At 31.8% G+C, this 144,179-nt stretch overlaps 9 protein-coding genes, 2 long non-coding RNA genes and 1 other non-coding gene across 23 annotated transcripts in view; 7 read left to right on the forward strand and 5 right to left on the reverse strand.

The window, feature by feature from the left end:
- Window positions 1–5,020: 5,020 nt before the first annotated feature.
- On the forward strand, window positions 5,021–14,037 carry LOC143174262 (uncharacterized). Its single transcript, XM_076364931.1, has 3 exons — window positions 5,021–5,116; window positions 10,972–11,622; window positions 13,266–14,037. Exons 1-3 carry the CDS (start codon window positions 5,035–5,037, stop codon window positions 13,607–13,609), a joined length of 1,077 nt encoding a protein of 358 aa, XP_076221046.1. The 5' UTR covers window positions 5,021–5,034; the 3' UTR covers window positions 13,610–14,037.
- Window positions 14,038–16,210: 2,173 nt separating this feature from the next.
- ChT (choline transporter) lies at window positions 16,211–48,611 on the reverse strand. Of its 2 annotated transcripts, none has more exons than XM_031989876.2 (7): window positions 48,104–48,611; window positions 40,929–41,259; window positions 35,513–35,868; window positions 31,860–32,164; window positions 30,859–31,138; window positions 28,008–28,225; window positions 16,211–26,596 (listed from the first exon to the last, which is right to left on the reverse strand). In XM_031989876.2, the coding sequence occupies exons 3-7, from the start codon at window positions 35,784–35,786 to the stop codon at window positions 25,886–25,888; spliced, it is 1,788 nt and encodes a 595-aa protein (XP_031845736.1). In that variant the 5' UTR covers window positions 35,787–35,868; window positions 40,929–41,259; window positions 48,104–48,611; the 3' UTR covers window positions 16,211–25,885. The 2 variants fall into 2 exon arrangements, with proteins under 2 accessions (XP_031845736.1, XP_031845646.1); XM_031989786.2 differs by having other exon boundaries at window positions 48,057–48,608.
- Window positions 48,612–54,264: 5,653 nt separating this feature from the next.
- On the reverse strand, window positions 54,265–63,834 carry LOC116433655 (uncharacterized). The gene is made up of 3 exons (XM_031992026.2): window positions 63,753–63,834; window positions 57,257–57,533; window positions 54,265–54,371 (listed from the first exon to the last, which is right to left on the reverse strand). Exons 2-3 carry the CDS (start codon window positions 57,515–57,517, stop codon window positions 54,303–54,305), a joined length of 330 nt encoding a protein of 109 aa, XP_031847886.2. The 5' UTR covers window positions 57,518–57,533; window positions 63,753–63,834; the 3' UTR covers window positions 54,265–54,302.
- Window positions 63,835–64,310: 476 nt separating this feature from the next.
- On the reverse strand, window positions 64,311–74,164 carry LOC116432948 (uncharacterized; the record flags this gene model as incomplete). Its single annotated transcript, XM_031990521.2, has 12 exons — window positions 64,311–64,656; window positions 64,983–65,199; window positions 65,746–65,891; window positions 66,150–66,456; window positions 67,994–68,204; window positions 68,371–68,563; window positions 69,340–69,561; window positions 71,026–71,232; window positions 71,689–71,867; window positions 73,055–73,201; window positions 73,926–74,049; window positions 74,141–74,164. Coding segments are annotated over 12 exons (2,193 nt in total), but the record flags the coding sequence as incomplete, so codon positions are not given.
- LOC143174553 (uncharacterized) lies at window positions 74,045–75,782 on the reverse strand. Its single transcript, XR_012998692.1, has 3 exons — window positions 75,648–75,782; window positions 74,978–75,079; window positions 74,045–74,700 (listed from the first exon to the last, which is right to left on the reverse strand). It is a non-coding gene; the product is annotated as an uncharacterized LOC143174553 (long non-coding RNA).
- Window positions 75,783–76,144: 362 nt separating this feature from the next.
- sqd (RNA-binding protein squid) lies at window positions 76,145–90,365 on the forward strand. Of its 10 annotated transcripts, none has more exons than XM_031993929.2 (10): window positions 76,147–76,436; window positions 80,740–80,775; window positions 81,000–81,040; window positions 81,380–81,507; window positions 82,056–82,202; window positions 82,305–82,436; window positions 82,527–82,794; window positions 86,289–86,360; window positions 88,076–88,191; window positions 89,081–89,293. In XM_031993929.2, exons 1-9 carry the CDS (start codon window positions 76,312–76,314, stop codon window positions 88,141–88,143), a joined length of 1,017 nt encoding a protein of 338 aa, XP_031849789.1. In that variant the 5' UTR covers window positions 76,147–76,311; the 3' UTR covers window positions 88,144–88,191; window positions 89,081–89,293. The 10 variants fall into 10 exon arrangements, with proteins under 10 accessions (XP_031849771.1, XP_031849805.1, XP_031849789.1 ...); XM_031993955.2 differs by having other exon boundaries at window positions 82,527–82,752; XM_031993945.2 differs by lacking the exon at window positions 80,740–80,775 and having other exon boundaries at window positions 76,146–76,436.
- On the forward strand, window positions 81,918–81,987 carry LOC116435016 (small nucleolar RNA snR61/Z1/Z11). Its single transcript, XR_004236678.1, has one exon. It is a non-coding gene; the product is annotated as a small nucleolar RNA snR61/Z1/Z11 (small nucleolar RNA).
- A 1,757-nt stretch (window positions 90,366–92,122) lies between the features above and the next one.
- rin (ras GTPase-activating protein-binding protein 2) lies at window positions 92,123–102,984 on the forward strand. Its single transcript, XM_031993891.2, has 9 exons — window positions 92,123–92,371; window positions 94,363–94,545; window positions 94,636–94,816; window positions 95,517–95,891; window positions 95,958–96,392; window positions 96,485–96,665; window positions 96,796–97,055; window positions 97,145–97,307; window positions 97,822–102,984. Exons 2-9 carry the CDS (start codon window positions 94,448–94,450, stop codon window positions 97,965–97,967), a joined length of 1,839 nt encoding a protein of 612 aa, XP_031849751.1. The 5' UTR covers window positions 92,123–92,371; window positions 94,363–94,447; the 3' UTR covers window positions 97,968–102,984.
- Window positions 102,985–104,950: 1,966 nt separating this feature from the next.
- SPARC (secreted protein, acidic, cysteine-rich) lies at window positions 104,951–119,587 on the forward strand. The gene is made up of 6 exons (XM_031976104.2): window positions 104,951–105,135; window positions 114,640–114,722; window positions 115,420–115,641; window positions 116,557–116,775; window positions 118,345–118,695; window positions 119,047–119,587. The coding sequence occupies exons 2-6, from the start codon at window positions 114,648–114,650 to the stop codon at window positions 119,098–119,100; spliced, it is 921 nt and encodes a 306-aa protein (XP_031831964.1). The 5' UTR covers window positions 104,951–105,135; window positions 114,640–114,647; the 3' UTR covers window positions 119,101–119,587.
- On the reverse strand, window positions 113,882–116,598 carry LOC116426804 (uncharacterized). 2 transcript variants are annotated; one of them, XR_004234978.2, is made up of 4 exons: window positions 116,449–116,468; window positions 114,603–114,775; window positions 114,322–114,473; window positions 113,882–114,212 (listed from the first exon to the last, which is right to left on the reverse strand). It is a non-coding gene; the product is annotated as an uncharacterized LOC116426804 (long non-coding RNA). The 2 variants fall into 2 exon arrangements; XR_012999981.1 differs by lacking the exons at window positions 113,882–114,212; window positions 114,322–114,473; window positions 114,603–114,775 and adding an exon at window positions 115,060–115,697 and having other exon boundaries at window positions 116,449–116,598.
- A 3,232-nt stretch (window positions 119,588–122,819) lies between the features above and the next one.
- Window positions 122,820–128,062, forward strand: His2Av (Histone H2A variant). Its single transcript, XM_031976244.2, has 5 exons — window positions 122,820–122,936; window positions 123,082–123,159; window positions 124,396–124,509; window positions 125,722–125,851; window positions 127,289–128,062. The coding sequence occupies exons 1-5, from the start codon at window positions 122,934–122,936 to the stop codon at window positions 127,348–127,350; spliced, it is 387 nt and encodes a 128-aa protein (XP_031832104.1). The 5' UTR covers window positions 122,820–122,933; the 3' UTR covers window positions 127,351–128,062.
- A 2,374-nt stretch (window positions 128,063–130,436) lies between these two features.
- Window positions 130,437–144,179, forward strand: part of Cad87A (cadherin 87A) — a 345,230-nt gene continuing 331,487 nt past the window's right edge. The window contains exon 1 of the mRNA XM_076371967.1: window positions 130,437–131,046. Within this exon, the coding sequence (XP_076228082.1) occupies window positions 131,012–131,046 (35 nt within the window). The 5' untranslated portion in view covers window positions 130,437–131,011. The remainder of the gene's footprint in view (window positions 131,047–144,179) is intronic.

Raw genomic sequence — 144,179 nt, forward strand, 5'->3', positions numbered from 1 at the left:
AAGATTGACATGATAAATTGTTTCAAAGAATACTGTTGCTTCGTGATTAAACATGAGATTTTTATACAAATATAAATTGTTATAAGTTAATTTTCACAAACTAGAATTCAGTTAAACTGATATGCTTTACTAAAAGGTTTTATACTTTTATCTTTTTGTTACAATTAAAGTAAACTAATAATCTCATAAAATGTCAACAATTTTTTAAAAAAGATTTAGTAAAATGCATGAAATCTAGTCTATTCGTGATTGTTTCGTTCGCTTTCCTTTCAGAAGCTGATATTAAAATTCACAGCTTAATATTGAAATGTACTAATTATTTATAATTATATTTAGTAACAATAAATATATCCACTTATAAGATAAGAGGAAAGAGAAATTCCTATCGTCAGTAGTTAATTATATTAAATTTTTATTGACATGCAGATTTTACTTGTGTCTGACGCGAACGTGGGAATACCGCGGCGTGTTCGGTTCCATTCAACGATTTGATTCCGATGTTAGATAAAACGCCAGATTTTGTACGATCCTGCAGATCGCTCGACAGATTTTTTTCCTTCGTTTCGTATCAATATACAACACGAAATCCGTCCAACACATAGCGCGCTCTCTCACTGATTGCTGAAACAACATTGCTAAATCGACGATTTATTATTGCCCCATGTAGCAATAGTGTGTCCAATACTAACCCGCCACTGTCGAGATGCACCCGGTATGACAACGTTACGGTAATATGAATAGCTGGCCCCAATTCGGACGCGTTGATGAACAATTGAAAATCTTCTACTTTCCTTCTGCGCGCATTTGAAACCTTTTTGGACGAACGCAATTAGATAGACGTGAAATAGACTCGTAATATCAAAAGTCTCGTCTATTATATCGAGGAAATAATTTTCTCAGTCTAAATATCAGGTCAGCCTATAAGTGATGTCGTTTCTTAAAAATTTTTTAATCGAAAGCCACTTTTGTCAATGGTATTTAAAAGTTAATCAGAAAATGGGAAAAGATCATACACAACTATGGTCAATAGGTCGATGAATAAAACTAGACGTAAGTATTATTTGTTTATACTAGAAGTTGCCATAAAAAAGTAACATTACTTATCTATTTATTTATTTTTTTTATTAAAAGTATACAAACTCTCTCCGACTTTTCGTATTATATTCTCATCGCGAAATGACACTTTGTATGCGTAATATCATCGATATGTAATGAAATTTTTGTTGGCAAAAAATTAATATCATGTTATATCAAATAAATAAAAGAAAATTACATACGAATTACGCAAATGAAAGTAATTTGATGAACGATAAATGGATAATACAAAATAGAGTTAAATTGATAATTAATTAAGACAGAAATAAAATGCATCCATACGAATCGCTTATTTTATAAGAATTGTAATTTCTAAACAAATGTATCTCTAAGCGTAACTATTTAAAAAATATATAAATCCAGTCTTCTTATTTTTAATAAATAAATCGCTATTTTTAAAAAATATTGATTGAATTGCATACAATAAATTAGTAACATTATAGTATTTGACATTTCATGTGTAGAATCAGATATCCAAAAATATAAAGATCAACAAAGGAATATTCATATTATTAGATAACGTAAATATTGTTGTAAGAAATGGCCTAATTAAGCAGAGAATTTAAAAATGTAAAATGAGCAATATAAACGAAAAATATTATAAAGTAAGAAAAATTTCATGTGCGCGCTTGAAAAATAAAATAAAAATATTTCATTTCATTTCCCAAAATTTTAATTCTTATTCGAAATATTACTTTATTTAAATTATATACGTTAGAATATTTTAAATAGAGTTAGAAGTCATTTCTCTCGTGCCTTTACCCAGTACTGTTGAGACAATATGAGACAATAGCGCGGAAGGTAATCTTATTTTACGACCAAAACCATAACTTTGCATTTTTGCGTTTCATAAAAGCTTACTATAATGTGCGCGGCGGTAGCCGAGTTGGTCAAGTACCACAGTTTCCGATTTATCCCTTTTTATTATTACATTCGATTCGATAATGTTGTCTTATTCATATATCAGGCGTTTGCATCCATTGTATCTTTAAATTATTCTTAGTTAATCTTATCTTCTTTACTATTCTTTACCATTAGCAAATGTGTTTCTTGGAACAATAGAAAGTCATTGTACAAAATGTTACACTCAATTATTAAACTTTTTATCCCTTTTATTTTATTATTTATTATTTAATTTTTTATTCTATGGTCACGAACTGTTAGGTTTGTTCATAGTATAGGATATATGTATATTGTAAATAATTATAAACTTACTGCAAATAATAATAAAATTATTCTTATGTATTACATGATCACATCTGTACTAAAATTTAAATAAATCGTACTCAATGTTCAGTTGAAATCAATAGTAGCTTGTATTATTGTTATAGCATGTTTTAATAATTTCATGAGTATCTATAATATTTTAAAGGTAGTATTTTCAATATAATATTTTCAAAATGCAATTAAAATATGCATTGACGTTTTTAATGCATTCTACGTAACCAGGGCAAAAGCTGACGCAATATCCCATTATGTTTTTAATTTAAGATGGAGAACTGTCTATTACGAATGCAAGCGTTGTCCTGTTTGATGGATCAACGCGGACGAACTTTTAATCCCGTTACATTTAGAGCACCAGTGCAATAGCGGCTCGAATTTGACTGAGAATTAGATTTACGTTTTGAACTGAAAGTTTTAGACATCAGTGCTTGTTGAATCCTTAATGACATTAAAAGATTCAATTTCAAATAGAAATATACGAATATTATTCTCAAATAAAATTAAAATCTTTATAACAGCATTTTTCAAAAAAGGATATTCAATAAATTTCAATAAAAATGATATATGACTTGCTAAACTAATTGTCTTTCTCGTATGGGTAAAAATTAAAGAAATAAATTCTCCTCTCCATTTTTCATAATAAAAGAAATAAAAATTCTCTTGTGTAAAATATGAGCACATAATTTGCTCATTCTAACATCTGAATTTTTCCAATAAACAATCTAAATCAAGAAATTGTATCTTCTAATAACAAACACAACATTCGTGAGAAAATACTTGAATTTTTATGCACTGTATTAAAATCTAATAATTAACATAGTCTTCCACTGCAAATAATTTGTATAAGCATAATCGTTTTCAAACCTGTCAACCTACATAAGTTTTTAATAATGAATTTAAAGGTTACTTTAATCAGGTTAAATTGAAACAAACCCATTGTTTCTTGCATAAATTAGAATCTAAATTCAGGTAAGCTGAATTATGATTGGTATTGTTTCGTCTCTGAACTAACAACATACCAATGACCTGCTATTGCCAAGAAAAAAGAAATACGGGTGGTTGTCAAAGTAAAGGACAAACTTTGAAAAGTTCATTGTTGAGATATTACGAAAGGGCGCGAATAAATAATCTACATATATATTTTCTAAAATGATGAAACGCCGAATAACTCGTACGCTGTGAATATGCAAGCCCCCCCGGGTGATTGTTACTATCGTCATCATCCTCGATCGCTCTTCCATCAGCTATGACATCAAGGCCGCATCTGCCGCAATTTATCATAACAAGAACGTTAAGTTCGTGACTCCGGAGGAAAGGAAAATGCGAAAAAGGGACAGAAGGATGACAATGGAAGGAGACAAAGGAGACGAGAAAGGTTTAAGGAGATGAAAAAATAGTCGATAGCCTGATTACGATCGGATAATCTGTACCCTTCGTAGAATTATTATTTAATTGATTAATGAATCAATCATATTCGATTATGATCAAGTATAACTCTAATGAAGGATAATTAGATTTAATGTTATACAAATCCAATAATTCATTAAACATTCGATATAAATTTATAATTCAATTTTCATGTAAGGTTAAATTCACTGTAATTTTAAATTTTCGAATTAAGGATATATATATATACATATATGATGGTTGTAATTATGGAATATTGTATGACGTTAATAGGTTAGTTAGTATTTTATAAAAAATGCTATTCATAATCATAGTAATTGTATATCTGTTAATATACTATTATCCGTAATAATATATATAGTTTACACAAAATACATCAATTACACTAACTACATTGAAAAATTTCAATACAACTTCAATTTTAATCAATACACATCTGTAATATTAATAGCTGAATTAGGAAACACTTCTACTGAAAAAAGTACTTCTGTACAGTATCATTTCAATAAATCAGTCACTAAGGTGATTTTGATTATCACTTCAGTTCATTCGTAATTATAATCATTACATCTTTAGCACATTATATTCTTTATACAATTGACACTTAGTCAAACCTTAAAAAATCGATAAAAGATCAAAATAATAATAACTTTCTTTAATATCATTTAATCAAATTAGATTTTACCTAAAAATAATTCCCATCCAATCCATAAACACAAATAAACGATATTAAACCGAATTACCTTTCATATCGATGCTTAACCAAACTTCTAAGAGTCAGTAAAAAAATCCAGCTAACGTTAATCATCTATTAATTAAATGAAATTACATCTAAAAATAATTTCCATTGGCAATGCAGATATAAATAAGTAAATAAGATAATACCAATTATTACCAATTCCTTATTAAATTAAATTTTACTCAACACTGATCTCCCGATCATCGCTCCCCTCTCCGATTCCTCCCCTCCCGTCATTCACCCCACGTTCACCAAGATGTCCTACCTGGTAGCATCCTCTTGTACTCCCGCGAAGACTTTCTCCGAAAGACGGCCAACTATATAAGCCAGATCTCCGATGTTTGAACCATGTTAGACGAAATCTTACGGATGCGTCGAATAGGCTACGTTAGCCTCCGCGACTCGATCTATAATCTGTAGTTCTATTTTTTTGTTCCCTCAACTTGAATCTTCTGTCAGACACGCGTGTACCGTACCGGAGGAAAAACGTCCTTTCGTGACCAAAGGACAGTTCGTGCATGTGAATTGTCGTCCAACTTTGCCTTTGATACTTCGAACGATCGTCAGCCATGAGGCCCGCCAGAAATTGGGCCTCTTTGGCAGCGACCGTACTCGCTACGGCCCTGCTCTTGCAGCCCATCCACGCTGAGGGTAAGAAATACTACGAAAAATTCTAATTTCCCTCGCTTCAACAGTAAAACTTTGATACGATTTAGTAGATAACAATATTTATTTTTAGTACGATTTAGTAGATGATAATATTTATTTTTAATACGATTTAGTAGATGATAATGTTTATTTTTAATACAATTTAGTAGATAGTAAGATTTAGTAACACGCAATGTCAACCATAAGTCAATTAAAATTACAATAGTTGCATTCTTACCATTCCCATAGCAAAATTTGACAAAATCAATTTGACTGCTCGGTACTTCTAGTGTTAAAGGGAAATTCGTTTAAATTAGAAAAACTGACGAAATAAAAACTTGTATGTTTCATTTTCTATGAAAATCTTTGCTGCAGAAAGTATTGCTCTACTTTCACTGTTGCTTACTTTTAATTAAGCTTGATCTTAATTATGGTAGAGTTAAATTCACTACTTTCTTCTAGTTTTCCTATGAAACACGTGGTTGTATACGTGAATAATAAGAAACTTTCCAAGTTAATTTTTAGGAAATACGAACTGAGAATTATACTTTATTGTGTAAGTGAATACTGGAACAGAATTTATTACTGTTTAATGTTTTTTAGAAGGTACTGAAGTGAACGTGTTGTAGTAAACATTTAGGAATTCTATTATTACCTATGCATATTGTAAGAGTCAAAATTTTGAATTATACGTACATCTCAATCTAACCTTACAAAATAAATTTAAATAGACATAATACTAATTTAATTATATTTTCTAATCAAATTTCTCATTTTATAGTTGTTTTATGCTTTTTACATTATTATAAAGTAATCAAGTAAAGAAATGTTATATCTTTTGAATTATATTAATATACATCATTGACAATTCAACAGTTGAATAATTTTAACTAATACTTAATAATTGTAGTATATATATAGAATCTCAATATATTACAAAATATAAGATAAAATATAAGATAAACTATACAACAATTTTGTCTACATATAATTATATAATGATAAACACACAAAATAGAAACAAGTACAACATTTAAAATAGAAATATGTCTGTTAATAAATTTTATTTATAATGTGTCGTTACGATAAACTTTTCAATAATATTCTACTATGTTTCTAAACAGATTAATACTGCTGATAAGTGTAAATTTTTAAACAGCTCTGTCAAAATACATACAGAAGGTCGAAATTCCTACAAAAACTTAGAAAGTTGAGATAAGCAATTCAGGGTAATACGTGATCCTGATATTTCGCGATAATGCGATGGTTAGCGAGACGTGATGGAACTATTGCGCGGCACTCTCACGGATTAAACCATGCAAAGGATAAACATTTCGCGCGATCACCACGCGATAAATTTCTCTTTGGCGACGGACATCCGGGCGCTGAATGAAAATTAGACACGAATTCGATAAATCAGGACGCGACTGAAATATTAAATCAAATCGTTTGTAATAGTTCCGACGAAACTGAAACGGTATTAGTTGCTTACAGTACTTTTTCCATTATCGAGAATACTCTTATCCTGGTTTAACTCGTTTCTTCTGTTATGAATTCTTTCTCGTTTGCTTTCTTAAATGTACGTGTTTTGAGAAAGTTTTCATAGTCCTTGGAGAAGAAATGTTATTCGCAAAAAATTCTGCAGGAAATTTTAAGTGCATTTATAGTAATTTATTTTCTATGAAGTTTGCACTCATTTTAGGAGGAAATTCTTTGTGGAGACAGTAAATATTAAATATGTGAGATAATATTTGAGGTCGATATCTTTTGAAGAGCAACTACCATTTTCTTCTGTGATATAGTACGAAAACTGAGTTTGGGGACATCTTGGAAAGATGCCTTGGAGTTTTTATATTTTATAAAACAATTTCTAAAATATAACTTTCGTTCAGTTTTTATCCTAATCTTGAAAATTAAACACTAATGTAAGAAATGTGTTATTTATCGTTTCAAGTTAATGATTTTATATGAATGTAAATCAAGTAATTAATGAAAAACAATTTTAATGATTATAAAATCATATGACAACGTCCAAACATGAATTTATATTAGAGTTTCAAATTTGAGAGTTCTTTTTAGTTGTTAACGATTTGACATGGCATGACGAAATTATATAAAACGATTATTGTAATCGTGAAATGAATATGTCTTTGAGATAAAATTTTTAAATCCTCGAGTATTCATCGAATTTTGGGGTGCTAACGCAGTCAATTAAAATAGTTTTTTATCTTAATCCAATCACTTCACATTTAAAACTTTGGTATGGTGCAGATGGTATGAACAAGTGTTTTCAGATTATTAGTGCATGTATCTTTAGTACAGTGAAACACAAATATAGGTCAAATAATTTAGAAAAGCAAGATGTTTACTATGGTAGCATATTAAAGTCATAATGGCTAAATAATTGTCCACTAACGTATAGAACACAGATTATTTCCTCTGATAGAAACGACAAAAGGAAAACGTGATCTCAATCAACACTAGGCTTAAATAATAGAGCCAGATGAGCATGAATAATGTAGGAAATGTTACCTGTGTAAAACCTGTAATTTTTACAAAGAATGGGTTTCAACGCCAAAGTTTCAACATCTCCGGATTAGGAAAGAAAAGATGTACGTAATTTTAAAGTAGTACAATCTGGTGGTAACCATAATGTTACTGTTGACAAGCATTCCAAATAATTCTCTTCACTAAAAATTTGTATTAAAAAATTTATAAAGAGTTTAATGATTTCTAAGAAAATTACTTTTTTATTTAAACATATTTAATCATGTAAAAATAGGCTAACGTTAATTTTCTGGAGTTCTTTAAGAAACATTGAGAAAAATGTATAAAACTAGCAAAAAATTAATAGTTATTTGAAAAATAAATTTTCTTGGTAAGTAGTTATTAAAATAAGATACTTCAAAGCTGCTTTCAATATCTTACAATTTTTTAGGAAAAATTAATTTTAATAAAAGAATAAATTACTGTAATAGATTACTTAGATACTATCAATCTAACACGTCTCTGCTGTATGTTACAACTTCATACCTGTCGAAGGAAAATTGTAAGCTAAGGAAGTAGAAAAGATTTAAAATACGTTCATTTTCCAAGTAATTACAAAACTCACGTGCTATAACCGAATTAGGAGGTTCTTAGCTATAAACGATGATATAAAGATGGAAAAGAAAGTGAATGCATAGCATGATCATAGACCCATAAGAACAATACTATGAAACATCATTGGAGAAGTATTCTAATTACACGATATTTTAGACATAACGGCTACTATGACGAAACGCTCAGTGCAATTACTATTTTGATGACTTGTACATTCTCTTAGCACTTAAATACATAATTACATTGTAAGTGCACCTCTCATTGAACAACGGTTACGATCTAGTTACGATTTCACGGTAACATAGTCTATTTTATCGACGAGTTGAATTATGTTCAATGAAATTTCTAGTTTAACCAATTAATTATTGAAATTTCACGTTACGTAAAGATCAGTTGTACATTATTCGTTGCGCAACAACAGTCTAATTAAAATACGACTTTACATCAGAAAGGATTCTTTTCAAGCAAGCTTGCAGATGCCTGATGAGCTGTTATATAAACTTGAAAAATATAAATTTATTATAATCTAAAATTTAAATTCAGATTATAATTTGATATAGGTTATCTGAATATTTAGAGAATATATATTCGGAATGACTGAGAAGTTTCATTGAAAAGGAATTTTTTTAATATCAATGTAAAAGTATTTGAACAAAAAGAGTTCAAGTTAATTGTCTTTTGTAACATTACATTAAAGAATTTGGAACAAGGACAATACAGTTAATTTATCAGCATTCCTATCAAAACTATTATAGTAACATAACGTCTATTTTCAGTTTTATCAAAGTGGTGTATTATGTTCCTCCTGATATATTTACGAGTACTGCAAATGCAAATATTTCTTTTGATCGCGTGCATAGAACACAGAGCGTAATCAAAGGAAGACACAGTTACATACTTGATTAAAGACAATAGACTCTGACCTCTATGATTTCAAAGGTGTCTCAAGAAGGAGGTAGCAATATCAAAAGAACACAGCGTACAGTTTCGAACTACTTTCACATGATTGATAGTGAAACTTAAATCACCTAAGAACTTCTGACATTTTCATACAGTGATTGTAAATATAATGAGGCAGAAGCAAAATCTTTTGATGTATTTAACGTCATAAACGTTTCTATGAACTTAGACTTTCAGGATCTACATACGAATTGTATTTAAAATATCATTTAGAAGAAATAAACCAATGTAATTTTATACATATAAGAAAATGGTAACTGTAGTTTTTAAAGAGTAATCTCGACAATAAGGATATGCTTTGAATGAAAATTCAAATATGAAAAAAAAATATTTTAGTTCAACCATTACAGTAAATTGATTTAAAAAATAATGATTTATTGCTATTTTATTTATAATCGATACTTGTATCGAATTTTAACACGTGCATGAAGTTAGTTATGATTATCCTAACACAAATTAGAAATAAAATGAATTTATATATTCTGAAAATAAGGAGTTTCACCATTATAATTAAATTTGTAATGAGTAAGAGGTTTATTTCAAATGATATTGCACTAAGTACTCAATACTGGTTGTCACAGTATCAAACGGGCCATTGATCCTAATACAAACAAGTCTTCGTGATCCACTATACTTATCCATAGTAAGAAAACTTTTATAAAATCGAAGTACTTCATTAAATAACTAGCCTTTAATCTGCTCGTGTCTTCTAAATCCCAATTCCAATACAGCAACACTCGTTTCATTCAAATCATCACCGCAAAAATGAAATATTTTACACTTCTAAGCTCAACATTCGATTTCGTTCCAGTAACTATGCACATTACCAACTTTTGTTGTATAACTACAACTTTTTGTTTCCCGAGTACTCTTGAATAAATTGGTTAAATACCATATGAAACTATATTTGAAGTCAATGCAACTTCCAGTTTGAAAAATAAAGTGTTAAGTTCGAACAAAGAATTGCATCACCAGCGTACAACAAACACAATCGCAAACATATTAACCCTTTCAGTGCTATAGACGTGCATACACATTTATTAATATATCCAGTACTGAAGTTTCATTTTTAATAGAAGAGCCTTTCTCCACTTTTGCGACAGAACTACAGCCTCGACTTATAGGGTAGAGACTATCATATTTGTAGAATACTTATGAAAATCTTTTTACCGCACTGAGGTATGCCACATGCAGTAACACATAGCCACCCAATTTCTTCGCTTTTTTGGACCACATTGAGAGAAGCAAAAAATATCTTGAGCAACATATAACAAGTTTATGCAAAAATTTCCAATGTCTTCGCTTTCGTCAATCGAATCTTTAAGACTTACATGTAGGCCAGCAGCCGAATGGTTTACATATAATAATATTAAAACTACATAATCCCACGCGTTAGTTAAATGTACCGCTAACTAACCAACTAACCTTATAGAAACATAAATATCGAATATTTAATATAAAATATCTAATATAAACATTCATACTTTTATTTCTAACATAAATATACTATCCTTAAACCCTTAACTATTTAATTATTGCTACATTTACCTTATGTCCAACACATGGTTTGTAACAAATAGATTACCGCCCACCCATTACTATTTTTTATTAGCAATTATTATTTCAGTAGATTATTACGAACCCATAATATTACCCAGCAATAATACCATCCCATATAACCCATTCAGCCACTGTTAAGTACCACAGACTAACTCTCTAAAACCAAACCGTACAAACCATTTTCACCTGTAGCAAACTGTTCAGCAAAATAATCAAAACCCCGAAAATCCTTTCAGCGCCAATCTCGGGCAGCTACTTACCCCCATCGACCAGCTATGGCACACCAAACTTAGGCGGAAGTAGCTTCGGCGGTGGTCCATCTTCTACGTACGGTGCCCCATCCGGTGGCGGTGGCCGACCATCATCCACCTACGGCGCGCCTAGCGGTGGCGGCGGCGGTGGTTTCAATGGCGGCGGTGGTAGCTACAATGGCGGTGGTGGCGGTGGTGGACCGTCTTCCACCTACGGAGCACCAGGTTTTGGCGGAGGCAATGGCGGCGGTGGCGGCGGTTACAATGGCGGCGGAGGCGGTGGTGGACTGTCATCCACGTACGGAGCTCCTTCCGGCGGCAGACCGTCGTCAACCTACGGTGCTCCCTCAGGAGGCGGTGGAAGACCATCCAGCACCTACGGCGCACCTGGTGGTGGAAACGGCGGCGGAAGACCATCCAGCACCTACGGAGCTCCAGGTGGCGGAAACGGCGGCGGTTACTCGGTCCCGTCGGGATCATACGGCGCGCCTTCCCGCGGGAACGGTGGCGGAAGACCGTCCTCGTCGTACGGAGCACCCAGTGGAGGTGGTGTGTCAACTAGTTATGGGGCTCCTACTGGAGGCGGTGGAGGATTCTCGAGACCCTCGTCGACTTACGGTACACCTAGCACCGGTGGTGGCAGTTTCGGAGGGTAAAAGTCACGATATTTATTTATTTCTTTTGGCTGATCTGCGATCATGCTGGAGCTCCGTGTGTTTAGAGGAGGTTTGAGAAATTTGTGAACTTGTTTTTGTTATTTGTTTTTATTCGGGAGAACGTGGAGAATTTCTGTAGGAGAGTCTTTGGTTGTTTGGGGACAATTGGGGAGATTTTCTTATTAACATTAAAATTACCAAACAGGTCAGAATTCTTAATTTCTTAATTTTGTAGTTATTGAAAAGACAACAGATGTTTCTCTGGGAAATTATTGAAGAAAATGATTTAGCGGACTGAATTATAAATCAATTAAAGTCTCGGTAGATGCACTCTTGAAGTTTCTATAGAGGAATTTCAAAAAGTCAATTTAACTGCTCGGCAGTTTTAATGTTAATTGGATTTTATATTAGAGAATTTCGTTGGTAGAGATGAAATGTGGACATCTGAGAAGATTATAGTAGATTAAGCTGAATTATGTTTAAAGTAAATACATTGCATTGCTGCTTGAATACTAGAGAGTATTAGCAAATTTTCAACAGTTAAATATTTTGAATTGTTTTAAAATTTGCTGATTCTTGTGGTCCATTTTGTTATGTGGATTTAGTGTATTTAATTTGTTCTGGGATCTACGATATTCGAATTTTCAGAAGTATTTTATTTAAGATTTAAGACACACGGAGTTCTACTGCATTTGATTTTGGATTTTGATTTACGCACACAATTAATTTAAACGACTGTAAAATATGAATCAAGAAACTGATCCACCTTTAGTTACTTGCCGCTCTTAGTACAGCATTTCACAATGCGAGCGGTAAGAATCTTTCAGGCACTTAACACAACTTTCAATGCTACAAATCAAAAGACACACAGAGTAATTACGTGTACACAAGGTGTTCCACGATACAAGAACTTCATAGACAAATTAATCCCTGAAAGATAATGAATCTTGTCAACTTTCATTCTGAATTATTTGATTTATTTACCAAAAAATAAAATTAGCACAGTATTCTTTATTATTACCAATTTATTGTTAATATATTCTATTATGTACAAAAATTAATAGTATTTACTTTTTATTAACAATATTCTTGTCTTACATTATACTTTTTACTCGCAAAGTTCGTTCTAGTCAAATCACAATGAAAATTACAGAAACACAAAGTAAATACAATATAACACTTTACCTCGCACATCACATCGTTAAAATTCTCATAATCTTCTACCACCAGTTTACACTATAATGTATAGTGTACTCTGTCATTCATTAGCACCAGATATACTTTTCATTGTCCACAACCTCACAAGCCACACACATCCTCACCCCATCCCCTTCAAAATACTCAATCACTACCTTCACTATATACAAAGCCAATCAAAACCCAATACGTTCTGCAAAACGCGAGTCAACGAACCATGTGTACATGCAACTCACGAAACTCTTGCCGCCTCAGCTATCCAGGTTGAAGCGGCAAGAATCTACCAAGCACTTAACACAATCCTACAAACCAAAAACACTCGAAAACCTAGAACAAGTTAGTGCAATTAATTAAAAGTTCCCTAAACCTGTAATACCAAAAATCACATTGTACTTCGAAACTACAGTTCCGGTGGATATTCCGGAGGCGGCGGTGGCTACTCCGGCGGCGGCAATGGCGGCTACTCAGGCGGCGGCGGAGGTTACTCGGGCGGCGGCAATGGCGGCTACTCCGGTGGTGGCGGCGGAGGTGGTTACTCAGGTGGTGGCGGTGGAGGCTACTCCGGTGGAGGTAATGGAGGCTACTCTGGAGGCGGCGGAGGTGGCTACTCTGGAGGTGGCAATGGAGGCGGCTACTCTGGAGGCGGCGGGGGTGGCTACTCTGGAGGTGGTGGCGGAGGCTACTCTGGAGGCGGCGGAGGTGGTTACTCCGGTGGTGGAGGTAGTGGAGGTGGTCAGAGCTACGCCAGTAATGGAGGTTACCAATATTAAACGCAAGACGCCTCGCGCGATCACCTTCGACTTATCTCCGACTATCATCGGAGGTAACTTCAGCGACACGAGATCTAACCGCACAAGCCAACAACAGCAGACCAACAGCGACAGGTCGAAGGGATCACGCGGGCTAAGGATGAACGAGGGATCGAAAGTCGTTCTCGCGGAATTGGGATCATTCAAGCATCGATTCGAATTCGAAGTCTAACATCGCCGGACGAGCTGACACCAGGCGCTTTCCCGCGAACACGCGACGGAAAAGGCAGGAATACCAGAGGGAAGCTTTCCTTTTTCTTGCGCCTGGTCGAGGGAACGCGTCTGTTGAGTTCTATTCATCGTGGGGGTTAAATTTCACGCAAGAGGGCTGCTGAAAGAAGAAAAACGAAAGAGGATGGAAGAAAATCGGAGAGGCAGATTTACAAGGGATGTTGTTCACTCCTCATTCAGACCCTGTAACTTATTTATTTTGTAAAAATGCTTTTGTACTAATAAAACTGCTACGCTGGAAAAAATGAAACTTACACTCTGCAGTTTTTATTGTTACCTGATCTTAGTTGAATGTCGATACACGTGACTCTGTTCTTTGTTAATATGATTGTCATCGATTTGGTTGGAATAGGTATTAGAGCGACCACGTGCGTGGGTTGAACAGTTGCGTGGTCAAGTGTACAGTTATTTGAGGTAATGTGTAATTATTTTTATGAAAGATATAGACGGTTAACAGCCTTGAACAAACTTAGCATGGTTTTAATGTTTCTGCGGATGTTTGAATTGGTCTACAAAGCGTTTTTGATAATATCAGTAGCTCTGAGTTGTGAATTCAAGATATTTAGATAACATGTGTTGAAAAATTAATAGTATACTGTAAAATTCTATTTAGGAGGGTTGTTCCTTAGAAATCGAAATTGACGAGTAATATTCAAGTGGACACGATTCATCCAAATTCCAAAACTACTTTCTTTGATACCATATCGTGTGAATCAAATTTTGTTACAATCAATAAGATGCAAGAAAGTAGGAGAAACAATTACTATAATCAATTATAATTCCAAACTATTTAAATTTATTTAAATAAATTGCTTCAGTTTTGTAAACATTTGATAAATATTGATTCAACGATCAATGAGATAATATGTAGAAATCAATGTTATAATTGTATAACCGTGAGAAACCTAAAAATATTCTTTCACTGTGTTTACTTACTTACCTTTTGTTAATTGAAACGTGAGCAGTTGATATAATCTATATATGGAAGTAGGTAATCACCGAAATCTCGGAAGCATTTTAATGACCATCGAAAAGAAACAATTGGTTAATTTTTAATCCCCTTTCGAATTTGTGAATTTGTGTCTCAAATGAGTAACATGTTGTATTAGTTGACACTGGAACTATCAATTCAAGATAACACATTCCTGAGTGTTCAGTTAATTTTGGTCTGCAGAAAACACCTGTAAGACTTCAATACTAATTTGGAATCATCATATATAAGTGAGACGATGGCGGCTGGGAGTAAGGTTAGTTGGACATCGTGGTCAGCCGGTCGATTTATTGATTCTCCCAACTCGTACACCGGGAAGGTATGAATAAGTAAGAGCTTTTTCTATTTCTGCTATAAGCCAGCTAAAAAACGCTTATCGTCGACAGGGACCTTACGTCGATAGACCCCAGGCAGAAAATCGTGTATTCTGACCTATTTGTCGATTTCCTCTCAATATATATCGTCGTCAGATGCACTTTCCAGAAATAATTAATCATTCAACATCTTTTTTCAGACAAAAGAGATACTATACTATTATTGTACCAAGAAAATAATTTGTTCTTTTATGTTAGATTTAATGTGTATAAAATAATGAAATACAATAATGAATAATAACTTGTATAATTGTCATGTCAAGTGATACACTTTGCTCAACTGATTATTTTAATTCTTCAATTCTTAATTATACCATCGTAATGCACATATTTGAAATTGATTTCATATTATGTATATTTTTCATTTAAATTAATAAAGACCAGATTACAAAGTCCAAATTAAGTTCTCTGTATCGGTGAAAAACATCATAAAACATAAAACTATTTAATATCTCCTAAAATGGAAGCTCCAAATATAGAGAAAATAATTGTATAGAATAAGTACATTACAATTGCAATCAACGAAGAACGCAACAGTCACGGTAACTGCTTCAAAAGAATACTTCATTCGCATTAACAAAACCGCAATGACTATAACCAGCCACAATTTAAATAAACCTATACATACTACTCAACTCAAAGAACAAGCTAAATAAACAATTACACCGAAAGAATTACTTTAGAGAATCTCAATCTATTCACTGCCGAGAAATTAATACCTTCTCCTGACTGTGAAAAAATAGATTTCAAAGAAAACAAAATCATTTTCTCGTTATAAAAAATAATAAATTATTATTTAGTATTATCTTTCCTAAAATTATCGTTCATAGAAAATGACGGTTAATCCAGACTTATAACGCAAACTACGAGATACCTTAGCTGGCAGCGAATGGGTTAATCGCGGCAATTGCTCCAATCACGATCAATCGAGAAGGGTGTCCCGTGGCAAGTAATCGAACACTCTGCTTAGTTTTTACACGCCGTTTATTTTTAACATTTACAATCAACATCGCGTTCAGTTTGTCTCAATTATACACGTACAGTTTGTTTTACGTCGTATGATACAATACAGCGGTAAACGCTTTCGTAATACATATACATGGATATACTCTTACTTGGGAGGTCTGGGGGAGGAGGGACTGAAGTCGGTTCCATTCTGTCTTTACACATAATAATACTCTACGAATAGGTAGGCATCCCAGGCTTGCGAGATAGGACGAAGGTTACAACAACATTAGATTCGAGTTTCTTTGAAGCAGGTGAGTAAAGTCGCGGGGAACGGCGCGTGGCGTTCCCTTAACACTGGAATATTTTCATCACTGGAAAAAGTTCTGAAACCAGCTCTCGATTGAACCTCTGCTTTTATTCTCTTTGTTTTAGCGTTCGGCGTTCGGGCAGCCCGTCGTTCGTACACTAAATTTCGCGCCTTTTTCTTACGACTTTATAATTAATTAATTAATTATTTATTTATTTGTTTATTTATTCTTTTCTTTTTTATTCGTTTAGTTCGTTCTTTTTCTGTTAACACACGCGAGAGCGAGAGAAATTAGGAGGACACCAAACACGGTTTTTCTTTTCTTTTCTTTTTCTCGATTGGAATCGTGTCCCTCTAATTCTGTTGACTTCCCATCGATCCCTTGGTTTTTTGTTTCTTATAAGAGAGTAAACGTTATGTATTTATACGTATGTATATGTATATGTATATGTATATATATAGCACGTATATACATGTCTTTTTTGCCTTTCTCGCCATTTGTTGTTTATGCATGGTTTCCATTACTTTCTTATCTTACAGGCTAATATACCTAGAGTATGTTTAGAGCACGTTTCATGATATGTATACGTTTCTCGTTACATCGTTGATTACAATGCAAGTTGATATGTATGTCACCCTGGCTGTTTTATGATTAACATTTATGTTACTTGTTGTGTTTCTGTTTGCGCTTTTTTTCTTCTCCTTTTTTGCCTTTGCTGTCCGCACGCATTTACGTAACAGCTTTTGTTTATTAGCTTCCTTCCTACATTTTTTATGTGTGAGGTGTGTGAATTAACACATTCAGGTCAGCTAAATATTTGTCATTTTTACGAATTTTTAGACATTGACGTTTGATAGTATTTTTATTAAGCAACTTTTTATTGTTTCGTCTTTTACTTTTTTCGTCACTAATTACACAAATGTAGAACGTTTTTCAATCCTTTCAACCCGTTGTCCCATAACTTGGTTTCTTTCTAGGTTTACTAAAGTTACTTAATGTTTACTAACCGTTTGACACAAAAATAAATTATACATTTATCGTGGAAGTACATTTAGTGTAGTTTGAAAAATTATTTAGATTAAATAATACCTATATTTATTAAATTTAATTAATTTAATAGTTATTAATTATGAAACAAGGGGTTTATAAAACCGAATAAAACTTATGTGATTATCGGTAAATAATTCTGTTTACGAGAATTATTATCATAATTGTAAGAAGGTGATCATGGATGGTTTATGTCGCTTATATTAACACCTTCATCGATTATTGCAAAGTATTCACCAATGGATCACCTTAATTATTCTAACATTACGTCGGTTACAACAAAATGGTCATCGGTAAGCCGTGCTGTTTACGAAGATGTTCCTTAATTATAATTCGATAACCACCATTTAAAGTATCATATTGCCTAATTGTTCGGTGTTATAGTAATTACAACAGAATTTTCTTTAGTGGGTTATATCTGTAATTCTCGTGTTTCGAAACGTAATTTGTTTTAATAGAAAACCCACCGATAAATCATATTGCTTCTATAAAATTGTATTAGTCGTTAGATGTTGATTCACTAGTAAATCAAGGTATGTATGTATGTATTTGGTGTAATTACAAAATGACTTATCAGTGAATCATGCTGTCCTGAATGTGTTAAGGAAACTGTCGATCAAACAGATGCAAACAACCCACATTTTACTTCTGTCAGCCTGTCAATGAAAAGGACTTCCTTTTCGCAATTCTTGTGTAACATATATATTTATAAAAATTCGAAAAATAATTTGGAATGTATTACGTTGATAATAATAACTTTTAATATTGATGTTCCTTCTCTGGAAATTTGTTTAAGGTCCGAGCTTTGTGAAATGTTTTTGGATCTTTTATCAATCTTTTCCCAATACCTCTTGTCAACCTCTCGATAGTTCTAAAATTAAATTTTCCCAAGTCCAAGAATTCATGTAATAATAATTTTCTCATTACTGTCCACTTCATAAATTCTTATGTTAATATTAAATGTAATTATCACAAGAAGTAATTCAATAATAAATATAATATTTATCCGAAAAAATCACAGTTGATAGATACAACTGATAACTCGTAGAAATAACAAATTATATTACAAATTAACAATGATATTTCCAATTAGTAAGTTTCAACATTCGATTTTTTAAAATTCCTCTGTAGAAATTCCAAGAATGCATTTATCCAGACTTTAATTGATTTACAATTCACTTTGCGTACTGCTAAATCAATTTTTTTAATCAGTTTAACCCATCTGGTAATTTTAGAGTTAAAGAACAATCGAATAATTATAAAAGAAATTTTCCTTTCAATAATTGTTCGTTCATCAATGAATCAATAGCCATTGATTCTGATCTTTTATATCGGGTCTCCCAAGATCTCTGGTCAAGCAGCAAGTTCGAAACCGATTAGATCCAACGAACCCGGAATCCTTAATCCACTATCTCTTGACTAATTGTTCCTTCAATCCGCAATCTTCCAACAGTGTAATTTCGGTCGCTGACAAAGAAACATTTTACGGTCGTCTAATTCAGTTTCTCGTCGTAAAAGGGAGACAGTCAGCTATAAAGTGGCCTTGCCGGGAATTGTAATAACAATAATTGTTGTTTCTGTTCTGTTGTCTTCGGTCTTTCAGGCTCGATACCTGAGTGAAAGTCCTAGTATCCGCCAATAGTACGAAAATACGTGGAAGATGCATCTGTGTGCACCTGCTGCACCATCTCCAGTCACTGTCAGCCCATCCAGACGTAATTTCACCTTCGTCGTCGCGCGAATTTCTCGCTTGACAAGCGACACGTACACTGTTACATTGTTACTCATCAAAATACTGTTTCCGGTACTATTGGCCTTCGTTTCTTCGCCATAGACTGCCTTTCGATGTTTTTAATAAATTCGTTTTGTAAACGATTTGTTTGAATCTCATGAATTTTGTTAATTTAAAGTTATGAATTTATCGAATCTTGTAGTATCATTGTTTGAAGAACGAATTAGAAATTGAATATTTGAATGTCATGGCTATTGAATTTGTTAATACTATCGTTCAAAGAACAAATTAAAAATCAAATATTTTAATATTATGGTTATTGAGTTTCCGAGCACCATTATATTAACAATAAATCTTAGTGGTTTGAAATAGCTTTGTATTAATAATAAATCTTAGTAAAATATTATTTAAATATAAAATACATGTTAGGAATTGAATATTATTGTGAATCAAAGATTAATTTATTTGTCGTTATTTTTTTTCAATTTATTATAGATTGTATTGCATATTTTTACACAAGTTTGTTAAAAAATCTTGTGAAGTTGACAGAGGTATATTACTTAAAAAATTTCTTTTAACATTTCTTTTAACTCTATATTATTATGTGGATTGAAAAAGTTCGAAATTATAATTCGTTTTTAAATGATTGTAAAAAATAATTCATTGTTTCACAAGAAAGAGGATCACCTTCGATAGACAGGCTGACCGATCGACATTTTTTTCAACGATCATTCACGCAATATGGCAGCGGTTCCGTTTACTCAGAGTCAAGCAAATATCTTTCCCAACATTAAACGGAAAAAAGAGAAATTTAAATATAAGGTTCCATCTAAAAATCTAATAAAGCGTAATTCATAATATACAATTATATGTTATCATGTATTTATAATATATAATTTATAAAATTGTCTTTATGTAAGTTTACTCCTTGAATCTCCGTTTAATTCCAATTTTTACATTCGAGATACCTTGTTCAGTTTACAAGGCAATAAAAACGAAGAAAAGTTCATTCGGAGAACGCTCGACTCTGCATTCACTCAATGATAAATACCTTATTATCGATTAGTGCTTGGCGAGGTAATTGATAACAATAAGTAAGAATTTAGTGTTCGTAATCTTTTAACGAAGTAAAAAGGAAACGGAACTCTAAATTCTATAATCTCCTCGTTAACGGAAAGATAAAGAATGTACAGGTAACCCCCGCACGACACGGTACTTTTATAACACGGTTTCACTCTGACATGATCTGAGAATTAGAGAAATCCCCGTACAACGCGTAAAGTTTTTAAGAGCAAAATTCGAAATTAGAGAAATCCACGTACAACGCGGAACGATATAAGAGCCTTTAAGTACGCCAGATATCTCATTGGAAATGTTTCGTTCGAGCGTGTATGTCGTATCAGATTTGCCTGCAGAGTTTTGAAATTTATTAGGATTTGAAATCTTATTTTGTCCGTGGAGTATCAAGTACGTTTTCAAACTTTGTGTTTTATTTTTACTACGTTATATATAAGTTAAAAATTTTCGGTTGCATATTATTAAACCTCTTTTAGAAATGGTAATTATGTTTTCCTAATTTTTCGAAGCTAACTCCCACTTTTGCGCTAGTTCTTTGTTTCGTATAACACAGACTCGCATAGCACAGCATCTTTTAGGAACGTAACAACCGTGTTATACGGAGGTTACCTGAATTTAGGACGTTGCTAAGTATTCCATGAATAAACATCAACGAAACCGGTAGAAAAACGATTCGCCTCGATATATCGTTCGGCTATGAAAAATATCTGTTCGTTGAGAAAACACCGTGAAATTCGGACACGCAGAGTAGGAACTACTCGTTTAACAAGTAAGTACTAGATTTCACCTTGTTCTCAGCTAGAAACAATAGGATAAGAAGCTGCGATGAGCGATAACTCTACTATATAGGCATTAACGTGTGAACAACGGTGGCTATGCTCAAACAATGTAATAAAATCAAACAACGAAATCGACAATGACGGAAATTCGTATTCTGTTTAACGGTCTACAGCACTTTTCTTTCCTTTTTTCTTTTTAGCTTTCTCGTGTATGTTTGTATAATGTGTACATTATGTATACATATTCGGGTTATTCTGATGCTAAAACTCGTTCGTCTCGTTTCAATGTCGGTTATTCCCATTATATTACACACTGTATATATATATATATATGTATATACTATATAATAAACACAACGAATCTGTGCGACGATCGATCCGTTTAACAATTAGCATCGATAGCTTTTGGTGATGTTTGGTTGGGAACCAGAACATTTCTGGTCATTCGAGGAATTTCTTATAAAAAATACGATTATGGATATGAATGGAGACTATAGATTCGTATAACGGAATTTAGCACAACTGATTCTTTCATGAATGAAATCTTCAACAAATTAGGTTCGTTAATTGTTGCATTTAGCAGGTATGCATTAAATGTATTGCAGTAGATTGTGATTGATTATCCGAATACAGGTTGTTCGAAGAACCGATTATCAGAACATACAATGAGTCACGTATCAAGACTATATATTAATGTTTATATTTTGGAACACGTACTAATTATTATATTATATATTTGCACATTAGGTTCTTCTTGTCCGAGAAATCGCTTACGGTATTTGTCTCTCTCTGAATTCGGATAATCGATGATTCTATTTTATATTTTACCAAAAATCATATTTAATTATATTTATCTCACATAAACTGGAAATATAAATTTTAACCAATTTTTAATTTTAATTTCATAAAAAAATAGAAATCTATTGGAAAGTAGATGATTTGATTTTAAATTTGAAGAGAAGTTAATTAACGTTAACAATACAATTATTGCACTGATCGTTGGAGAAATATATAAACCAGAGCCTGTATTTTATTGGGTGTTACATTTTAAAATCGAGCCTTTGAATTTCTTCAAATTCTTTAACAGTAACAAAAAATGTTTTAGTTTTAGGTAAAGATCGAATAGTTTTGAGAGGTATATAATATGATGTCAGTTTTGTATAGATGAACGTGTAAAAGTCACATCAGATTGTTAAGCTACTTATGTGGAATATCAATTATCTAAAAAAATATTTTGGTATTTCAGTAGAAGTTTGAAGTTATTGAAATTAAAGTATTTCTCCAAGATGATTCCATTTGAAAATAGAAAATGAATTTTTCATCACCTTCTTCGCGTGTATCTACAAAAGATATTACAAACACCAAATTATATTTCTCTTGAAACAATTCAATGTTTTCGTGAAATACTTTTTTTTATATAGGCGATAACTTTTTATATACAGAAGAAGAATTAAAATGAAAATCTGTATACATTATAAAATAATACTGTATACACTGCTGATAAATTTGAATAAATTCAAAAGGATCATTTTTTTACACTACTACACCTTGTATCTATGAATTTTTAGGAAATTTTATAGCTCTGTATAACAAAAATTACAAGAAACTATTTTAGCAGCAAATGCTATTTTAATTCTACCACTTTAGATGAAATGTAAGAACGTGAACTAATTATTCACAACACCGGAGGCATTTTTTACATCCGCAACATGAATATTAATCGTCAAGTAAAAAATAAGACATTGATAAAGGTTCCACTTTAATATCAAATATCATCAAAAGCGACGTGCTACAGTTGACTGGCGTTCCTTTGAAGTTCTCGCAAGTAATTTCTTAATGACTCACGAAACGCACACGAGACTCGATGAACTGAACATAAGATCAACGTTCACTTAGCCGTTCAATATAGAAATGAAACAAAAACTTCCCAATATTCACTTCTAATTATTCAAAGTCCAAAATTGTCAATTCTTTGTTTTCTCATTGCCATTAACACGTTGAATGCCGTACGATTTCATACAGCAAAATACACGAAATGGAAAAGATAAAACATTAAATAATTTGATTGAATTGCATTATTATTATTGCACGTTCATCTAGCTAAATGTCATCGCATTGGATAACATTATTTATAATATAAAAATGTTTTCAAATAATCATCGTTTTATTGAGCGAACTACAGTAATTCGATTTGGAGTCACCGATGACCCCCGTGGTACTCAACGTGTTAATTAAAATAATAAGTAAAATCAAATATGATAAGTGACTTCAGACAGAATTTCAAACGTGACTTGTCAAAAGAAAATAAAGAAAGGCATGATAAAAATGATTTAAAAAAGAACAAATTAACTGGAGAAACACTTTCTTCGGTGTCTGACACAGTTTCTTCCAATTTCCTTAATTCTAAGTCTCTAGTTAAAAGATTCGGACTTTCGTGCGCGAGTCGAAAGAGTCCTGAGCGTAATCCCTACACGAGCGACTGCGAAACGGGCTAGTCAGTAACATCTACCGGTCTCCTCGGTTCCATAGTAAAAACATATCTACTTACGTATCATCTACATATCCAGTCGGTCTAAGCAAGGGAAGAACAATCGAGTACAAAAGCTTCTTGACTTACTCTGTAATCTTACTTTTTTTTCGTATTATTTCATATTTTTTTTTCTCCTTTTTATATTTTATTTCCCCTAGCAACAATTATCTCGTGAGTGGCGAGGAACGTGGAAGAAGACTAACAAACGATAACGTGATCCTAAATTCTTCTCGTTCTAGTAACTTCGCACACAAAACCTCTGATCGATTCGCGCCGTTACCGGGATTAATTCCCTCGATAATCCGTAGCGCGATATTTCGAGATCAGATTCCATAAATATGTATAGATATTGTAATTAATGCACGCCGTCTAGCGGAATTCGAGCCGGTAACGGAACGAATTTTCGAGAATTCTTTGTACATTTTCCTAAAGACTCCATCTTGGCAGCCGCTCGTCTTGAATGGATTTCTAATTTCTAATCAGATCGATCCGGTTTACCCTTCGTCAATTCGTACTAGAAATTAGAGATCGAGTGGAACGATCGATGGCCGATCGGAATTCCCTAGATTTCTGAACGGATTGGTCGTGCAAGACGTTACTCCTCTCAAGCAGTTTGATAAACTCTAAATATATGTAATATAGTCATATATAATTATATATATATGTATATATGAACAGATATATAATTATATATAAATATAATTTGTTTTTTTTTTATATATATATATTTCTCAAAAAGGAAATGACTAGGCCTAATTGGCGGTACAGGCAAGGATCACCTCGCCGGACTGTCCGGGAAGCTTCGATCAAGTGTTTTCGTCACTTGCCACTCGGTTCCGCGAAAGTTCATTCGTTTACGTTTCGTACCATTCTCGATCTATTTCTTTCTCTATTAACGCGTTGGTGAACACGAATGAACTGAATTCAGACAGGTACAGGTTAATGTTACGGTCACTATTGTGAACCGCGAGAAGGAGAAATGTTAAGAATTGGAAAGAGAATGGGAGGGAAAACAATATATTGTAGATGGAGAAAAAGAGGGAAAGAGAAAAGAAATAGATAGGGGTAGAGAGGAAAAGAAAGGAAGAGAATAGTAGACAGGAAAAGAAAAAAAGAGAATGTTAGAGGGATCTAAGGAGAAAATAAAGAGAAAGAGGGGAAAAATGAGTAAGAGAAAAAGAGAGAGATTCGTATTAATAGAACTCGAGATTGAATCATATCGGAGCTTCACAGACACAGGCGAGGGAAAATAAAAAATGGGGAGAATAATCGGGGTAAATAAAATAACAAGTGTTAGATAATAATATTTTTAAAAACCAGTCGACGAAACAAAAATTATTGGTGTGCGTCTGACTTATCAAAAAGCTTTTTTGATATATCAGGATCAGGTCAGATTTGAATTAGTTTCGTTCAGGTTTGGATAGAATCTATGTGAGGTTAGCGTTGAGTTACTTCTGCGTTGAATCCAAATGATTTTTATCATAATCAACTGGATTCGTATACTAGATCTCATATCACAGGTGTCCCAATTAACGAATCAACGAGAACGTGTAATACACGATATATCACACATAGTAAAGTTTGTGTACATACAAACTATATCAATAAATATTAACCCCTTGAAGATTTCTAGCTCATCTTAACGAAAATCAGTATTATTACTTTAAGAACAAATTGAAACAGACTATTTAGCTATTATCAACTTTCTACTTACAAAGTAGAAATATACTCACAATAAACACAAAACCTCCTCTCATTCCCTAAAACCATGAACAACAAACTAAGTCCTACAATCGTAGCCATGAAAGAAATCACACACCAAGGGGTTAATAATTACCAAAATCACTGTATCGATACGTCTGGTCCGATTTCTGCACGAGACTATCCCTAGACATCTATATATTCCAACCAGATCCAAAGTTGGTCCTATTCAAACACACGACAACTCTACTAAAAATTTCATGAGCTCATGAAAAAGCTAGTTGATAATCAGACGCATGGACAAACCTTTAAACGTAGGCATCCTCTATGTCTCTACAAAGTGTACTCTCTCCGCGGCCCGCTCGAAGAGGCTCACGCGGCCGCGTGAAAGTGAACGAAAGAGGAAAGGAACAGAACAGAACCACTCACCGAACGAAAAATCTCGGGACGTCCAACAAAACGCAAACCCGCACCGCCGCGCTTATTGTTGGTCACAGCATCCGATCATGGAACCAGGGATTAGAACGCGGTACTAGATTGCGGTTGCCTGGGCGCGTTGGCACTGTGAGGGGCGAAATGTCCGCTGCCGCTGCCCCCGCCAACGACGCTGTCCGTCGTCATCCCAGCGACCTTGCATCCCGGGTCCATGTCGTAGTCCGGCTCGAGCGCAGGATTCACTCGTCCGTTCGATTCATCCTTGCTGCCGTAAAGCCTGCCAGCCCCGGCAGCCAGGACAGCCATTTGCTCGCCTTCGGCCGGGTCCGGGCCGACTCTCTCGACATCTTCCGGTATGTTGACGACACACCTGAAGACGTCGTAGCCGGGTGCCAGCCTGCCGGTCAGGAAGGCCACCTGCGTCCCGTAGGACACGCCGACCAGTGTCACCAAGGACATCAGCATCGCCATCGTTCTGAACGGGAACCCCTGTGTGTCTGTTTCCTCGTCGTACCCCGGGTAATGGATCAACGCGGGCAATCCCATCATCGGCTCACCGCCGCTGACCCTCACCAAGAACGCTATTATGTAGGCAGCCAGGCTGCCGTACGTGTTACAGTAGTCTTTGAAATGGACCACCATCAACAGTTGGGGGAAGAGGATCACGTAGACCAGGTCCGAGCACATTGACCAGAGGCCGTAGATCGAAGGGATCGTTAACGCCATCACCGTGCTCAAGACACCGACTACGCCTATGCCCGCGCGCATCACCCAGATGATCTCCATTTCCGACGCCTGCGCGGGAAAATGGTTGTACAGACGGAAGGAGAATTTTGTCACGGAATTCTATGGGTCGTGACAGCGGGAAGGTGTTTGAACTCTTGGACGAATTGATGACACGTGTGCTGTCGTATTTGGAACTTTGTGCGCTTGAAGGTACTTTTGTGGGGAAGCCATTTTGAGTACTACGATAGTTTTGGATGATGCTTTGAATGTCGTTGTATTAGATAAATAGAAGATACTTTTGGGTATGAAGAAAATGGGTTAACCCCTTGCCCTATGATTTCTTTCACTAGTTTACCCTTACGAATTTATTAGAACAAAGAGAATTTGGTACTTATTCCATTCGCTACATTTACTTTAGACGTTAACCATTGACAATAGGAAAGAAATATTTAATTTATATTTTTGAACGACAGGTAACATTTAGATTTGACAAATTTAATTGAAAACTTTCATCACGAGTTTGACACAATATCATTGGGCACGAGGTTAAGTACTGTGGTATCATATTTAAGTAATGCTTTAAGTAATATTTGTGTATTAAACGTCATTGAAATGCTGCAGTGAGCCAGTTTAGATTTTCTTTTTAGCCGATTCATTAATTGAATTAATGGTTGTAAAGATTGTTGTATATAAGTATTATATGTAATATTATGTTTTTTGAGTAGTGTTAAGTATTCCGAATAAAGAAAATAGTATAAAGAGTGATATTATTCGAAATATAACGGATTAAGTTCTCATGTGTATGTTCAAAGTTTTTTAGGTGATTGATGAATGCTTCGAAATGATCAATCTTCAAAATATCAATCACCAATAACATAGTCAATAAAAATTTTTACATGTACATCATGCTTGTATATTGCCAAGAAGCAATTTTAAGTAATAACTACATAAAAGAATGTCAATATTTTCGAACATCGACATGAGAATGTAATAATAGCACACACGTGCTATCCCTTTGTCTAGGAATGCACATTGGACAATTACGTACGATCGATTTTACGAGAGTTAGTGTGACGAATTGTAACAAAGTAGACTGACTACAGATTGCAAAGCAACGAAATCTGAAAATAATTGAATCTAATGAAAACACTGCCGCATATAATAATCTCCGGATTAATTTGTTTCAACCCCCATTGATAAAGGCAGATAATAAATTTGTAATATTTCGTTTATATTCGACCATTATATCATTTCGATTAAATTGGTAACCCTGTTTTAATGATATGAATTAAGAAGGGACTATTAATATGTTTAGAAGTCTACTTTCTTTTGCATTTGATTTAAAGCAGTGATAATGATGTTTGGGCTTACATGTCTTGGTTTCGATTGATGATTATGATGAGCATGATGATGATGGTGACGATGATTGTGATGATGGTAATGAAGCCATTTTAGAGGAAATCGTCGAAGATGAACTTACCCTCTGACGGAAGATTAATTTATACACGTTTCTGGCAAACATGGAGCTAGCTGAGAGAATGCTACTGTCTGCAGAAGACATTACTGCTGCTGATACTGCGCCTAACCCGAAAAAGGAAACAAAATCTGGAGTTAAATATTGCAAGACCAACGGTAGAATCATGGTCGTTTCCGTCTCCGTGAGCGGATAAGGGCCACTGTACTGTGTCTCGTTCCAAGCTGTAACAGAGTTCAATATTTCCACCATTAATAAAAAAAAATAAATAATCCTCAAAAATCTTAAATTATTGCATATGAAACATTGCTCTCATTACTGGATCTTCAAAAACTCTTAATCAAATTAAATATGTCACTGTAAAAAGACAGAACGCTATCCATATCAAGTTAAAAAATCCAAACAATGATAAACTAATTACTACCTTCTGTGACTCCTTTTATCAAAACTTTTCTTTAACATTATTTTACATAATACACAATTTACAAAGAGGCGAAATTAGATACCTATACAAACAAAATTCAAGATGATTATACTAGATAATGTGAATTCTAAAGTGACTATAAAAATAAAATTCTAACTATACAAATATGATTCTAAAATTTTTGCTTGAAAAATTACAGAATCATTTGGTACCTATTTATCTTTTATTTCACTGCTTATAAGAATACGAGAAATCTTCCCATCCCCCCTTTAATCCAGATGAATCGTCCAGCACGATAAAGGAAAGGGTTATTCCGATGTATAGGAAACAAAAACAAAAATACAGAAGATACAGATACACGATGTCGTATTAGTTCCGGTGATTCTACTATACCGCGTGTTAGTGGACGAGTCGCATTATCACCCTCGCCCTCGCGCCTAGAATGCCATATGGCAAAATCCCACGCTATTGTACACGCTGTGGGATATCAAAGCACCCTTCGCCTGCACACCCTTCCGTTACAACACCGACCCGCTTAGCCCTAGAACCTTGTAAATACCAGCAGTTCTCTCTCCGTCTGCAATAGCAGCAAATGTCAAGTAGCCTTCGAATGGGAAACGGAGGGGGTTGAAGAGCAAACCGGGTCTAATTCGATCCCTTTTAGCATCGGGTACCCATGAAACATAGATATTTTAGGCTGTTCGCCGTCAAGCAAGAAAAGTGATACTATGTTGCCTACGTTAATGATAAGAATAATTATTATTAATAATAGTGCCACTTTTCCTGACCGAGAGTGGAGATCTTAAAATATCTATGTTTTTATTAATAATGATGTTACTATTGATAATTATTATGTTGATAATAATAATTATATATTGACTGTGGATTTTCATGAATTCATGGGAAATTTAAAAATCCAAGACTGTAAATATTCAATGTGTAGTGCTCTTTATAATATTCATTAGAAAAATCATTTTCTATTGTATCCCTATTTCTGAAAAATTTGAATTTGTATAAAGAATCGTAGTGTAATAATGATGTATACGGTGACTCCGAAACTTGTTATACGCGACATTCATATTTCTTTCATTGGATAATGTTTTGCCAATTCTTTAATGTACGAATATTAATATGTTAATTTCGATTGGAATTTCAATTTTAAATTTGATTTCATGTTTATCGATCAAATTAGTCAGATATTTTTACGTTGTCAAAATTATATTATAATGTAGAGGTATTTGAAACGATGAATATACATGTATGTAGATCCTAGAGTATGAAACTGAATGTTACGATAGAAATTATATTTACCACGTACGATCAAACATCTTTTTCTAATTGTTCAGTAAATTTACAAATAATCTACTCTATTATAAAAAATAAAAATGAATTTAATTAATCATATAATCCATTTAGTGCATTCATTAATATTTTCTCAGCAAAAAGGCACTACTCTACCTGAATTACAGTAACTAGCAAAAACTGAAATTGAACCAAGAAATTCACGTTACATTGATTTGTCTCTAATTATACGTGACAAGGATAAGTATATGAATAGGCTATGCAAGGTTAACTTATAAATAATTACTTTAAATAGAAAATATGCACATGAACAGATCCTCAGTAAATCATGTCAGTATCACGTCTTATGTTAACATAAAAAACGCAACATAATTTAATTAATTACAACGTTACCCAGTGTACGACGTATAATAAAATATAACAAGACACTAAAATGAATTAAATGAATTTTTAAATAGTAATACCGTTATTGATTAAGTGAACGAACAAACAGAATTATATGCGAGTATCAAAATTGATTACGAAGTAATTTCATATTTTAAACTATCATATATTGAATTAAATTGAGATTATCGTATTTTATATTAGATTTAAATTATCATACTTTATATGAGATTAGATATTAGAATAAATAGTTAGCACGGTTTCTTAAATGAAAATTTAAACTCAGAGAACGTTTTTGTAGAATAATGTTATTTCATTTTATACCAACGGGATGGACATAACTTGCTGCTAACTCCATTCATTAAACTATTGAAATGCTGACTGAAATCGGAGCTTAATTAATTACTAACAAAAAAACCACACAAACTTTTTTTGGTATCTAACAGATTATCATATTTTAAATTAGATTAACTCCTTGCCCTATGATTTATTTCTCAACTGTACATGACGAAATAAGTTTATCGTTAATAATTTAGTAAGAAAAGAACAGCATTTTATATTTATTCTGTGTCTATGTTTATTACAAATATTAAAGATTGATAATAAACAAGTAAAATTCAGTTTATGTTAAAAATAAATAAATGACATTCAAATTTGTCGAATTCAACTTGAAATTCTCATCGCGAATCTGACACGTTATTATAAGGCAAGGGGTTAAAAAATAAATTAAACATAAATGTCACTTACCTGTCGCTTTGGCGATGGCTCCGATCAGCACTGGCGGTATAGCCATGAGAATACAGCCTGCGGCAGCCACGTAACTCAACAGTTGAGCTCTTCCCGCTGTTTTCGAAGACAAGACTCGTTGAAAATACACTTGCCACGGAATACCGCCGAACACCAACAACAGGCCATTATCTAGATAAGACCAGTATTGATTTGGCTGCACTTCACCGATCCAATCCACATCCATAGAACTAAGAGAGTCTACCTTTGGATTCGACCACGCGAATGGAATGCACAACCACTGCAACAAGATTACAACATGTGCTTTTAAACAATGCACATGAACAAAATTTGCACTTCTCGAAATAAGTAGGTACAACGTGTGTCATGGTGTTAAGTGAACAATTTTATGAGTTCATTATACCTTTCTCGTTTAAGTCTTGTAGATCTTGTTTTATTAACGTCAACTACGTCAAATAACATTAAAGAAAACTTTGATTTAACTTTTTCTTGGAAACTATTGTATCATTAACTATTCTATTTAAAAGTTTTTATTTTTGTGCCATTGGATAGAGAAAACATAGTTAAGCAGATAAAAGTGCAACGTTTTGTTAAATTTTACATTAATCGAACTCAATATTCAAATTTATTTTCATTTATGGAATTTATAGGTATATTAAATTACTATTAAGGCGATTAATATAGTTAATCGACAATTATTAACATAATAATATAATAAAGAATACAGAAGCAACATTTACTCCCACAGTCTCCACTAAAATATCTAAACTTTATATTGCTCAAATAAATAATCCAATATTTCTGATTGATGGTATACACATTTATTGTAGATATATACATACACTTATGTACCATCAATTGATGAAAAAACGTCACAAAACATAAAAGAACTACACAAGGTGTTCCAAAGGTAAATAAACAAGTTTATCATCAACATATTCCACGAATAAAAATAAGAACACGAAGATAACAATAAAATAATGAAATATCGTGTAACTTACCAGCCCAATGAAGATGCAAAACAGTTGAATAACGTCAGTATAAGCAACAGAATAAAGACCTCCGAAGAGAGTATACAAAACTGCGATACAGGCGCTCAAAATGACTGAGGCACCTTGTTCTAGGTCGACGATGACTGCTATTGTAGCACCCAGCGCTGCCAGAATACCCGCAGCCCAGAACACCTCACCGCAGAGGGCAGGAAGAAATAGAAGGCCCCCCATGCGTTCACCAAACGCATCCTGAAGTGGATCTAACATCGTGATGTACCCCTGTTCTCGCATTTTATTCGCAAAAAATATACCGCCTGTGAACAAATGAAAATGAAACAGAATACCCTGTATTATTCGATTCTGTTAAAATTTAAATTTCTAATGTTATTTAACACATATAGATGTCATTCAGCTTCTTTGAATCCGAATGGAACATTATGTTTCGTGATAACAATTTGTATCATTTAAAGTAATTCTGGGCATAGAAAGAACGTGAAATTTTTTGTTTTACTAATGCATAATTAATGATAAGTAGTTCTAACTAAATCGATACGAAATTAGATTGTAGGACAAGGGATTAATATCATACAAACAATATTCCTGTCTTAAACGTTTGCGTAGCAAGTGACGGAATATGTGTTACACTGCTTAAAAGTGTCAGCCTATCGGTTCGTAGAATCAAATTGAGTTTAATTACTCGTTTTCCTTCTAATTACTTATTTTTATTTTTGTTATAACCTGCTTATAAATAGAAAAATGGAATGATCGCATTATTTAGAATTCCTTTATGTAAAAATAGGAAAGCGTCGTTCAGTTTGTGAGCTGAAACGAAGGAAGCGCGATTGCATCGTTTGGCACATTTAGAAAGGATTATTGCAAAGACCCATCGAATTTAAACGATTAAATATGATAGAAACAATAAATATTCTTCTCTCAAAAAATTTCCTTCGCAAAACACAAATGGAAAAATATTGAAACCTGCAGTAATACATTGGCACTTAACACGTCAATTAAAATTAAGAAGATAAGGAAGAAGAAATTAAAAGGAATAAAAACGGTAGAAAACTTCAAATAAGAGAATGAATAAAATTAGCAATAACACTAAAAAAAATTGGGTATGACAAGAATGTATGCAAAGGAGCAGGAGATAAAAAGAGAAGGGGCTATAAAGGTCGAAATAAAAGGAATAATGAAAAAGGTATCAAGAAAAGTGGAAAAAATGAGGAGCAGAAAAGATGAAATGGAGGAGATAAAAGAGCATAAGAAATGAAGGAGGCAATTAGGGAAATAGAAAGAAGCTTAGAATACTGAAAGGGATGAATAGAAACTAGAAGAAAAAGATGAAGATAATGATAAAAGAATAAAACAGTTAATAAAATGTTAATTACATGGAGAAATATAGCTGCAGAAAGTAAATTAAATTGATATAAAAGGAGGGTAAAGGAATGGTAATAAGCTTCGAGTCAGAGACGACGAGAAAAATGGTAAAGAGGAGAAAGAATAATTCAGAAGGAAAGTTGGAGAGAAATGAGACAGGTTTGCCACGATATAAGGGAAAATATATTACAGACTAAGATGAGTAGCGGTGCAAGAGAAGGGAAAAGATGATGGATGTGGAACGAGGAAGAGTGGTGTTAAAAAATGCAAACCGAAAGGGAAGAAAGTCCAAACTGCGAAGAGAGGAAAGGAGTTAGAGAAAAGATTAAGAGTTGAAAACAAGAAAAATAAAATGACGTAAGAAAGGAGGATAAAAATATAATATTCTTAAATAATACTTTTTAATTTACAGGAAAATGATATTATTAAATTTACAAGTGTTACAAGAAAATAGCAATCTTGAATCGACAAGTATAATAAAAAGAGGGGGAAGTTTCAGAAATTGAGGAATGAAATATTATTAAATTAATAGAACTGCCGATAACAGAGAAAACTTATGAATGCGTTAAAATATATGAAGAATACAACTAACAATACAGAAGATCGAAAATGGTGATTACTGAAAGAGATTTTAATGCAAGGACAGGAACGGAATAGGGATAGCAAAAGTTATAGAATTGAAAGAAAGAAAATAGTAAACGAAGAAAAGCAATAGGTATACAAGGAATATGGAGAAAAAGGGATAACAAATTAAAGTGAAAGACTTCTTTGTTAACACATAGAGACATGTAAAATTTTTAAATATATAATCCAGAAAAAATATGTGTAAAGTTATAGATAGATTCGACATACATATCTGAAATTAGATAATCTATATTAAATAACATACATTCCGTGATTTGCTTTATGGGATATATGCGGCATATAGAGGTATATTATTGCAGCGATCATTCAGAAACTACGCTTATAGTTTCAATGGACAGTTATACACTTGTTTATTCTTGCCCCAGGCTACTACGTCCCAGTAATCTCGGTTAAAAAGTTATTCTATGTTACAGTATTGATTATAACTAGTTTACTATGTGCATATACACTGTCATGTTCTCATTGCGGTGGAGAAAAATTCTTCAGCAACTATTCAATTTCCGTTATTAGCAAATAGAACGATATGATTGGACACCTTTTTAAAGTCTTATTAATGAAAACATCAACTGAAATTTTAAATAGTGAAAATTTGTATACTAAACTTTATTATAATAGGATATTAACGCTTCTGGACACTTCGTTGCAGTTTTAATTATTAAAAAGGCTACAGATGCTTCTCTGAGAAATTAGTAATTTATATAGTAACACACAAACTAAATCATAAGTCAATTGAAATGTCAATAGATACACTCTTAGAGTTCCTGCAGAAAAATTTGAAAAAGTCAATCCGACTGTTCGATAGTTCTGTTAACCTCTTATTGTCCAATGGGTTACAATAGAAACATACCCCTAAAAAATATATACCTACGCCATAAAGAACAAAGTGAACAAAATAATTTACTATTGAAAAATCAGATTTTGTTCGTGGCCGGATTTAACTATGTTAATGTTAAATAAACTCAAGTTTCATTGAAAAATTGTATGAATCATTTACAATTGTATGAACTAGAAGAGGTTAAAAATTTCTGCATTAGTTGTGTTTATTTAATTTCAGATATATATGTCAGATCGTTTGACGAGTATAAATGTCATTATTAAACTGGAAATGATACTAATCTTTTCAACGTTGAATTACTTATTTTTCAGAAACACATGTAATTCTTCTTCGTGTTGTTTTAGTTTTTCGCCAAAATATGTTATAGGTACATTTGTCCTGCATTCAACGAATTGCTTGACAGTATCGCGCGCACAATGAGAGATTCTTAAAACTAAATTCCACAATTAACCCCTTAACCTACAATATTGTATTAGACTCGTGACGAAAACTTTAAACTGAAATTGACAAGTCTAGGTGTTATTTAATTTTTAAAAGTCTAAATTAAATATTAATTTTCTGTTATCAATCGTTTCCATTTAGAGTGGAAGTAGACATGAAATAAGCACAAAAATTTGTTCTTTTCTTAATAAATTATTAACGACAAAATAGTTATATGAATCATAGTTAAGAAATAAATCATAGGGGTTAACTGGTTAATTCGATATCAGTTTTCGTCTTGTAATTGTTTTCAAGTAATTTTGTACACTCCGGTCATGGGTGATCGTCGTGGCGGTAAACGTGTGAATATTTCACGAAAACTCACCGAAGACGAGACTCAGGGCATATCCGAAGGGGGCCTGACACCAAATAAGACCTTTCGTGTAGATCGCTTCAGCGGTACCATTGATGTAACCACCGCCGACCCATGTCGCCGTCATTGTGAATATTCCGACGAACAAACCAATCGAGCGACCCGCTAGCATGACTTCCTCCTCGGAGTCGTTCCCAGACTCTTTCTTCCTGGCCGCCCATATTCCTACGGCTAGGATCAGCGCGTAGAACAGAGCGATTGAGACAATACCAGCGAAATTGATCATCTTCGGTGAGTACGGGTCCACCTGAGTGAACTCGAACTGACGGAGGTTTGGCGATCGATCTGATTTCGAGAAGTTCGGATACCTGTAGGCACGCAACAAATGCAATTCTATTAATACTTAGACTACCACGTCAATCGAATTCGAATGACACTATTGTAGTATCTAGAAATTTTAGCTAGGATATTTTTAAGAAGAGTGCCTAGTTCAGTTTTGAAGGAATGTCTTTGAGAGTATCTGGAGAGTGCAAGTGAGAAGAATAATTGTGGGGGAAAGAAAGATTTTTTAATACAAATGTCGGAAAGAAAGTCTGTGCATAGAGAGTTCTGCCTTGGCCCTCGTGCCAGTAAGTTGTGTGTTGCTTTAGTTATACGTCGTTAGTATGTAACTTCTTGCCTTATTGTTAGTACAGATAGTTATTTGTTAACTTTATATATTCCCATCTATATTATTCACGATCCACATATTTTCACTATACTATTTTCTACATAAACTTAAATATTCATTTGTTTCGTGATGTATAGAACGAAATGAATGATGTTGGGTGCATTAGATATGAGAAAGACAGTAGATCAATTGTTATGAAAATTTTGACGGTTTAGTTTCTGCTTTACTAAGGAAACTGTTTCGATTGTGTAGGAATTTTGAGGAGTGTTCGCTTGGCAAAGTGTTGATGAGCATCGAACGAAAACACTCGACATTTGCTTAATTTTTCAATCTGTTTCGAATTTATGAAGTTTAATTCTTAAATGATCAATATATAAATTAACACTGAAACTACCAATTAAGTAAAAATGACACATTCTTAATTTTTTCTGTTGCAACAATTAAAAATACGGAAATTTATCTTGGAAATTACTAAATAAATTGATCTCCTATTATGCCAATTAAAGTCCTTAATAAGCTAATCGAAATTTCAATAAATGTAATTTTATAATTTCTATAAAAAAATGAAGAAAAATTTATTTGTCTATTGCATAGTTCTAATGTTAACACTAGAATTACCAAATATTTAATGCGATTAACACATAATCGATATAAATATAAAGATTTTTGTCGGTATCTTCATCTAGTTCTTACAGTATTCAAGTAAAACTATTTATCTTTAAAATCCATTCCAATATTGAACACTTTTAAGCTTCCAATAATTGGGAAATAAGAAAACTGAAATCCGCCACTTTGACATTTTTATATTATAAATAATGCTGCCTAATGCGGTAACATTTGACAAGATAAATGTGCAATAATAATGAAGTGATTCAATGAAATAATTTGATATTATATTTTCTTTATTTTCTGTATTTTGCTACATGAAATCGTGCGGCATTCGACGTGTTAAAGACGAAGCAATGATCTAAAAAGTTGTGAAACGAAACAGTTTTCGTGGATCGAATTCGTTGATTAGACCTGTAATTAATGAATGTCTATTGTCATCTTTAAATTGCATTGTTCTTTCCTACTGAATTATCGATGCGGTCGAGAGGCTCGCGCCTAACGAGTGCAATTAACTGTAAATTCTATGTTCCTACCCAGAAGCATTTAAATCGCCCCGGTGAGTTTACCCTCTAATCCCATTAGCCCCTCTTCGCCCCATAGAGTACCAGCCGTTGCATAAAGGGCGAATACTAACGTAGAAAAAGTAGTATAACATGCGTAAGTGAAACAACGAAGCATTCAAGGTCTTTCTATTAGACGTACTAAAATTAATGAGCAACATAAACAAAATTGTAAAAAACTTTAACACTGAAGAATATTTATAACAAATTTTATAATATCTATTTTGCTATGTTTTTACTGTAAACACATTTTCTACTATGTAATGAGGATATAGAATTATTTTTACTAATCATTAAATTGTTTACGTTTATTTATTTTCTTAGAATTTTCACTGGAATCAGAATCAAAAGGAAAAGGTACTTCAACAATTAAAGAATTTATGAAATTGTAAATGAAATAAACACTGCAATCGTTTTTGTCCAATCATTTTAATTTTCACAAACACATGCAAATGCGCAGTCTGTTAATTATCTTGTTTTGAGCGAATTCATTTTTCAAATTTATTAAATACAATATCATATTATAGGAATGCGTAGATGAATTTAAAAAATATATCATTGACAGTAACAACTACATATATCTATGGAAACCAAAGTTTAATATACATGAGACAAATTCGAATAAAATTGAAGAATTTTTATTTTATTTTTTAATCTTTCTTTAATGTTTATTTTTTAATATTCCAGTATATTCAAATGAGAAACATGAAACAGAATGTTTCTAACTTTTCTAATCAAACCCGGATTTAATTCGAATACGATTATAGAAATTAAGGTAAATCAAGTCTAAAGTTAAGGTTCGACGCTATTCAACTGCAGAAAATTGCGCAGATGTTAAAGTAGATAAGGTTAGACAAGGTCTGACGCTATTCACTACTCTACCATTAACATCTCACTACTAGTAAACTTCTATAAACACGTACGTGTTCTTAAAGTAAGAAACAAATCACGCGAGCCCTGTAAAACACGAAAATTGTACAAGAACTGATCTAAAAGTATACATACGTACAATATAAGAAACGATTTTTATTTTATGATCGTTCAGTTCTGAACAAAGTTTCTACTATTAGCACACAATGAAAATTTCATTCTATAATACTCAATTGTTCGTTAATACTGGTTCTCAACCAATGTTAAAGAAATGGGAGCGAGTATTTTCTATTCATTAGCCCCGTTCTTTGATTATTGTACCTAATAAACTACTTTGAATTTTACAAGAATTTCTTGACAGTGCATCAAGGATGTGTGAAATCAACAACGCACTGTTTGTTGTCTTTGCTAGCAGAATTATATTGATTTTTCCTAAAAAATGCTTTATTTTAATAAAATGTCACAACCTGAATTCTTTAAAAAGACAAATGAATCTTTTATTTCATTAGATTTTTTGCATTTTATCCATTTTGTTCGAGATCCATTCACTTTTTCTATTTACAATATTCCACAATATATTTATCTATCTACTATATTACATCTCGCATTTTTAAGTAAAATAAAAAATAACACTACTTATGGATGATTTAATTCGTCCAATAATAAGTCATGATATAAATAAATAATTCACACTAATCGGAGTCAACACCGGCAAACGTCTTATTAACACTAAAACTACCGAGCAATTAGAGTGAGTTATTTTTAAGTTTTTATAAAAATTAGATAACTGCGTTTCTTGAGATTCAAAGAGTCTCCTAGTCTTGTATCTGCGCCAATACACGAATTTAACCCTCTATAGGCTCGTGTGACTTTGAAGTCACACATCAATATACCGGGTTAAATTGATTTATTTAATTTTTTATTGCAAAATGACCAATGACAATTAAATAATTAATCAACTTAAACTGTTGCACAAACAGGCGTTTACGTTCAACGTCATTGTAACTTCAAAGTTACAAAATATATTCGTTTTAATGAAATTATTAAAACTATTGAATACATTGTTAATTTGTGTTCCTATGTTGATATTTATTAATTTCATACTGCATAAATTTTGTTATAATCACGAAACAAAATTCGACCCATGGAGAGTTAATAGAAAATCTTTTGTAAAAACGCATTCACAGTTTAAATATTTGCAAAATAAAAATTTTGAAATGAATTAATTTAACCCGGCCGATTTTACTATTAACACATTGCATGCAGAAGCAGTTTTCCGTGTTTACGAACGTGTAACAATCAAAACCAGGTATTGCACATCTTGAACCCAGGCGCATCTGATAACCACATTATAGTCAATCCAACGAGACGAGTCAATAAAAGTGAACAAAAGTGTATGATAGCTAACGTAGATGCAACTGGGATAACAGTACTTGCCAACCGCCGTGCTTAGCTCGTAAATGGTTTGTTCACGTTTCCTAGCTCGTCTCATTGAACAGAGTTAGTCTCTCGCTCTATAGTCTCTCGCTCTCAACATTTATTTTATTCCAGACTGCATTCACAGTCTCCCGACATTAACGTGTTAGGCCAAAACTACACGAAGTTTATACATGCAACGTGTTAGGTACACGTCACGTTTTTTCTGCTGAAATAAGGACTACACAATTTAATTCAACTATCTAGTTGTAAGTTCGCAAGCATGGAATAAGCTGTAATATGCTCTCGAACACTCTTGTATAATCATTTACATTGAAATACACCTATCCCTCTATTTAAAATTATCTTTATCTGTTCTGAAAAAGAATTCGGCCCTGAAGGGGTTAACACATTGTTGACTGGTCACGAGTTAACTCGTGTTTGCACTTGCATTAGGTATTTTAATTTTTGAAACGTAGGATAATATAGAATACTGCAAAAGTAAAGTATCATTCGAAGTCATCATGTATAAGTAGAGTATATTGAAGATTGTTGAGATTGTTTCACTTAAATACGGAATAAGAACCGGTGACATGAGATTCTGCGTGAAATTGCCAATTCTTGAAACAGTTATGAAGAATTGAAATAAGTAATAACTGTTATTCGGTAAATCGATTCTGAGCTATATCAGTTCATTCCGGGTCTCCATAACTATATACTATATGCGAAAAATAACTGTTATACAATTTTTCGGTTCGTAAAACAGTTATAAAGAGCCGAAATGAAGAACGGAAAAATAACAGTTATAGAACCGTTTTATACCGGACATAATATCAATATAAGAACCGGAAGCGAAACCAATATAGCTTAGAATCAATATACCGAATAACAGTTATGACTTATTTCAGTTCTTCATAACTGTTTCAGTCAGAACCGATATATAACAGTTTCAAACAGTTATTTTTGGAACCTTTTCAATCCCTGGTCGTATCACACACCGTGTAAAATGGTCGTGTAGTCTTAGCCTTAAGGCCCTCACACACGTTGAAACCCGCAGCGTCGCAGGTATCGATACAAGTGATGAATTTGAGTCTCCCAAAGTTTCATGACACATGTTGCGCTCAAACAAAAAGTGAAAAAGGCTGAAACCCATCGATACAAGTGATGGGTTTGAGTCTTCCAAAGTTTCATGACACATGTTGCACTCAAACAAAAAGTAAAAAAAGCTCAAACCCATCGCTTGTTGCGATATCTGCGTCGTCGCATGTTTCAGCGTGGACCTTTGAGAAGAAACTTCTATTACCTCTGAAGACCCCGCGGGGTACAATCACGCAGTAGCGGGGGACAGCCTCACACTGGTACCGGCAGCATGTCCTGATGATGGTCTTTCCAGACAGCTGACGACGATGGAGGGTTGGGATTTGGGGGACAGCAGTCGCCCCACCGGAGCGAGGTCTTCTGGGAGGGGCTATTCCTTGTTCTAAACGCGAGGCCGCCCATGGGCGCTGATGGCCATCGATTTTCACCCAACTCACTGAGTCTGCTTCTACCCTTTCCTTCCTCCTTGATTTTCTCCTTCGATCGCCCGCACCTTTCGTACCAATTGCTATTGATCAGTGTCGTCTCTGTCTCACCTGTAACAGGTAAAACCATGTTGGTTATTACTTACGCAATTATTTTCATTGAAATATATTTATATAAATATACTTCTTCTTATCATTCGTCTGTATGTATCAGTTGTATTATTTATTAATAGACTGCGGATTCTTGGAGAAATATAGATTTTTATGGAATAGTTTTGACGAATTGAGTTTTTCAAAGAAGACAAAGGTCTCGTTAAATTGCGAAAGTTAAACACGTTAACACTAACGCTACCGAGCCGTTAGAGCGATTAATTTTTAATTTTCTATATAAATTAGAATAATACGTTTCTTGAGATTCAAAATGTCCCCTAATGTTGTATCTGTGCAAATGCACGAATTTAATTAAAAATCTTTCGTATAAACGCACTCATAATTTAAATACTTGCAAAATAAAAATTCTGAAATGAATCAATTTGACCTGGCCGGTAGTTTTGGTGTTAATATTTACAGCTTGCACTTGTTAGTATATTGTGTTTTGGAGGATCAAGTATCTACTATCGATTCATCAAATTCACAATTTATCTATTGGTATTAGAATTTAGATGTTAGGCTTTATAGAATTTAGGTGTTATCTATTGGTATTTTAAATAAATGTATAATTATTTGAATATAATTAACTTAGTTAATAGATTTCTTGTGACGCAGTGTAGAGTAATGTAACGTAGTTCTATATCTATGCTACATGTATAGCCTGTGTCATTGAATTTCAGGTAATTAGTGTTCATAGAACAGTAGAGTTCCTGTATTTGCACACAGTCGTGTGAGAAGCTTTTACCTTGAAAGCTAATATGTATAAAACGTAACAAGGATTTATGTACGATCTTGGTATAGTGCTTTGAGCATTCGTGTTCATTTCAGTATGAAATAAAATTCGTCGTATACTAATTTCTTTTATTGATAAGTAATCCTAATTTTATACTATTTTATAATTAGTATTCCTATAATAACATTTGATACTTACTCCTATCAAGCAATTAAGAATGAATAACTTTGATTGTTTCAAAATAATAACGAAACTAATTTTAATTGCACTTTATTATAAACCAATTTTTTGAAGTAATTTTATTATTTAAACAATTTTGTAATGAAATTCATTTGTATTATTATAAATTGTTACTTCTTTTAACAAAAAACAGAACTTTTTTTTCTTAAAAGAAAATGCTTTTTTTTTAATGAAAATTCAACCGTGTTATATTTATTCTTTCACCTCTCTCACAGACAATGACTTTTGAACGTGCCTTGTACTTTGATTACCCTTCTGCATGCTATTCATTAGTAACGGTCTCTAATGATAGTGTACTATATTATTAGATGTTAAAGTAATAGAATTATTTTTCCATAAATAAATAAATAAACATGTGCGTTGAATCAATCTAAAATTGGAGTTTCTACTTAGACAAATATTTTATCATAAACACGTTACATTACTTGAAAATTTGCGTGGAGAAATTATTCATTTGTTTTTAATCTTTCATTTTATATTTCTACAAAATTATTGTTTTCAAACAATTAGATCCACCGGTATATTGATTTTAAATGTTAAAATGTATTTTCTTAAACACTCCTGTCATTGAACTTAGAAATTAGCTGAACGTTAGAGATTTCAATAGTATCAGGCGTTAAAATCTCCAAGGGGTCGAAATATAGGGTGCGCTAAAAGTCGTGACGCAAACGACAACAAAATGATTGAATTTTTAATGAAATATCGTTTTTATAAAATTACATAAATATAGTAAACAGGTTGCTTTTAATTAGTATAAAACCTTTAACAAATAATGCTATGTTCGGATGTTCATTATATGACTATAATGTGACCGAATATATAGTAATTCGGTAAACTTGACAAAATTATATTGTCATAAATTTATGACAAATTAATTAAGATAAATAAACATACCTAATAATGATTTTATGATATCATATTAATGTTGAATGAATGTTTAAATTCGATTTATCTGAAAATGGAGTTTTGTACAATATAATTCATATAACTTCTTTCTAAATCTTTTCCTTTACATTCAGTAAGGAAACTGAATGAAATTCCCATGATTTCCCAGATATCAAGATACATCTAATTAAACATAACTAGTGGAAAGATGAGTTAGTAGTCTATATTACTCGGAACTTCTTTAAGTGACCTTAAACCTGAATATTCATGTAGAAAGCGTAGTTATAATGTTCATAACCGCTAGAAAGGAAATGTGAAAGGTCGCGGAAAGAGTGAGAAGAGTGAAAAGGAAAAAGAGTGTTCCGTCGTGGACCTGTTAGCAAACTTTCATTTATGTGCATCACTGCCACAAATTGCCTTATACTCAGCGATATTTAATGACAGGTTACAGAAGGGTAATATATTAGGTAGCAATTAGAAATGAGGAACAATTTCTGTATCACGTTTCATTTCACAGATACGAAATACTGGTATTAAATCAACTAAGGTCATTCACACATTTACAGCTCATTAAGATCAAAAACAATAAAATCGAAACCTTAATTAAATGTCAATTTATACTATTCCTTTTATGTTCTGAAATTATTAATACATGAAATAAAATTCTAGCTTCCATAACATTTTCTGTGACGGTAAAAATATGAATGTTCATAAAATTTGTTGAGTACTCATGCAAAATTTCACTGATTTTACTGATTACTAACGGAATATGTTCAGACCCTGCTGTTCAAAATACAAGATTTCAAATAGAAAATATTTTCTTTTTTTTACTTATTTTAAAGTATACAATAACCTGTATCGATCGTGGTCCTATATTTAGTCAGGAATCAACCATGTAAATACACGTGTATCTGACAAATATTCATGCTTGATTCTTTCAAAAACACGGCCTCAAAGGAGAATGCATTTTTCGATAGTTTTAACCAATTTCTAAATATATTTTTATTCTCTAAACCTATTTACCAGTTGAAGGACAAAACATCTTATATATCTTTTTCTCTGTTGTATATTTAATATAAAATTGAATATTTTCTATTTTCTATTTTTTGTTAAGTAATATTAAGAATTGTTCAGTACATACTTTCGAAACACATTACACGCAGTTACATTACTTTTCTTTACGAGTTCGTACTTAATTATTCTGTGACTAAAATCTCGAACATTAACGCAATTTTCAGTTAAATGGTTATTGTAGAGTCGAATATAACAAGAAAAAAAACAAAAAGTAACAATTTAAAATATAATTGAAACCGATTCCTGTCAGCCTACTATAAAACTTGCTAGAAAATTTTCTTGAAAATGAAATTAAAACTATTATAATTTAAATATAAAATGTGTTTTTATTCAAGCAATGCACTCCGATTAATAATAAAACTGTAATAATATCTAATGTGAAAATGTTTATTCATGTCGAAAATGACGGATTTTATCATTTTTATGGGGTTAGTACAAATCAAAAGAAAAATTATGTTACTCATAAAAAATGGATAAAAGTAACTTCGACACTTCTAAAATTATACTGCTTGTTCGAAAGAATGCAGACAGCTCAGTATGTCCTCGATAATGAACTAAACTGTGCCTAACAATTTTTCGATAATTCCAGTATCGTATTTACACCCCGCATCAACACAGATGATACGAAGTAACTGCTATTATAATCAGTAATTTTATCCAATATCTCAACGTTAAATTTATTTATTCTTTCTGATGTCACGCCTTTATATTTTATTTCCATCATTAACTCTGAAAATTAATCAAAAGATCTTTGACACAAGTTTAACAAAAATTAACAAAGGATAGTTATTATTAAACTATAATTGTGTGCACTGTATACTAAATTCAACAGAAAAATTTTATAAATGAAGAAATATCTCATTAAAATGTTCATAATAATTACATTTTTAATGACTTGTATTTAGTATAAGCATATTAAAAAAAATTTTAGAATTTAAAATATTGCTTAATGACACAAATTGTTTTATGTATTTGTATTAATGATGAGTAAATAATTCTACAATTACTCGACAATAAGTTCCATAACTGAAGTTCTTTTTATCTAAACTGGTTTTTGATCGAAGATTATTTGTAAAGGAATTAAAGCCAAATTAATATCGCTGCAACTAAAAGTAAAATAGAATGTATAATCTTACATGACATACGTCTTGTATATTATCTGCTGTACCTTTTTAATTCCTTAAGGTAAAGTTGTCATTGTTTCAATCTATATGGCATTTAATAATATAAAATAGTTTATAAAGTATAGGTTTTAATGATCTTACCATAAACCGTTTATAAACTGAATAATGAAGAAATCAATCTATTTAAAAACAATGGTATAATGTCATTTAAAGAAAACCTGCAGTTGCACAAGTGTACAGATGCACGTGCGAAAAGAGTTACGTCATAGAATGATAGAATTCGTTAAATCGTGTAAAATTTATATACAATAGAGATATAACTCGATTCGTTTGCTAAAATTACATATTTAATGAATTCAAATATTTATGTCGCAGGAGAGAAATAAAAAATTACGAAACAGTGTTTATAAAAATTTCAGTTTTAGGCTAACAAAATATTTAGTTCAAATAATCGATAATAATTTAAAAGATTCATCTGTTCTACACCTCAAACAAACTTCTAGAAATGATTTAAATCATAAAATAATAAAAATCTATTACAATGATTAAAAAGTATAAAAATAAAGTAAAACTGAAGGAAAATAACAAATTCGAATTCATGTTATTTATTAGCTATATTATGAATTAAAAAGTATGACTACTTTACGAGTAAGGAACAAAACGGTATATATTAAATATTTCTTCCTCTTCTTATAAAACAATACATATGTAGTTCATATAATTTTATGTATCTTTTTAAATGAGATTGTACTTCATCTTAACTAAATTCAAAATTATTGTTCGTCTTACTTGTACTTCTTAAAAACATACCTAAACATATATTATATATAAGTATTACTGTTATATATATATTTTTTCTGTATAATACATTGTGTTTTATGTTGAGGAGCATGTCTTTATATACAGAGAGATATATAGCTTACGCAATTAACAAGTGAATTCAAGTTTTAATCTGAACAGAGTCAAAAGAGGAACATTTACCCTCTAATTACCTTTCTATAGTTTCCCACAGTATAGTAAACTTTCCTTGAATAAATTGGTTGCTTCATTGATCACTGCCAGAGCGCCATTGAAATTTGATTACAGGCGTGCGCTACGAATGACCAACGTGACACATAAGGTGTTCATTCAAAACATATTGGATATAAATTAACCCCTCGTCTTATAATAACATGTCAAACTTGTGGTGGAGATTTTAAACAGAATATAATAAGCATAAATAATACTCATTTCTTTTAAATTTAAATTAAATATTATTCTTCTGCTGTTAATTGTTATATATTAGAGCAGACATGAATATAGAATATTCTAGATATTATCTCTTTTTCTCAATAAATTATTAATGACAAAGTAAGCGCATCGATCATAGTTGAGAAATAAATCGTAGGACAAAAAGTAAAGTAAGTCAATTTCGGTGAAATTTTGCTATGTTTTTCTACATTGACATATTTTTTGCCTGATTAAGGGATGTACGTGTCCCCTACATCAAGGGATGTATGACAAACTACACTTTATACGTAACTTATGTGTAATTAACACGTAGTTCGTACTTTGCTGTGTTCAATTTCTGTTTTTGTACATTTTTGTTTTATACTCGATTCATATTTGGTTCATGTAAACTTTATATCTAGATTATAGTTGGTTCAGGGTGGTTCATATCTGATTTACTGAATTTATTAATGTTTAGTAAGAATGAAAGATAACTTTGAATCATATGTATTTTTTAACAAACAATTCTGGCAGATTAGTATGAAATTTATTGGTTTGAATAAAAAAAGAAGTAGCAAATTTATTGAACATTTCATTTTTTATTATTTATTACTTCTTACTTGATAAGTTTTCTGTAAGTGATGTTATGAATATCACATAAAATTTGAAGTTCTTTTCATATTCGAGACACATAAACATTAATTTAAGAATTTGTCATCCTTTCAAAATCTAGATTTAACTAAAAAGAATTTTAATATGCATCAATAACATTTTTCCCTGATTTGTGAAATATTGTTCATTTCACGTATATATGTATTTCTCAATTAACAGAATATTCTGATAATTAGAGAGAAATTTAATATACTTATATATCTCATATGTACATATGCGTATGTATACACACATTATAATACACATATACTGTATTGTATACTTCGTATTACCAAACGCATAAAAGTATTTTAAACAGTGTCGCAGGAAATCAAAAATTCGTAACTCCTCATACTGCTTTAGCAAAGAAAAGTTTCAACTACTCCTTAGCAAGGGGACTCTATGAATGAATGTTTATTTAACAGCTATTCGATTAGCCAATCATAAATATTCGCGCTTGAACTTGCAATGCACGTAATCGAACAAATACTTGAAACAAACTTCTCAAGGGACTATGCGACCCGAAGTGCACGTCAGGACAGTTTCTAAAGAAGCTCTAAAGTCATAGAAACTATACGGTCGCAAAACTATAAAAACACCTGACGCCAACGCAAAGAATTCCCTAAAAATTATCCAACTCGAATAATTCACCTAATCACCTACAAATCCATCCAATTAAATAATCCACAAACGTCTGGTTAAACTCAAAATCACCAAAGAGATCGTTCAACGGACAAACCTTCCCAAAAGACATTCCCCGAGCAGTTCCGAACAAAATCCAATTCGAGTCAATCAGCCAATTACCCGAAAGAGAAAAATCAGCTTCATATGAAGCTACTCACAATTCCGTCGAACGTTCTCAATCCTCGATCTTCATGCTACCACTCACTCTCGTATGGGCATACTGGAAGATCCAACTTCAACCCAACCGTTCTCCGGAGGAACTCTGGTCTCCGACTACGAACTCCGCTTGATGCTTCGAGACCACTTGATGATTACGTTCACTTTACATTACAGGCAACCCAAACACGAATCGGAAATGTTGTCGTTACAGAAAAACAAAGGCGAACAAAGGTAGAAACAGAGACAAACAGATGGACAGCCGGACAGGTGCAGACGGAGGGGAAAAAGAAAATGAAAACGGAATCGAGGGTGACGAGCAACGAGACAGCCCTGATGATTCTCGTACTCCTCGTCGTCGTCGCCCTCGTCAAGAACGGCGTGCTCTGACGTTCTTAACGGTCCTGAAGGCCAACCCGTACTGAACCAACGATGTCTTTCAGCGGAGGACTGGCGGGGGGATGATTCTGATATTGATTCGACCCTCGTGACGTCATAGCCACTCACGGGGGTATGTCCTACCCTCTGACTTTACCGCTGTCTCCTTTCGACGGTCGACGTTCTAAGCGAGCGTCTCCTTCCGCACGCCCACCACCACTTCTCCACCCGGCGTTCCGGGTTCTTTTGAACCCCCGATGAGGTTGAAGGGAGGCGTGGACTGAAAGGTTACGGGCCTGCGCTTCGGCTGCCACCGGCGGCGCGAGCTACCCCCTTTCGCCGGGCATCAACGGGAATCCAGGTGAGCGAAGGTGTGCAGTCCAGGTACCGTGTTGGTCAAACGAGAGTTTAGAAGAGGATTAGTGGAACCGAAATGGGTATTTAACGTGATGTTTAATCATGGCCGATGGATGGGGTGGCTGGACGTTTCAAATGGCGGAACGATCGGGTTCTTATTATGCAGAAATGAAAACGGGTTTGATGCACGCTGGGTGTCCTGGGGAGATTAAGGGCAAAGTACCAGTCCCGGTCGTAAGGTTGAATTAAAATAGTTTGTTCGTTCGTTCGATCGATTCGGGGAATTTGTGACTTCTGATTGGAGGTTTGGTGTCTGACGATTGCAGCGTGGTTTATGTAGATTCAGGTTGGATTGATAAGGAAGTTTGCACATGGGTTATTTGGAATATGGATGTTGTATGAGATGAACAGTAGAACTACTGGATGAGTCGAAATGACCGATTCTTGAATTCTTCTTTTATAATTATTGAAAAGACAACATGATTGTATGATGAATTACTAAAGAAATTGATTTAGTAATTCGTAAGTTGGATTATGTATCAATCGAAGTTCCAATAGATATCCTTTTAGAGTTTCTGTAGGAAAATGTATAAAAACCAAATTAACTGCTCGATAGTTCTAGTGTTAAGCGATACATACATCTTGTAGTGAGATAAAACTCATTGTTACGTATAAGTTATGAATCCGATGATGTATCTTTGTTAAGAAAAATAATATCTGTAACCTTGCTACTACTATGTGGTACACTATTTTGAAAGAAAACAAATATCATTCTCATGAAAAAGGAATTTTATTTTAATTAATGGTTAGTACTTTTAGCGTTTTCGAAGTTAACCGTGCTATATTCACTAATGTTGCTTTACTTTCATGAATAAATTTTGTTGAAATTTTAAGGTTTTCAGACGTGAAAGTAATGAGAAGCTCTATGGTAAATACTTGTTTTATAACCACCTTTTTGAGCTATAGCTAATTTTATAATTAAAAATGTAGTTCTCGTTATATATTAATTTAACTTAAAAGGATTATTACCAAGACGGAATGATATTTGAGTTCTACGAACGTGTTGGAAGCTCTTTAAAAGAATGTTTAAACGCTTGCTTTGCTAGCCTACGATAATCATTTTGAGTATTTACTTTAATGAATTCTATGAAAGAGTTACGTTATTTTAGATTACATACAAAATCATTACACCACGAAGTGGCTTTAACACGAAAATAATATAAAACAGTGTATTGAGCTTAACTCTAACATTACATTAACTATAAAAAATTATGAACCTGTGATTAATTAAATGAATTACAGAATTAATTGAAGTAATTAGAAAATCAGAAGTTCGAATTTGACAGACCACGAGTACCATCAAATTACGTATTATAGAACCACTTAATATTATTCGGGTCAATGAAAGCATGTAGACTCGTGAGTTCCAACAGGAATGGTAATTTTTTCATAAAGAAGCCGTATTCCGTAACAAAGGATTTGTTGGAGATTAATTAAAACATGTATTATTATACGAACTCTTGTAATTTCTTAAATAAATTGAATTCCTTAAAGAAATTTGATTGTACAAAATAAATTTGTTTAACTATTAAGTTATGTCTATGATGCCTATGATAAAAGAAAAAGAAAATAATTCAACTAGAAAAATGACTTCTCATTTCAAAAACCTTGAATCTTGAACCTACAAAAAATATATTTAAAATTATTTATGTATAAACATTTAAAACCATTAATAAGCTCTATATAAGGGAGGTAAAAAGAAAACACATAACAAATTTAAATGAAAATAAAATTTGTCACAGAGAAGAAAATAATTAATGATACTTTTGACTTCTACAAGTCGACTTTTACAAACAACTACGTGGAGACTATAAGACTTCTATAAGACTCAATAGTATCCTATACGTCAAACGTGTCAGTTCATTGTCACATGACATTGGAAAGAATTTTTCCAGGGCTGTTCCTTTAGATAGTCAGCATCTTGAATGAACTCAAGCTCACGACATTTCTCAAAGAAATCCATGCTTCACGAAACGATCAATGTGTATCTGTTCGACTAAAAGAGAGAAGAAAAATGTATCATTGTAGCATTTCAAACATAAAATTTACTATTTATATATGCTTTATTAGTAAATAAATATTTTTAGTACTTATGGACACTTTTGAAAAAAAATTACATAAATATTTTCCATTTTATCAGTGATAGATTATTCACTTGTTATAAATAATAATATTTTACATGCGAGTTTAAAATAGGTGACAGGAAATTATTTTACTCGTGGAAATAAATGGTAAATATGAAATAATATTTTGAGTTTACTATACATATGTTTTTCCATATATTTTTTTAGTTCAGATTTGTGGTTATGGGAAGTGGAAACAGTCAACCATAGAGGAACACATTAGTCCTCCCATTAAGTACAATACATAACATTCGTACTAAAAACATTTTACTAAAAATAACAAATTTTTATTCTTTATTGGCTACGTATCTTTGCTATAAATTCAAACCTTGTATACTTCTATACACAAAGTGCCCCAAAAATACAAACCCATTTAAAACATAAGTATTCTCCATACATATGCAAATCGAAAATTCTTTTGTGACTAATTTGAATTGTTAACAAATAACGAATACCTATTAAACCAATTTTTGTAATATTGAACAAATTTTTTAGTTCTATATAATATGCATTTTACGAAAAGTTATTGAGAAGAAGTGTGCATAATTAAAGAAATGAAAATATTTTCAAACCTAGAATTACCAGTCGGGTCAAAATGACACTGATAACAAATGATAAGAAATTGTTTTCGTAATATGCAAACAGAATTAAAAATTAGTCGAAATCTCAGTAAATGCACTTTTAGCGGTTCTTTAAAAAAATTAGAGAAAAAGGCAATTCGATTGCTCGTATAGTTTAAAACTATGGAAATATTATAGTGGGATGTACAAGAAGAAGGCCCACGTAAGGGGCATAGCTTTGTTCCTTGACTGTGTATCTATGTAAACAAGAGGTCGCTTAACTGGAATTTAAACAGCTTATTTAGAAAATCGAACCTTCAATTTTTAACTGTCAGTGTTTCAAAAATGAACTCTTCATATTTTTTGAATGTTCTGTGTATAACTGTCGGACTCCCTATGTACTATATGTAATATTCACAACTTGCGATTGATGTGTACGTACCACGTGCACACACTTTAATAGGGTGAAGAATAATATAAGCAATGCCCAAAGAACGTGACTAATGCATAGAAATTCTTCATCTTGTTCATTTTCGTGTTTATCAAGATCTGGTTTTAACACTAAACCTATTGTACCTGTCAAAATGATGAGTTTTAGTTTCCTTATTTTACAATCATTAATATTTTAAAAGTATACAACGAACATCTAAAAATATCGAGATAAATGCATTGTTACCATTTATAAGGATTACATTATCAACCCTAATAAATGCTCGGTAGTTTTACTGTTAATGAACGATTGAATATAGATAAACCGAGCTCCAATTGTTCTTTAATGACGGAAACTTAACTCCTTGACCTACACTATCGTGTCAGACTGGTGACGAAAATTTTAAGATGAATTTGAGAAATCTAAATGTTTTTTATTTGTTTAAATATATATTAAATATTACTTTTCTATTATCAATCGTTAACCGTTGGAATAAACGTAACCATAGAATAAGCATCAAAATTTTTCCTTTTCCTAAAAAATTATTAACGATAAAATAATTATATCGAGCATAGTTAAAAAATAAATCATTGGACAAGACAATTATTTCCGTAATTAGGCAGACAATATAAAATAAAAGTCGACTTTCACATTTCGTTTGTTTGATTTAGTCTGTCAACCAAATGAGGATGAGCAATTTACTCGACTTTCAAATTCAACATTAATTCGAAGTCATTCTTCATTTTCATATACATTTAACAAATGACTCTTACATTTTATTAAATCATAATGTTCGTTTCAGTATAGACTATGTAATATCAATGCGTATCATCGTAAAGTGTTCACTAGATTAATTTAATTCCCCTCGAGTTGCGTCTTCGGGAGTGTTCATCCTTGAGAAATCTATGTTAATTGATTAATTCGTGTATTTACATTATGCGTAGTCCATGGTTTACACAATTTTAACGACTTGTTCTCTGGTATGCGTGATTTGTTGGAACATATGAGCTGAAACGTCAGAAAGATTTACGTTAGAAATGAAAACGGATTGAATAAACGAAAGACCTATTAACGGTTGAGTAACGAATGACGTCGCTATTGCATCTACCGTAGGTCAACAAAAATTCTGTGCAAACATACTTAATCCATCTTATCTTGCTCAATATAAGTGCCATTTGTTTTCGTTAAATATTATCAAGTCTCACATAATTCCTCGTATAATATTTATATAATATTTAAGTTTCAAATAAGCAATATCAAGTTTAACATAAGTGCCATTCATTTGTTTACGCATCATCGGGGAAATTGATAAATTATTGAATAGTGTACTTTTCACATTTCACTGGTACATATCCGACTAATTGCGATACTAAAAATTTTTCTTTTATAACATTCATGAACATGTATTTTTTTTAATATTAAAGTTATCAAATTATTATGTTCAAATTGCACTTTATGCACTTTAGATTTCTTTTCTGCAATTATTGGCAACGTTAATAGGATGCTATGATAACAATTAATTAAAATCTCAATAGTTATACTCTTACAAATTGTATAAGGGAACAGTATTAATTAATGACACTGCTAAATAGTTCTAGCGTTAAAAAATGTAATAAGACTGATCACTACTGATTAATTTAGCAATCAACAAATTAATGGACACAATATATACAAGTGAAAATATGCAAAGAATTGAACATCTTTTTGCGGAAATGAATAAGTAATATCTTATCAGACTAAATTACATAAATTCATTCCTGTGCACAATGTACGTCGGCGACAATGAAGATTAGATGTGTCGTATGGAAATCTTCAGGAACAATGTCGTTGCAGGATGAAGAGAGACAAAATTATACCCGGTGGGTGAATCGGGAAACCAAACCGTCCTATAGCTCTTCTGCTCCTGCATAGTCGATATCACTTGACCCACTCTTTCGAATCCAGAAACTGTACCTTCGCTTTTATATCTAGCCTTCGTATATCCTCGTCATCGACAACTCGATTTTATCAAAAGCGACTGGTCACGTGGGACGTAGTACAAAGTAAACAGTTCCGTTGGAAATGAAAAAGAATGAGACACAAACGATGAAAACGGATAATTCCTTTGTTTTCCGCTTTAATAACAACTCGTCTATTTATCAAGGAGGTCAGAACATTTTTATTATAAAATTTAATGTTGGTTTGTTATTGTAAAAGGTCGAAATACAGTTTCTTTAAGGATCAAGGAATACATAAATTGGAAAAAAATCATTTTAGCTTTCGTGGCAAAAGTACTAGTTTATTAACAAATATAATATATTGTGTGGGTTTATGTTATTAATTTAAAAAATTGAAGAATCATCATTGAGGAGGTTCTTCGTAACAGGGCACGCAGCGCACTTTATCGCGAGGCCCACATGTGAAAGTGTTCTGAAACAAGCATCGAAATAAAGAATTAATATGTTTACAAATAAACTTATAAATTTTATTCGTATTTATTTAAAGCTATAGGTAGACAGCAAGTCCTGTAACTAATAATACTAAGGGATGATTTTATATGAGGAAGTAAGTTGAAAGCACTTATATATACAATAAACGTATAACACTTGTAGCTCCCTTTTCGAGAACATTAAGATTGAAAGTATAATATTACAGAAAAGAAGTAAATAATAAATTCCTATGTAATTCCTTTTTATCTACTTGCCTATTATAAACACATTGTGATTATTCAAGCAAATTAAAATATTTGTAAACTAATCTGCGAAGACAGGCATCGAAGAGAAACTTCTATTAGCAGTCTCTTTCAATCAAGTACAAAGGAGAAAGTTAATTAAATCTCATTAAAGTTCTTACTCCATCATGTCTGAGATATTTAATTGTTCAGGAACAACAGCCCAATTACTGAACTTCTTTCCGGGATAAAAAATAGACGCACTCGCAGTAAAGTATTCTGACAAAATAATATATTCCGTGAAGTAAGATCAAGGGATATTAGCCACCCTGTTAAACGTCACGTCAAAAAGTCAAGCACTCTGTGTCGTACGGACTGGTGAATTGAAAATTGCCACGTGTCAGGTGAAGCACCTGGCGACAATAGGCACGTGCACTCTGGAACGTCGTAACAGGATACGATAGGACTGGGTTCCACGGGTATCAAGGGTGGTTCGGGTTCATGGCCCTCATTGTTACTCCTGAGCGCCTCGTGCCGTGCACCATGTTCTCATAGATCGCGAGAGGGTTGTGACTCACAGGAAAGTCTGCGCTCGAGTTCTGTGTTATTTAACACTAAAACTACCAAGCAATTAGAGCGACTAACTCCGATTTTTTTTATAAAAATCAGAACAATACATTCCTTGAGACTTGAAGGGTCTCCCATTCTTGTATCTGTACAAATACACTTTAATTGAAAATCTTTCGCAAATATGACTTCATAATTTAGATACTTGCCAAACAAACATTCTGATGTGGATCAATTTGGCCCGTCCGGTAGTTTTACTGTTAAATAAAACTTTATTTTACACAACGAAAATAACGAAGAATAGTTGTCCAACATTAGTTTCACCGAAGGTATTAAAAGACACTCTTTAGAATTTTAACTTAGAATTATTTTCTGAGTTTAATTATTTTTCTTCAGTTGATTTTTGACTTTCTCTATAATGACTATATAATTAATATGATATTATATGTTTTTATTAGCTCGTATTAAATTATTTGTTAGATTATGTTAAATGATTTAATAGATTTTATTACATTATCTTTTAATAAAAATATGACAAATTATTTATGAGACATTTATAAAAATATAATGATAAAAATAAGTATTAAATGAAATGAAAAAAAATGTGAAGTAATGTGTTAACGCTTTTTATTTATAAAATAATTCTAAATGAAATTCAATTTATATTTTCTACAGAAACTAACGTCGATTCAATTTTTAAATGTACATACATATTCTGGCACGTACTCTCATTTTCTGATATGAAATTTTATAAGAGGGTAATTAGTTTCGCGGAACGTTCGATAAACTCCATGATTCCGTGTATTACCGCTATAACTGAAATGTAAATGTGACATAAAAATAATCTACATATTATTTTCCTTTAATTGTCCCAATTATCTAACGTCACGATTCAAATTACAAAGACAGAATACTTTTGCAGGCAGTAATGCCTCTATTTATATTACTTAAAGTATATTCATTTTAAATTAGAGTAAAATCAATATTTTGAATAAGATTGTATATTTGATTACCATAAAGTTTCCTATATTTTAACTAATAGAAATACATAAGCATTTGAACAGAAAAATTTTCTTATAAATGACGAAACAATTACTTTTCTAATATTAAACTTTGTTTATTTAAATAATGGTTAAAAAATCAATCGTTTATTTGTATATTGATGTGTTTCATATCTTTTTCCAACTATATATAATAAATATTTGCATAAAAATTTATACAAAATTATTCTAACCAAGATTCATTTTAGCTGCATGTAATATACTCATTTATTTTAACTAATAGCCACTTCCAGAATTATTGATTTGTTAACTTAAGAATTTATGAAATGCTAGAATATTTATTACAATTATACTTCAATTTATGTATGACTGGTGTTTTTGATGTTGTTTCCTGTAATGAGAGGAAAACTAATATGTCATGTTACGGAACATCGACAAAGATGAATGAACCAGCCCCCATTCTCACAGAAAACTTTTCTACGCGTAGGTGTGCAATCGATACGAGCCTTAAGTTTCTCCCACCTGCCAACATGATTCTAAATAAAAACCTAAGAACAAAATATTCAGTAATTCTCACTATATCTATACCTTAATTGTCAATGGCAATTGTATACATTACTTTCTTAATTATTAAATTAAAAGTGTAAGAAATTCATCTCTGACGGTATATCAGCTACACGTAATTCGTTTGTTGTAAAAATCATGTTTGATCAAAAAGAACCTACAAAAACAGTCTCAAAAGAAATTATTAGTTTCTGTGAAATAAGCATCGTATTTACTGTATTAGTAAAATGAATTGGTTTACAATTGTAATGGCTTTAATTACTGAAAAATCTTGTTCATAAATTAATAATAGAAAATTAGCATATTGATAGTAAATATTGCACAAATAATAATATTTACATATATAGAAGTCAGTAAAAATAATAATAATAATAATGATAATGCAATGTCATTATGATCAAACAAAACAATTGAAATTCCATTTAATTTGTCTTTGGATGTGCCTTCCTATTATATGTAATCATACATTTTATAATGAATACAAGTAGTTAAGTCACTTTAGAATATATTACCTTATCGAAGACTTCATCAGGTGGGCAAGGCAAGACACGAGCATCGGATCCTCTACACTCGACATATTGTAAACAGTCTAAAGGGTAAGGTAAAGTGAAAACTCTTTCTTGATCATCTAAACTCTTCACTTTTGGACACTTCGGAATTTGACAATTCTTTGACAGGTTACTCTGATCATCGCCTGGTTGTGGTAGTGGCACGCCAGCAATGGTAAAAACTACCATCAGAGAAATGCAACATACTGCCAGGACGAATTTCATTATAAAGTTTTGAATTCTGAAAACATAAACGAACACGTTTCAAATAATTTTATTCAAAATTAAAAGCAAACATTTTAAATTTAACTGAACATAAATGTTTGTTTTCCGAACCGTGCAATCGGAAAATGTTATTTTATATTTAGACGTTTCTGGATAGAAACGTTGATTGTTTGCAAAATACGAGAATAATACCAGATTGAATTGATCTTGAATTATAATACTGGACTGAAATGATCTTGAATTTTAAATTCAATAAAATTTTCATTCCGAGAAACATAAGTTTATTATTTATAGTACTTGTTTATAATGGTAATATTCTAAATTTTCTATTGATAGATATTTTTGGGGTGTTTTCATAATTTTAAAAGAATGTAGACGGTCTATCTTTGTTAAATGAACTTAATTAAAATAATATATTAAGAAGAGTGAAGTTGGGTGAAAAAGGGTATTAAACTTAAATTCAATAAATACTTTCAAAATATTCTTTAAAAATATGTACAGTAAGTTGAAAACGTAATTATAATCTTTTCAATTAATATCGGAAATAATTATCCAAAAATAATGCAAATTCGTTGCATCACTTGCAACAAAGGGAACATTACTAAAGTGTGATCTTGTCCTTACGTTCTTGTCATACCAAAGTAATAGTAGTACATTAAGTATGTCAATTAAGATGCATTTCCAACAACATGTGCAATTATACACAAATGAATGTAATGAGTTTGTGACGCAAAGAAAATTTTTTTGTTTAATTGTTCTTCTAATTAAAGGTTACGAAGTCTGGACAATTCAAGTGTACTACTCAGAGAAGTGTCTTATATAGATAAACATCTCGGAAGAATTTCATACATACACTCGTTAAATTACACAGAACTATAATTGCATAATTATTGCTTGAATTTTCCCAGAATAGATTTTTCCCCAACATTCTCCCGCCAAAAAAAGATTACCAAGTTGTTTAGTCGCGTTCCATTCGATGGCATACCCAATTGGCTAAAATTTAAGTTCTATTGATCCGAAAGCACAAAGTTCGTGAGTTATAAAAAACTTTATTTTACACTTTTAGCTTATTTTTTCCGTTTTTACAACCCATACTATATACATCAAATATCTAATTAAATTACTCGAATATTTATATTACCTAGAAGATTACTTTTCATCGAATTTTTAGACAACCACAATCCTCAATGAAAAATTGAAAAAAGCGACACTTTGGGAATCGTCGTGTTTCAGTGGGAATATAATACACCTACGACTTTGACCTTTATAGGTCAAAAGTATTTACTTCTGTCGATGAGAAACGTTCAAGTCAGTTGTCCAAATGAAATTGCCGTTACGATGCAGTAGTACATACATAGGACATTGCAATTCGAGCGATCAGTTCCAAATGTTCTTTCAAGATCACACACGCGTGATTCTCAATGGCAGTCTCCTCGAGAGATCTCCGATTAGTGCTCGACACGATTTTTTAAGGTAATATTTTAGCCGGCCGAGCCTTGCCTACGTTTGCTATGTTCAACGAGGGAAGAACAAGGTGTTCTTCAAGTAGGAAGCAGTTGTCGATGGACAAAATGGGTCACGAGCCGTGACCTCCGCGTCTTTTGCACAACCTCGAGAGCCTCGCTTCTCCACTTAATTACCCCTACGTCCTCCGTGCATGCGACACGAATTTTAACACATCGAATATACACACCGTGACGGAGAAAGATATTTTGGATAATCCGAAACTGATGTTCAATGATTTTCCACGCGTCAGAATTTTCAGAAGTTTCCATCCTTTATCTCGTATAACCAGTCAAACGTTAGCTATTAAAACCTTTTTTCAAAAACTTCATGTGGTTGTTTATACTCATTGTAATTTGATAGAAATATTTTCTTAGGCAAGTAACGATGTTTTGTGACTTAATATAGGTTTAGAAAGTATAGTGTTAGAAGATAAATCGAGAAATATGTATTGATACAATAACATAATTTTCTTTGTTATGATACGTAAAAAATAGGGTAACAATACGGAAAGGTATATCACGTTTGTGTCTTCTTCAGACACTAGGTTTTCTCGCGAACTGCGAGGTCATGTTTAACACTGTTAAATAATTTCGAGAGAAAAAGTCACTGTATTGTTTGAAATTCTCTGTGATGTTTCGGTAGGTGCGAAATTCTTGTCTGTTAAAAATGTCTTGCTTCATTCCTATTCGGCACTAGCAAGACAAACTATTCGAGTGTTGCGTTGTCCTTCCTAAATATTTTATTTTTCAAATTACTTTCAACAATTTTCTCAATCACCATAATTCACTATAGTATTCTTTACAAAAAATCTATCATAATTTTCAAAGTATTCAGCGAAATATATTTTCAATTTTTAATTTAAGGAACGATAAAAGTCATCAACCCTTAAATGCGATTATCAATCTATTGAAAAAATATATAGTTATTTACCGATACACCGCTTACATGCAAAGTTTCATAAAAATCGGAAATTAGCAATTGAATGATAACCGTCGTAAGAACTGTTTCTAAAGCAACAAGTATTCCAAAGTGGTACAAGCTATTCATATATATATATATATATATATATTGTAAATCCTATTATTTTTTTAACAATGTGACAATGTTATTCAGAAAATTAAGTGTTACTTTAAATGGTATCTAAATAAACGGTGTTCAAATAATTTTAACTCCATTTATCTTTTTGTAAAACTGTAATATATTACTACATAGTTTTAGTATGAAATGTTTTTTACATTAGAAGTATGTTTTATATTATGGATACTTTTTTATACATGATTTAGTTTGAAAATGCATCAACTACGACTAGACAGTATTAAATGCATGACACGACGTTTGACCAATTTTTAAAGCTATAAATACGTACACACTTCGAAAAAGATCGAAAGTGGTTGACGACATTCTGGTTTCGTTTCTAGCATTCTAAAGTCCTATAATAGACACCAGTTAAGAAAACCAAACTTTCTACTTGTTCCTATTGTTACACGCTGACGCCCCGTGCATGCTAGCGAATACAAAGGCGTTAATATTTCTTGGGGTCTTTGACACTTTTTTCTCCTTTGTCATTATTATAGTACAGGTAATTGCACAAACGAAATACAGTAATAATTGTACATAAAGCACAGCAAAAAAACAAAAATCTAATAAACAAATACGTTTTTTCCATTTGAAAATGTACTTATTAAAGTATTAACTGAAACAAAAGATATTACAAATCATTGAATTAATTACTATTAGAACTTTATTATTTCTGATTTAAATATATCTAGATTGAAGCGATAGTTACATAAATTAAATATTAAATTTTATACTAAATTCAGTGCTACAAATTTGTTATTACAAACCTTGAGTTTAAAATTAAAGTCAATAATTTTTATACAGAAGTTCATCATCTGTATCATGTCAAATTTACATTGATGAAAATGTATCAATTACATTGATTACATTGATGAAAATTTATTTTAATAAATATCGCTTATTCTTTCCTTTTGTATTACTAAAATAAAAACGTATTCATTACTAAAGACTACGTATACTTTCGTCCCATTATTTAAGAACACTATAAATGAACAGATACAAATCATACAAATTTCTAAGATCTCAATCTTAATAGAACGTACAATATTTTCAAAAAATGTTTTAAATGATTAGATAACATTTAATACTGTTAACTATTTGATTTCAACAATATCAATTTCTCAGAGGAAAAACAGAAAAAATTTAACATTCTGTCGGTACACTGTAAGTACAATATTTTATATTAGTAATAATTCATATATAATTGTATTATTTAATATTTATTATTATAATATTATTTAAGTTGATAAAAACAAGCGTCTAACAATATGGTGGCGCCATCCAGTTAAAAGAATATGATACCAACAATTTGTGCTTGTAGCTTAAGTCTTTTCCTGTAGATGGCACTACAGACACTTCAAATTACATTTACCCACGTATGTTACAAAAATTGAAAAATTTTAAAAGTTGAATAATGTTCAATTTTATTATTAAACTGAAGATTCTTATACATTTATATCAACCTTGAAATTGTAAAACACAATTAAACTAAAAAGCTTTTTACTTGAATATTAAAATATATTTTGCTTAAAAATCCATAATCATTTTAATACCTTTCGAGACTAATTATTTTAGTTCTTCAGTTACAGTTCTCCTTAGAGATTTCGTGGAAATCTTCATAAAATGATTGCTATTTTAAAACTATACTAACATAAATTTCTTAAACGTTAATCAACAGTAGGTATAATATCATTTTAAACAGTAAATGATAAGTAATTTATTTGATTTTAACTGTATGTATAATTTTCGAAAATGAAATGTTTTATTTATTGAAAAGTTTTTAAAATAACATTTAAATATAATGTTTTATTCGAAGAATATTCAAAATTGTTTTATAATAGTTTCAATTTCAAATATATCTAAGTATATAGTTTTGTTAAATAAGTTCCATGCTCATAACGTACAAACGATAAGAATTTCGAACACCACAATTACATAGTCATTCGCAAATAGTGGTATTATTATATATAAACTGAAAGTAAATTTATGTTGTCAAATATTATAGTTATTTGATTACCATACAACATTAGGAATTATTAAAATTTTAATTTTACACATTATTTTACTTAAATTTTATGACGTCTAGTATTTTTAATAATATTCGAAATATTTTTTTCCTAAATATCATTCAATTCTGACTATGGCAGTAAGCGTATCTTATCACATAGGTTGTATGAAACTAAACAAACAAAATATGCTACATGCAGATAATGACTATAGTCAAGCCACTTGAGTACATTTCAATCCAAGCTGAGCTCGAAATGATAAAATACACTCTTTGAGCCACCTGGGTGGTTGAAATTCGAGCCTGCTCGAGCCAAAGCAAGGAGGATGAGTCTCCAACAGCTCGGAGTTCAAATTCAGCAAGACACACCTTGAGGCAAACGGTTTGAAATTTGAATCGGCTGAAACGGTTTGGCCACCATTGCTTCCCCTATCCCTTCCTTTTCTGAAATCCCCACGATCATAGAGGATGAGGGTCAGGCGACAATATAAGTACAGGATGAATCACACATCAATGAAAATTTACACTTTTATATTCTTTAGTGCAGTAGAACGAAATAAAACTTCAATAATTAATACCGCAGAAATATAATTTACAAATTTTATAAACGATCCGAAATAAAGTCAGTCTGAGGTTAATTAAGTTTACAATAAATAAATTTAAGTTATATTAAGATTAATTTTTTTATTTCAAGAATAAAAGGAAATGCAACTGAAATAATTATCATATTTTCGACATGTTCATGTAAACTTTTACAATTTTTCAAACTTACTAATAGATTGTCTTTGATCAGATAATGATCTTTCTTTATTGCAGTTTAGCGCCATACACAGTAACTACTCGACAAGAATAAGAAGAAATGAGACACATCTACAGTAAGCAAAATAATATGCTAACGACAATGGTTCATCGTCCTTTATACTTTAAAATATATGTAATTTTAACTTGTTTCAGTATATTTCTATAGATTCTTCACAGGAAAATAAATTATTCTAAACCGATGGATGAATATTTAAACTACCATCAATAGCACACCCACGCTTTTATTTTATACTTTCAAAATTTCCTACACCCTCGTAAAGCCCACTTAATTTTAAATTGGAAAAAATAACTTACAAAATTCTTGAACACATTTTTTCATAAAAACTGTCTGATTCAAACTGAAGAATTTTTGGGCATTATAAAGCAAAAGAATAGATACATTTTTCAAAATAATGGCTGCTGTATATTCTATAAATGAAGATATAAGTAAATAAGTGAATAAAAAAAATAAATGAAACAGTATATTAACTTGCAAAATATTCTTTTGTACTTGCATGATGGAATCGTAGTAGAGTAGTAGTAAAAGCATTTTTGGAATTATTTTAAAAACTAAAATGATTATACCATTTATTTCAACGTGATCCGAATCACTGATGTGATCATTAATGTGAATAATTATCTTACAGTCAACTTACAATATCAAAAATAGTAAAATTAATAATTGTGTAACATGTTTTAGTTATATATTCATTTAATTGATCTTTATTCATCACATGTTTAGAGAAATTAATAGTACTGTTATTTTCAAATCTTTTCTAACAACTTTCTCCATAATCATCAAAATTTCTTTGAATGTTCTATTGAAAACAATTCTTTCACACTAACCTTCCCTTCTTCGATTGAAATAAAGATCTCGAAATAAGATCTTTATGCAGTAAGAATATAGTCGAAGCACAAACGTTGTAAAAATACGGTACTAAAGTAACTGAAACCGATCGAATGCCGAGCTCGCTTATATATATATATTAAATGACCCAAGCGGAAGTGTTAATGCTTAAATAAATCTGCATTGAACCAAGGTAAAATCGACGTATAACGTATCATAAAAAAAGTGGCCCATCAAGTTTGGAATTCGTAGAAAAGACGAAAGTAAAGAAGCTTATGGTCAAGAGAGAAAGGGACCGCGTTCAATTCAAAGGCTAGAGTTTCTTCGTCTCTTCCAGGTATGCACGGCAGGTGCACGACGCAAAGAAAACCAATACTTACACTGCCCGAAAAGTTTTCCTCCGGCAGGCTAAATGCGTCATCTACGATAACTCAGTTAATCCTTAATCCTACAAATTTTACTGTAAAATTAAGGAATAGATAACAAAATATGAAATATTTGTACAATTACAAAGCAAATTTTTTATTTTTATTTGCAGACATCAATTTACATTTTATCACTAATATAAGTTAAAATCTAAAATAATTTCAGAAAGATTTTTCATAATTTTATATATAAAGCTTGCGTAGCTTTAAAAGAAAGATATAAAACATTTAATTTCACTTTGCGTTGGAATTTGCAAACAATTTAAAAGGGAATATGTTTCCTATTTTCTCGCATGAGATGCAGAGCTTGTAAAAATTCCCGATAATTGATTTCCAAACGACCACCTCTTTCAATGGAAAAACATTTATGCACAACGTCCACTTCTCTGACACTTATTAATTGTAACATTCGTCTGACAGAAAGAGCTTTGATCAAACACTCCTTTGGAACCGTACCGATATTTTCTTTGTCGAAATCCTGTAACAAATATTTAAATTTGTTGTCATTGCTTTTTTTAATTTGTATGAATTTCATTTAATTAATGCGCATATTTCATGTTCCACGTTGTATTTAATATTTCACGATTGAAAACGATTTGTAATCGTAAATTATTTATCAATTAATAGCTACATATTTTTAATATTTCCTGTAATTATTGCAACATATTTATAATATTTAATATTTAAAATTTACTCGAATATCTAACGAAATTTAAGAGAACAATTTACATTTTACCATTTCATGTTTCTATATAACATTGTATATTTATTCATAACATTCGTATTTTGAATATGCATGCTGACCTTGAATATCTCTTCCAAGTTCGGCTGCTGTACCATGGACAACTTGTTCATCGCTGTCGTAACCATATGCCTCTCTTCGAAATTCAAGAATGTTTTAGGAGACGCTTCCGGGGGGATATGTTGCACGGGCACTAAAAGGGGTGCTCGTTCTAGACCTCCCGTAGCAACAGCTTCCTCAACAGCATGTCCGAATCTTACATAATCCACGTATCCCGGTCTTTGAAATGAAAAACTTTTTAATACATCACTGTACTCTGTTTTAAATTTATTAAATATACGAATACTATAATTTTTACAATTCAACAACCACAATGATGATACCTTTTATATATCATTTATATAACTAGAGTAATTTTATATTTGTAATGTAGTATAAATTGGTATTTTCTTTCAATCCTACAAAAACCTCGAATCAAATATTTATTATCTTAGAATATCATGAACTTAACTTTGACTTTAATACTACATGTGACTTCTTACTATTGTTTACTAAATGGGTCTGTAATATTTAAAATTTTATAAACTTATAAAAGATAAGAAATTGAAATATGTAAATAAAAAAGTGGTAGTAATATTATATTCATATCAGCTCCATCTGCTTTCATAATAAATTTAAATGGAGTATTAATTATTTTAAGTGAAATTTCGTTTCCTACATGATGAAAAACATTTAAATTAAATTAGTTAATTAATGATAAAATTTGTTATCACAAAGTATGCTTATGACTTATTAATAATAGATTTTTTTAATCAAGTGTTGTACCTTAATGGAGATCGGAACACTTTCATTACAGTTGCTATTTCTATGCAAGTTAAATTACACCGGAGCTGGTCAAGTCCTTGCAAAAACTGTGACCTTTTTATAACGCCTTCATTATGAAAATCGTATTGACGCATGAATTCGATGACCTTCATATGAAATAAATGAATAAAATTAATTTATGAAACAAAAAAAAATTCATTCGTGTTCAAATGTTTTGACTCGTGTTACTTCAAAATATATGTAAAAATTTTCAAAATCAAGTAAATGTTATATTGTATATATTGAGAATTTAAAGTTACCTATCTATAGACTAAAAAATTACAAACAATAATTAAAAAACTCATGAATATTTCAATTATTACTTATAGTAAAATTTGTACAGAAGTATAAATATAAAAAATTACTTTTACTCTTTCTCGTACAACTTTAGCTTTAATTTTAGCTAAAATTAGGACACTATTTGTTTCATTTGCGTCAGCTTCAGGAGGCGGTCTCTCAGAATTAATTCTTTGTTTCTCTTGTAAAACAGAATCGTAAAGAGATGCTTCAATTGGTTTCGATTCCAGCTCCTTTAAAAACCAAACGTAATTGAAACCCAATTCATCGTTGTACCTTTGTTCCAAAGCAAATTCCTCTTCTTGAGAAAGCAAAACGGTCGCAGTAGTTAAAACTTGACGTAACTGGGATCGTGATACGTGACCTTTGTTATTTCTAAACAATACATTGGTATAAATAAAGGAATAAAACGGGAATGTCAAATATATAAAATTAAAACTATTTTAATTAAAGTAAGACTTAAGAATATTACATTTATAAAATACAATTACTGTGCGTTTGTGTGTGTGTGCGTGCGTGCATGTGTCGACGTAATGTTTCATCATAACGTTTCTTCACTTCAAATTGATTAAATCTATGAAATATAATAATTAAGTGTATATATAAGCGAAAATAATAACTTTGATCATTTTTCTTCATTATTTTTTTAAGCCAAGACAAAATATTATTCCTGATAATCTATATAAAATCATGAAAGCTATAACATACTATATGCTAATATTATTTTTAGATGGAAGATTTAAAACAAAATTAAAGCACGTTATTACTATGTGCACAACACACTGTTCTCTTTGTGTTTCCAGAAAAATAACGGATCTTTAGAGAATTTAAGCTATCTATAATACAAGGTCATTTGACGTCAAATAAAGGAATGGTACAACTTCCTAAACCAATACATTCTCCCTAGCTACTATAGGTACTGACGTCTATATACAGAGTGTTCCAAATGAAAAAGAACATCTAACAATATTCTTCGTTCTTGTAACAAACACTTTTTCTAATTTTTCAAAGGTTACCATTATTTTTGCAGGGAAGCATATTATTCTTTCTATTGCATCTTATAGTGGATGTTAGAACACGCTCAAATATGCCTAAAATATGACTTTGATACAACCTTGAACATAAAAAAGCGATTCAGTTCGAAAGTAGTGTTAGAATTGATATATAATTTCAGATTTTATCGTATAAATACCTAAAGTAATACCATGGGCAACGATATACTTTCTAATTTAACAAAATTTTTTAAAAATTGCTTATTTACAAAAATTTTCATTCCTTAGTGTATTCTTCTTCAAAACTATTCGAATTGTGATTCAAACATTTCTATTTCTTATATCAATTATTTAAAGTCATATCAACCACTTGTATGGGTTATTATCGACTCGTAACCGGGTTTATAGACTACTGTATAAGAAAGCTTTAGGTAGTGCAATAAACATTTTTTTATATCAAACAGAGCAAAGAAGATATTTATAATTGTTCTCCTTCTTCCGGTATTTATTTCATTGAACACCCTGTATACTGCCCCTAACCGACCATCGGATATTCCCGCGTCTAGGGAAGGGTCTGCTAGGTAACCTTTCTGATGAGTCAACTAGCAGACCCAGAACAACATGCCTCGTTTCCTTTCCTCTCTCTTTCCATCATCTTTTCCACTCTTTTCAATTTTCAGTGCACAAAGTTATTCCCCCAGCCTTATACCTCAAAATTTTCATTTTGGTACAATATAGATTTTTTTGTAATATATGGGGCTCTCAATTTCAGAGGTAGTAGGAGAATAACACGACTAACGTAGGAGAATAACATCGAAAACAACGATGAAAGTTTACATGAATTATTTGTAGATATTTAACGTTTGTTTCATTGTTACAAAACAACGACCTAGCAGTAAAGAAGAATAAAATGATTGTACCTATCATAATCTTTGAAAAACTGTTTTATCAAAATTCTTCTTTCATTTATACGGAATCGGATTTTCTGTAACGCTTCCTCGCACAAGTCTCTTGTGTTCTTTGTCACACATTGCCAATTGGTTGTTCCTTTTCGACTCAACTCTGCTATTTCAATTGGCGGTGATTCGATTCTCAAATTTGGCAATTTATCGAGCTCCTTAATGGTAAACACTAAAGTTTTAATTAAAAAATGAGCAAATAACTTTATATGTTACATATATGTAACATACAACTAAAACGTAAACATTATAAAGAAAATTTGAAAAACATCAAATTTAACTTAAAGTGGTTACTTTAATTTTAATAGTCGGTATGTTCTGTTTTTAATAATTAATACCTTGATCTATATCGTCTGCAAATGTACGCCAACACACACGGTCTGGATCATTTGGATCTTTATAAAGCGTCACGAGGGCGTTAATTTCCGGTTCGGCGAGATACAAACGTCCCAAAGTAGAAATTTGAAGACCATCTAAGCCTCTTTTAAACTGTGAGATGGTCACTTTTCCGACGTTCAAATGATCAAATCTCTATCATGATTTATTTATATGTATATTTTAGTTACAAGTGTTTCTATTGTGAATACCTTAATATGAAAGTTTTTAACACTAGGTTTAAAAAACACATCAAATCGATGCATATTATTAATATTATTTGGTAAACATTTACGTAGATTTTGATTGATACAATTAGGCGACTATATATCCCAATTATCTATTTTAAAATCTCTAATTTCCAAGACTTAAACAAAGGAACATTAATGTTTGTAGGAACAATTGAATAAAATGAACACTAAATGTTCGTTTAATTCATGAAAATCAACATATCTTGTCATACCCGTAGTTTCTCAAATATGAATAGTTGAAAAAGTTAGAATACTGCTTCATTTTTGGAAAATAAAAAGAAATAAAAATATAGCATTGAAATTTATAATTTTTACAATAATATATAAAATATAGTAATATACAGAAGAAACATAGGAATTCAATGATTTTTCATATAAACATACAGATTTCAAAAATAAGTATTTTTGCATGAGTATAGAAGCAAACAAATTCCTTATATCAGGTCCTAGAAACACATTCATTCAAAACTAAAATATTGATTAAAGGTAATATTGCAACATGTACTACAATCGATTTGAAACTGATAAAAAATTTACCGTCTCATGTAGACCTATACCTTATGTTACTTCTTCCATTGTTCACGTCTCTGTACTTACATGCATGTGCAATATTTATTTAATTATGTAACGCGTAATAAAAAAATGTCTATTATTGTATACTAGAAAAGACATATAATAAACCTTATAAAATTCAGAAATACGAATCCTATTCTCAAAAATATGTCTTTGGACGCGTTGAACAACTTCCATTAAGGGCATCATACTTTTAGGATCCTCCATTACCGGATGAAACACTGTTTGTTTCCCAAACACTTTGCTGGGTATCAGCTTACCGATTTCCGGTCGTGGAAATTTCGGTAGTTCCGCTGTGATAATTCGGCCAGGAAACTGATCTAGTAATTCCTTTAAAATAAATTACAAAAATAATCCACAACGATTCTACTGGAAAATTAGAAAATGCATATTTTATTTATATTTGTACAATCATTCGCATTCATTAACAATCTCAACATTCTATTTCAACGATTGAATAATAAAATATAAATATTGAACATTTTATTATTAAAATATTAATCTTCAAAGTTTATATTTTTAAATTATTTTAAATTTTACCATGTTTCTATTATATATTATATTTTTGTATCCATATTTTTTCAAATACTGAGGGAAATGTTGCATTTACGTTGAATTGATCCAATCGCTTCAAATTTAGTTGCATTAATTACACAAATTTTTACTTTCTACCTGTGATAAATGTATCAGTCGTACATACAAGATCTGCCTTACAACAATAGCCATAAAGGTTGTATAAACGCGATATCGATCGTAACGATTTTTACCGAGCAAGTGCATATCTACCCTCTAACAACCACTGTGAAAAAACTCATCATATCATACACGCCTGTAGAACGATATAAAATAAATTCTACATACATACAAACAGTTAAACAAATTTCCGTACACTTATTACACATTAAAGTGTATAAATTATAAATTCATTCAACGTTATATGTTACATAAGAGTGATAATAAAATAAAAGAACAATTTACATTTACGGTTACATTTGTTACAAATACAAAGAAAAATAATTTGCATTCATCTGTTAACAATTAAATTGGAAAGAAAGATACTAAACCATTAAGATAAAAAACTCTCCAAATGTCTAAACTCTGTTTTCAATTAATGGCCAGTTGGTTTTACTTTCATTTTCATATTCTAATAAATAAATAATTTTAAAAAACTATACTTAAAATTACTGTAAATGTAAGTAAAGATGCTAATAGAAGATTTCGAGAGCAAGAGAGGAATATTGTTCCTAACATTGAAGAAAACATGATGAGCATGAATCAACAAAGAATAGAATACAATTAAATGTTTACATTTATGTTCTCTAGATTACAGAATTGGGACTATTGGCCAATATAAGAGTTTCTGTAGCCAAAATTAGTGTAAAACATTTAGACAGGGAGTTCAAAAGACATAAAATGAAGTAGTCAGAAACTCTAAAAATTTGTGCAAAAATCTATTTCTGTTTCTATATACTATAAAAGTAATTTCTCTGGAATGAACATTATTGTGTCAACTGTGCGACATTTATATCCATATTTCATTTAAATATAAAAAATGTAGTTTAATGTAGAAATTTTATGTTCAGTATAATTCAATTTTCGAATACAAAAGATGAAAAGTAATGATATAGAACATTGAAATGCAATTATTCTTAGAAATAAATATTTGAATTCTTTTATATATTAATTGTTTTCCTGCATGTTTTAATTCAATATGATATCAAAATGAAGCAATTATAGATAGTTAATATAATAAATATAAGAAGATGTATAGATAGAAAGTTTGCAAAATATTACTCCGCCAAGAGATAACATTCCATGGTTGTCCAGATAAGACTGAACTTCGTCAACTGCTTGCAGGAAGGCTACATAGTTAATCGTATAAGCATCTTTCGCAAATCTTTTTACAAGTAAAGAAAATTCATTGCATGCAAGGATAATCCCCAGGAACTTCAAAATCCGTCCAAAATGTGCAAATGTTACTGTACCAGCATTCTTTGCAATCTACAAACAATAACTTAAAGATTTATTTTAATTTATTTATGTAAAATAATTGTTTCATTATAGTAAACAAAAAGGGCTACAGCGATAATGATAATAAAAAAGTATATTACTTCCACATAGATAATAAATTAATATAATAAATAGGATTGGGATTGATGAAGAAGTATAAAATGGTAACAAAAACCAAATATTAGGTAAACATATTTGTCATTATATTTATGATAATATAATTCCTAATACATAATATCAATTACTATAATAACAAAATATTAAATATATACAATTAATTGAAAAGTTAAAATTTTAATATATATAATATTAAGATGACTAAAATATAACTTGAATATAAAACATTGTTAAATGTGGTCAATATAAATTTCATAAATTACTTACTTTTTAAATATTCTTAAATAAATTAATCCTCTCTTTAAAAAAGAAAATAATTATTACACGCACCAATTCATAATCTTGAAAGTAGGGTCTTAAGACCAGCCTCCTTTTGCTTACAAAAATTGCAATTTGAGTAATAATAAGGCATAGTTTTCGATATTCTGTTGCACTTAACCGATTCACGTGCTCTGGATCTTCCCATTCTAATCCAGTTATTAAAGCTTTATTTTTATCGAATTCTGGTACTGCAATAAAAATAGTAAATTATTTTTGTGCGTGCATTGTATTATTTGTTATACTAATATTTTACGACATAAATAATTTCTTATGACCGCGAGCAGATTATATATAGTAGAAGATTGTATATCAGGAAGTAAATTTCGGCACAATGATGAGTTCACTTAACGGTACCAGGTCAGGTATAGCGGTCAACTACAAATTCCTTTCATTTTAGGCACTCTATAGCAGCACCAAAATTTTCCACGAGAATTTCTGACCATTTATTATTTACTAGTAATTGAAACATACAATTAAAATATGAAGTTTTTATGAAATGTAGTGCAAAATGTGGAAGCCATGTATGTACACAAAGGTCCACAAACTAATTTTAAAATCTAAATATTTAAGACACTTAATTCCGTTACTAAACGGACCTGTTCTCAACTTTTCTAATGATCGTAGCAGTTGAATCTTAATCTACAAGCTTAAATACATACTATTTGAATATCTTTCTATGAGCCCATCATTACAGCCACCGAAGAAGTTGAGAACATAACCATCAAACGCCACATTTTACGATTACTTTATGAATTATAAAATTATATTTTGCTGCAATAATTTACATCCATATTATATATGTACACATCTACAGAAAATTTAATATTGATGATATTGAAAGTAAAACAAATAAGAAAGGTACAAAATTCTCTTATAACAATAGTTAATGTTCATTATTAATTTTACAGTCTTATACATTTTTTCATAAACAAACAAGATAAAAAATACATACCCTAAGTGTCTTTTATAAATGTTAATATAAATTTTTATTTATGTATATAATACAAAAACAATTTCACACTTTCTAAGGTAATACAAAGATCAGATACTACAAATTTCATAAATACATACAATAATAAATATTTTGTAAATAATTATCCAAAATGTAAAATAATATGTTATAAAAGAAGTATTCTGCGTGTAAATTGAACTAAAATGATGGAAGAGCAGTTAAGTAAAAGTTATTAATTATCTTTGAAGTTACGAAACTAGAAAATAAAATTCTAAGGTCTTACATATAAAATGTTATACAAACATAGATGAAGAAATAATATAGACTATCACAGCATAACTGACAGTACTTGCAAATATTAATTCTTATCAAAATTATAATCATTCAAAGATTCATACACATATAGAGATAAAATATTCATACCGTTTTCATGAATAATTGTACAAAACTGTGTGTAAAGTATTCTGCCATCTTGAACACGAAAATAATCAGCTATATCACAGATTTCTTTATCGGATAAACCAATTTTATCTTTCAGTGGGCCAGCCAACACAGAAATAAACTTTGACTCTGCGTATTAATAACAATATCACATTACAAAATTTCTGATTGTAGATTAAATTTAGTGCTTCATTAACATGTATAATGTTAAAACATATTTATATAAAAAATTATGTATACATATATATAATCTTACTTATACTTCTACAATAATACTAAACCATATAATTTATACATCTGTAATTAATATTCATCACAACAGTAATATTATAATGAGTGATAAGTAATTACATTTTGGTCTATTGGAAAACTCTATATAATATATTCCATTAGAATTATATAGTTTATATAATTAGATTCAAGACATACTATAGTAAATGAAATTATATATAAACATACATTATTTGTGATTAAATATGGAAGTCAATATCCTATTAAATTGAAATATTAAAATATATATTAAAAAAAATAAGTATTTATTACAAAATATCAATCATAACAATAAACTACTTTGAAATACACATTAAATGAAGAAATGTATTTTATACATATTCATATTAAATATAATTTGGTGTATATATAATGAGAATTCAATAGAAGTAATAAAATATAAAATTGCATTCAATAGATAATATAACATCTTTAATGTATTAATTAGCGGCAATTTTAATATGTTACACTAGCTGGTATATAGATAAACATGTATGTACAACTACAATACTAATAATAAGAATAATTGTATTTATATATATTTATATAAATAATTATTTACTTCATATTTGTATAATTATACCTGAAATTAAACAATTTTTATCAGGATCTAAAGGTTTATAATAATCCCACAGGTTAAATCCCACGCGGAAAATTGCAGCCCGTATTTTATTGCAAACACGCCAGACATCTGATAACCTTAAAATCTATGGGTGAAGCATACATTGATCGAAAAAGGAAATATAATTTTCTGCTTTATTAATTTATAACAAACGCTGAAGGGCAAAGTAGTTTTACCTTTCGTTCTGGCATTTTGACAATTAATCAAAATAAGTTTCTACTTGAAAAAAATTTTTTCTATGTACAAATTTAACAACATTAAAATCACGTATTATAAACAAAGAACTGGCGTAAAAATTGAAACTAAGCAAACTAATTGCTATTTAAAAAAAACTGTGAACAATTACATAGTAATGATTAATTACTCTATTGAAAATTGAGGATTGAGAAATAAAGATTAACTTCTGCAACGAGATAACAATATTATGAGATAATAATAATTTTATTAAATAATAGAGTATTGTAACATTTTTAATACCCATCAATACTTTGAAATTTTTTAAATTCATGAGCAAATCTATTTTAATAAAAAAAATACATTATTAACAATTGACGACTTTAAATATAAAATAAAAATTATTTATTTTATATCTAACTTTACAATTTCAAGTGTAACGTGTCGCCATCTTCATCGATGACAGCGCCAACTGTTAGCGTCTATGAAACAATGAGAATGCTGAATCAACGTAAACGTTCCCGCTTTTATTGGGCAGATGTAACGATCGAATTCGTTTTCCCTGATTTAAACAAATTATGAAAAGTGTCAAACAATAAAAATTTTTTTAAATTAATTAAAAAAGCTATAAGCGGTAGAACTAATATGAGATTGTAAGGAATATTTTATTGATTTCTTAGAAATTCACACGCATAGAATTCTGGGAAATGAAGCTACTGAATGGCCGGTTCTTCGGTGAGTTCCTATTGGCTGCTACGTACTACTCAACATTTGTCGCTAGTCTGATTGGCCCTTCGTTTTCGCTCCATTCCCCACGCCCAAAATTTTCGTATGCATACCATTATATCCGCTGTTCCCCCTTGGCATCGTGGAATTCCCAGCAGACATCGATTGGTGTTGCAGGGCCGTATCAATACCTTGCGATTCTGATTCTTTGTTTTCTGTTGAATAAAATTTTTCATGTAATTTAATGTTACAGAACAAATGTTCACGTATTAGAACTGTTTGTCTTAAATATCAGACTTATGTTAAATATTACTGAAGTAATTGAAATAAATTGATTACAAAAATTAACTTACAACAAAATTCAACAATATTTAAAACTGTATTCCAAAAATTCGAGACCTATATATAAAGATATTACTTTAATGCAAATATGCTTTTATTCTTAAAATGTTATATGAGATAAATCTTAATAGTAAATACATTTTAAATATGTAAGTATACAACGTATAGCCAATGTTATTTTTAATAATATGTATAATATATACACGAAATTCTAGAAAATACCCACAAATATTGAGTAATTATTTCTTTACAACGAAATTCATTTACCAATAATCAAATAATTTGTATATTTCTTATTTAAATAGAGTTTCATTTCTTACTTAAACAGAGTTTGATAGGTTAGTTTCATTAGGAATGATAATGTATTGTAATACTTCTTAATTGTACATATCAATAACGTTTGTATAAATATGTTTAACAATTGAAAGTAATTATTAGTACCTTCTATAACAGTACAATAACATAATAGTGAGAATATCATGAAAGTATAACATAACATTTGTATTTAATAAGAATTAAACTGAAAAATATTAACATATATCAAAAGAAAGTGAAACTTCTTAAATAACACGTAATGTAAAACTTGTAAATAAATATATATATATATATATATTTACAATAACTACAAACTCATAGCGCTTAAAAACGAATAGAAATGTTTTACAGGATAAATATTTTACTAAAATAAAAAAATTACGCATTGATAATAAAAATCAAGGTTTTGTAAATTTATATAAGTTTGCTGGAATAAAAACAAATTTGGCAATGTATTATCAAAATGAAGACTGTAAAATTAATATCCAAATCTAACATTTGGAATATCATAGGTTCACATTTAAGAAATACAAGGCACGGCCCTGAATGTTAAATTCTGATTGGCTGAGAGGTATATTGGGGGAGGTAAAAGAGATTCCATGATGCTTTGCGCGGAATCTGAGTCAAACTGAGCGCAAGTCGTAGGTCTCCCTTCTCCATTCGGCGGCCGATCAGTACGGACGTGAGAGTGTAGTTAGCTCGTGCAGTGTATTTAAATATTCCTAAAAACACGATTTCGAATTGTGTTTTTAAGTGTTTCATTAAAAATATAGTTAACTAAATATAAAATATGGCCGATCAGGAGAACAAGGACTTCAGCGAAGATATCGCCGATCAAAACTTCGAGCAGAACGGCGAAGCAGAGAACGGCGGCGGGGACGCCGCAGAAAATGGCCAAGAGTCTCAAGAGGACAGGTAACCTTTTTGTCTTAGATCTCGATTTTCTACTCAAATTCTAATTCAGATCGATTTCGATTCACTCGATACATGGGATACGCGTGAATTTTTCCAAGAAAGCTTTCCACATACTGAAAATTACTTCGCGCGATACGTAGTCGCGAATGACAAAATGGCGGATGCGCGAGGTTCTCAAAATTGAAATCCGTTTGCATCGATCACGAAGCGTGCGTTTTTAATGTCTTAGTTAATTTTTTTTAAATCGCTGCAGAATGGAAAATTCCTTGGTACTAATCATTTTTTGCTAAGCACTTTAGAAATAACAATAAAAAGGAAATGAGTCAAACAAGTAGAAATGCCGGCCGCTAGTTGAGAAAGGGCGCGCCCACGCATTGTCCTAGAAGCAATGCAAAGATGAGAAACTTTTATGATCGAATACAAGAATATTTTTTGTATGCCTGGGCTCGTTTCTCTCCTATGTTACAAGTACATTCTATCACGTTCTCGAGAATTTCGTTTCCACGCACGAATTTTCTCACGCATTGAAGCGCCAAAACAGTTTTAAATAATATTTTTAATATGAATATTTAGATAATTCAGGGAGGGTAATAATATTTTATTACTTCAATAACATCGTGATATTTTCTTAGAAGTATTTAATAGATTGTAAGATTTGTTGGTGGCTGGTGGCACAGCACCTTGGCCTTTCCCCTTTTTCAGCATAACAAGATGAGCTGGACGATTTGAGCACCGAAGAGTTTAGTCTGATGTTGATGTACGGAATACACAGTCTTTATGTAAATATTCTGTGATATTACAATTATACATTCGCTCTTATTTTCTGTTTTCCATTGTCACAGCATTTTGGGTTCTATACTAAAGGGATTTTACTTTTTTTTTTAACTTGTGTCCCTACAGCTTTGGATTATCGCAAACTCTTACATAGTTTGGGGTATGTTTTTGCATATATGGGTAAGCTATTTTTAGATTGTAACTTATAGAAGTATTTGACCTTAGCCACGTTATTTTCTGTGGCCTCACTAAGCTACGTGTGGGGTAAATGCCTACCCTAAAACTTTGTTTTGTAATGATTTTTGTTTATAAGGATTATTTTTTAATTCCTTGTTTATCAGGAATAGTTGGTATTTGCAGAATATTTTTGAATATATTTGAACTCAATATGTACAATGTTACAAAAAAAGTCGACAATAGATGAATTGTATCTGTTTCATATTTCATATTCAAGAATAACTTTTAATTAATATTAGTTATTCCAAGAAATATAATTATTTTGTAATGCACATAAAAATCAAGTTATTCATTTTTTAATTATTTATTGTCATTGTATAATTATTAAGTGGTATTGGTAAACAATGTATCCAAATGTTGCATTTTATGTTCAAAGAAATTAATCATGTATCAATGTTTAATATAATATTTAAAGAACTTTTTGATGCAGTATAAATAAATGTAATAGGTAGTATACCATTTCTTTATTAGATACATACTGTAGTTATTGTAATACATTTTTCTTTGTTCACTAAAAATACTTTCCTGTATCTTAAAATTTTTGTTCTTTTGATTATGAAATGGCAGAGCTGGAAAATGCTGTGTTGTATTGGAAAATATAATTTATTTCTATCGTAAAAGTTACTTTAAATATATAAACACAATAAAAAATTAATACAAGTTCCATATATATCTTTGTTTACATGTGGCATGTTTATGTAAAAAATAAAATACATACAATGAAGATAATAATGTGCACCAAAAATTAACTATTGGAAATTTTATACTATCATCTATAATCATATATAAAGTGATCTATGATTTATAAATTGTAGCATTTTGTTTTCATGTTCTGTTCTATTTGAGAAAAAGTGAATTGGTTATTAAATGTACCTCTTTGTATTTTGTATGTTAAAATTTTGATACCTTTTTCTTTGTTCTTTTTTTGAAGTTGTATCAATTAAGAATCACTTCGGCTAAAATTCTACCCCACGTGTGGCTTAGCGGGTTAAAATGATATAGGGAAAGATGATGTAACCTTCAAATTTAAAAGAAATATTTATATTCACAATATTATTATTGTGAAGAATTATCTTTAATGTTGAACATGAAAAATAATTTTTGTTTTCTGTTGATATCTTCCTATTGAAAGTATAAAAATTTGGAGGTGTGCCTCCTCTCACCCTCTATTAAAATATAGGTGTGCGTGTAAAAGGGCGTGATTTTTATGCATAAAGTAACAAAAGGAAATAACTAATGGCTGGCATTCTACTTTACAATAAAGAAACATAATATATAAAAGAAAGATGAAAATAAATGTTGCATGTTGTTTCTTTTTGCAAAATTAAGATAAGGTTATCTATATACATATATAAGAATAAGTATTAGTTATAACTTTATATGTGCTGTTGTTGCGAGGTATACGTTTATCTGTTTAAAATTTTGTAATTTTGTGTAAACTCCTTATTTCTGCTCTCCTACCTAGTTAATTCTATTCTAGTTTTGTAATCGATGAAAAGAAGTTGTGATTCTCATGAATGAACAAATTTGTGTACATTACACGCAAATAATAATTGTAATGTTTTTATAGAGTGCGTATAACTTTGAAATGCATTTTTGGCCAGCCGAGTCTTCCTCATTGATTCATTGCAGCAGAATTCTGGTTGTTAGTCAATTGCATACGATTGACCAATATGTACGCTTACCTGGGAACTGTGAACTGAAACGTGTGAAGCCTATCGATTGACTTCTGAGTCTGAATTATTGTGAGAAGTCAACGTCAAGTTCAAGTCCGTCATGTTTCGTCACAACACAAGCACTGGAAGTCGAGTCAATAACGTCAGAGTCAATAAGTCTCGCACAGACACACACTTGCCTGCTGGGTCACGCGTAGAGTAATTTCTGATCCGATGTCAAAGCTGTTTGGGCGTGATCAAAGCACAGAGTCACTAGGGCCAATGCGAAAACCTCCGATAGGTCGGAATGCCATTAACCCAGTTTATGTGGCTTGGTCTGCAGGTGGCAAACGACCCAGTGCGATTATGGCGGGCGGCTCGCAACCGGCTAACCGTGACCCGACCAACAACTGATTACCGGCGAGTGACTGGTGCCTACGGTATTTATCACCAGCCCTAGATGATATACAAAAAGATCAATCTAAGTACAGACAACTACCATCACACTGCCAGAAAAATGAAAAATATTGCAGCTAATAATTGTATTTGTATATGAAAAGGCTGAAAAGTATATCAGGACTTGAGACATAATAATATTTTGCTGACAACTAAAGAAAGAGAGAGAGAGATTAATATATATATATATATACATAAACATAAATATAAACGTCCAATATTGTGTGCATAATATAGATATTAAAAAAGTTTCAAGAAGTAACCATCGTTAACTTGTAATGCGAAAACAATTTTTTTAGCTTTTTAATAGAGTTGCAGTCTATCTACCATATGCCAATTCTTTGGGCCAATCAGCAGTCAGAGTTCAACTTGGAAAAGTTAAATCTTATTTCCTTTAGGAGCAGCCGTATGTCAACTGGAGTTGTAACTATTGTTCGGGTTCACATGAACGTCATCAAAAGTACTTTGCTCTCTCGTTGCGTTAATTTTTACATATATATATATTATATACACTTTTTTCCAAGTTTTTCCTTTCATTTTTTGTTGATAAGCACATTCATTTGAAGTTCAAGTCAAGGTCTATGTGGTGTGCAAAGCAGTCTTCTCATGGTTATTTCTCATAATCTTCTGTTTTCTTATAAGGACGAACACTCGTATCTTTTGTATGATAAGCTTGTATCAGTGAGTTAATCTATTCTAGGAATGGTATTTCTCATGTTCTTATTAATATCGCAAGTTTGAATTTAAGATAATAATTTTGTTCTCACAAAGACATTTTTTCCAAATTTTCAAAGTAGACATTAATGTAGGTCACTTAATCAACTGTAGAATACATTTATATGAGTATATATTTATATATTTCTAAGAAACATATAATAAATTACTTATATTACCTATTAAATAAAATTCCTTACCAAAATGTCTTTAAAAATTTATCCAGTGCCCCTTTTCCAAATGATATACTACTGGTTCTTTATTACATTTTGTGTATATTGTCAATACTAAATTTTAATATTTTAACTCTGATTCTAATTTTTCCAGGGGTCAAGTCAAACTCCTTTTTTAAATATAACTGGAAATGATTTATAACAAAACATAAATTTTTGCTTCAACCTTAGTCCTTAATAATTACAGAAAAGTTTCAAGATCAGTTTATTAAAATTCATTACATTGCTTTACAGATCAACCGGTGGTAACCAGGATTCCTTGAATGATAGGTACATTAAATTTATTATTATTTTTCTTTCTTTCTTTTTGTTGAATATATGCATGGCAGTGAGAACTCAAAATATGTTGCATTAGTTACGTGATCGAAACGCAATAGTTTTTTTATAACTCTAAAGCTTTTTGAGAATTTAAGCTCTTCACTGAAGCTGAAACATTTTTTTAATATTTAATTTTCGAATTTTATGTTACTGAATAATTGTTTTATTTTTTATAGGAAATTATTCGTTGGCGGATTAAGCTGGGAGACCACAGATAGTGAGTATTTTTCAATTCTTCAACAGTCATAATTTTACATTCCGTGTATAGCTTTCGACATATACTAAATTCGGCATCCTTCACCAGTCAATGTGTTTCTTGTTAGACAAAAATAATTTGTTTTGAACTACTTTCGTAATAATTAACTTCCCAACTCATAAAATATTTTCATACACGTGATACGAGTTAAACAATGATGTTTCACTTAGGACACCTTCGGATGACATTGTCATATGAGACTAATTAGTGTTCCAACTGAGTTTATTTTTTAAAAAAACTGAAGGACAGAAAGAATTCCCATTTTATTCGTAGTTTTCAAATGAAATTATTAATTTTCAGAGGAATTACGCGATCACTTTGGGACATATGGAGACATTGAAAGTATCAATGTTAAAACGGACCCTAACACCGGCCGTTCACGAGGTTTTGCTTTCATTGTGTTCGCGAAAGCAGAATCACTCGATAAGGTAAAGCAATACATTGAGAAGTAAGAATTATATTTTAGATAGTACTGTTTCATTAGTAATTTTACTATAATCGATAAAAGTCAGATAAGTGTGTAAATGATACTAGCGTGTAGATACTAAACTTCAAGAAATTACTGTGTGTATTCTAAGATATAAAAATTATTTCTATTCCGATAGAATACACATAAATACTAATATAATTCATGTATGGTCCAACTATTGGTAAAATCAGTTTTTCATAAGTAAAAGAACTTCAATTTTGTTATAGCACATTATATGGAAAAAATAAACGTGATCGCGTCGCTCGGTATATTTGATTAGATTTTTGCAACAAACTATCATACTCTATGGTTTAATGAAAAATTTTGAATAAATAGAGTTCCCAATGCGTTAAATAAGCATTACTTTCATTGATATGATGATACTTTTTTGTCAGTTCTGCTACTGAAAGTTTTTTGAAGATATTCCAAGTTCTGAATTTACAGTGTAAAATAACGTTACAAGCTTACAAATTGCAATATATTTTTAAGAATAATTTATGTTTCTAGATCATGGCAGCTGGCGAACATGTAATCAACAATAAGAAAGTAGACCCTAAGAAGGCGAAGGCTAGGCATGGAAAAATCTTTGTCGGAGGTCTTTCAACGGAATTATCCGATGATGATATTAAGACTTTCTTTTCACAATTTGGAACCGTAAGTACATCAACTTACGGTTGTTTGTATCAATTGTACCCCGTTATAAATACCACGTTATTACAAGTAAAAAAAATTGTTTAAATCAACTCTTTATTTTAGATTGTCGAAGTAGAAATGCCATTCGATAAGACAAAGAACCAGAGGAAAGGGTTCTGCTTTATTACTTTCGAATCCGAACAAGTAGTAAATGAATTATTGAAAACTCCCAAGCAAACGATAAATGGTAAAGAGGTGAGTTATATTATTTTACATAATAGTATCTCAAACATGAAAAATTAATTTTGACGCAATACTAAAATACTAAAATATTTGTTTGTGTAGGTCGATGTGAAGAAAGCCACACCTAAACCAGACGGCATGGGCGGTATGCGTGGCGGCGCTGGCGGACGAGGCGGACGTGGCGGAAGGGGTGGCAGAGGACGCGGTTTTGGCGGTCAAGGCGGTTGGGGTCAAGGTGGTTACGGAGGCGGATACGGTGGCGGTTACGGGCAAGGCGGTTACGGCGGTAGCTATGATGGCTACGGAGGAGGCTACGATTATTATGGCGGTGGGTACGGCGGCTATGGTGATTACGGCTACAGTGGATACGGTAATTTGATTGATTATTATTAAAGAACTTACACGCGCTTATCGCTGTGTAGGATCATTTCAAAGAATTTGGTTTTTCCTTTTCATAATAATCAATGGCAGATGATTGTCTGCTGCTACCGTCCCAGTGTATTCGGCAGACGATAATGCAATTTACACTTATAAGTTATAAGCTTTTATGTTCGACTTGTCTACCCTGTGTCTTTCATCCATCTTTTCCACTGTAGTTTAGAGAATCGTCTAAAATTACTAGAGGTTCTTTAAAATTCAAGTGTTCGTGGCCGGATAACTAATATGTTCTGCCACGTGTGTATACTCAGAATCTACATTTTCAAATATACAGTGATGCCCGTTTAAATTTCATTAAAATCCGTACGGTTAAATTTCCAAGACTCGTCCCCACTCTTGTCCCGCCAGTCAGTCCCTCGAGCTCGACGAAGTCTCATTTCAGTAACCAAGGGTAAAGAATGAATACAATAAAAAGAAAGAAAACAGACACGCATCAATAGGATGCCGTGATTGTGAAAATTAAACATCCAATGAAGAAAATGTCATTTTCCGTAATTTTAGTCCTATTTTTATAGTCGTAGCAACAATGGCTAGTTGACTCCTCCGATTAAAATGAACTCAAACAAGACGCAAATCGGACTACTTTCACCGATTTAATAGAAATAACAAAATTAAACATGATGAATGCTTTAAATCGATAAAGCTAGTCTAATTTGCGTTGCGCTGGTCTCATTTTAATTCGGAGAATCTTAACAATTCATTGGTGTTACATTTATGAAAGTAAGGTAAAAATGACTGAAGATAAAATTTTCGCTCTTGTGTGTTTATTTTTTCCACTTGCAGTATAGTTTTGAAATATTAGGTCCCAACTGTCGCTGCTCGACGTACTGCGTCCATCTCGCCTTGCGCTCGTTATATCTGTTCTTTCACTTCGTTGAGTCATGCTTGAGTCAACAAACTGCACCCTGTCCGCGAGAATTTCACAATTACCCCCGGAGTTTTGTGAAATTTAAGTGGGCATCACTGTATATGTTAAAGCTCATTTAATCGGATTGACTATTTAAATAATTAATATTGAATTTCAGATTATTGTTCAGATATACTGATTGCATTCTGAAGCATCTTTATTTAAATTATTGAACACTTTCAATGTTATTTCAAAGATTAGCAATGATAAATGAAATAGAAAATATAGTAATATTTGAGTTCTTTGTAACTCAAAATACATCCGATTAGATCAAATGAAATTTAAAGTAATTTCCAAGTACCTAAAGCAAACGCATTATGCTGTCATATATTAACCAAAAGTATATTCTTACCTGCCTATCCATCCAATGGTTTACTTTAAGTCTTATGAAACAAATTTCATTTCTACTATATGAATTATAATCGTCTGCCTTTATAGTACTACATCGTAGTACGTTAATGGAGTGACTAAAATTGCTATTGTATGTATGTATCATACAAAATAATGAAAGATGTATGATATTATTAATAGATGCTGCAGGGTGAGCGCTGGTTTGCAGGCGGATCAGCGATAATATTTATTTTTAAATTAACGCATATTGTAAGTCAAAGACAATTTGATCTTTAAGGAAGTGTCTATAATATTGTCAAAATTCCAACCTAAGTTTGCATTTGAAAAATAACAAAGTGAACCAGCAGCTCAAATACGTAATAAATGCATTCGGATTGTGTTCTTCTCTTTTGTTTTTAAATATATTATGTGAAGTAAATAGTATTTCTACAACAAGTTTGTAGAAATAAAGAGCTATATCTTCTGTATTACTTTGGTAATAACATTTTTCAAATTTCATGTGTTTCCTTATTTTTTGATGTATTATATAAAACGAAAATGTGCTGTGAAAATGATGAACAAAATCACTTTCTTGCATAATTGAAGCATTCCTATAATATTTTCTTCGGTAATATTGTCACGTTTTAAGAGAAGTCAAGATATGATACAGAAACGAATATAAAGATATAGTAACATATTTCTGCATTCTGATTATTCGATTACATTCTTCTCTAACTGTATGTTTTCAGTTTTACGCGGTGCGACGAACAAATTTCGAAGTTCATAAAAGAAATTAAATTTAACAATAGCATAATCCGAAGTGTATAATCCCTACTTCCAGAGGGTTGGATGTTTTTGAGCTGTGATCAAATAACTTGCATATTTCATCAAATTAAGTTACATTCTTTGTCTCGCAAATATTTAAATTCTATATACATATATATACACACATACATACAAACGAATATGGCATTGATAACGAATTCCAAAAAATACCAAGACATCATATAATATGTAACAGTGAATGTGTGAAGGGCAACACATTTTCTTTATTAGAAATTAAAGTACATTAGAATGAGTTCCAAGATTTTCGTGATTCAAAACGTGCCGCATAAATTTTATCTAGTACTTTCATATTCTTTCGTAAGAACACATTAACTATATCCTAATATAATGTGTATACATATTTACAATTTCTTTAAAACACATACAAATATTAATATTTCATACGTTCACTGATTGATGTCAGTGAATCTGTAGAACAATTTGATTTTTTCATTTGTTTTTCACTTTTTTTCCTCTTACATTTTCGTTAGAAATTTTGCAGACGCTAACCTCAAACACACGCAGTCACTGTAACATAATTATATGTGAACTTATGATGTGTAAAAAACATTAAAGTAAAACTACACAGGACGATATATCTTGTGAAATGGTATTAAACCTTGAATCCTTGCTTTCGAGTCCCATCAGTCCCGATGCGCATGTTTTACTCTATATTTCACGTAACCAACTCATTCATGGAAAATTAACATTCTCCTTTTGATAATAATTATCAACACTTGCAATGATTGTGTTTTATCTGGTCCTTTTGTTAATTGCTTTTTCATTGTCTTCAGCATGATTTTTATGTTATTCACGAAAAAAATGTCATTTTCTATTAATCTGATTATAAATGTTTATTGTTACAAAATTATTTCATGGCACATACGTCACGTGGAGGTTCCAATAAGTTTTTTTACAACACATACACTCGCGTGTTCGACCCTGCACACACTTCCTTTCCCTGGGACTGTGGCGAATCATTTTGAATAAAATACACTGAAATATTTCGTCACGATTGAGAAATTTAAATGCATGTCATTTTTGTGAGTATTTCGAATAGCATTCAGATATTTAATATTAAAAATTGTTGAACAGCAGCCTCTGCACTTACTATTGAATGTATATTGAATGTGCAAACAATGAACCCTTTGGAAGATAATATATGTTTTCTTGTATGTAATTACATTTGATACATGTTTTCGATAACTTTAAACTTAGATTTAAAAACTTTTTTCTTTTTAAATACCGGCTCCAATTGATATTAATATAGAGATATTTTAATATACAAATAAAAGTATACTTTTGCCGGTACATGTTAATACTGACCCCATTGTCTCTTGTACCGTGTGTTCCATGAAACGCAGACGGCTATGGCTATGGCGGTGGTAGTTACGATGGTGGCTACAGTGGTGGGCGCGGTGGTGCACGCGGTAAAGGTACGCATTAGCGTTCCTTCTCTATTGTTTTTGTATTTCCCGTCCCATTTTGCTAGCATAAATCATCATTTATTGTTATTTTACATCGATTTATACCCCCCCCCCCCCAATCTTATTTGTCTTCTTGTTCCTTTGTCATCATTTTCCAATATTTTCTTTTAGTATGTGTGTACATGTACGTGTGATTATATGAAACTTATATTTTATCATATTTATAATATTGAAGTAAAAATAAGAGTAAATTTCCAGTACTTCCTAATGTGTGTTGTTACGCTCGAAGAAAATATTTTTATTTCACTTATGTATAAGTGTTTCCATTTTGTGGGTGGTACTCTGTACATTTAATTTTTGTCGTCACTTATAACGTAGTTTGTTTTCTCTAACCAAATTTAAATAAACATTATACTCATCATATATAAACAAAAATTTCAAGAGTTACCACGTATAATTTCATGCACTGATAATAAATACTTATCAGAGTAAACACTATATTATACAATAATTGAAAGTATCTGGACCGCATCAAAATTGATTTCTTTTTTTAAAAGTATTACGAAACCAACCCAGTAATATTGGTTGTTACTACTGTGGTTATGATCTTTAAAATTTAGACTTTTTCTAAGGTATCGTAAATAAATAAAATTTTGATACTCAACATATGTACAATTCTATATTAAATATTAAAATGTGGTAAAATATAAAATTGTTATGATGACAGAGTGAAAATAATATTTCAAATAAACTTTGTGATGATACACATTAATAAAGACACCAAGTTTGGTTAAAGAAAAATTTTCTTTAGTAGTTACTCGACTTATATCTTCAATCATATTACATGCAAGAAATAAAATTCGTATTATTAATTATATATTTCAAGTATTATCTGTACTTAGAAATAGTAGTAAGGAAAAATGGAGAACAAAAACAAAATCTAAGTCCTATAATTCTCGTGAGTAACATATGGATATTATTATTCCATCTCGTTTCAGCTCATCGAGATAAAACTTGAAACTCATATTTTCAGTTCTCTGTATCTTTAGCGGTTCACATTTATTAACAAAAAATAACATAGTTCCTTTCATTCACACATGAACACCTAAATGCATGTTAAATTTCGATCAAACTTTTTCATCAGCACAATGTGATATACGCATTGACAAAAAAAAATATTCAATTTCACATTACACTGCTAAATTCATTTCATCTTCACATCCTTAACCTTAAACATTTCTGGTTATTTTGTAGAACTATTTTCAATATATTCTTAACAGTAGTATATATAAAATCATATACTATTTGAACAGTATCTAAGAATTATTTAATTTAAGATTAAAATAAAATAGAAATTTAAGATTATCATAGATTACTTAAGTAACTCGAATGCTTTAACCAATGTATTCGACATATCCTCTTAGTATTCCAGCATAGGAAGATTCCAGAAATGTGTAAGGAGAAAAGGAGAGTTTGAATCAGAACGCAGCCTGCAGCTTACTACCTTAGCCTGTAGCCTCTATGTAGATTCTTTGTAGTCTTATATCCATTACGTTAGTCTGTATTTTCATTATTTATTCTTTTATTGATAGAAGTGTGCGTGCGTTAATTTCTATACAAATAGACCATTTTTGTACGGTCTTTTTCAATAAAAAACGGCGGGAAGGAGGAGGGCGGGAATAACCAAGTTACTTGACTAACGTACGTCATGGGTATTGTTTCAGGAGGCTCAGGCTACGGCGGAAAGCAGAGGGGAGGTGGTCGTCAGAACCAAAGGCACCAACCCTATTAATGGAAATCATTCATTGCGACCGCAATGCAATTCGCATTGTAACCGCTGGTGAGTCATAGCTTTCCTCTGACAACTATAACTTCAGTATCGACAACCTTTCTCTTCCTTTTCCAATATCATTTAGAACGGCTTCAGAAATAGTTGTTCATACTAACATGTACAAGCATATTCCTGTTCCTAGACTCATGATCCTCCATGGTAAACGCGTATGTTGTTCTGTTGGTAGTCGTTTAATGATTGAGTTTGTTTTGTATTCTTAAAGGGACGAACTTATTTTTTTTTTACAGTTCCATAAAATGTAGATGTTTATGTAAAATTTTGTAGTTTCCAGGGATATACTACTGTAATAACAAAAGTGATATTCTTATTGTATAACTGTGTATCCTGTATAATTATATTTATAGGGGGTTTACATCGTGATCGTGTCATTAGTCAGTTTCATTTTGCAGGAGTTTTAATTACTTTGCTTTAATGTTTTTGTAATAGCGCGAATAAAAAATTAATGGGTTTGCTTGTTTAATTGTTATGATAAAATTATTTATTTATAATCATTTTATCATAACTACAGATATCGATATACAATTTATTTGAACGTATTCACTGTAAAGGGAATGTAAGCTTTCCATCAAGTTCGAAGTTTTTATTTGTACGAAAAGAAAGTGTCTCTACACGAGGAATAATATGTTTAGTAAACCAAAATTTGTATCGTCGTTTATTTTACTGATTTTTAATTGCCAATAAAATGACTCACATTTATTTATAATATCCATTGTAAATATTTTCTAGGCATCTACGTCGCTCATTGCAAATGTGTGTTAGTATGGACAGCCATTTTAAAACCCCCGTATAATTTTTTTCATGTGACCATAAAATATCGGAAAATACGAAAGAATCGATAGAAATTTGAAATATTTTAATTTTCTTGTCTTCTTTTCAGGTTTCCTACCCTACAACAAATCTCATAACTCGTTAAATCATCATTCCATTAAACCACGCCACTTTCAACAAGATTTTCAACAACGCAGATTACTGCCGCAAAATAAAACGAATCATCAGGAGTCACGACAGAAACTGTAATAACGTCACGTCTTGCGTCTAGCAATACATCTGCATTATCAAGACAGAAAACAAGAAGCAACATATAAACATATATATATTATATATATATACATATAGATTCACGATGCTTTCTTCCATCTCTCGTTTACCCTTTTGTACAAAGTCGAAAATGTTTCATATTTCTCATTGGTCTCTCATTTTTCATCTTATTTATCATTTAATTTTTTTTACCGCGAGTACGTTACGTGGTTCAACGTAAGGCACTGTCGTATCATAATATGCTCGAAAGTTTTGTAGGGAGTAAGTAATTCCATACAAATGGATAATTACATGTCGTAAGTCGACGTTACACCTTATGATGAAGTATTGTAACGTAATATACAACGTGTTTGTGCAAATGGGAAAGCAAAAGATGATAGGAAATAATTTAAATACAGATATTAGGAAGAATCAAGTTTTCTCATTCAACGCCATAGGGACTGTTGAGAGACTAGCAATTTTGTCCCTATTTTCAACAATTACATTATTTTAATTTGTCTATAAAAAAAACTAAACTTGATAAGATGCGAAGCCCACTATAGAAAAGTAAGCAGGCAATGTACTTTTTACACGGCTACGTTAAGGAAAAAAACAAGAAACGAGAAGTACCAAGTTGTTTATAATGATTGTGTGAGGTATGTGAAATGAGGTAAAAAGATTATTGCTTCCTTATTGGTAAGAGAAAATAGGATAAAATAAATTCATTTTGTGTACATAAAATATATCTCGCGTATGCTTGTATTTGTGTTAACCGATCCTAATAATTTAATTTTCGGAAGGGAAAGAAGTATAATATGTACACAATATTTTAAAACATAGTGAACGAACGTCTATACACTAGATTTAAAATAAGACTGACACGGAGGTTTAGTGTGTTTTGTATTACAAACAATATTTTGTTGATTCTACTACCAGTACATGTAACAAGCTAGATATACATACATTATTTCAGTTTTAACTCTACACTCAAGGAATAGCACATGTACATTATATATATCGACGATTTCATTCTAGGCAAAGAACATCGTAATAAGGTTTTTAAAATGAAAGAAAATATTGTATTTTTCTCAAATTCAACACTGTTCCATGTCACAAAAGTATTACATTAAAAAAATTAGTGTAAAGTGTTGTCTTTCTTTAATTTCACTACTCAAGTATATATATGTTTTTTTAGAACTCATTTCGAGATATATGTAGCGTTCGAAGTAAAAATAATTTATGAATAATTTTATAATATCTTTATTCTTATAAATGTGTACTTTTAAACATTCTTTTTTAATTGATACAACAATTTTACCTTATTTTTCCGTTGAACCATTTTTGTGCAATTTAGATTACATTTTTAATTGAAACTGGCTGAAAAATCGTTTAGTAGTGCCAAAAAGATGCATGAATTGAAAAATTGTTGGTCCACTTGAAATCAGAACTGTAATATTTTCCTTTTCTGTATTACAATTAGACATTGGATGCCTCTTGTATAAATTTTATACTTTAATACAATTTTATCATTGTAATATGTTTAAAATTGCGTTTTTTTTTAAAGAATGGAATTATACAAAGTCAACTGCATTCGTGAAAATCATGGTTATCTCACTCTTTTTTGTATAAAACAATCATTTTATACATCATTTTAAACGTCGTCAGAATTTAATTATATTAAAATTTATATTACTAATTGTAAAGATATTTGAGTATTTAAAATTGATTGGTAAGTTCGTATATATTGAAAGGTATAAATTAATGTCACAAAAAAGACTTTTAAAATAATGAATGAAAATTCTAAACAATATAAATTGCATTTATTATATTATTTTAATTTGCATTTATAATATGTAAAACTTTTAATTGTACTAAACATTAATAAAATTGAACGAAAAAGGCTTATCGAAGTTTTAACAAAAACTTACGTTTCGACAAATATTTTAAGAAAAATTAAATAAATTATTTCATTAATTTCTTTTTCTTTTTGACCCGAAACCTACAGAAGAAATGATTACGAAATATTTTCTAATGTTTATGCATTAGAACAAAATATGTCAATGTCCAATATTTTGTAATCATCTATATTTTTTTATTTAATTTTTATTTGCCTTCCTATTCAATACTGTAATATAAGTATATAATGTATAACCTGTTAAATGTCCTTTTATAAAGATTCACAAAATGTCGAAGGTAAGTATCAATTATCCAAAACAGCAAATGCTGAAATATGCAAAAAATGTTTTATTTAATAAGTGAAAGTATAAATATTTTATTCTTCAGTCTAATAAATTTATGAATGCGTATACTGCACGTTGCAAGTAATATATGTAAAATGTGCATCATATAATGTTTTATCGACATTGATTCATAAAATATTTTTCAACTCGTACAATATCTTGGATAAGCACAATCATGCTAAATATTGCTTAAATAAATGTTTATTATTAAATTAAATATTTAAAGAAATTGTTGCACGTCTCAAATCAATTTCATAAAAACAACTACTTCAAGCAAAGGTTGTAATAGGTTAAACCTTGAATGTTATTAAGATTATTTTATTCTAACCTGGATCTATTCGACAAATGCATTAACCGCACACTTTATTTACCGCATAAAATAAATGTTATAGATTAAACGTAGAAATTAATTTTTCTATAGTATAGTAGATGAAGTAACAATTCACAAACTATTATTCTGAATATCCAATACCTTTTTCACTTTACTAAAATCTGCTGTCTCATTGGAAAAAACCTGCTTATCTTACTAAATATTGCAATCGTTTATTTCAACATTTCTTCTAATTGGTTCATTCCTAACTACCATACTATCTAACCAATCAAAATCATAGTACATTGGGGGAACTATGCTTCTGGACTGGTTCAATTAACAATGTATTTAGTTCTTACAAAGTCCGCAAAGCTTCGACTTAACTGCGAGAGTCGTTCATCTTTATACGACCGGTGCTTCTGTGCAGGTTCCGCTGCATGTGCTGACATCAAGGTGCTCGGAGGACTCATACATTGAATTGTTTTTATAATTACCATTATTGTGAACTGTTGTTACCCACGCAAACTTTTCGTTATCGTAGCAGCTTCTTATTCCGCTAGGAAAAACCTGTGACTACGTCAAATAGAAGCAGTTCCGTCGGGTGAGTCTAGAACGCCATAAGATCTGTGTTCTTTCATTCGATCACTCGGAGGGAAGAGCTTCTAGGAAAGCGAGCATGGGACAAGAAACTTATTACCGCTTATAAACAATATTTACTATTTGACTTATTAAATGTATTAATATTTATTTTGAATGTTTTCGAAATTTTACATTAATATGACTAGCGTTATGGATTCTTGAATGAAGAAAAATCGCCATGCTTGCTCGTGCAACCGGGCGGCCCCCTTGTTCTCGAATTCTTGCACAGTACACGAGTTAGGAGATCACTTGTTTTCGAGGAACTCTTTTGAACACGAATTTTCTATTAATTTTTATTGTTTACAAAAATGTATGTTCTAATACGTGTGTTGGTGGTTAAAGGAAGTTTAATAGAAAATTGTTGAAATTGAATATTTAAAATTCGGTCGGAGATTTTATTGTGTTTATCGTGTGTGAACAATACAGTTGTATATTTATGTTTGTTTTGTAGGAAATTGAATTAAGTGTCGTGAAACGTACAGATTCTTTTGAAAAAATATATGAAACGCTGTTAATTTTCTATTATTATTGTTTGAAAATTTTCCTACTGGGCACATCACTCTCAGGTGATATTCAAAGAGCCACTTAGATTGATGTGCATGTCTGCACTTCTTACTTGAATGTATTTTTGTTCTTTTCTATTACAAGTTGACTACAGATTTGATATGTTTATAATAAAACTGAATTTTTGTGTGATAGAATACTCATGTGCACAGAGTATTAAAACATTCATTGGAGGTTCTATTGAAGTTTGACTTGTTTCTAAATGCTTAATTTGTATTATAATACTATTGAAATCGTTTTAAATTGAAGTTGAATTTAAATTATTGTATGTAGTTAGAAGTTTGAAATACTTCGATGTTATACTGAAATAGTTGCACATTGGAATTAAATTTCTAACCGTGTATCATTTATCTTGAACTTTGCAGTATACATTAGATGTAACAATAAAATAAACACTTATGATATATTATTTAGAATTTTTTATATGATTATAATTATTATGTTTTATATCTTTAATATAAATAACAAGTAACATGTAAAATTAATGTGTATCTACCATGGATCTATAGGGTAATAATTTGAATACACTTTTCATAAGTTATAATGGTTTAATTTAATCTAATTTGATTGAAATTTGATTATTTATTTTTGTTTTAATTTGAGGTTTTAAATAATTATAGTATAGAGGATATTTAGAAAGAGTCATGTAAAACTTCAAAAATATATAGCATTTAGAAATAAAAATACAAGATATTTGATTTAAGTAAGTTATAAACCAACTTCATTTTCTATGAAATGAAATGTTTTATTCTTAGAAGTGAACAAAAATAAGAAAAATATAAACTGTTCATGTGAGATTTTCACGTAATCTTCAAAATCATACTTATATCATTGATATACATTTTCACAATAATATTGGTTTTTTAATATCATTGTCTATAGATTTGTCACTTATTGATGTAAGTCTAATCAATTATTTATTATAAATGAATATTATACAAAAATTATTATAAATTAGGAAAAGAAGGTTGAACAAAATACATTTTTCTATTAATTTTTTTTGTTATTTTTGTAGGCGTTAGATGACACATTCGCTACAATTTAAATGTTTATTGTATTGACAATTTGTCAGAATGTATTAACACTAAATGTACCATGATCAGTTAAATTATCAATTTTAAAATTCATCGTTCACTTAATTTTATATCAGTTCTTATATTGTCCAATTAATCAGTTTTTCAATTTTTGTCTTTCCTTTTGTTTCTGTCTTCATCAAGAAAGTTATAGTGTTTCACTTGATTACCTTTATTTTACAACCTGTTATTTGACCGTTACAGTAGGAATAGGGATATATAAAGTGCCAATACATTTAGTGTTAAATAATTGTTATTATATATTGTATATATATCTTTTTATAGTATTTATAATTATGTACTTTTTCTGTTGCAGACATTTTTTAATTTACAATATTCGTTACACAAACTTTCCATTGCTGTTTGAGTGAAGCATTACTTTAGAAGTTAGGAGTAAGAAAATGGTCATGGAGGCATCCCCTTCTCCACAAAATGTCGGTCGTGAATTTGTCCGACAATATTACACTTTACTTAATCAGGCTCCAGCACACCTCCATAGGTACTTTCTTGTATTATTTCTTATATTAATATATTAATTTCCACCAATATCATGATAGTACCATCTTGTTTACATTATACATTGATTTAGGTTTTACAATCAGCATTCTTCCTTCGTGCATGGCGGACTCGATTCCAATAGAGAATCAACTCCAGCAATCGGTCAAAAGCAAATACATCAGAAAATTCAGCAACTAAACTTTAGGGACTGTCACGCTAAAATAAGTCAGGTTGATTCACAGCTGACTCTTGAAAATGGTGTTGTTGTACAAGTGAGTGATAATTATACATGAGTGTAATGATATCATTATAAAAATTATTACAATTTTTGGAACAAACGTATGAATGAGAAATCTATTTATTTAAACATTTTTAATATTAATATATAGGTTAGGAATGTACTTTTTCAAGATTAATAGGGCAATATCTTCCAAGTTACAAAAACTACCAGGATATTTGATTCTAGATTGTTTATCCGCTATTCTGTTTTAATTCCATTTCTCTTTCAGAGTATGTTGTATTCTAATTGTGGCAAATTGTTGTTGCTTTATTATATTCCACCTGAATATGTTATTATTTGAATAAATATAAAACAAATAATTATTACCTATTAAAATAATAACAATATTATTGTTTATAGTGATGTACGAAGTAAAGTAAATATACCTAAAATATGTTAGATGTGATAACTATAAAAGAAATGATAAATATTTATTAACATATTGGTAATCTACTATCGAACGCTTATGATTTGAAACAAATATTAAATACACTTGTCAACCCTTTATTAACTTACTCAGCTTTAATATTTAGTTATTGGTCATTAGTTTTTCATTTATTTGATATTGTTAATCTCTCAAAATTAATTAAAGAATATGAACCATTTTAATCAATGATAAATATTTTCAGTATGCATATATTAAATAATGCAAAATTTGCAATTGGTTATTCATTGTATTTAATTATTTATAGGTATCTGGAGAACTCTCTAATGCGGGCCAGCCAATGCGTCGCTTCACGCAAACCTTTGTGTTGGCAATACAAGCACCAAAAACATACTATGTACATAACGATATATTCCGTTACCAAGATTTGATCTTTCCTGACGAGGAGGAAGCAGATGTAGGTGGTGTAGAAGGGGGTGTAGGTGAGTCCGGTGAGAGGGAAGGGGAGGAGGGAGGGCGTTCTGAGCCCGAGGAAGATGAACATCAAAATCAAGGGCAGCAACTTTCAGCGCCAGCCACATCTACCGAACCGCAAGTCCAGCCACCGCTTATTCCTGCACAACAACCTGTACTTCAACAACAACAGCAAATGTACTATGCGCCACCACCACAACAGTCTCACGTTAGTTTGGCGCCTTAACTCAAACACCCAAACGAAATGTTATACTAAATGGAATCACTATTTTAGGTACTTCCGGTAATGCAACAAGTTTTAAATGGTTCAGTTCATGAAGAAACTCCTCTGATCAGCCAACCACCACCACCACCACAGCAGCAGCAGCAACAACAGCAGCAGCCGCCACCGCCGCCACCTGCACAGCAGCACCAGTATATTAATGAATCCTCGTCACAGACACAGTTTGTACAAGAAGCGGAGTTAGACAACTCGGCTGAGCAACAGCAACAAACCGAGAGTGAGGCACAAACTCAGTCCACTGAAAACCGTGAGCAGCCTGAGACTGAGACATTTAATACCACTACTCAGGAATCTGAACCGGAACACCAAGTATCAAATACGAATGTGACCAGTAGTGGACCAAAAACGTATGCCAATCTTGTAAAGTCCTTCCCGAGTACTACTGGTGCTACTAGTCCTCAGGCTCCCAAGTTGTCTATGTCGCCGGTATATATTTTATTTTTAATAATTTAATTACGATAATCTTGGAATCTTAATTGAAATGGAGAAAAGTTTTATATATAAATTAACATTTGCAGCCTCCAATGACGAACTTGCGTTTGGATGATAGATCACCGTTGCATCCATCTAACAGTGGTCCAGTGCTTGGTGCATCGACTAATGTTTCTACGCCTCAGCAGCAGACTCATAGAGTTGGGAATCAACAGCCACAGCAACATCAACAGCAACGGGCTCCAAGAGGAGGAGGAGTACAACGAGGTAAACATGCTAATTCTATCAAGTATTGTGTTCATTTATTTTGTTAGTAGAATTACCGTTCAGATCCTAATAAGTAAAATTAATAATTCACGTGTATAAATTTATATGTATATATATAAATATTTTGTAGACGGTGATCGCCGTGGTACGAGGCAAAGTCAATACAGTGACGCACACCAACTGTTTCTTGGAAATTTGCCGCACAACGCGTCGGAGGATGATTTACGGCAAATATTCGAACCTTACGGCAGGGTAGTGGAGCTGCGAATACACAGTAAACCGAATGATAGATGCAAAGGACCGCAAGGAAATAATACAGGAAAAGTGCCTAATTACGGATTTATCACCTTCGAAGACAAACAAGTTGTTAGCATGGTGTTACAGAATCTGGTTAGTTGAAGTAGATTTTTGTGCATAAGTTTATTCTACTTTTTATTTTTATCGATACGTTTATATTATTACTTTCTTTCCGGGTTTAGCCGATTTATTATCCTGCGGAGAATGGACAAAAATTAAATGTGGAAGAGAAGAAAGTCAGGCCTAGGGGAACGATAGACGGAAGCGGTGGTCGATTAAATGCAAACGACGCTAATATGAGAGCAATGGGCGGACAACAACAGCAGCAACAACAGAGAGGCCCTGGTAAGTTTCATTTAATATTATTTTAAGTCCGAGTAAATGTTGTCAGTTTTCATAAATATTTATGATTTTTCTAATGATTCAGATGTGAGATATTTTCTGTAAATGTAATATTTGTATTTGCACATTTTTTGAGGTTATACAATAAGTTGAATGCTGACTTCACAGTATTATACATCTAATCACAAAATATTGTAATTGATACTAATATTAAAACTATAATAATTGCAAATTATTGTTTGTAATTGTTTTCGCTGGTGTTGTACTAATGTTGTTAAATTACGATAACGAGAACATCAAAATTATTAACAAAAGATGTCGTTTTTCTCATTTTTAAAATTTGTATTCATACTTGAAATAACCTTTTCATTTGAAATTTATATTGAAAATTCTTTGTATTATCTATGAAATAATTTTAATCTTTATGATCTTTCTCTGAATTAAAAACTCTAACATTATTATAGCTTTAAGTTGTTAAAACAATAAGAACAAACATTCATCTGTCTATACTTCGTAGGTGGTCCCGGTGTAATGAGAGGTGGACAACATGGTGCGAGAGGTGGTCGCGGAGGATTTTCACGAGGTGGCGACGGAGGAAGGGGAGGTGGTGGAATGAGGCAACCTGGCAACCCAAGCAATCCAAGCTACCAGAACCGCCGCTAATATATGCAGCAACATTAAAAGGCACTCCCGACTTTCTTTCTTCTCGACCATCACCGAGTCACCGGTATATCACGACCATCCCATTTCCAAAACCACAAAATCCAAGACTATCTCGTATGCCACATGGTGTGATTAAAGGCGCTATCCTTTTACGCTTAAAACAACCATCGCTTGCATCGTTCGTCAAGCAACTGAACTATAGATGACGCAGCTCAAACTGTGTATGGACCACGAACTCGAGTAGGATCAATCGGGTCTATTGCATTTAACTATAAGTTCGTGGATAAGGGGATAAATCAACGTTCAACCTAGCTCGTCGAATATTTAAATGAGAAATGCTACGAGTTCGTCCTTCATACATCGACGTCAATCCACAAGACTTTACAATGATAGAAAGGTACATCTACATGTATGCATATAACAACGAGCGACGCATGATGATCATCCATGGCTAGAAACGTGGGCGTGTCCCGTCTCCCAGGTTTCTTCCAAGTCAACAATACCCGAGAAGCAAAAGAATTGTTGCGGAGTTCTGGTGCGAAGTGCGGGGAAGGGAACTGTGACATGATAGGACTAAGGGGGAAAAAATTATGAACAGTGTCGGAGGACGTACACAGATTACACACACTAGTACTTTCGTCTTTTTTTTGCGACGGGAGACGCGTCATACATGTCGCTCCTGAAATTTTCTCCATTCGCAGTTTAGGAGACACAAGCGGTGCGAATTCCGCTTTCGTATAAAATAAGTCACGAGCCAAACTAAACGAAATTAATTGCGAGAGGATACGAACCGTCTGAATTGTGAGAAATATCGTATCGCACACTTCATATGCTCTCGAGTTAATTCATTGACTGCCGATGTGAAACGTTCCACCTACGAATTTCCGTAGAGAAGTCGGCGATAATGTTTATATAGGTGGTAGAGTTTGCTCGGTGTTGGTTAAAATGAAGCAGAGAACTGCGATTGTTCTGTGTTCGCATACAAAAAGGCACAGTGTCGACTTTTCTCGCGAACCGTTTGGCCAATTATCAATCGACCGGTATCGATTGGTAATGGGACAGTTAATCTTAGACTGCAGCTGGTCTCGCCGTTTCCCGAATCGCTAACCACTTACGCTCTGTTTCTGATCTTTGTTCGATTTCCTATTTCTCGTGCATCTTCTTTAACGTATGCTCGTTTGCTTTTTCTTCTTTACGTTATATATTTATATGATTCCAATTTGCCCATTCATACTTTTTCTTTTTTTTCTCCTTCTTTTTTCCTTTCTTTTACATAGTCGAATCGATAATGATTTTTACTATGAAATTTTGGTTTTTGTATTGATATGAGTTTCTACAAAATTTGTAATGGTCTCTGGTGATCGCAGAACTCGCAGCCATTGGAAGGAAGAGGGAAAGAGGCCTAGTTCACTACAAAAAAAAATTTTTTAGCTTGAGCTATACCTATTTAATAAAGTTCACTAAAATATTATAACTTTTCCTCGGTATTAATATGACTGGCGTTATTCTTATAATTATAATATATACATATATATTATATATATATGAAAACGTAAATAGAAATTTTCAAAAGGGTAAACAAAATCAGTTAGGAGTGATAAATGTTGTACATGGAAATATGAATATTCTTTTTTTAGCTTGTACAGGGTATTTCAGAATAAGAAACGTAGGTTCGTTTAGCTGGTGGAGATTGACACAAACAAAAAGTCCCTAAAAAAGAGATCAAACTTTGTAAACACTCACTGTAAACACATATTGTAAAATAGCTTATGTTTTAAAAGTATTCTTTACCGATAAAGAACATAAAATCCATCTACAATAAGATTTTACGATTAAATAGATAAATTTTCAAGATTAAAAATGAATTTTTTAGGCACCCCATACATTATTTCTTCTCGTAGTTCCATTTAACTAGTGTTTGTCTGTATATCTGAAACGCCCTGTTATATATATATATATATACATACATATATATATATATATATATATACATACATACATATATATATATATATATATATATATATATATATATATATATATATATACACACACACGTGTGTACTAAAAATTATATTAAAATAGGATTTTTTATTAGTTTCTATACGCTAATGAGAAGCACCTTTGAACTTTTTCGAGAGCAACAATTTAAAAAGAAAAAAAAATTATAAATTCAATGCATGTGGTTCTTATACACTGTCAAATGGAATTGAAGGAAACTTTATCCCTTTTTAGTGAGAAGTATATATTGCCATAATATATCAGTACTATTCTATTAACGCGCATTTGCAGAGATAAGGTGTCCCAGCTGGGTATTTTATCGTTATAAAATTTGTATGGACAGCATGATTTACCGGTGACCACTCTGCCATATTTAATGAAACATTAGAAGTTGACAATGTATTATTCCGTCTGTGATTGTTCTACTATAATAGAAAGTTTTGCAGGTGATTCCACCATCGATGGTCATCCTAGCACAGATCAACGCAATTACAGAATAAGCAATTCGAAATCGTTCCATTGTATCCGCTAGAAACTTGGTGACAGTGTGATCCACCGATGGTCAATCCCTCAATGCATAAAATATGAAAGCAGCGTGCGTTATCAACCGGTGGTCATCCTCTGTCACAACGTGAAGCGTCGTAGACAGTATGACCCATGCGGGGCCAATCTATTACAATTAACACGTCCGCAATCGCGAAGCGGTTGGAAAACTGGCTGTTACAGTTCAGGCTTTTGTTTTTAACAAACTCGCGTGTCGTGCATGCGTGACACTGGATTTTTGAACTGGCTTTCAAGGATCAGCAGATCACGCATCAACGAACCGTAGTAACGAACGTGTTAATAAGATCCTTGTAAACAAAACAGGACCTAAAGTTTTATCTATTTAGGTGTATCAGAAATTCTAAGCGTTCACTTCCTGCCTGTTTGTCAAAATATCTGAAAAAGTAAAAGAGATTTACAACACATTCATGGAAAAGTAATCGGAAACACGAACATTGAAATTTCTATTTACGATAGGCAAAGTGAGTCCTGCGATTGTTAGGGACAGGGCGTCGTACTTCCGCGATCCATTTAACCCAATGATTCGTTGTGTCCGTGACACCACTTTTTTCTTTCTCAACATTCGTCGCGTGAAAGGTCAACAGAGTCGAAACAGCGTTAGGAAAGGAACAAAAAGAGAGAGAAGAAAAAAAGAGAAAAAGCCACAAGCGTAAAGTGTATTTCGATAAGGTCCCACCATCATTGTGAAACATTCGTTGCGCGTAATGACAAATTTGTGTGCCATCTCGTATAGAACCTCGCCTTGGCCCGAGTGTACACGAAAATTTTCGCGCGCTATTTTTTTCATGACGATAAATAGAGAGAGAGAGAGAGAGAGAGAGAGAGAGAGAGAGAGAGAGAGAGAGAGAGAGAGAGAGAGAGAGAGAGAGAGAGAGAGAACGAGAGAACGAGAGAGAGAGAGAGAGAGAACGAGAGAACGGGAGAACGAGAGAACGAGAGAGAGAGAGAGAGAGAGAGAGAGAGAGAGAGAGAGAGAGAGAGAGAGAGAGAACGAGAGAGAGAAAGAGAGGGAGAGAGCGAGAGAGAGAACGAGAGAACGAGAGAGAGAACGAGAGAACGAGAGAGAGAGAGAGAGAAAGAGCAGAGGCGACAAGGATAATATATGCTGATGGTATGGTAAATCAATTAGAAACGCGAGGAAAAAAGAAAACGAAGAAGATTAAAAGAGGTGGGGGAAGAAGAAAAGAGAAATGGAAATACACCGCGAAAAAGTGCACGAACTACTAAACCGCAAGACGCTACGACATTAAGGCTGAGAACGTGTGAAAAAGAGAAAAATGAAAAAAAATAAAATGAAAGAAGTAATTATTTACGTTTCTTACCGAGATCCATTTCGAGACGAAAGAAAAATAAAAATGAAATTGTTACGTAGTCTACATTCGAATATCCGCAATAGTTTGTAATCGAATGCGTTTACAATTTATACTATGCCTGGGATGTAGCAGAGTCATCGCTGGTCCTACGACGCCTCAGGTGTTGTATTCTGCACATATTACCTTGTCACTTAACCCCCTGTCCTTTTCCCGACTGTGACTCGTATCTTCTCCTTAGTTAGGATAAAGGGCTTCACTCCTCGCGAAAGTTTGGTGTAACAAATATTTTGTCGCGTTTCTTTTAAAAACCATTGCTTTTGTATCGTAGCGATGAAGCTGCTCGATCTCAGTCGTAGACGAAGGCGCGGCTTCGCGTGTTCCTGACGCCTGGCGCGCGCGCGTCCCGGGTACTCGGCTCGCTCGAGGAACCGCGGGCACACAAATAAATATTACTATGACGAAAGTGTTTCGTAGCGAAATAGTGAATTATTTATTTGCGGTACTTTCTGCCGAGTACATGGTGACGAGTGTTCGGAATTTTTATATATTTGATTAAACGATGTTGCCAGTCCTGTATTCCGTTCAGAAGGTATGGAGGTGTTCAGCGTAACATCCGATGTTCCTCGAGAGGCGAGGCCCGGAAGCCGCGTGCCACGCGGGACCGTGCCTTTACACTTGAACGAAAGCTGCAAATTTTTAGTGTGAATGTTTTCGTTTTTAAGTAACTATTAATAATGATAATAATATTAATGATAATGATAATGATAATATTAATAATAAATAAGAGGAATAAATATAAATGAGCGGAGAGACGGAATACGATGAAACACAAATAATTATAACAATATAATAATTAGAGGATGGCGATTAATAAGTTGTGAATTTTTGTAGCATACATTTTTATTTTGGTCTGCCGGGCCAGTTTCTGTGTAAACAATCGCGGAGAACGTTACGACGACGATGACGATGACGACAAACAACAAGAACAACAACAACAACAACAACAACAACAACAACAACAATAACAAGGCAACAAACAAAACAAACAAAAACTAATGTTAAACGAAAATGACAAGAAACAAAAGTCAAATGTATTGTAACTTTTTGCATTTAGTATAATATACCTACCTTACTACCAAGTCCCGTCAGTTTTTTTTCTTTAATCTGTCTTGAAGCATTACCATTTCTTTAGAAATTTTTTGGTGAATAGCAAAGGTAGTCGCGTATACATAGACGACTTTTGGTTCGCTGTTGTGTATGCGAGTTCGATAACGTGTGATCGATGATACTTTTAGCGATTGTTGCGGTGCATGTAAATTATACGAAGAGTAATACACAACAGGAATCGGATGAACCGTTTTGTAGAGTGAAAGTGATCGATATCTTCGAAGAACAGCGTAGAAACTGCTTTTAGTTTTGTCGATTGACGAAGAACGGTCATTTCTATTGCCAATGAAAGTGTACAGTTTATTTCGTGAGAAATGGTTAAGCAATAGTTCAACAAATACCTATATATCGTTAGTGCATAGGGCGTTTAATTTATTTTGTTCACCAACGAGATGTTCCATATTTATCTTCTCCATCTACGAGACATTTCAGAGATTTGTTCAATCAATCCATGGGACTGTTCATTCACCTTAATCGCTCGTGGTGTTTCATTTATCTTGGTAATTGTAAAAAAAGCACACGCGAAACGATGTTAATATTAAAATTTAAGATTTCGGGATAAATGAAACACCCTGCCCACGAACAAAAGAAATTAAACCTCCTGCATGTAGTTGTTAGCTGAACGAAATGTGAATAGACATTCTTATACATATATACATACTTAATATCAATAATTCCTGCTTTCTTTATGTATTTTCATGGTGCACAACAAACGTGAATTACACGAGATCGATAATTTCGATGAGATTGATTTCCTACTTCGAATTAGATGGACAAGATGAATTAAACGATTTGTATCATAATATACTGTTTGTATGCAAATATAAAAGACTTATTCGTGATATATTTTCACATCCGGTATATATTATAGGTGAACAAGATAAATAAAACACTCTGTATTTAGGACAATATGTGCGTTTCATGTGTCTCAAACATCCTATCAAAATTTAGTAACCGAAGTATAATTGGCCAAAATGTAATCCGTTTAAAATGTTTCACGTGTAACTATTTATAAAAATTATATGATTACATCTTTCGACGTTTCAATGTGCAACGTTCATTGCATTATATATAAATGAACATTCTGATTTTTTAAATAATATAGAATATAAACATTTTTATAATATTGTGTTTTAAATTCTAAATTTGAAATAAAATAGAAATATAACAAATTGTAAATTTCATCATTTTTAGAAGCTAAAATGTTTCGTTTCGAGGGGTGTGATAGTTTTAGAGTGTTAAAATTGACCACTTTCGATTGTAACTTGCTTCTTGTAATCGTTAATCAGAACTCACAGCAATTGTCTACATTCAAATTACAAATTACTAACGAACAACGACAGCAAAGAGTAATTTCTAATCTTCACAACTGGTACAAATTAGTAATGATCAACAATTGGAAAAATTAATTTCTATTCGACTCAACTGCTACAAATTAGTATCTAATGATCGACGATTACAAAAAGTAATTTCTAATCTAATCAAATATTACAATTGAATAACGACCAACAATTAGAAAAATTAGTTCCCAATCAAATCTACTGTTACAAATGAGTAACGACCAGCGATTACAAAAAGTAATTTCTAGTCGAATCAAATACCATAAATTAGTAACGATCTACTACTACACGAATTTATACCTAATCGAATCAACTGTTACAAATTAGTAATCATCGGCAATTAGGAAAACTAATTCCCGATCGAATCAACATGCCACATTTTAACCGATTTACATTCCGTCCAATTCCGAACTGGATCACCAGTTCAAGCGATCACCATCCGAAAGAATCGAAGTAAAAAAATTAAATAGAATCTTCCAGGCTCGTGGACAGTGCGTTACGTAATTTGTTGCAGTCTCTCGCTCGTAAAGCGACAAGGGGAACGAGAACCAGTACATATGGCAGAAAGATTAAACGGGGGTGTCAGAAGAAAGAAAAACGATGAGATCATCTTTGCTCGGCCGCTGTGTGATCGCGGAGTCCGCCGCTCGTGTAGTCAGTACCGGTCCTGCGACCGATTTGGAGTGTTCTTTTAAGCGTTCCAGAAAACGGCTGGAGAAAGGACGGTGCCGCCGCAGCGCTTGATCACCACGGGAACAAAATAAGAGTCGGTCTTGGCTCCAGGTACGTAATTGCGCCCGGACAGGTGTGCACTTTCATACGAAAAAAAACATAAACGCCGTGCCGATTACAAATATGGCTCGACCGCTAAGAACTATTGGGGGAGATTTATTTATAGAGCCCTCTGATATTAACGCTAGAACAAATACCAAATGTGTCAAATTAAATGAATAGCTTCACTTAATAACTATAATGAATGTCTGGAGAAATTCGGAAAAATGTATTGTTACAATCTACATAATGATTACATACTAATTGCAAAATTTGTAACATTAATGTCTTTGATATTATTCTGAGAAATAATTATTTTGCATGATTATTTCTGACTTTCCTGGTAATACGATGCTCGTTGTAGTGTTAAAAAAATAAAAAATGCTTCACAAAGAAGTTACTAGTAAATAAACTATGGCGTTTTATGCATTCATGGGAAAGAAAGTGCGAAATTGCAGAGAATGCACGCAATAAGGTGTGTAAAATATTCCAAGTGTAATACTTTATGTATTTGTTGGAAAATGCTATTTTCCATCGTAATTGTATTCTAATTATGTTCTTGAAAATTTGAATTTGCTTAAGAATTTGTAGTCCACTAATGAAATTGATTTATTAATAAGCAAAGTGAATTATAAGTCATAAAGTTTCTATAGAGAAATTTGAAAAAGACAAGCTGATTACTCGGTACTTCTAGTGTTAACCAGCGTGCATTAAGTTTCGTGTTAAAATATTACAATTTTTGTTTTGTTTAAAAAATATTGAGACTAAAAATTTGTTACATGGAATCACCAGATTTATTATTATTTGTTCCTTCGATTAAAGAACATTTTTGCTCTGAAGCTTATGGTAAGTTAGAATATACTGTTTGATGTAGTGTCTCTCGTTAAGGAAAATAGATTTGATAATCTTCCTGGTGTTCTTTTTCTCTGATAATATATTATTCGCTGATTGTGATACAGTGTAACATATTCTAGACGACTGAAAATAACGTAACCAGTAGGTCATCGTTCAGCAATGATTAGAAGCATCTATAAGAAACGTGACCAACTTGTGTCAATGTCTTTGAGAGAATTTCAATCAATCGGCAATCTTGCGTTACATTAACCCTTTGCATTCAAAAATATTCTTCTTAGAAAATATTCATTATTTTCTGATGAAATGTCAATGATATTTTTGGCAATTAACGTAACGAAATATCTTGCATAAACTAAGGGACAGAATTATTTTAGTTCGATGTTCCATGCGTTGATATATTACACGAAATTTAATGTTAAATTTTAAATTTTATAATTTTGCTCGGTCGAATCAAATGGCGACTGAAAGGTGACTCTCGAGTACAAAGTGTTAATACTGATTTTAAATGTAGATGATGTAGATTTGAATGTAGATATTTTATGTAATTGAAGACGATGTTTGTAGATAGTTAATTAATGAACAATAACAATATTATATTTAAGAATATGATACATAACATGATTCGTCAAAGATTATTTCTACGTCAAAAGAATTTTGTCTCATCCCATCGTAATTACCAAATTATCTAAATAGGAGGACCTATTTATCGCGATTGTCAATTTTCTAGACAGTGTGACAAATTTAGTGCCTTTGTATGATAATAAAAGTTCTCAGATTTGGTGTGACTGTGGGATGTTCTGTTTATACAGGTAGATGTTGAATATTAATTTTGCGATTTCAATTTTCCATTGTACGAATGTAAACTCCTTTACCAGATTTTTAATATTACGTCACAAGAATATTTATTTATTTTACGTTATCGGTTAAGCGATCTACATTAATAAATAAATTTATAATACGTTTTCCTTCAAACTTTTTCATGGCGATTAAAAGTATTTATATTTAGTAGTATTTTAACTACTAAGTATAAATAATTTCAAGTACTTTAAAATTATACTGAAATTATAGCGAATTGAATATATTCAATTTCTAAATCAAATTATTAGTTATTACTATATTTAAATGTTGATTGAAATGCATTGCTCTTACCAGAGTCCCAATATGGAAGAGTATCTCCCTAGATAATTACCTAATTATATTCCGTCTTCAAGGAGGAAGTTACGCTGTAGTCGCAAATCTATTTCTTTAATTAACTGATGAATGAGTTCTTGTTGGTCTCATAAGATGAATAAGAATACAGCTGGCAAACCCATTGATAGTGGGCGTACTGTCACAATTAATTTATCTGGTCGGAAACTATCTTTCTTAGAACGGAAATCAAACATCCTTTGTAAATATTATCAAAATATCCGATGTCGCATCGCGAAAGATTATATTGAATAATTATAGCACACATTTGCCACAAGAATCAGGAACGATAATGTAACATTTAAGAATATTTCATAATGCATTTTTATAAGATATACAAAATTAATATAGCTAAATGCACAATGCATAAGCTTTCGAATGTACCATTTAATGTATTTATGTGAAATTTACTAACTTCCTAACTCACCAATTTTCACGGTAAAATCGTTTACGTTGGACAGTCCTTGAATACAGTTCTCGAATTTATGCATACAGGTAACACGCGATATCTGTATCAATTCCTCAACGATCAGCAAAATCATATTTTCCTGTTAGACGTTTAGAAATGGCCAGAAATAAAAGATCTTTAATTCGAACGGAATAAATTGCGCGAAGCACGGGATCTATCGCGTTCAAAATTTTCTAGTAATTAGCAAAAGTACAACGTCTTTAAAAATCATATTATTACCACGATTTGTGATTATGTGAAAATTATACTTCCACTTCATGAATTAGCTTACGTATATTCATTCGTTTAATGATATCGTTAATCAGTAAACAGGTATAATTGAAAAATATTAAAATATTAGTGGTAAGTGAAATGATTAAAAGTTTTACAATGACAAACAACATAGAATTTAAAATTGGTTTTTCTGTATGAAGTGTCAGTAACTTCGGTACTAGACGTTTTTTTATCATGTTGGTAACACTCGTCTATTCTTGGGCATCCCCTTACTCTGTAGGATGTGAATGTTATTTCGTTTATAAAACTGTACTCACGTGGAACGTAAATAGTCCATTTTGTTTTTGTAAGCAGGAGTCACGAGTGAGTTTGAAAATCTTTTACCTAATAATAAATACGCATTACAAAGTGACGAATTATTGTCTAGGAGAAATAACAGAAGGTTCTTGGATATCGAATAATTAACAGTAAAAGGAAAATATATCAAAATATTAAATAAAACGTGAAAAAATTATAATCTTAAGTTACTAACATAATGAAAAGACAGTGACAAGGAAATTAAATGAAAATTAATGTCAAAATTTCCTACTAAAAAAATTACTCGTTAACTTAAAAAAAATCAGAACAAACATTTGTCGGTTAATAAACAATTTGTAAATATCCCCTTATTATTTTCAAAAGGGGATCTGTTAAATTAAAATTCGAATAAATGAACGACAAGAAAAAATAACCGATGGTCTAAATCATTAGACCATTACAATAAACTAAAATTCATTGGTATTATAAATTATAGCTGTATAATGTAAAATTATAATGATCCGTTTACACCGTTCACCTCTTAATCCCTCTTTCATCCGGCATTTTAGGTAGGTATGTCCTGCCTAAGTACAACAATGAACGAAACTGTGTCGCGTCTGTAAAAATTCATTAAGTCTTGTCAGTAAATCGTAAATTGGAAAATTTCTGCCGCGAGAGGAGGAAGAGTAGAAAGAGAGAGAGAGAAAGAGAGAAAGAGAGGAGAAACAGAGTGAAATTCCTTAGAATTTCGCGTGACGACGGTTACGCGATTTCGTGGGCGCCGATCAGAGAAGCGATAAAAACAGGGTCGACCGCGATTTCTACGTTGCACTCGCCCCCTCGCTTCATAAACTGTATTGCTCGTTGACATTCTTGTAGTGGCAAGTTTGGAAATCTCATGTTATTTTTGTAACACTCTCTGCATTAAGCATTAACTTGTATACACGTATAAAATCGAAATTCAAGCTCTAATGATCTGTATACGAAATTAAATCTCCAAGTCTTGAAAGCCTGTTTGAATTAGAACGAATCGATTCTAATTTTTGCAATATGTAAATTGATATTTTGATTTAACAATCTTGTTATTCACCCCTTGTCTTCTGATTTCCTTAATAAATGTTTATGTACGCTTGATAAAACTAATTTATCGTTGATAATTTAGTGGAAAAAGAAAATTAAATGCTTTTTCTGTGTCTGCGTTTACTCTGAAGGTTAAAGATTGTTAATAGAAGATTAATATTTAATTTATATGAAGGATATATAAATAATAGTAATGATATATAAATAAACAATAATAATAAATAATAGTAAGTAACATTTATTTTGCGAATCTGACTCGATATTATAGAAGGGGTTAGGAATGTTCTGGAGAAACAGTTTTTAAAGTGAAAGTGAAACTTTATTCAGGACATGCTTCTTCTTCGAGGCATACTTCTGAACCTTTGCCTTCATGGATCATTTGGAAGATAACAGAGCATATTAAGTTATAACGTTATGGAACACATGTGCAATGGAAGACAGTCTTCTAGGGTTAACAGATTTCTAGGAAACGATAATTGGACACACATTCCTTCTAGGAATGTATGCAATGTATCTACATGAGTTAGGATGAACATCATTCATCTTTGTTTCCTTCTTGTAGATCTCTACGTTTTTTATTCTGTTTGAAGGATTTGATGATAACTGGAGATAGAAACTAAATATTCTTTTGTCGCTTTGAATATCACTTAAAATTCGCTAAAAAGAATTTTATGAAACCTGATCTGTCTGCAGACGAATGACTATCAACTTGAAGAAGCTACGAAGATCGAAAATTTAACAGACTCTAGAGATATATAATAATATTAAGAAATAATATTATCAAGTATCACTTCAACATTATTGTTTTTAAAAATAAATTACTCTTCCCAAATATAAAATTTAAAATAGTATAACTTAAATGGGAATAAATTTTTTAAAGTGAAACAAAAATCAATAGCTTATGAAATAGATTTATTCATTTCGCTACAGTAGAATTCTGGTGTTTACAAATTGGCCATGGTAGTCTGCAGTCTCAATGTCGGCCATTACAGTTTCTTAAATTCAAATGGAATCAAGTGTGGCAGACATTCAATGTCAATCAAACTAAAAGCTTCTAGTCACACTTTTAGAAACATTGTTTTTCAAGTTTTCTTGTCTTTCAAGAAACATTGTTTCTGAAATTCAATAATGAAATTGCAAAACTTCGTCTTGACTTATTTATTCATGATATAAGTCATTAACTGGTTAACAGTTTATCAAATATTTCAATGATTCTTTGCTTTGGCTTCTTTTTTTCGACGAGTTCATTATTTAAATTTCATTATATAGAATTTCATTATATTTCGTGCAACGAATTTTAAATTATTCTAATGTAGATATTGAAAAATATCAATAATGTACAATATTACGTGCAGCGTATTTTCATTCTCACAATTTGATTAATTAAGTCTTCCATTCATTCTTTTTGTTTTAATTAATGGAACAAAATTTATAAATTTGTTTTTAGTATTCTCTAACACCCCAGCAATATTAAAGAAACCTTAACAATATCAGATGAATTTTATAACGATAGCATGAAATTTGCGAAGTATTTCAAAAGATATACCATAAGAAAAAGATTTTAAGATTCTTTGAAGATAAAATGAAAAAAATAGATGATGCTGTAAAATGGTTAATGGCGTGGTACCAAAGGCCTGTGTTTAACGTTTCGCAGCAATTTCACGCTACAAATGTAATCAAACCCAATGAAGACTTACGCAGAAACCAAACAAGTTATATTTAGTATGCCCGTCACAGAAACTTAGGAAGCCGTGTTCTATTTTTTAGTTTCTAAGTCACAAAAAATTTCGTATGTGAGCAAATAAAAGAGTTTCGGCGAGAGTGGTCCTATATAGTAAAAATTACTATACTACTTATATACTTATGTTGTAACAATTAAAATTAAGAAAACGAAGATTTTAGATTAACGAAATTTCTTAAGTGATTGATGTGACAAAATAAAACTTCTTATTAATTAATCATTACTAAATTAAACTATTTTGCTTGTAGGTGTAAAAGTCATGGCTCTGTTCAGCAAAAATAAAAATAATAGATTAACTGATATCAAATATAGTAATTATAATAAAAACATTCCTTTAGAATTGTCTCTCTATTAATTGAAATTTTAAATTGTATTTTTTACGTCAGTGAATTTTCTTCCTCCATTATTTTCAATTGTATACTTACTATTAATTTGTGTAATCTTTATCGTTATTCAGAACCTATCTATTCAAGTAAAAAGACTGTGCAAGTAGTATACATAAAAGCTGTTTCATAAACTCTCTTTTACTCGAATTAAACTTAACAACAGCTGAGCTGTGTTAATTGTAAGCTATGAGATACATTTACATCTCTCTGTACACAGTTTAATATACTGCAATAAAGACTTGTATTATTGCCATTATTATCCTATTATTTCCAATTCCTCTTTCGCAACAATGTCAAAATCGAATGAATATTTTCACGCGACCAGCCAAACGCGAATCCATTTTCCATAGACATACAAAATTTTTCTTTTTCTTTTTTACACATTTTTTTTTGCATTTCTGTTAATGCCTTACAATTATTACCCAAAACAATTTGAAAAGTAAATATTTTTATATATTATAGAGCTAAATTTCCCCCGAAACCTGCGAGAAAGGGGTAAATACATAAATAATTAAAGCTAAATTTCTTACAAAACAGAATGATTTTTAGGAAAGTAGATAAAATAGTTATCTTGGTTAGATCTTGTAGGATAGGTTTCAAAATACCAATGAAATTTAATTTTCTATTATAATAAATATATTTTTCTCATTTCTGGAATATAGTTACAATAAATTTGATCATTCTTATCTTTTGTCTGTTTCATAATATAAACGACATACTATGTGATACATGTAGAGACATAGTCTTCCTCATCACTTAAATACTAAACGATAAATTAAAAGATTTAGGTTACTTCGACTTTTACTGTATTTCTACTATACGAGTAGTATTTTATTATTATATATTTCTACTATACGAAGTAATGGTAAAGGACAAATTATAATTGTCGGAACAAAATGACTGACGTTCAAATTATACGTGGGCGTTCATACTCTGACTATGAGTTCAACATGGCCTTCGTTTATGATCGTTCAATTGAAATCAGCAGGGACACTGTATAAATAGATTTTATCATCGGCATTTGTCGTAACAAGCACTTACGCAGTCAAGAAATCCGGAAAAGTGAATCGCGTCCTCACGATTACACGCATTCGTGTTACGAGCGTATTCAAAAAGTATGTATCGTGATTTCTTAGTATATCTAGGTTATCGCTTCGTTGCACCCATTAAGATGTGTGAGATTTATCGCTGACCACGCTGACCCGTACCGTAACCGTGCACGTCACGTCACAATAAATTTTCAAAGCGAATGATCATCGTGAATGTGAATTGTCTAAGATGAACAATCTTCAATTGACCGTTCTAGTTAGACGATAAACTCTGACAATGGAAAACGGAATTCCGAAATGATCGCGTAGCCGACAGAAGCTTCCGTTCGGAGATAATATGCACAACTCTTAAAAAATTATATTGGTACAGTTAAAAATGTATGCCGCCATGAAAATTTGTACATTTCGCAAATTATTTGATTTAAAAAGTGTTATTTTATTTCTTCTATTTCTTCTATTTATTCTATTCGTACAGTTACTACGATTCCTCTGTTTCCTCTTTTCCTACTATTCTTCTATTTCTTCTATAATGACAAGTTTTACCAAATTCTCCTCTTTAAATGACATCTTTGAAATTAAAAATAATTTGAATTAATTCAAACTTAAACCTATTTGTATCAGAATGATCTTAATATTGGTGTATTAATCAATCTTATCAACAATTTTTAAAAATGTTAAATCATTATACCAACTATTGGTGTACACGAAATTCCTTCATAAATCTTTGCTTTTTTAAACTTTAACTCACAGTATTTACATTATTGCAACAGACAAATTTTCTTACTGTCTACTTTCTTTTTAAAAAATCGTAAAAATTAAAAAACTTTTCTGTAAATCTAAACAAAAAGGTGAGTGAAAATCATGTTTACTCTCGATTTCAATAAAAAATTAAAAGGAATCGCATTGATTTATTACTTAAAGTTTCACGTACGTACCTGCAATGAACGTGTGCCCAGCACTTTGTCTCGATCACTTTTGATGTCACGTTTTCTATTCTTATCAAGGGGCTCGGCGTATAGCGAGGTGCAATGTCGGAATATAAAAGGATCGTTATCAATCAAAAGTGGTTTCGGTTTTCGAATTTTTTCACCAACCTAAATAGAATTTTTGTAGATTATAGAGAGAATATCGCGAATCTCTATCTCAGCTCAAAAGTAATCAATTTCATATCTTGTCTGCTTCAAACTACACCCCTTATAGTATTAAATTTCAAAATCATTTATGTCTTTGAAAAAACATTCCAATGAAGTTGGTATTTTTGATCCCTTAACCAGGAGAATCTTCATTTATCATTTCTTCAATTTCCGTAATTTTTTTACAATTATTAAAAATATACAAATGGTTGTCTAAAAAATGATTGAATATTGAAATATAAAATTTCAATAAATGCACTATTATAATGTCAATAAAGAATATAATTATAAAAATATTTTATTATTTCATTCTAGTCTTCATATCTTAATCAAAACACGTATTTCTTTATAAAGCATTATAATTTTATTTCACGTGGTATGCGAAATATGGCGTGACAGATAGCATAATAAAACGAGGGGCGAGGGGAGTGGCGATTCTTCAGGCTAAAGTGAATCGAAAATATAAAATAAAATCTTGTCGAACGAGGCTTGCATTTTAGATAAATCTATTATGGAAATTTGTCAAGTATGACTGTAATTGAGGCCACATTAAGTACATAATATGATGCTTAACTTCACTTTGATTCCGTTGAATCCGTTTCTAAACTGTCAGTGACGTAGTCTTGTCCACTTTTCAAATTTTCAGATATGTTACTATCTAAAGAAATGTATCAGTATCTGCAACAATGTTAACATTTATGAGTAAAAATAAGATATTTTACGATAAGTGATAAAAATATCCTAGACATTTTGCACACTAATTTTATCAAAATGTATTTTGTCTCACGTTTTAGACTTGTTATTGTTTAACGAATTTCTTCTTTACAATTGTGGTAAGTGCTTGTCTTGCGACAAACTGCACCCAGGAACAAAGAAGAACGCAAAGAAATGCACCACTCTCGTTGCTTTTATAAATTGATTCTCTTTCTTCTTTTTATCCTAAGACAGAGTACATCTCTTTCTTTCACATTGGTTTAAAGTTATTGGATAATTTCTAATTTAAGAGAGTATTTAACCTATTAAAGACTAATCTTGTTAGAGTGACTTTTTTGAAGACTACTCCAATACCTTATAATATTTATTAATTAATTGTTTGTATGTGCAGAGATCAAGATGGGGACAAAATTGCATCTCCTTTTACTTGCGTTGCTCTTGATGGGTCTTCTGATGGACGCGTCAGCTCAAATGGTAAAATAACTGAATAAAATAATTAATAAGGCAGCCAATCTCAAAAGCACTTTCTGTAAAATTTTTAAAAAACTTATAAGTATTTATAAATACTTTTCCATAGAATAATTATGTGTAAAGTATTAAAAAATAATTATGCTATCGATTAATTAATTATTCGTATTTTACATAATATTAAAAATACAAAATCTTTATTCAATTTACCAATATTCAACATTTTTCCTCCACTGAATTACGATAAATAATTTTCCAGTTTCGCATACTTATAGTACAATACAATTCTTTAAAACAGAATATTGCAAAAAATTTAGTAAAATCCAATGAACATTCCACTTCATTTAGAATGTGATACACCATTTAATAAGTTAAATATACAAAAATATACGTCTATTAATACAAATATCTACAATTACCAGTAATATTCGAAGATCCTTCCATTTAATTTTTAATCATTGCTCGCGCAGTAGCTTTCACTGCCAATCTAAATGCTAAAAGCGTCGATGAACGCACAATTTACATTTCCTTTTACGTACAAAGGAAAGCTCATATGCATAAGCTCTTTTCGTTCAGTTTTCATGGACTTACGTCCGACTGAATGGCGGCGAGCAATGTCTATTCGTTCATAAGATGGAATACAAAGTTTATTTTAAACAAAACCAAAAAAAAAAGTTGGGTCGTTACGATTATTGATTTTTAGCGGCGAAGGAAACATCGACGTCGTACAACCACGACAACGGAAGCCACCGTTGAAGATGAGGTCATGAACACGCTCGAGGCTGACGAAATAGCCGAGAAGGCAGTGGAGGACGCTGAGGTCACCGTCGAAGATGGTGGAAACGAGGTTGGATCGAAGCGTCAGAGCTTGCTCCGTATGGACCCGTGCATGGATAAACACTGTGGCGCAGGACGAGTCTGCAAGGTTCGTTCGAGTCAATCAAATGATCCCGTCTTTACCTTGCTTCTCCCTGCGAACGGCTCAATAATACGAAATACTAAATACAGGACAGCATGAAAATATGAAAAAATAATTTTTCCATATTTTAACATTAAAACTACCGAGCAGTTTCAGTGATTTATTTTCAATTTTGTATAAAAATTAGAGCAATAGATTTCTTGGAATTCGAAGGGTCTCCTAGTTTTGTATCCGTAGAAATACGCAAATTTATAATATAAATTGCAATAATTTAAATGCTTGTAAAATAGAAATTCTCAAGTGGCTCAACTTGACTCGTCCGGTAGTTTAGTGTTAAATCTTGGTTAGACATTGAAATACCCACAAAGATTTCATTTTCATTCGATGGTCGCTAGAACGAAAATTATTTGACAATCATTGAGATTATTTTAATTGTTATCAAAATGTAATACATTTTTTGTCCTTCTTTTATTATTTGAAAAAACTTTAAGACTTCTGGATTGAATTAAAGATAATACTGTAGAAACTTACATCTTTTAATATGTCTTATTTCTTAACGTGTTCTTAATGATACAGTTTGAAAAATTTGAGTAATAGTCTATTTATATCGATACGAAACATGTTTTTACGTGATCAAATATGTAAGTAGCTAAATGGTGTCGCAACGTATACTTCAATTGAAATAACATTGCGCTTAATGTTTTACGTAACGTCGTCCAGTTTGTACCTATTATTGTTTACTCTATTATTCTAATGAATTTACTTCTCGTTCTAACATGGAAGCTTACAACATGATATTTCATTAAAAATTACCTCTTTCAGTTATTTCATTATTACTCGAATTCCTTTAACATCGATGTAATATATTCAGCTAGCAACCACAAACTTAGTTACTTTGAACATTGTTACTGGTAATTACAGGTAGTTGACGAAGACGTAGCCGAATGCGTTTGCGTCGACGTATGCGACGAAGAAGTCGACCCTAGACGAAAAGTTTGCACGAATTACAATGAAACCTTCGGCAGTGACTGTGAAGTGCACCAAGCGCGTTGCTTCTGTGACACCGGAGACGCCAGGTGCAGAGGCACTGACTATCAACACGTTCACATTGTGTACTATGGTGAATGTCGACAGATGCCTGTAAGTATTTCATATATTACCCATAAGGCGCATGGTGTTACCATTTTGTTTAGTAAATGATATGCCATGGATCACGCCAGGTGTTCGTTAAATATTGAGATAGTAAGTATACAGAGTAAATATTAAGTAACAAACGTTTCTCTTAAATGAATGCGCACCGTCTACTTTTTTGAGAAAACTTCATACTAATTGCAAAATTATTAACGTTAATGTCTTTAACGTTATTCTGAGGAATAATTATTTCGTTTGACTATCTTCAGTTTTCCTGGTAATACAATAAAGGCTTCGCATACAAATTCTTCATTTTCTCGCTAAAACATTACTGAATGTTGAATGTTTTTGAACTTTGCACAGTTGAAATAATTGATAATAACGTTTGTGGCGATATTGTTAAGACACTTTTCGGTTATCAATAACGATGAAAGGTGTAATAGAATACATTTTCCGTAACCGGATATCTTATCAGTTGCATATGGATATTTTACTGCTGACAGGGTCCGTATGTATATACATAATATATAATTTTATATCTCAGCTTAAGTATCTTTGTTAAACGAATGACATAAACAGCATTGATGAAAAACTTCATTTTACATTCACCGTTGTTTGCTTAATTTTTAATAACAAATAGTTGTTATAATCGTTTGATTCAATATTATTTTGTTACTCGATTTAGATAAATATTTGTTCCTTATGAAAATAAAGTAAAGTAAGTGCACTTTAAATAATTATCTCTAAATAAAGAGTAACAATCAACTATAGTAATAGTTCATTACTCACAGTCCTCTGATCAGAAGATTGGACTTTGTAATGTATAGGTAGATATATACTTACCTAAATTGCTAATAAATAATCTAAATCTAAGTTACACATCGCCCGAATCTATCGGACACACCCTTCTTTACTTAGACTATGTCGCCCATCTCATCTCTTCCTCTTGTTCAATATTGTACGAGATAGTAGTTGATTGTTTAATTTATTATCTTAACTCTTCGCCAGACGTTTTAAGTTGTATACTCGTCTCTTTATTTGTACAATTTACGTAATATTTCATCTTTTCTTAATCACTATTTACTTCCGCCGTAGCAACATCCGCAATTTTCCTTGAGCAACAGTCTTTTACTATTATTCACATCTCTCTTTTTAAATATCTTAAACAACTAGGAAAGATAAATAATTATATATTATAATAATATTATACCTTACTTATTTCAAAAAATGGCACCTATTTTTGAATATTATTGTCTCGATTTTAGGATAATTTTGCAGTATTTTCTCCTTTTACTCTTGTCCTCAGTGAAATTTATAATTTATGAATAGGTTTCATCATTTTACTCGTGTAAAATAATTCGCTTTCATCATCTTTTAACACTTCTATGTTATTATTATTACGTTTCATATCTCATACGAAGTATAATTTACATTAAATCTCCGTGAAAATGTCCTATTAATATATCAACATTGTTTATTTCTGAACTCTAAACGATTTTGATAAGGTATCCTACGACATTTCAATTTCATAAAATAATAATTTTGATTAATTTAAGTAATAATTTAATTGTGTTACAGATGTGCAAAGAAGAAGACATGGCGGACTTCCCAAGGCGCATGCGCGACTGGCTCTTCAACATCATGAGAGATTTAGCCGATCGCCAAGAATTGCCTTCTCACTTCTTGAAAATGCAACGCGAGGCGGAAACTAATTTAACATTGCGTTGGACCAACGCTGCCATTTGGAAGTGGTGTGATTTGGACGGCCACCCTCATGACAGAACTGTTTCTAGGCACGAACTCTTCCCTATTCGGGCACCATTAATGGCTCTGGAGCATTGTATCGCGCCATTCCTCGATTCATGCGACATCAATGACGACCATAATATTTCCCTTCTCGAGTGGGGTAAATGTTTACAGCTTGAACAGGTAATTTCTTTATTTACTTACAAACGAAACAAAATAATATTTCATTAATTAAATAATTACGTTTCGAGATAAATTCCATTGAATTATACCTAGAACAAGTCTGCTACTATCTTCAATAATTTCTAAACAAATACGTATGTTACAAAAACATATATAATCATATATACATGTAAAAGTTGACGATAAAGATATTCATTGCTGACTAAAATTGATAAAACGAAAAGATTTTTATATAAATTAAAAAACCGTGTTTAATATTTAAAATAATTCGAACGTCCTATTAAGAACTACAACATTTTGCTGAACTTTAACATTTTAAATGTATTTTTCATGATTCTTTTGTAATTGTAGGAGAATCTGGAAGACAAATGTGACGAGCTAGTGGAAGCAGCGAACGTTGGCTAATTATAATTATAACAAATTTCAACTATACGCGGTTATACTTGCAACTGAATAGACGAATGGACGGATCAAGAAAGCAATAAACTCAGAGTGTTGGTTTTGCCAGAATGAATGAGAAAATGGCGGGAAAAAGTTGCAAGTAGACCGTTGGAGGCTACGCGCATGTCTTAGCACACAAACTCGTCGATATTGCAAGCTATCATTGTGCCAACCGTAGTCTTAGGCCGGGCTCTCTAATAATATGGAGATATATACGTTAGGGATTACTCACGATAATTTCATAGCAATTTTTTAATAACAAGCGAAACCTTTCCTCCGTCTCTCTATCGTATAATCTGGATATTATTCTAATAGCAACACATACGTATTTTCTATGCATATATAAATACAGACGTTTTGTATAAATTTATTATCTGACTGCCATTTTATCAATAATGTATGTTAAGTTACATTTTCGAAGAGAAAGTACAATAAATATATGATCACAATACGCTTCGAATAACTCAATTATTAAAATGTAGGTATTATTTGTACCATGCACAGTTACATTAAAGAATACATTTAAGACTTGAATGTTTAACTCGTTCAGAATTTACTGTTCATAATTCGATAGTTTTATTTTATAGAATATCCTTTTTTCTCAAATACTGTATGAATGAAATAAACAGTAAAAACGAGTATGCTGCAGTGAACAATTCTAGCGAAGGCGTCATTGCAGCTTTATTCAAAATTACAACAAATTCTAGTACTGAATGTCGCACATGGATCGTACTATCAACGTTTTCATTGTGAAACAAACAGTTTTCTTTCATTCTATCAGAACAAGTGGTAGAAAATTATTTTCTTTAAGAAATGTTATTAATTATTGGAAGACGTCCACTAGTGAGTTGTATAATCTCTACAAAATTTGTTTCATAAATTATCCTGGTATATAGATAACAATGTAGTGAGATAGTAAACTCAATGAAGCTATAAAAAACATTAGACCAGCGAATAATACAACAATATCATGATGATAAGTAACTTGTGCTTTACGTAATATTGTGTTAATTAGCTTAAATTAGTTATTCAACTTCTTCTAAATTATGTAGTTTCTTCTATGTACCTCTGATCATTTTTAAAAAAACTGAACGTGGTCCGATGTTCGAGAATTCTAACTGCAATTAAACTCGTAAAAGGGACTTATTATCGTACTATATCCTTATCTCAAAATATACAAAGAATTTGATGTGGCAAACTATACAGTTCGCCGTCATAAATATGCTAACAGAATTTTATTGTATTCTATACCAGTTTGGAATACCGTATATAAGAAAAAATTTGTCCTTAATCATTTTTATGATTCCCTATAGTTGCTCTATTGACCCAAAAGTTTTGAATTTTAAATCCTTTGATTCTATAGGCGACACTTAAACGGCGCTTAAACTTCACAATGGCGGTACATAATGTATTCGTGTATCGCTGGACAACATCGAAATTCTGTTATTTCTCGTTGTTATTTATAAAACATATCATAAAACAGAATTGCTGATATAATATTTATACAATTTTAAATTCTATTCAAAACAATATTGAAATAGTATCATTACTGATCCGACAAAACACAAATATTATAATGTTCCTTAAAGTAATTCTGGTGACATTAGTTTGATCACTTTCGTATTAAGAACATCTCGTTAATACAGTCATAAGAATTCATGGAAGTATAATGAAAAGTAAGAAACATTTACGATTGTTTAATAATTAACACACGGGTACTATTTGGCACTGCTTCGAATTGTCCCTTGTATTTCGTCTCTCTTGTAATTAAGGTATCCGATTACCTATCCTTGGCGAATAATGGACGCGTGGCGCGACCTATCCGTAAGAAAAAAAGGTTTATATCTGATTAAAGACAGTTCGAAATCTCAGAATCCTCAAGAAACGCTGACGGAATTTTTCTAGATTTTCGACATTGCATAGATTCAGTATTTATTAACAGTAACTTCATAATACTCCGTAATGCAGACACGACAGAGTCATAATTTTATATTATTTATTAGTAACAGATTATTGCATGCAGAGTATGATTAAATATTCATATTTTGAAGAAATAACAGTTTATTAATTCATATAAAGATTATTTGTTTGAAATATACGTTCCTGTATTAACACTATGAAAGTTTTAACGTCGTGCCAAGCACAGAATATTTTCTTCTGCGTAAAATTAAATTATTCTTGAATTGTTGTGAAAGTAATTTCATATAATAGAAAAAGTAGATAAAATTATTAATAATACAGACAAAAATGTAATAAACTGATGTTGCATCTAACATCAGGAAGTTATAAAAGTCGTTCGATAACTTGGAAACAGAGAATATATATGAAAAATATAAGTAATTATATAGCACGCTTCGGGAAACGTGGAAAATTACCCGGAATAGTCTTGTCAATGCAGCCTTCAAGCATTGCCAAATAGATTTTACCAAGATGCGGATGTATGATATGTATAACTGGCTACTTTTCTATTACTTAATACCACAGGCATCCTCTGTTGAAATATTTAAGTACTACGCGACTAAACGCGGGAAATTCAAAACGGGGATTGTAATTTTCTGGTAACTCCGTATCACAGACAAGGTACTTAACTGGTCTGTGTCCGTATATATCATACAAACAAATCATTGATACATCATAACTGTTATATAATCGTATATTATTAGCAGTGATATACACGTAACAATAACAAATATACGAATTATAGCAATACAATTACTTGTTTTCATGTGTTTTTTTAACTTAATTTCTATGTAAGCATTATAATTCGTAGATGATATAAAGATGTACTTTAATTCATAAACATTCACAGATTTTTTTTATTAAAATAAAATATAAAATTTGTAAACTAAGGGAGTTATAAAAAAATATTATCTTTCATAATTAGTTTCTATAGAAATACATAATTGTATTATAGAAATATATAATATAAATACACAATTAAAAGAAATACTCATTTTTCGTTATATATATATATATATATATATATATATATATAATAACTATAACTAATAAATATATATATATAACTGACACATTTTTTAACATTCATTTAACATTAGAACTACCAATTCAGTCAAACTGATTTTATTTTTCTTATTTCGTAATTATTGATATCTTAAAAGTATTAAATATCCAAAATAATCTTAAAAGTAAATAGTTTCATTTGAATACTAGAATGAATGATTTGAAGGAACTGAAAAAAAATTATTGTTACTATTTTTATAAAGATTATATATCAATAATATTAAATCCTTGGTACTTCCAATGTTTAAATATATTTCTTTTTACCCTATTTTCTACACATAGATTTTCCAATATCTATAAACACCTATTATATCTGATAAAATTTTGCAAATCCGCTAAACTTTGCAAAACATTTGTATGATATCATTTAATTTTTAAATTCTTTAAAATGTTTAAGATTATAGAATGACATTCTTGTAAAATCCTTCATGATTCTACAGTTTATTTAACTATAATTTTATTTCTTCTTATAGTGCGTGTTATTAATTTCTACCGACTATAAAAATGCAATTACAATTTTTATATTTCTCAATACCAGTCAGCATAGGCTTAAAATACTATATACAGTCTATGATTTGTGTTTTCAATTTTCCTGCTAGATGGCGACTAGGTTTTTCCTGAGCTGTTTCCAATTGGCGTTTCCGAGTCACGTGGTATGACCGCGGGACACGCCGACAGCGCCAAGCGTATTTGGCGGGACCGCGCTTAGACGGCGTCGTCTGTGCTCCTCGTAAGTCTGTCGTGTAGTGAACCGCAAAGGCTCTCGTCGCATAATGGTGAGTATCCGCAAGTTTTCGCCGGATCCTTCAGCCATCCACATCTCGTATCTACACCATCGCGTTCTACGATCTTCAAGCTGTCTACTGGTGAAGTTTCGTGGTCGTATCCCGCAAATTAACCGTGATTTTTGCTTCGAAACAGGCTGGCGGAAAGGCGGGCAAGGACTCTGGCAAAGCGAAGGCGAAAGCGGTCTCTCGTTCGGCGAGGGCCGGCTTGCAGGTGAGTTATACTCGCTTCTCGATTCACACACTCGTTAAAGTAAAGATACATCACTGTTACACCGTGACAATGTACACATTAATAATTACTTCATCCGATTTTAAAGGTAAACAGCTTAAATCGTGATGGTTGGCGCGAAAAACGGGACCGTTTTAGATAACTAATCAACAGTTTATTTTTGTCGAGTTGGAATAATTTTCAGAGAAACAAATTACATGCATTCGATTCATTTAACTTTAATTTACATACCTGGCGATAGAAATGCGAGGAATCTTTTGAGGAAGTTAATTATTTTTTAAAGTAAAGTTATGGTGGTCATGTCTAAGTTCGGAAGTTTTCAAACGAGACGGTTAAGTCTGTTGTGCCCTCCCCCCTCCCCCTATTTCTTTCAATTCACTTATTAACAATTTTTATCGTCATATTTTAAATGAAAGTCGCCAATAAATAATGATTAATAATTATTAAGTAAATGACTGTTTATTTATGTAGAATTATATTAATTAAATTGGAAAAATTTTAAATGACAGCAAACGTAACTTGGTCCCGGTAGTATTATTGTCATATTTGGTTACGCTTATCTACCATCAGAACTTAATCGAGACAAAGGTGGATTTTGTTTGAGTTTACAATAATCAATTGCAATTGATATTGGTAATGTAACAACTACGCGCATCAATATTAAATTAATTTATTATTTAAATATCTCAACAAGTTTGAAATATTAAGGAAATAAATGTAAAATTATAGTCGAGTGTTCGCAGTTTCTGACAACGTAAAAGGATTAATAATATTTTGACCATAAATAAGTAAAATACAGGAGGAACACAATACAATGACGAAACCAGTTACCAAAGCTGGAAAGCTCGGGAAAGTCGAATCATCGCGCATCGCTCGATATTCGTTGCGTTAAAAGTGGACCGAGTTACGTATGCCGTTCTGTGTATAAATGTATTTACTTTTTAGGAATGATCGTACAAACGGTAACATAATAAGGAATTCTAGTGGTAAAACTCTTGTGGATATAAAGTATTGCGAAAAATCGTGTCATTGCTCCTCGTTCGATATTTCTTGCGTGAAAAGCTGCTGACGCGTGTGACCTTATGTTATCTGAACAGACATTACATATGATGCGTTCTAACCTGTAAATATTTACCTTGCCACATTGCCAATATTATCTTTCATATGGGATAATTTGTGCGTATAGAAGATGTATCATGATTTTGTTTTACTTTTCAGTTTCCTGTTGGCAGAATTCATAGGCATTTGAAAAACAGAACCACAAGTCACGGTCGAGTTGGTGCTACCGCGGCAGTATACAGTGCAGCAATCTTGGAATACCTTACTGCCGAGGTGAGTGAAACGTATATATGGAATAACATATGGTGAGACGAAGATGGGAGTCCAGAGTATGTACAGGAGCGAGTGAAATGGTGTGATAGGTAGTGTGTGAGGGAAAGGGAGTGAGAAAGAGCAACACACAATAGGAAGATCAGTCGTTGCAACCAGAACTGCATACGTTGGCATCACTAGTAACTAATGGCGTCACCAATACCAAACATGGCCGATTTTTCCCGCCTTTTTGTTAATGTATTCTTTTTTTATTTTTCTTCACTGTTTTAAATACCTCTTTAAAGGATATATATTTCTTTCACATATGTTGAAAAAATACAGTAACATTTATAGGCTAACGATTGTGATTATTTAGTTTTTAAATTGAAAAGTTTTTGCAAATATTTTCAGTAGCTGTGACAGATTTATTTATGGAATAATTGATTTTTCTTCATGCAATATAATTAGGAGAAAATGTATAATCAGTTAAAAAAGTGTAAGGATAATGCTGTGATCATATTATTTTGTACTTTTTGTCTGGTAGTAATTACAGTACATTTTGAAGAACTCAAAAATTATTCTTCTTTCCCCCAAATTTTGTTTAGAACATTTATATAATATTTATATAAATATAGATCTTTTTAAATTTATGCCATGAAAAAAATAATATTTTTAGAAAATTTTAAAGAGAATATATTTAGGGAGATTTTTCTATTTCTTAGTTAGCGATCAAGATTTTATTTAAAAGTCAAAATAATTTTATGCATGTTATTTAAAGTCACAATGTATAATGTAGTATTTTGAAAGCAAATAATTCTTGAAAATGAATGATCCTTTTTTGTTAACTTTTTTTTATATATTTCATAAAGTGGATATATTATATTTAATTAATTTAGTATTGTAATTATGAAAACTACTACAGAAATAAATGATGTTAATGAATACGTTGTATATCTGTGTTCTAACAGTTATAATATTCTAATGTACAGCAGGGGTGCTTTATAAAAAACAGATACTATAATTGCAAGAATTAACTGTAAAGATATGTATATGAAATAAATGAAGCATAAAAGAAAAAGAATTCTCTATTAGTAACAGGAACAGTGTATTTATAATGCAACAAATTGAAATCAACCAAAACATCAATATTGTAAACTGACTTTAGATATTTGATAGAAAAAATATAATATTTCATTAATATAAACAAAGAATATTTTTCATTCTTTGCTTTAGGTACTAGAATTGGCAGGGAATGCATCAAAAGATCTGAAGGTTAAACGTATCACACCAAGACATCTTCAACTTGCAATTCGTGGTGATGAAGAATTAGATAGTCTCATTAAAGCAACCATTGCGGGAGGAGGTATGTTGTATTATAAATTTTTGTATGCTAAAGTTATTCTGATACTACTTGTGGATATAACATGTTAAAAATTAAAAACATAACAGATCAGAAATTTTTAAACAGAATAGAAACAGAATAAATAGAACTACGTTATGTTAGTAATGGAAACTAGTATAACTTGGTTGATCATTCTAAAAGTTAATTAAAATACACCATTTTGTTCCTGTGACTGTTAGAAATAAAGTAGTACTCAGAATATGTTACATGTTGCGTGATTTATCTAACTATTACAGTGACAGTATTATGTCAAATTACTGTCATTTTTTTAGAGGGGGTTCATATAGTTTTTTCAGTTTATATGCGGTGTATTTAAGTATAAAATATTTTATAATGTGAAGAAACTGTAGTTAATGGTCTTGAGAATAGAATATGTTTGTCCCGCAATTTACGCAATTTTTATTTTTACGTGTAGTTTTTATGCGCGATCTGAATTTAGTAACACAGAATAAAATATACTTTTGTTTTCTGAAATGTCATTATTATTATTTCTTTTGTTTGGTTGTATGAAATGAATATATATTTTTTAAACTTATACTTGCCTGCGTTTCTCTCGAATATTTTGTTTTCTCCTGTATCAGCAGACTCTATTTACGCGATTATCATTTGCGTAAAACGAATCCACGTAGAGCGAATTTTTGCGTAAATTGAGGGTCAGGTGTATATAAACATCTTACATTGTATATAAATATTTTACAAATAGAATAAAAGTTTAGGATCTGTTGTATAATTAGAAATATTGAATTTATGAAAGATTTTAATATTTTGTTGAACTGAGTTATATATTTTTATTTTGCATACTTTGTGATTTTATATTAAAACATACACAGATGTATATATTTATCAATGTATGATGTCGTTTAACGAATAGCAAAAGCTTCCGTTTCATTTAATGCCTGGTTAAGAAGAAATAATAGATAATATTTAGAAGGAAAAATAATTATAAAATTGGAATCATATTATAAAAAATGATTAATAGTGAAGGGCATTGTAAACAGATATTAAATATTTTAGTAATTATTCACAGCTTCCCGGACGTCATTTTTAAACTTAATTTCATGTTCTTTTCTTTTCAATTTAAAAGTATTTTGATTTTGATGATTTTAATGTTATTTTGGTACTCAATATAATTTGTCTCTTAAAATTGCAATGTACGACAGATAATGGATAGATTAGTTTTAATAAATGATGATTTTATTTAACTCAGAAAGACAATTTTCAAAAATGAAAAAAGACTCTCAGTTACTGAGTTCAATACTTAGCTTATACTTCATTTATATCTATTCCTTTCTTTTTTACTATATTTGTATCATTAAATAATATGACAACAATGAATTCATAAACGCAAAAGTTCATGTATTAATTTATATATCCAATGTTATTTTATTTATCTTACAGGTGTTATTCCACATATCCACAAATCGTTGATTGGCAAGAAGGGTTCACAGAAGCCAGCATAATTTAGTGAATCATTCAGGAACATTTGAAGCTATGTAGGCAAAAAAAACAAGAGATGCGAAAAAGCAGAGTGATTGTTGACAAAGTGTACCTATGTTATTAAATTGATGGCGAGACTGGCGTGATATAAATATATATATAAATATATATATATAGATATATAGATATATAAATAAAAACAAATATTGATATAATTTAATATAGGTAAATGAGAATTAAAGAAAAGACAAATTTTCACCAGGCAATTGGCATATTCAGAAAGGGACGATTAATAATTATAGGTCTGATATAAAGAAATAAATTTTAGTGTATGCTATATACTGCAAATAGTTGACGAGCGATGCGTTGTAGCATGGTTCGTTCAAATCTGCAGAAATTTTTGGTACAGTATGCATTCTGAAAGTTAGAGTATTTAAGGACTTGGATGTCTGATGACCGTTTAAAAATTTCTTTTTTCAGCGTCTTTCTTAGATTAATGGTGTTTAACTTTGTCTCTTTTTTAAATGACCGCGTGTTACTAACGCTATTTTCTTAAAAATTGCTATTTGAATATAGCATAATTATTGTTTTCGAAAGCTGTATGATATGCGCAAGTATTAAGTATATTTCCATATTTTCACTATTTAACATATTAAATTTTTACTCATGTCTATCTGTCTATTGCTCTTCTCCTGTGGACATAAGTGGAAATAAATAATCATTCTTGTTATTAAATACTCTGAACTATCTTGAAACAGTCAACAGTGTGTATAAACGTTTCTAGAGTACATTTTTTATTTTGGGCTATTTATCTAAAAGTTTATTTTGCTAAATATCCAATTCAGTTTTTAAAGTTTTCAGTCTTCATATGATTAATATTTTATACAGGGTGGGTCTCTTAAATGTGTATTCTTGTATATTTATAAAAATTGGATATAGGAGAAAATAAATTTTTCTTCAGTATTACGAATTACGACCAGACATACAAACATGTTCAGTTGTTGATTGTTTATTTAAATTTATTAATTTTACTTTTATTGATTTTCCTTAATTTATGATATATAGTAAAATGCCGTTCCAATATCTGTTTTCGTAAGATATTGAATAGTTAAATAGATATAGATAAATGACATAGAAATAACTAATGGTTTTGTTTCTCATATAAATGAAGAAAGTTCGAAGGGATATTAATGACTTCGAGAAATTTCTCGTACATCCAAATGTACACTTTTATGTATTCCACCCTGTACAAGTAGTGTTTTAGTAGCTTTTTCTCTAAACACATTATTTTCTGCTAAGTTCTGTTAACTTAATAGATTTTTTTAAAGCACTGGACTGGTCTAAACTTAAATATTTTAGTTTTATTCCACAGTGTATTGAGAATTATGAGACTGGAACCTTTGAAGCACGATAGGTTTTTCCACTCACGTATGTGTGAAGAAAAATATTTCGGCATCACAGAATCTTTGATGTAATATCATAATGTCTATACTAGTAGTATTCAAGTATAAAATGTAAAATCATAGTAGACAAATTTTGAACCAGTTTGAAACGTACAAGCAGTATATGTTTATAAGAAAGAACAAGTAATTTTTGGTTTTTTGGCACCATGTCATTTTTCATATATTATTCATAAAATTGTTGTTATTTACGACATTTAGTGTAATTTTCATTGTATCTACGGTAACACCGTATATTAAATACATGAGCCATATGTAAAAGTTCATTTTTCATAATAAAGAAAAGTTTTACTATTAAGCCTCTCCCGGTTACTGTAGATGAGAGTAAAAAGGAAACAAGTATGCTAATTTGTATTTTGTGCCTTCTTTAAAGATCGTTTAGTGAATATCTCAGAAAAGGTAAGGAGTATGCGAAAGGCTGTAATACAACGAATGAGTTTTGTATGTGCACCATTGTACATGAATTGCATATTGTCATTTTCGTATTATGTGTAAACATACAGATTAAAATATACCTTCTCTGGTAGAATGTGGCTGTATGATTAAAAACAAAAATTACCCAAAGTTCAAACTGTAAAACGTGTAAGAAATGCATTACAATTTCTTGTATTTAAAGTCGAAATTAATCTAATTAAAACTTTAATGATATCAATATGATATCAACAAAAAAGGGAAATAAAAAGTATTGCACTTTTTTAAATTACAATTACTTCATCTAATGGTTTTTTAAAATTTTCTATAAATAAATTTTATTGTTTTCCAAAAAGTATGTTCATTATTTGAAGTACAATTTTAACACCCGGGCGGTTACCGTCGTGAAAAGTACTGTAATATTATAGAAGCTGTTTGTATATAATAATTCAAATTTACAATCTCTGATATCAAGGAAAAAGTTTGAAGTAAATATGTGTGCACAAACATTAAGTTACATACATAATGTCTGCAATATTTTTATAAATAAAAAAGTAATATTTTTCTTTCAAGTTCCAATTAAGTTTCTACTACAAGCATTTTTACAATGTTTTCACAACAGCATTTACTGTACTTACCATACATTAATACAAAGGAAATATAGTTGTCAGAAAATATGTTCACGTTGCAAAATTAAAACATATTTTTAAATACACAAATTAAAAATTGTATCAGACGTGCTTACCCATTGCTTACTGAAGATGACCTGTACCTATGTAAATAAATCATTCAAACCATTCCGTCATAAAAGTCGGTATCATATATGGAAACTGTATGAAGTTAGCGGAACGGAGAAACCATTCGTAGAATACAAAGGATAACAAGTGTCGCATGACGGAAAAGTTGTTAGCGTGAAGCTACTCTAAGACAGTGTACAGGCCTCCAATCGACGTTCACTAATTACTTCACTCTGAAAACAACAAATCGTTTTTCAACATTCAAAAGGAAACTTAGCTATGAATCTGCCAAGAGTATTTAGTAGGGTTAAACGTTTCTATCAGCATCCAAGCTTCACCTGCAGTTGAAAAATCGCTTCGGGTACATTTCCATCCCACGTGTTCGAGGGGGAAGCGTCACAGAATCATACATCAAAATTCATCGCACAGTGCTGCCACCATACTGGGAGCGGTCTCCAACCTCTGCTCCCCACCAGGTAGCCAATCCTATGGCAGGTTCAAAGCCTTGCGGCTTTTCGTCGGGTCCGCTCATAGTGGGGTACGATATAGCTCCTTGCGTCCGTGCGTGAGAGAGATAGCAGCAAGGAAGAGCTCCCCACTAAGCCGGTCAGAAGCTCAGTCGCCTTTCACGAGCACGGTCGGCTGGGCGACTTGGTGTGCCGCGGGTATACTCGTAAGCGTGAGCCAGCGTACTCAAATTCCATTCGTATCGGGGTATTCGTTTATTGACTTGACACGGGGGACAGGATCTCTCGACGGATCGTCCTCCGTAGTCCAGAGACAGTGCTCGCCGGTGAATGCGTGACTGTCAAGCGTCGCGTCGGACCCCACGAATTTGAGAGATTTTTATTGTGAACCATACGATTCGGACAAGAAACCAGTGATCTCAGGGACTTGTTTCCGGTTCAGTCAGCGCTGTTGCCGTGCTTCAACCGAATTTTTACGCGCGAACTACGATGGAGGGGATTTGAAAACCGGTGACACGGTATCGCGAAATAAACTACACACTACTATTTTCCGTGGCTAGATATGATTTCCTGCTCGGCGTAACTCACGAATCTGAAGGCTCCTTGAAGATGAACAACAGGCACCCGGATCGAGTATCTATTCGGTGAGTAATTTCTGTTTCTATCGCGTGACAACGCTTTTACTTGATCAAACTGCTGGCCGAGTTATTACGCCGGCACGGTGAAAGGAAAAGACGTTTCGCTGGGAATTCACTGGCGTCACATTCTTTGGAAATATTCATGGGATTAACGCATCTCTGCGACTGTATTGTCTGAAGCTGTACATTCTCTTGTACCGTGTCATTCGGGTTTCCCCGACGAAAGGAATCATGCGTGAGAAGCGTGTAGGTATTTGAACACTAGTTGCTTCAACATTCGAAGGTCAATGAACAGTATTGACGTTTACCTTTGACACTTTCGGAAACTTCGCGAGGGAAGACTAAAGCGCGGTCATTTTTGCTATGTCACGTGACTTGATATAAGCCGTGAGTGTCATTTCAGTTCGGAGCAATCGTTTCCGATGATGTAATTTTTAGTTTCGTGCACACCTGGTAATTTAATTGTTTGATATATGTGAACCTGTGACTTGTATCATTTTTAATTACCGTTTAAGTAATAGATTATTTATAATTGTAATATTATTTAAAACCAGAAACTTTAAAGTAAGAAAACTGTTGATAAATAAGTAATATTAAGTTCTAAATATTGATTTTTTGAACATTTAAAAATATTTGTTAAAATATGCAAGTTTGAAAATATTAAAACACGAACATAAATATAGACATTTTTTTGGAGTAAATGTATAAGGGTTTTTTTATGACTGCGTAAGAAATTTATTAACTTTTCAAAAGTAGAAATCTAATAATGCAATAATATGATATATGCAAAAAATATCGTCGAAATATTCAAGCCTATACAATATTATTTCAGTGAATTACTAAATGATTTGATGAGATTTTTTTTTTAGTTTTTTTGTTTGCCGACCATAAATTCATTAAAAGATTAGAATAACAATATTTATTTGTTCATATTTCACATAAGCTTCGATAGTTTTTAACATAAAGTTCCATGTTGTTTGGAATCAAACGCAATGTTTTTGTATATAATTACAGGTTACAACCCCAATATTAAATAAATAACTTGTATGGATAAACATTTATACACACAAGATTATTAATTATTAATTATTACAATATAAAGGACCAGTACAAAAGAATGATTTCTTCTCTGTTAGAATATCGATGCTGATGATTTCTATTATTGGAGATGTTCACATACATTGCATATTCATCATATTTTTCATTTATGTTAGAAGGACATTAATTTTTTAAAATAATTTTATCAACTATGCTGATGATACGCGTTCTAGAATTTTGAAATATTTTCAAAATGTATATTATTAAAAATGTTTATAAATAATTCTATTTTGTTCGCTGTTTATATGTTAATTGGTTTTACTGATTTCTATAATATTAAACATTAAAACACACACTAAAACATAAAGTATATTGAAACATCTGTAACAAGTGTTCAATCTTCACTTCAATAAATTTAAATACAGTTTAACATCAATTTTATAACTTTGACAAACTATTTCTTTGAAATACAATAATAATAATTACCAATGCAAGTAGAATAGTTGCATATTTGATATAACTGTTTTAAGCAACAAAAACATTTCAGGAATATTTTGTTTATACACATAATGGAATAACATTTTTCCCTGATATGTTCATTTCGTAATTCAAAATGTTTTCTACTCCCATTTATTTTAGAGTTATCTTTTCTCGTACAGAACAATTTATGTTCAAGCTTAAATTGTCCCAAAAAGTTCATATTTTCACTTCCACTGGCCCGCTCATCTCTTTGCTGGTACATTGAATTCCTTCGAATTGGCAAAAAGTCAGCGGTGGTAATTGAGGTCCATCTGGTTCGTTACTGTAGTCGGTTCTTCTGGCGTTCACGAAACATAACCCGTTGTTTTTGCTTGTTCCATGGGCAGAGTAGAATTGTTTTCAGTAATCTAAATACCGATACTAGGAACGCAAGGTCGGTTGATTGGCGACGTCATTGAGGCGACGGCAAATGTTGCCGGTGAAAGTTTATCGTGCGTGGTAGGGAACTCTACGATAGACTTCTGCGCCAGGGAGCTATTCGGGCTCCGACCCCCTCTATCTAGCGCAGTGATTCTTAGCATTCTTGAAGTCGCTTTTAATTGTAAAGAAAATTTGCAGAATGATATTATTACTATGGCAGTGGTATTTAGGCCTTTTAAAGTTATGAAACACTTTTAGTTGTAAGAAAGATTTGTGGAACTCCAAAAGCACTATAGTGATTGTTAGAATTCTTGAAGTTTTGAAGTACTTTTGATCATGAAGAAGATTTTGTGAAACACTAAAATCATCGAGGTTATAAAATTAAGAATAAAATTTTGCGTGAACATAGCGTTTGTTTTCCCTTAGCTTTCGAATTTATTTTGTTACGTTTACTAGAGTTATTTGATCGTTAATATTACGTAACAAAGCGTATTGATAGAAAAACTAGTAAATTCGACTGTAAGATAATAACAATTGTTAAATGGAATTTCGTTATGAGTTTCACTCGACACCATAAGAGATGGGGTTACAAATTATGGATCGCAGATTAAAGATAGATAATAAAAACACCAGTGTCTGAGGAACATTAGTTGAGAATCACTGATCTAAGCGTTTCATTGGTCATCCCGTTGTCCTTCTGAACATCAGGGCCAACCGAGATGAGGTAAGGCGGGATTCACAAGATCGCTGGACTGACCGTTTTGATCTGTGTGTGACCTTTGTTTTTATAAAATGAGTATTGCGATAAAGCCATTAACTTTAATCATAGTTCTTAACACTTTGAGCACCATGTCAACTAATTATGGATGTATATATTTATAAAAAACTGGAAATTAATGTTCTTGATAAAGTTTATGTAAAGAAAATCTACATATCTATATAATATTCGTGTAATTATGATTTTGTAATATATTTGATTTTAGTCTAATGAAATGAAGTCTAAGTGTCATAGAATTTTTATATTACTTTCTGTTTCGTTTTCTTTTTGCTTTGGGGTTTGGACATTTGTTTTAAAAAATGTAACTCTACAGATTCTTTGGAATTGACTGAGCCGTCAGAATGTTAACATGTGTTAATATACTTTTATGTCAGGATAGTCCAATTATATTTATTCTTACTATTTTATCTTTATCTTCTACTGTCCTGAACAATCTTTGTATCATATAATCGCACTTACTTCAACCAATGCTACAATTCATTAAAAATAACAATGTAGAACATTGCATTCCAAAGAATTAAATTATCTTTGAAATCTCCTCAACAATATACACAATCCATATACACCAAATAACTTACGCAACAACAATTGCTTCAAAATTTCAGCAATTTATGTATAAGATCTTCGAACGTACCCAAATAACGCTAGCTGGACAAAACCTATCAATTTAAAGAATATGAAATTTTATAAACATTATTTAGTAAAAGTTTAAGTTGATTTTGATTTAGCCAACTATACGCATCCTAATTCTCAGTTTTCGAAGCTTTAATTTCCAAGGTCTATATCCATGAATACCCATTCTTCTGGAAACAATACAATGAAGTGTACGTACAATAAACATCCGTAAATCTAATATTAAATGAGACACCGTGTAGAACCGTAAAATAGTTCGAATCGTTCTTAACGCGAGAGTTCTCTTAGCTAGATTATTTCCTTTGTAAATCCGGGAATATCGTTGCGATGCTCAACAGGCTCTGGAACAGTCTTAACACTAAAACCACCAGACGGGTCAAAATGATCCATACCTGATGCCCTCTTTTTGCAATTACTAACAAGATAACAGATGTTTCTCTGAGAAATGATGAAAGATATTAATCTAGAAATATGCAAACTGAATTGTAAATCAATTGAAATTTCGATAGACGCACTCTTAGAGTTTCTATAAAGAAATTTCAAAAAGTTAATTTAACTACTCGGTAGTTTTAGTCTTAATCACGCTTGCATATAGCTACCGTCCGTTGCACGAGAATTGGCAGTAATCTGAAGTGCGCGCCATTGATCAGTTTTCAGGTTTTCTTATCTCATTTTCAATGTTAATTTGCTATTCGTCAATACGATTACACATAACCAATCAAAACTATGATCCCTCTTGTCTATATGTTGGCCCAACTGTCAACTCTGGTGCAACGTACGGTACCTCAAACTATTCAATAAAAATAAGAAAGCGTGATATTAACTCATTCGCATTATTAACACGTAAAGTGTTAAGTCATGTCAGTCACTGATCATCCATGCTTTTGAATTACTTGAAAACAATCGTAACTTACAAGATAATCGATGTCGAATGGAAATGTTTAATGACGTAACGTAACTAAATTGATAATAAAGTAATGCAAGGATTGTCACGCCAAATGATGAATAATTGTTCCCGCCTTTCTTTGCTACAAACGAATAACTCTACGAAAATACAGTTTAGATTTTTGTGACGTTTAACGTGTTACGTGGAATAGTCCGCACTCAATTACTTTTAATTGTCTATGTGTTACTCGGCTATATCGGTCAGAGCAGATTAATTTCAATAAAAAGCTTCAGTTGAGCACTCTGATTTATGAAGTAAACTTCACATTTAGAGCGAAGATGAAAATGGGTTAACGCGCAGTTCTAAATCCTTCTTTTCTCGTTTGGGTGGCAGTTTTAGAAATCATGCACGATATTCTTGTGATCCTTCTCGTTTGTGTATTTTTCTCTAACCAGAAGACAGCACATTTCAGAAACTTAACGTTTGCAACATTTGTATGTAATCAGTGGCAGGATCAGCTTGACTTCTAACTTTTAAAATTTAATGCAATAAATTCGTACAATTTAGGAAGTACTATTATTTTTATCATTTGTACGTAATCGGTTTCTTGACTTTCGGATGTTTAAAATTTATAGGAAAATTCTGTCTCCATTTATTCATAATTTTACGTGCGAAAAAACAGTACATAGTTCAAAAATTCCGTGCAATTTTTCTAAGAAAACTTATTTCTACGCCAGAAAAGTGATTTGTACGTATTACTGAGAGTTATTTATACAGGATGGACCACGAAGCGTGATCAGCTTAGATTATTCTGCAACTAACAGTTCGATCGAAATTTTTTTTAGCTAAAATAACATAATTTAAAGAGAGCTTTAAGATGATTATACCAAATTTCTTGTAAACTTCTTTTTTGTAGAGTTATCAAGGTCACCTTCAGTTTTTTGTAAGTAAATCTACAATTTCTTTACATATGTACATCTTTTATGGGATACTGAGACGAAGCCGGCAAGCACCATCAAAAGTATTTCTTCTTCATCTAAACCAAAGAAAACTTTAAAAAATATCATTTACTTTAATTGAATCGATGCTCAAAATAGTGTCCATTAGCAGCAATACACTCGCGTAGGCGGTTAAGAAATGACTGCTTAGTTCTTTCTACGATGTTTTGTCTATGAAATTAATTTTAAATTACTTGCCACTGTAACTAACAAAAATTGTAGGTTTTTCTGTAAAAAACTGAAAGTGACCTCGACAACTTTAGGAAAAAAGGGTTGGCAACAAGTTGGGTAGAATTATCTTAAAGCTCTCTTTGAATCATATTATTCTAGCAAACAAAATTTGCGATTCAATCGATAGCAGCAGAATAATTTAAGCTGACCACTTCATGGTCCACCTTGTACATTTTTATAGCTTGAATATTCTAAATCATCGACCCGCGTCAAGTGTTGCCCAGACATCCTGTGTATTACCCAACTCCTGTCACCGGATCGACGAATTCAGGCTGCATGATATTCTTATTTCTCATATGACGCGTGTACGTGAGCCGCGTAAACAACTTGCCGTTGGGATACGTTAGAAAATCGTATGGTTTCGGTGCGCGCGAGTCGAGTTCTCGGCGGGTTCTTCTACGCGACAGCATGGTCGATGACCCAGAGGATGTGCTAACGGATCGCGGTGCGCCGGTGAATCGAGAACCCGCAAAGGCGACTCGCTCGTAAATGTCTTCGAAAAACATGATAAACTGTGTCTGCCTGTCCAGACTAAAGTCCGCACGCTGAACTGCCTCTGAAAGGGTTTAATTTTATGGCTAAAGCGACCGGTGAATGATGAATGCGGCGGATCCGAATGTCGGCTCTTTCCATGACATCTTGAAAAACAAGCGGATCTGGCTTCGACTCGACGAGAGATCTTGGTCTTCCACGTTTTCAGAATTTTACATATTACATTTTTCACTGAACCTTGGAGTTTCAAGAGTTAATCCCTTGCTGTATCGTTTCCCTTTGCTACTTGCGCCGGCTTTTTACTGTTAATAATTTCCAAGTTGATAATTTACAGTATCATCTTAGATTCGTGACGAAGATTTTAAACTAAATTTCAGAAATCAAAGTGTTCTTTATTTTATTTAAATATGAATTAAGTATTATTTTTCTATTACCAATCGTTAATGTTTGGAGGAAACGTAGACATAAAATATGCATGCAAATTTTGCTTCCCCTAATAAATTATTAAGGATAAAGTAGTTGCACTGATAATAGTTGAAAAATGAATTATAGAGCAAGGGGTTGATTAATTTGGAAATTTTCGTGACAGGTTTTTCTCGTCATTATACGACAAGAGGTTAAACAAGTAGAATTATATTTTTTTAGTACGATGAGTTTTTATTTCATTGTAATTTCTTTGAAAAATAAGTGATCACGTGCAACATGCAACGGAAAATGGGGTGCATGTGAGCGACAGGTAAATGTTTGCGTAAAAATGATTAAAAGCATAGAATAACATTTTTTTATTCGAGGCTTAGTTTTGGAGGAAATTAATTCTGGGAATCCGCTATGCTCATACATATGCATGAATATAGCTAACGATCGTCGAGCTACATTATGATGCTTACGTTATTAACCTTTCATTCACCATTGTTTCATATTTGGAGCATAAGTTCAATAATTCTTTTACCAATTAAGATACTATCTTTTCGAAAACGATGAATTTTTTCTCGTTTAATTAGAGATTGAAAAAACATTCTTGGATTTTTTAACGGAAATCGGTGAAATGAAAAAGGACTATGAATTTATAGTTCAAATTAAATTTTTTTGTACCACCTATGAGAAATAACTTTCGAAACGGGTTCAGCATATTAAAAAAGAAAAGAGATGTTTTTATAAAATTACATTTGATTTGATTGAATTCATTTTTAATAAAACCTGATATTAAAGAATTCAGAACTTCCTCATTTTTAAATTGAATTCGTTTTTAAAAATCATTTTTAAAAATAACATTCACAAACTAATGTTTATAAAAGTATCATATGAGTAAAATTGGCTCGTTCCGTAAATCTAGTGTTAAGATATCAATAATTGTTAAACAAAGATACTGTAACCCGTCATTGTGCGGTAGCTCCACTGTTAAGTTCTAAAATAATTTCATCGAAAAAACTCTTCAAATTCCAATAATCGTAAAACAATAAAGCTAAAACCGGTTATTCCGTGGTTCATAGCTGTAATAATTAAAGAACCACGAAACCGTGGTCGACATTTGTTTTCCCGAACCGTTTTGTTCGTAAAACACGTATCCCGATCCTGCCTTGTATTTCCGTTCACGAATTTTCATCGCGTATTCCCAGCGATACAAAAATCGTGAAACTTTCATTCGTCCACAAGTTGTATCGTACATTTTTTCATTTACGAATACTTGAAAATTTAATACCGATCCCGTTCGGTCCATTCTTGGGCCGGAGAATTTTGAATCAACATCTGTGAATGGGGGGATCCGCGGTTCGTGCAACGCGCATCGACGTTTGCCATCGAGGTAATTGCAGTCCGCGTGTGTGCGGTGCTGCGGTCACTTACGAACAGGATAATTGCAGTGCGTATTACATGTTGACACTTGCGGTGTGTATGCGTGTTCACGCTGATTTTTGGGAACCTGTTTGCGTTCCCAGAAATGCTCGTTCCTTTTAGCTTTTTTTTTTTTTTTTTTTTTTTTTTTTTTTTTTTTTTTTAACCCTGGATAACCTGCATCAGGCACCCCTCGCCATTGGGGCTGGCGAGGGGTAGTGTGAGATTCTTACTCACTAAAGCTCCAGGGGTGTTCCAGCCTCGGCCATAACAGGGGGTACACCGGAACCAAACATTTACCCTCAGTGTCACCCCCCGGCCCAGTATAAGCCAACACGACACGCTAGCATTACGCAACACTAACAGCATGGAAACACATCATGCACGAAAACGCGATCAAGACCCCCGCGGATCACGGGACGCAGCGTGAACACTCCGACTGCGCCCTTCCCTCCCCAGGGCCCGTGCAAGAGTCGCCTCTAGCCCCAACTAGAGACGACTTGGGCCCTCTGGCACACCGGTTCCGTGGGTCAAGAACCCCGGGCCCGGCGGCCAGAATCTTAAAGTGGGGGAGCCGGCGGTCCCGGACTTCTCGCCCGGCGGCGCCGCCGACCCCTCCCCCCACCCAGTCGAGAGGGATGGGAGTCGCGCTCCCTCTCCCTCTCCGCCGCCTCCTTCTGCAGCATCACGTGCTCGCAGAAGGAGACGACGGCCCCCCGTTCGTTCCTTTTAGCCTCTCGTCTTTTAACCTTTTGCACTCCAGAAGCGCCTCTCAATCTCCAATTGATTTGACACAGTAATATTGTAAAGTTTGATATTTAACTCACTGCAGTCGTATATAATGCTGGAGACGACAATACGAATCTGTTATACTTTATTTGTGACACTTTAAAAAGTTTTATAAGTTCGTGAAAACGAGACTTTTAAGTTAATACGAGAAGAAGAAAATACAGGGGTAAAGGATATTTGTGTTTATTAATTCATAGTTTATTTTATTTATTTTGAACTAATAAACAATAGTATTTTTGGAAAATGTATGTAACTGGTTCTTTTATAGATAAATATAAGAATCTTTAGTTATATAGTAACAGAAATAAAATAAAAAATATATATATAATATTAAATTTTATATTTATAAATTATACGAATTTTGTAAAATGCGAGTTAGAGTAAAATTAAGTGTCTGTTCCGGTTTTGTATATGGGTGAGAAGGTCTAATACTTTTAATGAGTTATAAATTATACGAAAGACAGTGAAATTCTATGAAATTTTCTATCTTATTCTTTTTCGAATATCTTTAAGGATTGAGAGCTCGCAAATATTCGCACTGTATTAATGACACGTTCCCGATGAAAAATGTTGATGTGCCAGGAAAGGATCAGACCCGATATGATATGGAATTCGTAATGGAGCGTAGACATCGGTGTTCTAGCAAAGTGTGTAATACATACGACGTGAAATCAGTGAAACAGATGTACGAGTATCCGGCACGTGATTTATCACTCACTGGAATAGAGAAAGAATTTCACTGACCGTAGAATCTTTCAGAACCGGGACGTATACGGGGTGTTTTACTACAGGTGGTGATCCTTTTAAGGGTTGATTCTGCGAGATAAAATAACAGGTTGCAACGGTAATTGTAGCTTTAATTGCAAGCGTAAACATTTTTCAACTATAACAATTATATTTATGATTCATTGCAAATGCGCATAACTGTGATTCACACTTTGATTGCGATGTGCTCTATGAAGACCATTAGTATTATAGTAAAATTTATAGTGTAGTTAAAGATATACTGAATTTTACAAACTTAATTGCGTCGGTGGAAACAGACAACAATTTAGAATAGTGACTTAATTATTTCAATTACATTAATAATGTAGTATTTAGAATTTTTAGTGTAAGTTAAGGTATTTTTAAGAAGAGTGAATGTAAGAATGAGTATGAGTGAAGGACAGGCTATAAAACGGTCGAGGGAAAGTGGCCTGCGAAACGTCGCGGACCCAAGATTGCAGGGCCAGCTTTCCAAGGGTGCATCCGAGTATTTGTGATGAGTGCGACTGAGAAGAATGCTTGTGGGGGAGAGAATGATTTTTGGGAGAGAATGCCTGTGAGAGAGTTGCGGGAGCAGAGTCGTGTGTTGGCCTCCGTGGCATCGAGTTGTACTTTTTACGTGTTGTCCGTGTTGTTTCCATATTTTATTAAATACATATATTTATTCCTAGCTCTCGATTACTCAAGATCCACCGTTTCATTATCTATACTATAGTAACGCTATAATAATATTATTAATATTCAGTTATAATTATATTAATTTAGTAAAATAGTAGATATAGTGATAGTAACTAATATTTAAGGGTTAACAAGAAACTATTTTCTAAAACTTCAGTCAAGTTTAACACTAAAACTACCGAGAAGTCAAATTGTCTTTTTGAAATTAATCTATAGAAATTCCAAGAGTGCATCTATTCAAACTTTAATTGATTTACAATTCAGTTTGCGTATTGGTAAGTCAAGTTCATTAATCATTTCTCAGAGAAACATATGTTATCTTTTTAATAATTGCAAAAAGACGACATCATCATTCTGACCCGTTTGGATGTTTTAGTGTTAAAATCAACGTTGTTATTCTCTACATCCTAAAACAAATAACTAGTTACTTTCAACAAATATTACAAAAACCACAACACTTCGAATGTTTTATACATCTCTTCATATCGCTCCTATTCTGCTGAATTTCGCACTGTCAACTTCCCCACGAACATACAAAGATCCTCAGCCTACTAGTAAAAAAGAAGAAAATAAAGCACCGAGTATAATCGAGCTTATTCACGTTGCAATCCAATAAAATAAGGTTCAGAGATTTGAAGCGAGAGTCACGGTCTGCGGCGACCGACAAAATGGCGGGAGGGGAACGATCGGGAAAAACAGGAACGAGCTGAAAGAGAAACAGCGGGGGACAAAAGGGTGGAAAAGCGCTCAGATAGTCTGTCTACGATAGGTACAAGCAGAGAATCGAGGTAACGGTTTAACCTGACGTTGCCCACACGCTGGTGTATTGTCTGTACCGAGCATGGGAAGACGAGATATGGTTTCTACGTATGCGTACGTGCGCCGCGGACCGTACTCACAGCCACCAGGACTCCAGTTCACCGCTACGTGAACGCACACGCTTCATTCTAGGCCCCCGTATATAGATACGTCGTGTTCCCAGCACCTGCAGTTGCAATATTCACGCGAGCCACCTTCATCTTTAGGATCCCGCGTGTCGCGATCCCCGACTCGGCCAAACAAGTTGCGGCTGCTCCTTAACCCCTTGCCCTATGATTTCTTTCTCAACTCAGATCGATATGACTACTTTGTCATTAATAATTTATCGGAAAACGAGAGAAATTGTAGGCATATTCTATGTCTATGTTTGCTTTTAATTATAAAAATTGATTCCAGAAGAATAATATTTACTTTGAATTCGAATGAATCGAGTAATATTTATGTTTGTTAAGTTATGTTGAATTTAGTTTGAAAAATATCTTGTTTTGTGCGTAATAAAATCAAAAAATGAAGTGTGTACTCGTGAAACACAGAACGAATTTTATCTGAAAAAATAAAGAATTCACCGTTGAAAGAATTAGTATCGTTTCAAAGATGTCTATTTTCCTAACAAAATAGAAATTGTGATGAAAAGATTTTTAGAGCAATTACACTTTTGATCCTTTTACATCTCATGGGTCTAAGAAAATTCGATTTGTTCGATATCACTAAAAAAATTAATACTTAAATTTAACATGGTTTTTCCTGAAACCCAAAATGTTGAATTAAGTTGATTGAGATAAACAGAAAAAGATAGTTAAAACATATCTTATTCAAACACACTGATTTACTTGGAACTGGTACGCGAAGAACGCGTAGAGATTTTCACAAGTATTCAACTGAAAGCTGTGTACACAATACTCTTAATCACAGTGGGCACGATTCCAATTGAACATTTATGAGAGGAAATAAAGAGACGTACGGGAAACACGACGCGGGAAATAAAGAATAGTTAATAAACGGAATAATGTTCGAGTGAAAAATTATTGAGTCCATTGTTGCAAAATAATACATTTCGCAGTTTCATGTTGATTACAATTTGTTCATGTTTCTTCGTGCAATCAACCATCATTTTCCTCTTTGGTTTTAGTAATTACTACGTTAAAATAGTTAGTTACGTAGTTTATACTTAAACATTTTCTATAGGATAATTTTTAATTTTTTCCTTTAATTAGTCGTAATACTTTACGTTCGAAATTCAGTCATTTATACTTTTAAGTACTATTTTATATTCTACTTTTTCTTGTATCGTCCACGTGACACAGACGTACGAACAGACATTTTTTACAATAAATGAAGTATAAGTGGTGATAGAAGGAGAAATAAAGTAAGGATGCAGGAAAAGCAATAGAAAGCAACGTGCTTCATCTTGCAATCTCTCGAAGTCTCGCCAATAACAATGCTTATAACCTACAGTATTAAAAGTTGTAATTGCTTTTTTTAGAACGTTAGGAACAGTGTATACAGGGTGTTTCTTTTAATTAAATACGATAAAATATTTCAAAAGAGATTAAAGTTTTATAAAAGAACTGTGACGGAAAGGCGTTTGGTTCAAAGAACATTATATAATACAGATTATTTTTTCTAAGGTAAGTAGTGAGTAGTGTAGTCATTTTTAATACACTAATCAATTTCTATAAATATTCTGTATAAAAAGGTATTAAAAGTATTAACCTATTTATGTATTTACTTTTATCTTTATTCGACTTGATCATCGCGTTCGTTCTTGGATACTTGCACACTTCTAATAAATCGGTTAAATTAAAAATTTCTGAACTGCTTAGTTTTTAGTTCTTAACACTAAAACTATCAAGTAGTTAAATTAACTTTTTGAAATTCCTCTAAGAAACTCCAAGAGTGCATCTGTCGAGACTTTAATTAGTTTACAATTCAGTTTGAGTATTGCTAAATCAATTTCTTTAATAATTTCGTAGAGAAACGCGTCTTATCTTGTTCGTAATTGCAAAAAGAAGAAATCAGGAATTTTAGTGTGAACCCCTTGCCCTATAATATCGTGTCAGACTCATAGTGAAGGTTTCATATAGAATTTTACAAACATAAATGTTATTCACTGTATTTGAATGCAAATTGCATATTACTCCTCTGTTATCAATGATTATACCTTAGAGCACACGTTAGAATAGAATAAGACTGGAATTTTCTCTTATTTTCAATAAATTATTAACGAAAATTTCAACGAAACAGTTGGATCGATCGCAGTTGAGAAAGAAATCATAAGGCAATGGGTTAATAGTATTTTAGT

The sequence above is a fragment of the Nomia melanderi genome, chromosome 1 (genome assembly GCF_051020985.1).
Source record: "Nomia melanderi isolate GNS246 chromosome 1, iyNomMela1, whole genome shotgun sequence".
Classification (NCBI taxonomy): Eukaryota; Metazoa; Arthropoda; class Insecta; order Hymenoptera; family Halictidae; genus Nomia; species Nomia melanderi.

Excerpts from the sequence above, each read along its gene's own strand:
- His2Av (XM_031976244.2), top strand. Across the intron at positions 123,160-124,395 it reads CGGCGAGGGCCGGCTTGCAG|TTTCCTGTTGGCAGAATTCA; the intron begins GTGAGTTATACT and ends TTTACTTTTCAG. Across the intron at positions 124,510-125,721 it reads TGGAATACCTTACTGCCGAG|GTACTAGAATTGGCAGGGAA; the intron begins GTGAGTGAAACG and ends TCTTTGCTTTAG.
- SPARC (XM_031976104.2), top strand. The coding sequence starts at position 114,648 with ATGGGGACAAAATTGCATCTCCTTTTACTTGCGTTGCTCTTGATGGGT. Across the intron at positions 116,776-118,344 it reads GTGAATGTCGACAGATGCCT|ATGTGCAAAGAAGAAGACAT; the intron begins GTAAGTATTTCA and ends ATTGTGTTACAG. Across the intron at positions 118,696-119,046 it reads AATGTTTACAGCTTGAACAG|GAGAATCTGGAAGACAAATG; the intron begins GTAATTTCTTTA and ends TTGTAATTGTAG.
- LOC116433655 (XM_031992026.2), bottom strand. The coding sequence starts at position 57,517 with ATGAAATTCGTCCTGGCAGTATGTTGCATTTCTCTGATGGTAGTTTTT. Across the intron at positions 54,372-57,256 it reads CTGATGAAGTCTTCGATAAG|AACACTTTCACATGTGGGCC; the intron begins GTAATATATTCT and ends TGCTTGTTTCAG.
- LOC143174262 (XM_076364931.1), top strand. The coding sequence starts at position 5,035 with ATGAGGCCCGCCAGAAATTGGGCCTCTTTGGCAGCGACCGTACTCGCT. Across the intron at positions 5,117-10,971 it reads GCAGCCCATCCACGCTGAGG|CGCCAATCTCGGGCAGCTAC; the intron begins GTAAGAAATACT and ends AAATCCTTTCAG. Across the intron at positions 11,623-13,265 it reads CGGTACACCTAGCACCGGTG|GCGGCGGTGGCTACTCCGGC; the intron begins GTGGCAGTTTCG and ends GATATTCCGGAG.
- rin (XM_031993891.2), top strand. The coding sequence starts at position 94,448 with ATGGTCATGGAGGCATCCCCTTCTCCACAAAATGTCGGTCGTGAATTT. Across the intron at positions 94,546-94,635 it reads GCTCCAGCACACCTCCATAG|GTTTTACAATCAGCATTCTT; the intron begins GTACTTTCTTGT and ends ACATTGATTTAG. Across the intron at positions 95,892-95,957 it reads CACCACCACAACAGTCTCAC|GTACTTCCGGTAATGCAACA; the intron begins GTTAGTTTGGCG and ends TCACTATTTTAG.
- sqd (XM_031993903.2), top strand. The coding sequence starts at position 76,312 with ATGGCCGATCAGGAGAACAAGGACTTCAGCGAAGATATCGCCGATCAA. Across the intron at positions 80,776-80,999 it reads CAGGATTCCTTGAATGATAG|GAAATTATTCGTTGGCGGAT; the intron begins GTACATTAAATT and ends TATTTTTTATAG. Across the intron at positions 81,508-82,055 it reads AAGCAGAATCACTCGATAAG|ATCATGGCAGCTGGCGAACA; the intron begins GTAAAGCAATAC and ends TTATGTTTCTAG.
- ChT (XM_031989876.2), bottom strand. The coding sequence starts at position 35,786 with ATGATCAATTTCGCTGGTATTGTCTCAATCGCTCTGTTCTACGCGCTG. Across the intron at positions 28,226-30,858 it reads AGCCATCGCCAAAGCGACAG|CTTGGAACGAGACACAGTAC; the intron begins GTAAGTGACATT and ends ACTCTGTTACAG. Across the intron at positions 26,597-28,007 it reads AATTAATCTTCCGTCAGAGG|GCGTCGGAAATGGAGATCAT; the intron begins GTAAGTTCATCT and ends TTTCCCGCGCAG.